The sequence below is a fragment of the Globicephala melas genome, chromosome 6 (assembly GCF_963455315.2).
Source record: "Globicephala melas chromosome 6, mGloMel1.2, whole genome shotgun sequence".
Taxonomy (NCBI): Eukaryota; Metazoa; Chordata; class Mammalia; order Artiodactyla; family Delphinidae; genus Globicephala; species Globicephala melas.
In genome coordinates this window covers 29,991,630-30,135,808 of record NC_083319.1, presented here as the reverse complement: position 1 = coordinate 30,135,808, position 144,179 = coordinate 29,991,630, and the positions used below count along the sequence as shown (strand labels likewise).

The window sequence follows — 144,179 nt, the reverse complement described above, 5'->3', positions numbered from 1 at the left end:
TGATTCGCTGGAATTCTGTATGCATTGTAAAGCAATTTTGTGCATAGAATACTTTTCTTCCCTGTGTATAGCATGTTCTTTAACTTCATTTACATCATCTTTTGATCTTATATCTTTGTCCTCCCATATGAGTCAGTATGTCTAGTTATAAAAGGGATTGTATCTCAAGGAATGTGATAGAGAAAAACGTGAAGTGATCACCATCACTCACTTCCCATAAATCATAGCGATAATTTGGTATCATTCACAGTGAAGGTTACAAGACTATTAAATTATGTTAAAACAAAAGGAAAGAGGCCAGATAGTAAACACTTTAGGCTTTCCATGCCACATACATCTCTACTGCTGGTAAATTAATGATTTTTAAAAAATAAAGGCATGATAGCTGCATATATGTTAACTATGTAAAAAGCCACTTAAAATTTTTTTTTCATAATTATACTGTGGAAAAATCTCTGAATAGGCAGCAAACTAAATTAAATTACAGTTGAAGTGCTTTCTATTTCCATGTAAACACATTTTCTGGTGGAATTCTTTTAACAATTTAACAATAAACAATTACTTAGAAACTACCAGAAAGTGTGAAGTCCTAAAGTTCATTAACCAAGAAATATTCCTAAGTGAAATGTAACCAGCTTGTTTATACCTTGTATAGTCTGAGCACAGTTTACTGTTTTTTCTTTATTCTAATGTAACAAATACAATCATTATTAGACTGATGTCACACATGGAAACTCTTAAGGCTAGAGAGGGGAAACAATGCAATGAAATAGGTTTTTGGAAAAGAAGGTGGTTTGCATCAGTCATGTGCAATTAAACCAGTCCTATAATCAAAGTACAATAAACCCCAGGAGTCCAGCCCTGATTATCTGTGAGTTACCGATGTGTGAGATGGAATATTCAAGGTGGTAATGTGAAGTATAACCCTTTGATAAAAGCCAAGAGCACTCACAAGGAGCCTCTAGTGATTTAACGGAAAGTAATATCTCACTATGGGATTCTAGTGCAGTGAGGGCCAATATATAGTGATTTTACTATGTATTGTCAATGATATTGATAGTGGAGTTGTTTATTCATGGGTCAAATTTAGATATTACCCCTTGTGTACATAGTTTCAGTCTACTTTTAAAGTAAAACCTGGAAACACTATGTTAGATATTTTGCTCAGAAACCCTGAGTATTGTCATACAGATGCTGTTCAAGGCAGCCCACCTGAGGAAGGGTATGAGTTCTAAAATTCAGCCTCTTTGCCAAGCCATGCACCTTGGCACAAGGCTGCATACACTAAAAAGAGGTGCCTTTTTTATAATTATCACAAAAATGCCATATGAGCTAAGTCTGACCTCATTTAGTTTTCTCCATTATCAACATAATCTCAAAGTCTCTTTGTGTTGCTAATCAGTATTGAGTCAGTAGTTTAGAGAAAGATGTTTGTGATAAGGCTAGGGAAGCAAAACTGTGTCATTGTAAGTTAATTAGCATACTCAGGAACAATACTGTCATCTGAAAAATGTCATTTCTCCCAAAGTTCTAGGCCACATTTCAAAATACCTGCTTTATAGTTTCATCCCAATATTCCACCAATGCCTCAATTCAGTACAAATTTATTACCTATCCACTCCAAGCTGCTCCCCCTCTATTTCTCTATTTAAATAATCCCATTTTATATCAAATAGCTTAAAACTCCACCAGCATTACTTACCCTTTGCTCTCACACCCATTTGTCACTTTCCCAGAACACAATCTTTCTTAGTACCTCCTCACTCTAATTTATCATGTATTGATACTTACTGCTACTTACATGTATCAGAGATACAGCTCCAGTTTTATCATTTCCCAGGTCAAATATCTTTAATGGCTCTTCATTCCCTGAACAATTACTTTTAAACTACTTGCCCTGATATTCAAAGTCATCCATAAACTGCCCCATCCTGCCATTTTCCATTTTACTTTCCAGGATTTACGCCAGAGAAGCTGTTTTCCCATAGATGAGCCATGTAGAAGGAAAATGCCTTACGCAAAATGTTAATACCAACACATTCTTCTGAATTCCCAGTATCTTTCATGAACTTATTTTTAAATAATAGCTTATTGAGATAAAATTCACAATTAATTCACCCATTTAAAGTGTACAATTCATTGGTTTTTAGTATATGCACAGAGCTGTGAAACCATCGGCACAATCAATTTTCATCACACTAAAAGTTAACACTATATCCGTTAGTAGTCACTCCTCAATTCCTCCTAATTTCCCCAGTCCTAGGCAACTACAATATATCCTCTGGACACTTCATATAAATAGAATAATTCAATATGCAGTATTCTGTGACTGACTTCTTACACTGAGTATAATATTTTAAGGTTTATCCATGCTGTAGCATGTGTCAGTACTTCATTTATCTTTATTGCTAAAAAATATTACATTATAAGGATATACCAAACTGACAGTTTTCCAAAGTGGCTGTACCATTTACATTCCCTTTAGCAGTGTATGAGAGTTCCAATTCTTCCATAATCTCATTGATACGTGTTATTATCTGACTTTTTGATTATAACCATCCTAGTGGGTGTGAAGTAGTATGTCACTGTGGTTTTGATTTTTATTTCCCTGATAGCTAACGATGTTGAGGATATTTTCATGTGCTTATTTTCAATCTACATATTTTTTCTGGAGAACTATCTATTGTGATCCTTTGCTAATTGTTTAATTGGGTTACTTTCTTTGACTGAGTTTTAAGAATTCTTATTCTACATTCAAGGCTGTTATAAGGTAAATTATTTTCTCCCATTTTTGTGGGTTGTTTTACCCTTTGTGATAATATTCGATTTATTATTTTTCTTTTGTTGCTTGGGCTTGGTGTCATATCCAAAAGGCTTTGCCTAATTCAAGGTTATAAAGAATTACGCATAATTTTCTTCTAAGAGCTTTACAGTTTAGTTCCTACATTTAGGTCTATGATTTCTTTTGAATTCATTTTGTGAATAATGTGAAGAAGAGATCCCATCTCATTCACTTGCTCATGAATATCCATTTGGCCCAGAACCATATGTTGAAAATATTTATCTTTCCTTAATACATCTTCTTGAAACCCTTGACAAAATAAATTCGTCATAAATGTGAGGGTTTACTTCTGGATTCTTAATTATATTCAATTTATCTATATGTTTAACCTTAGGTCTGCACTGCATGGTCTTGATTATTGCTTTGTAGTACAGTAAGTTATGAAACTAGGGTATGTGAGTCCTCCAACTTTGCTCTTCTTTTCAATATTGTTTTGGCTCTTCTTGGTTGCTTGCATTTACAGTTTGAGGTTCAGGCTTGATTTCTGCAATGAAGTCACATAAGCTTTTGATAGGAGGTGTGTTGAATCTGTAGATCAATTTCAGGAGTATTGTCATCTTAACAATATTAAGTCTTCTGATCCATGAACATGGAGTGTCTTTCGCTTTAGTTCTTCTTTAACTGCTTCCAACAAAGTTTTATAGTTTTCAGAGTACAGGCATACCTTAGAGATACCATGGGTTCAGTTCCAGACCAATGCAATAAAGCGAATATTGCAACAAAACAAGTCACACAATTTTTTTAACTTTCAAGGCATATGAAAGCTATGTTTATACTATACTGTAGTCTATTAAGTGTGTACTAGCATTATGTCTAAAAAATGTACATACATAATTAAAAAAAAAACTTTGCTAGAAACTGCTAATCATCATTTGAGCCTTCAGTGTGTCATAATCTTCCCAACAGTAACATCAAAGATCACCAATCACAGATCACTATAACAAATAAAAGTTTGAAATATTGCAAGAATTACTAAAATGTAATACAAAGTCACAAAGTGAGCAAATGCCATTGGAAAAATTGCATTGATAGACTTGCTTGATACAGCATTGCCACAAACCTTCAATTTTTAAAACACACAGTATCTGCTGCGAAGCACAATAAAATTAGGTATACCTGTATAAGTTTTGTCTTTATTTTGTTAAAATTTATTCCTAGGTATTTTATTCTTTTTGATGATACTGAAACAGAATTGTTTCCTTACTTTTAAATTTGAATTTTTCATTGCTACTCTATAGAAATAAAACTGATTTTATTAGAACTCATTTATTAGTTCTAATACATTTTTTTAAAGTGGATTCTTTAAGAATTTCTATATACAAGATTAGGTCATCTATGGATACACATAGTTGAACTTCGTCCTTTCCAATCTGAATGCTTTTTGTTTTGCTTCTTAAATTTCTTGGCTAAAACCTCCAGTTGAAGAGAAGTGATGAGAGTGGCATTCTTTCTTGTTCCTGATTTAGGAGAAAACATTTCGTTCTTTCAATATTAGATATTACATTAGCTGTGGGTTTTTCATACATGCCTGTTATCAGGTTGAGGAAGATCCCTTTTATTCATAGTTGGTTGAGTGTTTCATTATCAAGTGATATGGGATTTTTATCAATTTTTTCTGAATCTATTGAGATGATTATGTGGTTTTAAAAAAAATTGTTTAGTCCATTGTTATACTGATAATGGCATACTGCATCATTTGATTTTCAGATGTCAAACCAACCTCGTATTCCTGGATAAATTCTACTAAGTTATAATGTATAACTTTAAAAATATTTTGCTGGATTTGGCTTTCTATAATTTTGTTCAAGATTTTGCATTTATATTCATGAGATATTGGTCTGTAGTTTTCTTTTTTGTGCTTTGTCTGGTTTTGACAAAGAATGAATTGAGTTCACTCTCTTCTATTTTTTGAACTGTTTGTATAGAAGTTATATTATCTTTCATACGTTTGGTAGAAATCACCAACGAAGCCTGAGCTTTTACTGTATGGGTAATTTTTGATTACTAATTCCATATCTTGTTATAGGCTTCATTCAGATTGTATATTCCTTCCAGTCAGTTTTAGTAGTTTGTATCTTTCTATGAATTTGTCCATTTCAACTAAATAGACTAACTTGTTAGAATACAATCATAGTATATTCCCTTATAATAATATTTAATATAGTATAATTTTTTCTGTAAAGACAGTAGTAATATCACTTCTTTCATTTTTGATACTGATAATTTGAATGTTCATTTTTTTTCTTGGCCAATATAGCTAATGGTTTGTCAAATTTATTGAAATTTTCAAAGAATCGGCTTTTGTTATTTTTATTTTCCCTATCATTTTTTATTGTGTTAATAATTAATTTCCATTCTACTTTTTTTTTTTTGGCGTTATGCAGGCCTCTCACCGTTGTGGCCTCTCCTGTTGCGGAGCACAGGCTCCGGACGCACAGGCTCAGCGGCCATGGCTCACGGGCCCAGCCGCTCCGCAGCATGTGGGATCTTCCCGGACCAGGGCACGAACCCGTGTCCCCTGCATCGGCAGGCGGACTCTCAACCACTGCGTGCCACCAGTGAAGCCCCCCATTCTACTTTTTAAAAACTGTTTCTTTCTGCTTGCTTCAGATTTAGTTTGTTGCTCGAATTTCATCATGTACTAGCCAGCAGGTAGGATGGGGGAGTAAGGAGGCATGGAGTGCACACACATTTGTTTAGGGGTCACAATGGATAACTGGTGCTTATCATTTTTACTCACTTATATTGTCTAGCAATAATTATACAAGCTTTAAAGGGGGCTGGGAAATGTAATCTCTACCTGAGGAGTCATGCACCCAGGTAAAACTTGATATTACATTATTACAAATTAGAATATAAAGATCAGTGGATAATATTAGGTAAGACCTAGAAAATATTAGAAATTATTAGGATGATTTGAGCAAATGAATGTTGGGAAGAATATTTTCTTTCTGATATGGAAGAAAAAGTATTAAAATACCTCGCAAAGGAGGAAATATAACTACATACAAAAATATAATAATATGAGGGAATATGCTAATTTTGTTGTGAGAATATTATATAAAAAAATAAGATGGATAAAATATTTTAAAAATACAGTGTATTGGACTTGTGACTATTACTGTAATCTACCAATTAGATAAATTATATTAAATGAACTAGAGTGAGCAAATCTACAGCTATACAGCTAAGGATAATGTACGTAGTTGAAAGAACCATTATATGACTAAAATTTTTTGAAATATTGATTGAAATATTAAATAGTATGGATTCAATCTTAATAAATATTTGTTATTCTAAGTGTGCTTTTGCCAAGTAAAACTGCCAATACCCTGCAATTCTCACATGAAAAGAAATGATTATTAGGGAGTTTCTCTCATTTCAAATCAGAAATCATCTCTGTAGAAATGATTGCATTCTCTCTATTTACAAAAGCAGCAACCCATTTATTTGTATTCCCCAAACGAATTCTAGGTACTGCATTTTGTTATACTATAGCTCTTTTTAAAAGACCTATGAGTCAAAAAATAATAATAAATACAATTCTCTCTACTTATATTTATTATTTTCTTTCACTTTAAGATGCTCTTCTTAGTCAACTGCAGCTCTTTTTTTGTTAAATATCTTTAAAGTCCTTCTTTTCACATGGTTTTCCACTGGCATTGTAATTGATTTTAAGGTTTTTATATATTAATTACCATCACTATATATATATTTAGCAAAACACAACACAGGATCTTAGAATAAAAGAATGGGCTAGTGTGCATTACTGCATTATTTACAACATAAATAAAAGTCAAAAAGTCTAGTTTAGAGAAAAGGGAACCCTTGAACGTTGTTGGTGGGAATGTAAATTGGTACAGCCACTGTGGAAAACAGTATGGAGATTTCTCAAAAACTAAAAATAGAACTACCATATGATCCAGCAATTCCACTCCTGGGTAGATATCCAAAGAAACCCCCGAAACACTAAACAAAAAGATATATCCACCCAATGTGCATAGCAGCATTATTTACAATTGCCAAGACATGGAAACAACCTAAGTGTCCATCAGTGAATGAATGGATAAAGAAAATGAGGTATTTATATATTTACACACACACACACACACACACAGGAATACTACTTAGCCATAAAAAAATGAAATTTTGCCATTTGCAGCAACCTCAATGGTCTTGGAGGGCATTATGCTAGGTGAAATAGGTCAGAGAAAGATAAATACTGTATAATATCACTTATATATGTGATCTAAAAAATACAACAAACTAGGGAATTCAACATAAAAGAAGCAGACTCACAGATATAGAGAACAAATTAGTGGTTACCAGTTGGGGGTGGGGCAATATAGGGGTGGGAAAGTGGGAAGTACAAACTATTGGGTGTAAGATAGGCTCAAGGATGTATTGTACAACACAGGGAATATATCCAATATTTTGTAATAAATGTAAATGAAAAAATTGTATGAAAATTTTTTTTTAAAAAAAGGGAAGGGAGAGGGGATTGTTATAGAATAAGAGACTTAAGGGACATAACAACCAAATGTAACATGTAGATCTTGTTAGGATCTTGATTTAAAAAAGAAGCAACTCTAAGGCATTTTTACAGATAACCAGAGAAATTTAATTATAGACTATGTATAATAAAATATCACGGAATTATTATTATAATGTGATAAAGGCAAAACATTATTATAAATATTTATCTGTTAGAGATGCATATGGAAGTGTTCACAGATTTTAAAAATAGGATATCTAGTTATGCTTTAAAATATCCCAAGAATAGCATGGGTGAAGAATACATGGAATGAAATTGGCAAAACAGTGATATGTATTCAAGCTACATAGTAAGACATGAGGATCATTATAGGTTTCTCTCTCCTTACATGTCTGAAATTTTTCATAATAGAAAGTCTTAAGGGATGAAAACAATTGTAAGTAAATAAAAGGGTACCTAGTCCATTTGATCATCCCTTATCATTGAGCTTTGAAAGGTTGGTATATTTGTGCTAGAAATTTTTTTTAGTTTTCTACACATATTTTTCATTAGCAATCCAATTTCTATTACTGTAAGATAGAACACCTTCCATACCTCATATGGAAAGGAAGTTTACAATTGACCACATTCTCAATCTATATAACCAAGGTTAAAATAAATTATCATAAATAAAATATTACTTCTAATGCTCAATAAAAAAAGCTGTTTATATATGCAATAAACATCTAGTTTAGAAATGTACTGATTTTTAAAGTGATAAACCATACAATGGACAAAGTGTACGGCCAGGCAATTCACAAAAGAGGTGTTTAAAATAACCAATAAAAGCATGGAAAGAAAGTCAATGTCAACAGTAAACATAAAATTGCACATTTAAACCAAAAAATGTATTTCCAAACTTTAAATGGAAGAAAATGAAAAGAAAAAAATTCTTACTTCAGTGAGAAAGAGAAAATGTAACTCTCTTACCTTGACGGTGGACTCTAATCTCAACAGTCCTGTTAGACAGCGATATGACAGCATCTAGTAAAACTGATAATGCAGAAAAATACTCATTTCCACTTCAAGGTACATGCAACTGAACATTTTGTTTTAATTTCAAAAGCAGTTATGTAAAAGAATGTTTACTGCAGTATTGTTATAAATGATGAAACTTTGAAGTAAACTAAATGCGTCAGTACAGGAATTAACACTATGTAATAGTTAAAAATGAATGAGTAGGGCTTCCCTGGTGGCACAGTGGTTGAGAGTCTGCCTGCCGATGCAGGGGACACGGGTTCGTGCCCCAGTCTGGGAAGATCCCACATGCCACGGAGCGGCTGGGCCCATGAGCCATGGCTGCTGAGCCTGCGTGTCCGGAGCCTATGCTCCACAACGGGAGAGGCCACAACAGTGAGGCCCGTGTACCGCAAAAAAAAAAAAAAAGAATGAATAAATTACACTTCCTTGTATATATAAACCATGGATATGTAGTTAAAAATAATTTTAAGAGGAAAATGCAAGCTTTATCAATGGCATATTGTCTCAGCTACAACATAAGCACAAAATAACTATGTTTTATGCATGCATATATATACATCTAATAAAATTGACTGTAGAGATACACATCAAACTCGTGACATTGTGAATTGTGGATTTTTGCAGGAATAAAAGAGGTAGGGAAGAATAATAGGGTGTGGTGAGTTTCTAAAATAAAAGGCAATGGCTACTACATATGACATAAGCAATTCACTAAATGAATACAAAATAGCTTCATATAAATTTACACATGAGCATATTAATGGTATCATTATTTTAAAATGTGAAATAGTGGAAACAACATAATATACAATGAATGGGAATTAGGATAATAAATTATGGTATATCTATATTATGAAATAATATACAGCCATGAAAATTATATTACATGAACATTTAGTGTTTTAGGAATTGCTCACAGTATTGTGCTACATTAAAGAGCATGTGATAAATTTTAATGTCATTATCCTAGATATGAAAAAATTAGCATCAAAATATAATACATTTACAAACACAGTGCACAATCCCACAAAGAAATCAGTCACATAATGTTGGAAAGGACAGAAGATGTTTCTGAGAGCCTTTTTTTCAAACAAGAATTATTTCTCAAAGCCTAGAGGAGTAAGTTTCTCGGTCCTGATTGTGATGTTAGTGAAACATATTAGAAGCTCACATTATGGAATGTGATATGATGGGCTTGGCATCAGAAGGATAGTTTTAGACTCAATGCCAATATTACTACTGTATTTTAAACTTTTTATCTTGAGGCAATTTCAGCATGTTGAAAAAGGATTTTTTTCCCCTCAGAACTGAAATTTAGGAATGCTTATATCTGAACAACTCTGCACTGTACTGCACTACACTAGCCATACTCTTTGCCTAAGCTAAATTTAGTGCACTAAATAAAAATGTGAAAAAAAGTATAAAATGTTTCCTAAAGCCTTTTCAGACAACCACTGCTATGTAATTCAAGCCTGACAAATGTAACAATCCTTTACATTTTAAAGCACAGTTAATTGAGGAGAAGCCAGAGGTCTGGGAAATAGAGCATATTATTAAAGATTAAAAACATTCAGTAAATATATGAATGAATCAATAATGTTTCAATGATTAGTAACGGGATGTACTAAAATTTTCTATATACTTTTGAAATGAGTGTGTATACCCCTTAATTGAAAATGTTGTATATAATATCTTGAAAATTACAAAATAATATATAATCCACTAAAAGCTTAAATAGTGTTCTAAAAGAGTGTATTATAAGAGGGTCATTATATCACTTTTATGTCACGAAAGCTTTGGACTAAATAGTTTTTAAAACTCTTATAATCTTACATGTATCTTGAATGCAAACTGTCTCCTCAAAGAATACTCAGTAAAATGGGGAAAGACTTGACATAAAGATTCAAGATTCTAAACGTTCTATAGTAGAAATATTTAGGCATCTTCTCAGCCCTTGAAACATTATTTTTATTTAAATTAAATTGATTGAATGCCTAATTGATTGAAAGAGCATCTCCCTATCCATTCCAGAGCATTGGATCCTCACAGCCAATGTTGTGCCCATGTACAACTTCACATGACTAATTAGACCAGTAATAAACACCTTAAACAAGCCATGGGTTATTTCCCATAGGATGACGGAATTGGACACAGGAGACAGTCAGGTCCTCCTGGTGGTCAAATTTGTATCCTATGAATTCAAGGTCCTCAGTGAAATATATTCTGCCATGAAAGCAAGGAACAGAAAAAGCTTGGCTTCGACATGGAAGAATGCAGTGCAGAAGGTAAACGATAGGAGAGACTGAGTCAATTATGAAGTTCTACTAATTTCTGGCCCCTGTCAATTTCTGAGGAAACCATCACTACATTTCAGCTATAAGGGTTCATGAAACAACCATGTGTCCTTATCCCAAATTCTGCTTTTGAACAAAAGGTTGCTCAAGTTAGTTTTAGTTAGTTCTAACTGTAGTCTAATGGATTCAAGTTCTGTATATAAGCAATTGTCAAATCAATAATTTTATGGAAACTGTTCCCTAAATGCTCCTTAAATGCCATCCTCAAAAGACACAGTGAAACAAGATAACAAGGTATGCAGTCTTCTCTCAAACAAATCAAAGAAAACACCATTGGTTAGGATTCTAACACAAACTTGTTAAAGCACAGAATATTCCATTTCCTTTGTTTCATCTCTCTGCTAAGCCATTCCTGGATCTTCAGTTTTTAATAGGATTATTATAATTAGACTAAGATAAGAACCTTCCCTTTCAGAGACCTACTCTTTTTTCTTTCTTGCTTTCTTTATATCTTTCCTTGATTCTCAGTGATTAATAACAGTGTCACTAAGTCCTGTAGATGCGGACTGGCAACCTTAACCAGAGGATTCCTGTGAAACAGTCTGAACCAGCATGTGTAATAAATCATGCCAATTGCTTAGGCCAGAGTAAAAATTCTCTGCTTACAACAGAGGGGTTCTTTTGTAGAGAGAAAGTGAAACTCAAAGGAATTTTGAATTACACCATTAGAAGTGATTGAGATTTTTGTCTTGTTATTAATGGATACATCCCCTTTTAAATACAACTTTCTCAATTATTGTCAGATAAGTAAATTGTTGTTAGTTTTAAGCAAGATACTTAAAAGTACAGAATTATAGACTATTATAACTGGAAATAATTTAGGTATAATTTAATCCATCACTTCTTTTAACAAATTTATACACAGAAAATTACTCCCCCAAGGTCACATAGAAAATTAATCATATAGCTGAGCTTAAATCTGGTTCTGATAATTCTTTGTATAGCTGTTTCATTTAAAAAATATATAACCTTTCAATTATAAATAATACCCAATTGCAAAATGAATAATTTATTAACTTAATATTCTTCTTAGTTCACCATTTTTAAAGACCATTATGATACAGATTCAATGATTTTTTTCTGAAGTTACTATGAAGAATAAATATGGTCACAGTCCTCAAGAACACAGGGATGGATAGAGATTAGAGCTACAAATGCAATTATCTATTATATAGAGCAATATGTAGTGTAATAGGAAGATCAATAATGTAATAGATAAATATAAAATATGTCCTGGAAATACAGAAAAAAAAAAACTTTATAGAAGAGATAACACCTGACTGAATTGTGAAGTATATGTTTGGGTTTGCAAAGTAGAGAAAGAAAAAATTCTTATTAATTGGTAACAGTATGGTAGCATCCCTTGTGAAACTGAAATTATTTCAAGTACTTTACACACTATCTATCTATGGATCTATCTATCATCTATCTATCATCTATCTACCTACCTACCCATCTCAACAATAAAATCATACGTGGAAGTTATTTGTGCATTAAAAAAATGAAATGGAGGGGGAAAGACCCAGGAAATTAACATTTGTAGCAATTGTACACTTAGTAAATGGAAGAACCATGATTCAAATCTATGGCTGCCTGACTCAAACTCACTCTTTTGGAAACACTGCACATGTAAACACACACATGTGCACACATACAATTACACAATTTAAGAAAACACAAAAAAGCAAAGAACGTAAAAGAATAATTTTGCAAATTGATTCTTTTTTGCTGAGTTGATAGCCAAATTATGAAAAATTATTGTTTTCTTAAAGTTTTCCAAAAATATTCTTGTTTTCTCAGATTCATGCTCCATATAACAAGTCAAACAATATAAAAGTATATAGACTTTTTAAAAAAGTTAACAGTGAAAGGTAATTGTCTAGCTGCTTTACTTGCATACAGATGGTACGGTGTGTGAGATGGAATGATAATAGATCCAGGAATGAGTGTGAGGGGTAACAATCTATTTATATCTAAGGATCTAGCCGTAATATTTGACACTGATATCTGCAAAAGCTTGTATGTGTTTTTGGCCCCTGAAAAGCATATTGCTCTCAGATGATGTCAGTATTTAGTATAACAAGTTTATGTATTCAACTACTTTTCAGATTTCTCTTATAAAAAAAAGGTTTTACTTTACATTTTAATATTTGATGCACAGATTTAATCTAGACACTTAAACAGTCCAGTTACAAAGATGTAAATGTTTCATTATGATTGGCTTCCTTATAAAAGATAAACTGCTTCTAATGCTTAAAACAAATTTAATTATGGGGTGGGATTTTGGGGTGAAAAATAAGAAAAGTGAAATGGATGTTGTGCTACATAATTTTTACACATTTAATAGTGAACATTCATTAGAATTAAAAACTATACTTTAATTTTATGACGCTAAATTTCTAGGAGCTAAAGCTTTCAGCATCCTCTGGACTGGCTGGATAGGAGAACACTAACAGAACACAAAAACAACCGTTAAGAGACTTGGACAGAGGTATTAACTGACATCAGCCATCCATTCATGCTGAATAATCCATTTATTAGCTTAACCAAATATTGATACAAAGCCCCATAGATACCTAAGGAAATATGTGTAGTTCAGTATAGGTACAAATAAAGAACAACAGAAATGTGACAGCACTAGTCATTTTTATAGATTATACTATCTTTGAGGTAATACAGTATCATTTATATTACAAGTGAGATATCTTGGATTATCCTTAAGAGCACCTTAATTCTCATTGTACATAATTTATTTTTGTTTTCTGAGGGGGCATTATGTGCCCTATTAAGACTAGTTAATTCCCCTTATTTTGGAGAGAAAGGTTATATGATTTGTTTGATTTTTTTTTTTTTTGTCTTTTTTCCCCATAAGAAGAAACTATCTGGGATTAGGACAAACATCATTTTATTACATTTCAATCTTTTTATCCTTATATTCAATAAATATGATCTCCTATTTCTCTTTACATTGTATTAGTATAAGCCTTATATTTTTGAATAACTTTTTAAAATATACTTTATCTTAGTCAATGGATAGCATATTAATTTTTTTTGCACCAAACTTACTTTCCAACCTGTAACACTTCATTGAAATTTCAAGTAACCCAGAACTTTTTCCTAGGAGTCACTTTCATTTTCACTGATTTTTATCTAATGGACTTGTTGTAAGGGTTAAAGAAAAAAATAAAGGGGAGGGGAAATTTATTGATAGTTATTAAATGACATAATATGTTCATATACTGTAAGAGCTAATCTGTGCACTAAACTAATAAAATTAAAAGTATTAATCTCATTAATAATGAGAAAATTTTGACTCATTTATATGCTGCCATACTAATGTATTAATTAATCATTCAAATTATCATTTTATCGTACTGGGAATTCAAATTCTATGGGATTAAATGAAACAGTCATATACACTTTTTGATTCAACTTCCTAATATTTCCTGATCATTCTCGCCCCCTTTCTCTATCATTCTGTATATACACGTAAATCTATCACCTAAAGAAACTGTCTACTTGATTGAAATGGACAGGAGACAGCACAACTCAGTTATATCGCCTTGGATTCAGAAATAGCTATTGCTCCTGCACGCTGTAGGGTAAGCCTTACAGAGCTATTGCTCCTGTGCTCTGCAGGGTAAGCCTTATATGTTGTCATTTTTTTCCCCCTTGATGACTGTCTACCTTCCATATTATTGGTTTCTTATATCTGCTGACAGAAGTTTTTATTAACCTGCCAGAATCATACAACTATGAAGTACCTCATTCCTTGATCTGTCACATGGATTTAAAGAGTTGCTTGATGATGGGCATTTAAGCTGTTTATAGTTTATCAATTTTACAAATAATAGAGCAATAGTCACCATTGCACATCTACTAAGTGGTAGTTATCTGTGAAGGATACATTCTAAAATTTAAATTATTGTGACTAAAGATATAGTCTTTATATTAATTTATTTAGATGTCAACAACCTTTGCACTAAAAAAAAAAGAGCTTTAATTCATACCAATAACATGTATTAAGGCAAATGTGTCTCTTCCAACTGTAGGTTTTATTTCTTTTTTGTAATAACAGCTTGTTGTTAATTTGCAGGGAGAAAGTCCAGGGGCATTTACAGTGTACATTTCTTATAACAGTCCATACCAACACAGAAGGGTCTGGCAAACTGAATATGCGATTTGGGGTACACTTTCTCCTTAGCTAAACATGTATGAATACTTGCCCTAATTTAAAATAAAACGACCATTCTTTCAGTTTTTCTTGCTTTGCATGGAAATTTAGTTTAACCCTACTTTTGCTGACAACAGAGGAAGTTTATCAGCTGGTATACTCTGCTGAGGAAGAAAAAAATCACCTATTTCATCTCAAATGAATTTGGATGCAAAGGATGTTAGAATACTGATTGTGGAAGCAGATCATCTGATTCTGAATCCTAGTTCCACCATGTACTGTGTGGCCCTTGGAAGGTTAGTTATCCTCTCTGTGTCACATTTCCTCATCTTTAAAGGAGAATAATGATAGCACCTATATCATAGGGCTTTTTGTAAGGATTAAAGGAGTACATAGAGTTCTTGGAACACTGTCTGGTATGAATATTATTAATTTTATTCTTATATAGTGCATCAAAATAATTCTAAATGTTCTGCATTATTTCATAACTATATTAACCAATAGACAATATTTACTGCCACAATAAGCCTAACATTTTGTAACAAAAAACATGAGTCACAGGAAATAAGGCAATATATATTTAAAATTACAAATATAATTTCCTGCTTTTGAGGAATTTATGGTCCATCAGAGGAGACAAGTCAAGTATACACGAATACATGTCTAACAACAATATGCAGCACATGTTAGTATCAGATCTGTGACCCAGAAAACTCAGTGGTAGTGGAAACAGTATATCCTCATGAGATGTGAAACTGGACTGTGCTATGAGGTTTGTGAATAAACTTTTGAAAGAAAATTCATAGTTGTAGATCTAAATTCTATTATCTGTTAAATGAAAATATGGGACTACAAATTATCCAAGAGGCCTTCCAACCCTAAAATTCCATTTGTTTTAAATCTATGAACAAGTGCTGCAGGTTCAGAATAGTGAGAATTAGAACGAACAGCAGTAATGAGAATGGTTGGTACACTGGAGAAGGGAGTTAAATTGAGTATTCACAGTCAGATTCAAGTGGGAATTATTTTCTAGAAAATTGTGCTACGTAACTATTTTTACTGTGCTTGTTATTATTTTCATGTATTTGTCACTAAGGATGTGGTAGGTTTTACATTAAATGGTTTAATGTTATCTAATAGCTTTCTTGAACCATGCAATCACAATTTTTAATAGCTAATTTTAATACAGTATGCCATCAGTATAACCTCTTATGAACCATCAAGTGGCTTCTTTGCTTGCTTGTTTTCAAAGAAATTCAATATAGTTTAACAGTCTATAAATGGGTAAACTGAAATATTATAAGGACTAACATATGCAAGAAGGATGAATTTTTGTGGCAAGGAGAACTAGGACAATCTTACTTCTAATACATAGGAACCAGAATGTGACCTTAACTATACCAAGAGCAGATGAAATTCCCCAAATCTGTGGTAGACAGAGAGCAACCCAAGGAAGGAGGACAAGACACAAACTCCATATTCTGATAAAGGTTCTGGAGTAGAGCAAACATTTGGCTTTAGAGATATGAGTGGAAGAGTTACTAGTGGTGGGGTCACAAGCACAACATCTGTATTGCCAGCTGTGGTACAATGACAAGAAGCAGTGCCGTCCATGCTGCAAAGAGGCTGCTATGAAATGGAGTTTCCTCCTGGCTGCAAACACTCGAACTTGATTTTGGTTTTCCTAGATATATTTCCATTTAATAGCTTAAAATTAACTATTCTGCTAATACTAGTATTTTGATTGATATCATTTTTAAAGAAATAATTTACAAGCCCAGATCATGTGATTGTGTAAAATCTGTTGTAATGAATACTTCACAGAAATGTTTAGAGGTGTGACTTCAGGGTAAGATGATGCCTCCAGCAGAGGTGTATACATCAACACTCAGAGAGAAATCAGTGGGACTAACCAAAGATATATATAAAATTACACAAACAAAAAACATGTAGTATTTATTGGAAAGTAGAGAAATGTGCCATCCATATTTCATTATTTCAAGATATTCATGTTATATGGTGTGCAATTGGGAAAGACATTGCTGTCCAAGTCATAAACCCAATAATACATTGATATTATAGTTGATAATTAGTATAACCATCTTGGAGGCTGGAAAACAGAAGGAATCAGAATATTTTAAGTAAATGTTATATTGGGAATTTTACATTTCAATTTTATAATTTAACATAAAAAAGACCTTATTTATCCCATAAATGGTTGGAAATAGCAATGATGTTTACTTATGTGTAAGAATTTACTATTTTTTAAAAAATAAAGGTGTTCAAATAGCCCCTTGGAAACCTCTTGTCTATGGTTTATAGAGAGAAATCAGCTTAAGCCTTGATGAAGGCTAAACTTCTGTCTGATTATATGATTCACGGCTTTTCACTGTGAGCACAAAGCAAATCTGCGACACAAGTTCCTCAGCACCAATTTCAAAAATTAATCCTTTAAATATAGGAACATAAGAAGAAGCTATTTCTAAGAGAAATATTCCCATTTTCATTTAAAATGTTATTAAATAAATGATAAATTTTAGTTTTAGTGTAGTTTCAAATTCACTAGTCTTCTTTAAAAAAACAAAAAGCATGACGTACTACTCATAAATCAGGATCAGAGATTGAAGATACTCTGAAAATATGTGAAACCAAAATGCTACAAATCACAGATAAAAATCCATACATTTCCCTGTTGTAAATTCCAAGTATAAAGATCTTCACCAGGAGTAGATTCTATGTAAAAAAAAAAAAAAAAAAATCACTTTCCCTGCTCATCCACAAGAAGCAACTCCTCAGCCTTTAAAGTTTTATCATGAGATTGCAGTAATTCAATCACATCTTCAGGCTCCGCTTCTAATTTCTAGTCTCTTCTATTTCCCACACATATGCAGTTACTTCCTCTACCGAAGTCTTAAACCCCTCAAAGTCATCCATGAGGATTGGAATCAACTTCTTTCAAACTTCTGTAAATGTCAATATCTTGACCTCTTGCTATGAATCATGAATGGTCTTAACTGCTTCTAGAATGGTGAATCCTTTCCATAAGTTTTCAATTTACCTTACCCAGATCCATCAGAGGAATCATTATCTAAGGTGGCTATAGCCTTACAAAATGTATTTCTTAGATAATAATACTTGAAAGTCAAAATTACTCCTTGATCCATAGGCTGCAGAACGTACCTTGTGCTAGCAGGCATGAAAACAATACTAATCTCATTGTACATCTCCGTCAGAACTCTTGCGTAACTAGGTACATTGTCAGTAAGCAGTAATATTTTGAAAGGAGTCTTTTTCTGAGCCGTATATCTCAATAGTGAGCTTCAAATATTCAGTAAATCATGTTGAAAACAGATAGCCTGTCATCCAGGCTTTGTTGTTCCATTTCTAGAGCACTTGCCGAGTAGATTTAGCATAATTTTTAAAGGCCCTAGGATTCTGAGAATAATAAATGAGCATTGGCTTCAACTTAAAGTCACCAGCTGCATTAATCCCTAATTAGAGAGTCAGCCTGTACTCTGAAGCTTTGAAGCGAGGCATTGACTTCTCCTCTCTAGCTGTGAAAGTCCTAGATGGCATCTTATTCCAATAGAAGTCTGTTTCATCTACATCGCAAATCGGTTGTTTACTGTAGCCACTTTCATTAATTATCTTAACTAGACCTTTGGATAACTTGCTGAAGCTTCTTCATCAGCACCTGTTGCTTCACCTTGTACTGTTTCGTAATGAAGATGGTTTCTTTGCTTAAACCTTGTGAACCAGCCTCTGCTAGTTTCAGACTTCTTATTCTGCTGCCTCCTTTACTCTCTCAGCCTTCAGAGAATTGAAGAGAGTTAGGGCCTTGCTCTAGAGTAGGTTTTGTCTTAAGGGAATGATGTGGTTGATTTGGTCTTCTATCCAGACCACTAAAACTTCCTCCATATCAGCAAAAAGGCTGTTTCTCTTTCTTATCACTCATATGTTCTCTGGAGTAGCACTTTTCATTTCCTTTAAGAAATTTTCCATTGCATTCACACCTTGGCTAACTAGAGCAAGAGGCTGAGATTTTGGCCTATGCCAGCTTTTGACATTCCTTCTTCACTAAGCTTTTGATATGAAATGAAAGATGTGTGACTCTTCCTTCTACTTGAACACTAAGGGCCCACTGCAGGTTTATTAATTGGCCTAGTTTCAATATTGTTGGGTCTCAGGGAATAGTGATACCCAAGGAGAGGGAGAGAGACAGGGAAATGGCTGATTGGTGGAGCAGTTAGAATACAGACAACATTTAACCATTAAGTTCGCTGTCTTGTATGTGTGTGGTTTGTGATGCCCTAGGACAATTACAATAGTAACATCAAAGATCACTAATCACAGGTCAGTATAACAAACATGGTAACAATGAAAAAGTTTGAAATATTGTGAAAATTTCCAATGTGACACAGAGGCACAAAGTGAGCCAATGCTGTTGGAAAAATGTTGCCAATAGACTTGCTGTACATGGAGTTGCCACAAACCTACAGTTTGTAAAAGAAATGCAATGTCTGTGAAGCTCGATAAAGTGAAGCATAATAAAACAAGGTATGCCTGTATATAGATGATGTGTGGATAGATGACATATACTCATTTACTTCATTGGTTAGTTTACTTCTTTATTTCCTTTTTCTCCTAAATGAATACTGATTATTAATTTAAAAAATAGAAACGAAAGTAAAAAAGGATGAGGAGAAAGAAGGGAGAAAGGGAGGAAGATTAAAGGTCTGGCACATGTCTCATGATTCTCTCCTAAAATTAACAAAATGACTAAGAGAATGCAAATATCTGGGGAAATGCAATAGCATTAGAAGAAATGTAGTCAAGAAATCCACTTTCCTGAAGGCATTTTTCTTCTGTAAATAGTCTTCAGAAATTGGTTTATTTGGTTTTAGCAATTTATTGTTCATATCAGGTAATTATTTTTTTAGGTTCTGCTCGTAAAACACACAAAAATCATTCTAGTCTCTTTCATCAAGTGGTTTACATGAATTTAGATAAATAGATGGATAGGTAGATAGATAACAGATAAACAAACTTGAGTGTAACTGAACTTTGTTTTCATAGGATATTATAATTATCCCTTAAAGACATGGCCTCTTGATAGACTAACACTGAAATGTTAATCAGTATTTTGCATTTATATTTGCTAATTCTGCCATTCCATTTGTCATCATGCTATTTCCTTCACTCTTTAGAATACAGAGTCACAGATTCTATTCTCAGGGTCTGGTGGAAATTGCTTCAAACACTGACATTTAAGCCCTTTCAATCAAAGTGCAATAGTCATGAAAATGTAAAAGATTAAAGAACAGATTGTGCAAACATATACTCCTCAAAAGCAAGTGCATTAATATTTTAAATAAATTCCTACCAGCACTGTTAATTATGAGAGAAAAATGTGTTCAATATCTTTGAAAAATAATTTTAATTTAGGTAAACCCATAAAAATGATATTATAATCAACAAAGTTGTCATCAAATTGGAAGAGCATTTTAAATTATATATCTTTCTTACTCAGAATTATAGGCAATTTGTATTTCAAAAATGTTTCTCTAATCCATCCCACTTTTCTCTTCTTGTAACAACTTCCTTAATTTATGTTTTATCATTTCTCACTTGGGTTAATAATTATTCCACCTGGTTACATTGCCCTTATTATCTTCCTTTAAATCTACCTTTCATATTTTTACTAGAATTATCTTACTAAAGATATATGAATGTTGCAATCTCCTGGTTAAAATAATTTTTCATGGCCATCAACTTAAAAAGTAATTATTTTGTATGACTCTTCTATGGTAAGTCTGTTTTATGTACTTATGTGTAGGGTAGTCTTACATCAGCTAGGTATAAACAGCTGCAGCCTTATAGCCCAGCACAGTGATGGCTTTGAATTAAAGTGAAAAAGTAAATTCCTATCAAAAGGTAGAACTCCAAGTAGTGTAATCAATCTCATGATTCATTTTATCTGTAAGGAAAGATAAATGCTGAGAAACACTCCAGTTTTTGTGCAGTGATTAAGGGAATGGCAGTATGGTCAGGGAAATGAATAGGAAGTTAGAGGACTGATTTTAAGTATGTTTGGTGACGCTTCATATTAGATATTTCAGACTAAACCTAGAGGGACAGAGAATTTGTCTCCTTGCAAATTCATATCAAAAGTCTCTACTGTGTCAGCAGCTCTAAATAGCCAGGTAGACAAGATGATCTACTTAGGAATGACATTCATCCTTCTTTTCTTGACTCTTTGTTCTAATTTAATTAGATCATGATCAAATTGGCCATGGTAGTAGGAATAGAGATTATACATGAGCTTATCCACATGGAATTAGCATCACTTATACTGATCTTTCTACTACCACTGCTTGGTATTCAAAGACCTGTAGTTGTGACTAAGAAAAATGGCTCACATAACCCTGGAGGACCAGTTAGCTACTTACTGCAAATTAATTACATTTACATTCTATACTTTATGATCATGAAATGATCTGTCTTTACTGAAACAGAAGAAAATGCTGTTAGTAGTAAACTTCACAATTTATAAGTTGCAGAATATCAGTACTGAGTTATAAGAGAAATTCATGAGGAGTAGATGGACATCTTTCAAACTATAATAAGCTATTAGAGTGATGATTTTTGGCAATGGACACTCATATTCTCAGTCATAATAGAAAGAGTTACTCTATATTAGATGAACACATTTTAGAAGTATATACTATGTACAGATGCTTAATGTTTTTGAACAGAGAAAAGGACTAAACCAGACATATATGATTATTTTCACTCTGTTTGGACTATGTTCCACTAAAAGCCCTCCCTAGGAAGTTGGTTCCTTTAGTGTGCAATTATTACTTGCTATTCAGTTTAAGCCTTGTGTACTTTGGGACTAAGGAAGCAGTGTAGTAGTCTCCTGGTTGTGCCTCCCTTTCAGCTAATTCCCCAGACTATTGCCCCAGGGATCACCTGTTACTTTCGATTTCACTTACTCCGTAGTGTAGTTTGTTAATTCTAGGTATTATTGCCATAAGCCTCTTTGTCATAGACATCTTTGTTGCAAGCATTTCACTACAAACACTTTGGTGACATAACTGATTGTCCATAAGGCAATTTTGCCATAAAAGATTAAATAACAAAAAATAAAAGAAATAAAATTTTTAATAAAATTAAAAAGAACATAAATGAAACATGAATGATAAAATTTAAAAAGGCTTCTTGTGAAATAAAAAATATTTGAATACATTTAAAATGTGTGTAGATAGATTGCAATACTGCGCTAATAACTGATTTTATGTTGTGGGTTGTATCTAGGCAATTGTCTTTGAAGTTTTTCTTTCATAGTATACTTTTGGGGGGCTTGTTGGTTTGTCTTCTTGTTCAGCATTGCACTTTTTCTTTTTCACTAAAATTTCTTCCTTTATTAAGAGAGGTATCAGTTTCTAAATAGTAGGATAAGTACTGTAATCCTTCCAGGACATTTGGTCCCATACAAAATGTTCATTGAGACATTTGGTTCATGCCAAAAGGCCCTTGAAATTTGATCCTGTCCAAAATGTTCACAGAGACATTTGGCCAATGATATACTAAATATCAAAAATAACTTTGCTGAAAGATCCCTGAATTTTGGTCCTGTGCAAAACGTGTGTTGAGATATTTGGTCCATGATGTGTTAAATAATATAAACATTTGACTTTGTTAAAATTTTATTTATGTTATTCTTATGTAATTTGTGCTGACCTTGGGATTTCACACTGATTCTTGTTCTTTATCATGAAGCTTGGCAGGGTTACTTTTAAGTCAGAGTAATTGTTCTCAAGTATATATAGACCTTAGCTTTATATTTATAAATATTTATAATTTAATATATTTATATTTATAAATATATTTATAATTTAATATATTTATAAATATATTTATATTGGCTTTATATTTGTTATATCTGTTAACAGTTTCAGTTATACTAATTTGATTTTATCAGTATCATCTGGGAGTTGGTGGCCCTATTTGAGAGTGAACACCAGGAACCTGGGTCATAACTTGTTCATTGCTTTGCTATTTGTCTTTTCACACTTCAGTAAGCCTCCGAATTGAAGGATAATGCACTACTATCAGCTTTTGAAATTTGCCTATGCCGGCCTTCCACTGCATTGTTCATCCTGTGACTGACATTCAGTACTGATGTATAAATATTCCAATTTTCTGGTGGAAATCTTGGACCTTTTGGTCTTTGTCTGCCTCTGCCATGCCTTCAACAAACATACCTGTTCTCAACATGATCCATTAGGTCATCTACCTTTTCTTCTGAATTACACACAATGTATTCATTTATATCTTCCAAAGGAACAAATGGAAGTCCAAACAACATGGATGTACACTTATAGGTGTTACTTTCCATTGTCACACACTCAAGTATTAGAGCGAAAGAAGTTATTTTTTACCACAGTAACTGTGAAAAGTGAAACAAGCATTCTTTTTCTTGTGCCTTTAGTAGGAGTAATCAAATCACATTCATATTTGCAATCTTGAAATCTGTCATGCATAATCAAGGGTTAACGTTGAGATTTCTTTCCCATGCAAACACAAATACTCGGGCAATATTTAGTTGCAGGGCATTAATTAGATACCTGGTATCTCCCTCATGATCACTATTACACCCAACCTCTATGTGGTAGGAGAGCCATACCCATTCTCACTCCTTCCAAGTAAACAAGACTCTGTATAAAGTGTTTATGTCAATGCACTCACCTCTCGTTTTACACAGCAGCTTGACCAAGCCCCTCCTTTCAAACTCTGTCCTTACTGAATGACCCAGCCACATGCAACCAAATGCTCAGTGATATATTAACACACCATCCACTTCTAGCTGCCACTCTCAATTTGTCCTCCTCTGTGCATTTCTCTAACTGTAGAACTCTTCCTCAGTACCCTTAGTTTATATAAATGCTGTGCTTGTGCAAGATTCAAACCCTGACCCATCTGCCTAACCCCATGTGCCATTACCAGCTAGGCTACCAAGCCAAGAAGGGTTATTACCAGCAATGTAGCCACGACAAAATTATTGGATCAATAAAACATGATTTTATGTATTTTTTATGTATGAATCCTGTAAACCAAAAGTATAAATAAACATTATAGGCTATTTGAACCTAGAAATGTTTTCTAAGTGTAGACATTTTTGACAGGAACAAATATCAAGGACTATTTTGCATGAACCAAATGTGCTCATGAACCAAATACGTTTTTGATGGGACCAAATTTCAAGGGCCTCTTGGTGTGGACCAAATATCTCAATGGATGTTTTGGACAGGATCAAATGTCCACTAATCTTTGTAACTGAGTTTTGTATCATGTTGTGAAAGCCTTCCACACTAATGTTTGTGTTCCTGTCATATTGACACATGTTTGTTGATAAATATTCCAAAGGTCTATGGAATTGTGGGTTCAACACTCACCTCAGAGACCCTCAGCTTCTTTCTCCTCCAGTGGAGTGTGTTTCATACTAAGAAACCAACTCTTGGGGTAAATCATCGTCATCTGTTAGCTCGATAAATCTAACACATTTCAACCAGATGAAACCAAACTCTCAAACCCAAAATGGGCAAACAGTTATTTTTATCTTTAACAGCAAATGGCCTTAGGGCAAATTAGTTATGTGCAAAAATATTTGAGGCAAAAATGCTTGTAGCAAAGATGTCTAAAGCAAAGAGGCTTCCAGCAAAAATACCAGACACAAGTTTTGTCATCTCTGCCATTGTAATTTACCCAAGCACAAGCTGAACTTTGCTTTTCTACTATGTTTGCTAATCTGATTCCCTTTGCTTTCAAACTTTTAGACTAGATTCTAACTTCTAGTCTGCTGATACTATATTTTCTCATTGTTGAGCTATTACGAATTTGTTTTTAAATACATATTCCAGTTACTTTTGAGTGATTTGGGGTATGAGAAGAGGCAGGCATGTGTGTTCAGTCTGACTTTAGTTCTAAATATATTAAACCATGTTCACAGATAATATCCTCTAAAATATAATTTTTTGCACACACTTGTACAGTCTATCTCTTTTTGGACTAAATATTTTCTGCTTGTTTTAGACTTCAGTTTATCTGTGCTTATTCTAGAAAGACTTAGGAGTCCCTGATTCTGGGTTAGGGGCTCAATCCTTGTTCTTACAGAATTTCCTACATCTAGTCTTATTATAACATCTACCATAAGCTATTCTCATTGCCTTTTTACTATTTTTCCCTCTACCATCATATTTTAAGCTTGAGAGAAAGGAATAGTATTCATCATAGTGTCTTGAAGCCTTGACATTTGATATGTACTGAATGAACTGGAGAAACAAATTACCACATTGATCAATTGACAAATTTTAAACTTTTTGTTCAAAAAGTTTTAAATTTTTATGGAAATACAAAAGATCCCAAATAGCCAAAGCATCTTTAGAAAGAAAAACAGAACTGGAAGAATCAGGCTCCCTAACTTCAGACAATACTACAAATATACAGTAATCAAAACAGTATGGTACTGGCACAAAAACAGAAATATAGCTCAATGCAACAGGATAGAATGCCCAGAGATAAACCCATGCACACAGGGTCACTTAATCTACAACAAAGAATGCAGGAATATATAATGGTGAAAACACAGTATCTTCAATAAATGGTGCTGGGAAAACTCGACAGCTACATGTAAAAGAATGAAATTAGAACATTCTCTAACACCATACACAAAAACAAAGTGGAAGAAATAAAATGGATTAAAGACCTAAATGTAAAACTGGATACTATAAAATGCCTAGAGGAAAACATAGGCAACACTGTTTGACATAAATTGCAGTAATGTCTTTTTAGATCCGTCTCCTAGAGTAATGGAAATAAAAATAAAAATAAACAAATGGGACCTAATTAAACTTATAAGCTTTTGCACAGCAAAGGAAACCATAAACAAAACGAAAAGACAACCTACAGAATGGAAGAAACTATTTGCAAAGGAAGATACACACAAGAGATTAATCTCTAAAATATACAAACAGATCATATGGCTCAATAAAAAAAATCAAACAACCCAATCAAAAAAACAGGCAGAAGATCTAAATAGACATTTCTCCAAAGAAAACATACAGGTGGCCAAAAAGCACATAAAAATTTGCTCACCATCGTTAATTATTAGAGAAATGCAAATCAAAACTGTCAATAAAACGAGGTATCACCTCACACCGGTCAGAATGGTCATCATCAAAAAGTTTACAAATAATAAATGCTGGACAGTGTGTGGAGGAAAAAGAACCCTCCTACACTGTTGGTGGGAATGTAAATTGATATAGCCACTATGGAGAACAGTTTGGAGGTTCCTTAAAAAAAAAAGAAACTAAGAAAAGAACTAGCATACAGTTCTGCAATCTCACTCCTGGGCATATATGTGGAGAAAGCCCATAATTTGAAAAGATACATGCACCCCAATGTTCACAACAGCACTATTTACAATAGCTAAGACATGGAAGAAACCTAAGTGTCCATCAGCAGATGAATGGATAAAGAACATGTGGTATATATACAGAATGGAATATTAACTCAGCCATAAAAAAAAAAGCATGAAATAATGCCATTTGCGGCAACATGGATGGACCTAGAGATCATCATACTAAGTGAAGTAAGCCTGATAGAGAAAGACAAATATCATATGATATCGCTTATATATGGAATCAAAAAATGATACAAATGAACTTTACAAAACAGAAATAGACTCACAGACATAAAAAAAACAAACTTATGGTTACCAAAGAGGAAGGGCAGGAGAGAGGGATAAATTAGGAGTTTGGGATTAAAATATACACACTGCTGTATATAAAACAGATAATCAACAAGGACCTACTGTACAGCACAGGGAACTATACTCAACATGTTGCAATAACCTATAATGGAAAAGAATCTATAAAAACTGAATCACTTTGCTGTACACCTGAAACACAACATTGTAAATCAACTATATTTCAATAAAAATATATATATTAAAAATTTAAAAACACTACCCACATAAAAAAGAAAATATATTTCAAACAAGAAAAAATAAAGTTTTTGTTCAAATAAAATTATCCAGCTGTGGCAGCGATGGAAATGCAGCACTTGTACCTCCCTGCAAGAGAGAAGTTACTGATTAAATGAGAGGAGTATAATTAGCTGACCACGCTCACTTTCAGCATCTTTGGGATAAGTTTCATCTTATGGGACTAAAACAACTCTTCATGGGCAGCCATAAGCCAATGACTGAACATGGTGTGCACATTATGGCAATACAAGATTCCATTAATGGACCATATTTGATTCAGAACTTCCCATTGGGTTATCTGAGACACTTTCAGACTTGTATCATAGTCTGAAGCCCTGCCCAGTCCTTCTCCATGTCTCTTTCCTTTCACAGGTGTCAAAGTAGGTGGAAGGTATATTCTGCCCAGTTCAGCTCCCTCCTCCTTTTATCTTTCACTAGAGTTATTCCTCAATAAATTTTTATACTACTAACTCCTATTCAGCATCTGCTTCCTGAAGGACCAACTGAAACATTACTGATGTAAAACAAAATTTTAAAATCTGAAATCACACAAGAATATGAAATATTTTGAAGTTCAAAATGAATTCAGATATCTGCTCAGTTTTGAATTGATAACCATATTCCACTTGGCACTCCTTAGTCAGCCTTTTGCTTAAGCCTCCATATGTTTAGAGTTTGATCTTATTTTCTTCAGTATACTTTGTTGTTATGGCTCTAAATTAATCTTACAGTTTTTTTCTCTGAAATATGTGTAGTGTCACATTAATGCTTATATACTAATTTCTCAGCAACATTAAGCAATTGCTTTATTATTATAGCTTTAATTCTTATGTTCATGTTACACAGAGGATTTCACTACACAGGTCAAAACTTAGTCTCTAACGGCAGTCTCTATAATTGAATCCATTATTATTGCAAATTGAAAAAATGAGAGTTTTAAAGCAGAATTCACTTAACCCTGTAAGAAACAGTGATTCTGGAAATGAAACCAAAGCAAGTCAAATATGGTATTACCAAGATATTGCTCACTGTACTGTTGTTCGTAATTTTAAGACATCTGTTTCTCTCCTCTTCCCCTTCTTTCTCCCTTCTCCTTATTTTCCTTCTCTACTTGAAATGTTTAGTCCAATAACTGTTAAGTTAGGCTTGGACATAGTGGAGAGTCAGGGGAGCCATGGTGACAGGGAATGGAAAGTCAGAGCCTAAGCAAGATGAAGAAGCTATCCATGTGGTAGGAATTGGAAGGTGATGCTAACCTGATGCAGGATGTCAAAACCTGATCCTGAAGAGAGGGCATCCATGTGAGAGGAAGCCCATAAAGAGGACAAAGAACAAAGAAGCCAGCTTAAAGCAGATCACACTGGCCAATTTAAGTATCAAAATAAATAATGATAATAAAATTTTATATTCTTTGAATAAAATAGGAGTCCATGAGTCCACACTGATTTAAAAGAATACATGAATCATTTGAAAGTTTGATGAAGAATGGAATATTTATGTACTTTAAAAGTACTTTTCTACAAAATAATCATTAATTACTAAATAAAACCAAAGTACCTTTACAATAGAGAATCCTGTGAGATACTACTCAAGAGGGCTATGTAATGGACAAATCAAAATCACACAATATCAGATAGGAGGTGATGAGAAGAATACACATTACATCTCTGATACTCCTGCCTAAAGAGGCAAAACTCAAATTAAATAACATTTTACAAACCATATTGCCTGAATTCTCAAAAGCTTCATAGTTATGAAAGTCAAATAGAGATGGACAAATTCTTCCAGATCAAAGGAGGCTGAAAGGATCTTACTACTAAGTATAACCCTAGATTCTGGAGCGTCTATATTGTTACAAGGACATTATGGGGACTACTGGTGATACCTTATGAAGAGATACTAATACATTATTGTTAATTTCCTGATTTGGTGGTTACAGTGATTATATAGGAGAATGTCTTTGTTTGTAGGAACCACACACACAAATATGAGACTGTAATGGGGCATGATATCAGCAACCATGTCCCAAATGAAATTTAATTTCCTAAAAATTAAAGGTTAGGATACAGTAATTGAAACTTTTCTGTAAATTAAAATTGTAAAAAAGAGAAAAGGAAAAGAATTCTGTTTCAAGACACATGAACACAGCTTCTCATAAAAGTATAGAGAAGTGACAGAAGACAGTGGCAGAAATAAATGAAGGTAGTTATCCTGTGATTGATTTAAAATTATTTTAATATTAAATTAAAATACATAATTCCTGATTCCTAGGAAATTTAACAGAAAGAATAACATTATTAAAAGCTAAAATTCTGATATTTATTTCCAAACCATATAAACACTCATGTCAATAGACACTTTCAGTAATCCATTGGGGAAGAGTTTTATGAGAAGTAATTTTCCTAGGAGACTGCATGGTTATATGGAGCTAGAAAGATAGTTGTACAAGTCAGAGCTAGAGAAGAAGAACTAGTCTGCTCCAACAATGGTCTTATTATAAAGAAGCTTTCTTTTCACATTTAAGAATGAACTAGTAGAGTAATAAGAAGTACAGAAAATTGCACAGAGAGAAGGCAGATGGAGTCTGGCCAATATGCATGACCATCAATCTGAGTTAAAATATGTAAATAGTTTACAGGACTTTACACTTTAATTAAGAAAATGAATCAAGTTATAATATTGATAAACCCAGGTAAACTGTTTCCATGTGTAAGAGAAACTACTATCTGCAATAAGACTGCTAATAAAAAAGAAATGTCAAGAAGAAATGCACAGAAATGGAGAGACAGTTGACTTATAAAACTGGGAAACTATGCTCAGACTTACTACATTTATCTGTGGGTTTTTTAGTTTAAAGCAACTGAAATGTAATATGGAGTTAATTTAAACAAAAACAGTACTTACTAAAAGAATATTATATAGCTCCTAGAAATTATGGAATGAGGCACAGAACTAAACAGCAATGAACCATGACAAAAAGGATTCACAGAACTGATTGCATGAAAACACTGCTGCTTCATCTGCTGAATATAAATACCACGTTTGCAACACTGACATCAGTGACACTTGACAGTAGAGATGCTGCTGCTCCATCAGAAATGATTTGGTGAGGTTGTTGTTTATTTGTGTCTCCAGATATCTGGGGAGTGTGTATCTAAATGGTAGTCATTGCATGTTTCCTTCATTCAAGGGAAGTTGGTTGTAAGATAATAGCCAATCCATGTAGACTGCACACAATGTGGAAGGGGGTTATTAAAAGGAAATATGGAGCTGTTTCAAGAATGCTACACAGCCAGAAAAGGCAGATGTCCACTAGAAGTGATTTCATTATTTTTGATTCTTTAGCTCTAGAGGTTTATAAATACACGTGCATACATAAACACATGCACGTAATTGAGAAACAATATAAATTGTTATTAGTATATGTATATATATGCATGTGTGTGTGTGTTCTGTGTGTATGTTAAAAGAACAGTCAATCACAATTAAATAAAACAACAACACTGAACATGGGGTCCCTCTACCTGCACACCCCTCCATCCTGCTCCCCAAAAAACACTTCCACACGCTGTCTCTAGCAGTGTAAAGAAAAAATGAATTATACTCCTCAGTCATTTTCTACTTATGAAAAAATAAAGGCAGAAGTTTGAACTTGCACAATAATTTTGATAGAACATTTATCTATATATATCAAAATTCTTGAACAATTAAAAATTCTAGGAATTTATTTTCAGTAAATAGTTAAGTGTGTGTAAAATTACTTAGATAAAAACATGTTCATTTACACCAGAATTGGCTTTGATAGGAGATGACTAAAATAGGAAAATAAATAAATATTTTAGGTATATTGATATAAGAATAAAATATAACTGTTAATACAATGTTACATATGTTCATAGAAGACTTGTCCAAAATGTTCACAGTAGCTTCATTCATATTAGCCAAAAATTGGAAACAACTGAAATGATTTCCAAATTGTGATATATAGTGAAATACCACTCTAGTAAAAACTGAACTACTAATACATGCAGCAACATGAATGAAAGTCTTAAACATTATGCTGAGTGAAAAAAGCTGGATACCAAACAATAGACAATTTATGATTTAATTTTCATGAACTTCTAGAATAGACAAAGGTAATCTCTAGTGATAGAAATCAGATCAGTGGTTGCCAGACACAAAGGGAGCAGATGGGACGGTTGGCAGTAGTGATTGCTAAGAGGCAGAAGGCAACTCCCTCTGTTGAGACAAAATGATTTTTTATCTTTATTGGGGTGTTAGTTACATGAGTATATATGCCAATATTGGGGAGTGTCAAAGGGATTGGCAAATATATATTCATACATATATATGTTAAAAGTCATTGAGAATTATACTGTCTGTAAATTATACCTCAATAAAAAATATTAATGGTTTAGAGGTGAATTCATGACATGGGAAATACCCAAGAAATATTAAGTCAATAAAGAAGGTTTCAAAAATCTATACAATTTTGTGTGTGTGTGTATGTGTGTGTGGTGGGTGTGTATGTATATAAAGAAAAAAATGCTAGAAGCACACAGACTACAATGTTTGTATTTATTTACATTAAATTTTTCAAATGTTATGCATTCACTTGTTTTCCACAGCTAATAGTATTAAAATAAAAGCATAAGTATTATACAAGAAATTATTTGGAAACAGAAATCAGAACACATGGAATTTTAAACAATATATTTTGGAAGAAAAATTAAATATATTCAAAGTAGTCTCAAAAACTTCCACAGAAGATTCAATCAGTTTCTTTCTCCACTTTACTCAACTGAAAACCCGTGCTTTCCTCCTTTTACTTTTGGGGGCAAGGCTCTGTAATAGCAATTCATCATTCCTGTTTCAAACATTTGTCAATAATCACTTATCTGTATTTCTTTGTTCTCAGGTTCCAAACATAACCCAATCACTGCTATTGCAAAATCAAACCTCTTTTCCTAAACTCAAAGAAATGGCTCAATTAATTACTTAATAAAATTTATCTCTTGTTAGAACTGACAAATGAACCTTAAAAAAGAAAAACTCTCTCAATGCTAGTTAGTGTTAAAGGAATTGACAGATGGAAATGTTGATTATAATTGATTTTTATTTACACTTGCTTCATCTGATCTTTTCACAGATGTGTGATGAAATTTGTCTCCTATAGAAAATATTTTCTTTTGGAAGAGGGCTAAATATTTAGTTCTAATCAGCGTTCTAATCAAGTGTGTATTTAGGGAAAAATAAGGAGTCCGGCTGACTTGTTTTCAATTCCAAGGCAGCGGCCATCTCTAAATTCTGACAATACAGCTAGAATAAAAGCTTCAATAAGGAAGAGGTTTTGGCTATCCTGGGTATTACTTAAATATCAATATGCAGCACACTTTATCCAGGGACTTGTAAGCTATCAGTTAATATTATTGGATGGTCGATGGGTGGATAAATGGCTACATTAGAAGCAATGGATGTAGGTGCTGTGTACTTAGATGTAGAAAATTTCCACTGCAACCACTGACATAGTTTTCCAAAATTCTAATGTCTGTATTTGTCTCTCACCCCACCCCAACCTGATATTTTATCATTTATTCCATCATATTTTCATTTCCTAATCATTTATTATTATTACACTTCCTGATTTTTCTTTCTGTTATTATAAATTATTCCTGCATATAAGGGAAGAACAAAAATTTTGTTCATTTTTATATCCTGGTGACTAGCAGAAAGTAAGAATTAAATTGCTAATTAAACAGATGAATAGATTCCCTAGGTGCAGAAAATATATTATGTCTGTGATGGCCATATCTAGAAATAAATTTTTCTTGTAGGCCTGGTCACAATGGAACAAAGATGGCTAGGACAAAAATAAGTGTCTTTAGAGATTATTTTGACCCCCTGACCTTTATCAAAATTCTGATTTGACAACAGGTCAAAGAATTTGTAAATTATATTTCTTTTATAGCACTTTTCAATCATTAGTTTAGCACAGGTCATTTTATATCTAAACTTTCTCAGTTTTCATCACCACTCCTATTTGCTGCTGTTCTATAAGAACTATGCTATGTGTTTCATATAGGTTGTTACGTATACGGGCAGTCTTAACATATAGTGTAGCTGTGATATAAATGATTTAATTTATATAAAGAGTATTATACAAATATTATTCCCTTTTTATTATCCAGAATTATGTGTGCATTCTTACAGGCCTTGGGAGACTTTCTCTAGGATATATACCTTGAAGTAGAATTGCTGAACCACAGAGCAAACACATACACTTAATTTCAATAAATAATGCCAAACTGTTTTCCAAGATGACTGTATTTATCCTCCTGAGAGTAGCATCTGAGGTTTCTCTTTCCTCACATCCTTTACAACCCTTGGTGTTATACTCCAATGTAGCATTTTATTATTCTAATATATATCGTGCTATTCTCTTGCAACAGGGGTGAAAAATACACCTTTGTTATTTTAAGTCATTGAGTTTTGGATTTTTGTTGCCAAAGCATAACCTGTTGTGACTGATTCAATGACTGTTCAAGTTTTCACTCTGCTGAATGTTTACAGCCATATCAGTTGGGTGTCCCTGAGGTTGTTAAGCTCAAGGCTGTACTTTGGCAATTTGGATATTGAAGGTACATTCGCTTATTACCACATTACCAACTATTTATGGTGGAAAGTGAAAAGAATTCTGGAGGCAACACCAGCCAACCAACTGTGAGCATATAAAATGCCCATTATTCGATGTAATCTGTACAATTATTTATAACAGATGATTATTTTGCAGTTGCTCAACTGCAAAGCCTGCTAATACATGGCATGCTTCTAATTCTCTATTGAAGTGGTTATATACAAATACAGCCAAAGTGTTTTGCAGAAAATGTTCAGTTCTTGAGTAGGTAATATCTGATTCAGGTAGATGAAAAGCTTGATTAAAGCAATAGTAATCAAAGTACTGGTCAAGGCAGTAAAATTAAACACTATCTTTATGTAGTTCCAGAAATAGTTGCAATTTAGTGTACTCTACAATTAGAATTAAATCAGAGTAGTGATAGGCTGTCACAATTTCAATTAATCATGACCTTTAATTAAGCATAGCAATGGAAGAACTACTCTCTTAAAATAATTAGGGTTTATACTAGTAAGTGGGTTAGAAACAGCATAAAGTAAGCACTTCGCTGGCCTGAAAGCAGAGAAACAAGACAGATCTGAAAATATCGTTTTCTGAACTTCTGCTTTTTTTGCTCTATATTTTCTTCTTTACCACAAGCATATGACTCAAAGTAAAATTTCATAGTTTTTTACTCTTTGACTGACAGTGAGGCAGTCATTGACATTTCTTCTTTCTTGACTTTACCAATTGGATAATGGGAATAATGAATGGTAGGTAATTGTAAAAGGATAAATTAGTTGTATAAAGATAAGGTCCAGGGCTTTCGTTTGATTATAGGACAAAGAAAACTAATCTGAACCAGTTTAGGCAATACAAAGAGAAATAGTATTTGACAGATGAGTTTCAGTGATGGCTAAAATCAGGGGACAATGCAATCAAGACTAAATTTGTTTCCCATTTTTCCTATTTCTCTATGCCAATTTAATTCTCTTATCAGAGATGTCTTCATGAGGCTGTAACCATGGTCTTTATATATTTCTAGTTTTGCCACAGGGAATTAAAAACTTAGTTTCCCTTAGTTTCAATTCTAAAATTCCTTGACCAGGACTCTAAATAGCCTGCTATAGATTACATAATCATTACTATGGGAAAGGGCTGGGCAGGATACTTGATTCACAACTCTGATTAAAATACATAATTGTGGTTAAGGAAAAAGCAATACCTGCAAATAAGTGTGAAGGGGAGGTAGAGACAGAGTAGACTATCTAATACGTGTGATTTTTCTAAATTTAAAAGTTGAATGTTGATAACTGATTAAAACTTTCCTATAGATATGTGCAAGTCAACAACAATAGTAAACAAAAACAATGAAATAACCATTGAGCCCTTATATGCACCCCACCCCAGGAAAGGATAACAACAACAAAAAAGGTTAAATACAAAATATCCATTTAAATTACCCACAGTTGTTGAAAGACTCTCAAGATATCTGCCAATTCCACAATTAATACAGAAAAATTTGGGAAAGGACATAGACAATACTACTTCTTAGGTGGAGGAAAATTTTGCAAATTTTACCGTATAAAGAGCAGCTAAAAACTGTATATGGGTTCTACCTCTTATATTGATGGAACAGCTTTTACTAAACAAACACAGCTGCCAATAAAAATCATGACTATTGGATAAGCTAAGTATTTTTTAAATGCTTACACATGTGGTAAGCAGCCTAATATATGAACAAATAAATGGCTCCTGATCCTTGAAATGAAGACGGCAAACTAGGAGAGCTCCACATTCTAATGATTTTCCCCCTCAGGGTATTTGCCAGTTTACTGAGGCCCAAGAGGGAATGAATTTCAAGCAGTAAGCAGAGAAGTCTTACTAGGATAAAACAACTGTGCTTGTAGTTGGAGACTGTTAAGAGTGACCAGACACTGAGGGGGCATTTTCCTAGAAAAAAGGAAACCACAGTGGGGGAGTTCCAAATCAATATACAAGTATACATCACATGCTTGGTTCACTCTGAAACTCATCATTTGCTACTCTAAGGAAACCCGTGGAAAAAAAACAGTAAATGGGAGGCTAAAAATTAGAGCGTCTGCAAGAATAAAGCAATGTGGAAGTAATTTAACTGTCTTGCAAAATTAAAAAGAATGAGTGAATAGGTTTTAATAGAGGATTAAAGACTCTATGAAAAAAGTAAATGGAAGTTATTTACAATTCAAATATAAAACATGTAAAATGAAAACAAAAACACACTAGATGGTCTGGACACAGCAAAATATAGAACCTCTGAACTCAAAATCAGATTTAACAGACATTTTTCAAACTGAACTATATCAAGAAAAAAAGTGATAAAAGTGAAAGAACATGCCCAAGTATTTGTGAATTGTGGTATTATGTCAACAGGCATTAACCTCATATAACTACAGTTTCAGAAAAAAGAGATAGAAAATTGGGCATAAGAAAAGTTTAAGGAGATAATGGCTACTTTTTCCCCCCATATAATTAAAAGATATCTAACAATGAAGCCAAAAAATTCAGCAAATCTTAATAAATACAAAGAAGACCACACCTGGGTACAATACAGACAAGCTGCTGAAAAATAAGTGGAAAATCTTAGAAGCTACATCAGAAAAAAAAAATACAGAGTAACAAAAATTAAAATGATAGCAAACTTCTCATCAGAAACTAAGCAAACTAGGAGACAATAAAGTGACATCTTTAAAATACTGGGAGGGATTGAGGAGTGGCAAGACATGGAGTAGGAAGACCCTGAGCTCACTTCCTCCCATAGGCACATCAAAATTACAACTATTTACAGAGCAACTATCAATGAATGACCTGAACACTAGCATAAAATATGTTCTACAACTAAAGATATAAAGAAAGAACCCCAGTGAGATGGGTGGGAGGGGGCGGGATGTGCTATTGTCAAGACCCACATGTCTGAGTAGGTGACCCCAAAACAGGAGAATAATCACAGCTGCAAAGGTGTTCCTCAAGGAACAATAAGTCCAAGCCCCACATCAGGTTGCTCAGTCTGGGGATCCTACACCAGGAGACAAGCCCCCAGAACATCTGGCTTTGAAAGCCAACAGGGCTTGCATTCGACAGAGCCAGAAGGCCGTAGGAAACAGACTCAGCTGCAAAGGGGGCATACAAATCTCACCTGATGACCCAGGAAGAAGCAGTAATTTGAAACAAGCCAAGATCATACCCTTTTGCTGAACTTGGAGAGCCTCCCAGAGATGGAGGCAACTGGGACTCACTCTGGGGACATAGATGCTGGCAGCAGACATTTTTGAGAGCTCATCCTACCACAGTGACATTGGTGCTGGTAAGCACCATTTTGGAGCCCTCCCTCTTTGGTGTAGCCCTGCAGACCATCTGGTTGGCCCCTGTCCTAGGAAAATCCCAGGCCAAGCAGCCAGCATCATGGGGACATAGTCCCTTCCATCAACAGGTTCACAGCAGCCGTAGACCCCCCTGAGCACTGCAATTGCTCTAGGCCCTGGCCCTACCCTCTGGTACTGACAGCCTCAGCATTAGGCAGGGCCTGGCAACCACCTGGGCCAGAGGCCAGCCACACTTACCAGTGCACCCACGGTGGTCAGCTCTGCCACAACAGAAGGGCCCACAGAGCCTACATAGGGGGCACCCCGAAAGCATACACCTCTGAGGAACAGAGAGGATCAGGCAAAATGAGGTGACAGAGGAATATTTTCAAAACAAACAAAATGAAACACCAGAAGAGCTAAACAAAATGGAGGTAAGCAAACCACCAAAATAATGACCATAAAGACACTCAATGAACTCAGCAGAAGAATGGAAAACATGGTGAGAAGATTAACAAGAAGTTAGAAAATATAAAGAAGAATGAAACAGTTGAAGAATATAATAACTGAAATTTAAAAAAACACTAGAAAAAACCAACAGTACCATAGATGATACTGAGAAACAGATCAGTGAACTGGAAGACAGAGTAGTTTAAATCACTCAAGTTGAACAGAAAAAATAATTTTTAAAAATAAGAACAGTTTAAGAGGCTTCTGGAACATCAGGAGTATGAACATTCACATGGGGGCTCCAGAAGAAGAAGAGAAAGAAAGGAGCAGAGAATATATTGGAAGATATAATAACTGAAAACTTTCCTAACCTGGGAAAGAGACATTGAGGTCTAGAAAGCACACAAAGTCCTAAACAAAAATCAACCCAAAGAGGTCCATACCAAGACACATCATAATTAAAATGTCAAAAATTAAAGATAAAGAGAGAATATTAAAGCACCAAGGGAAAAGCAGGAAGTTCCATATAAGAGAAACCCATAAAACTCAGCTGACATTTCAGCAGAACCTCTGCAGGCCAGAAGACAGTGGCTGAATACATTTAAAGTGATGAAAGGAAAAACCCACAACCAAGAAAATTCTACCTGGCAAGACTATTTAGATTTAAAGGAGAGAGAAAGAGTTTTACACACAAGCAAAGACTAAAAGAGTTTAGCACCATTAAACTGGCTTTACAAGAAATGTTAAATGAACTTCTTTAAGCAGAAAGGAAAATGTCACAACTATAAATATGAAAATTACAAAAGGAAAAATCTCATTGGTAAAAGCAAATATACAGTAAAGATAGTAGACCAGCCACTTGTAAAGCTCGTAGGAATGTTAAAAAACAAAAGTATTAAAATCATCTATTTCCACAATAAGTAGTTAAGGGGTACGCAAAACAGAAAGAAGTAAAATATGATGTCAAAAACATTAAACATGGGGTGGGGGGGTAAAAATGCAGGGTTGTTAAGATGTGTTTGTACTTAAGAGATTATCAGTTTAATATCATGGTAACCACAAGACAAAAGTCTATAATAAATACACATACAAAAGAGAGAAAAGAGTCCAAACATAACCCAAAAGATAGTCAGCAAGTCACAAGGGAAGAAAGCAAAAGAAGAAAGGTAAAAAAGCACCACCAAAAAAACAAAACAATTAACAAAATGGCAATAAGCACATACTTATCATTTATTACTTTAAATGTTAAGTGGAATAAATGCTCCAACCAAAAAACACAGTGGCTGAATGGATATAAAAACAAGATGCGTATGTATGCTGCCTACAAGAGACTCACTTCAGACCTAAAGACACACAGAGAATGAAAGTGAGGGGGTGGAAAAAGGTATTCTATGCAAATGGAAACAAAAAGAAAAGTAGAGTAGCAATACTTATATCTGACAATAGAGATTTTAAAACACAAGGTCTGTAACAAGAGACAAAGTTAGAATTACAGAATGATCTAGGGATCAACCAAACAAGAAGATATAAAAACTGTAAATATATATGCACCCAACATAGTAGCACCTAAATACACAAAGCAAATGCTGACAGACATAAAGGGAGAATCTGACTGTAACACAAAAAGAGTAGGAGACTTTAACACCCCACTTAAAACAATGGACAGATCATTGAAACAAAAAATCAGTAAAGATACACTGTCCTTAAATGACACATTAGACCAGATAGAATTTATATTTTTATATACATATATATACATTTATATATACACATATGTGTATATATAATATATATGTATATATATAACATTCCATCAAAAATAAACACAATACAGATTCTTTCAAATGCACATGGAAGATTCTCTAAGACAGATCATATGCTAGGCCACAAAACAAGTCAGTAAATTTAAGATCGAAATCATATCAAGCATCTTTTCTGACCACAATGCTATGAGACTAGAAATCAATTACAAGGAAAAAAAATGCAAAAAACACAAAACATGGAGGCTAAACAATATACTACTAAACAACCAATGGGTTACTGAATGGATCAAAGAGGAAATCAAAAAATACTTGGAGACAAATGAAATGAAAACACAGTGATTTAAAATCTATGGGATGCAGCAAAAGCAGTTCTAAGAAGGAAATTTATAGTGAAACAAGCCTACTTAAGGAAAAAAATCTCTAATAAGCAACATAACCATACACTAAAGTCACTAGAAAAAGAACAACAACAACAAAACCCCAAAGTTAGTAAAAGAAAAGAAATCCTAAAGATCAGAGCAGAAATAAGTGAAATAGAGACTAAAGAACAATGCAAAAGATCAATGAAACTAAGAGCTGGTTCTCTGAAAGGATAAACAATATTGATAAACCTTTAGCCAAACATGTCACACAAAAAAGAAAGAACGCTCAAGTAAATAAAATCAGAATTGAAAAAGGAGAAGTTACAACCAACACCATATAAATACAAAAGATCATAAGAGATTATTACAAACAAGTATATGCCAATAAAATGAGCAATCTAGAAGAAATGAACAAATTCCTAGAAATATACAATCTTCCAAGTATGAATCAGGAAGAAACAGAAAATAACAGACCAATTATCAGTAATAAAATTGAATCAGTAATGAAAAAACACCCCCAGCAAACCAAAGTCCAGGAGCAGACAGCTTCACAGGTGAACTTTACCAAACATTTAAAGAACAGTTAATACCTATCCATCTCAAAATATTCCAGAAAATTACAGAGGAAGGAATGCTTCTGAATTCATTCTATGAGGCCAAAGACACCAAAAAAAGAAAATTTCAGGCCAACATCACTGATGAACATAGATGCAAGATCCTCAACAAAATATTAGCAACTGGATTCAATCACTCATTAAAAGGATAATACATCATTGTGATGTGGGATTTCTCCCAGGGATGCAAGGATGGTTCAATATCTGCAAATCAATCAATGCGATATACCACATTAACAAACTGAAGAATAAAAATCATATAATCATCTCAAAAAATGCAGAACAAAGCTTTTGACAAAATTAAACATCCATCTATGATATAATCTCTCAAAAAAGTGGGTATAGAGGGAACGTACCTCAACATAATAAAGGCCATACATATATGACAATGCCACAGGTAACATCATACTCAGTGGTGAAAAGCTGAAAGCATTTTCTCTTAATATCAGAAACAAAACAAGGATGCCCCCATCATCATTTTTATTCAGTGCAATATTGGAAGTCCTAGCCACAACAATCAGACAAGAAAAAGAAATAAAAGGAATTCAAGTTGGAAAGGAAGAATTGAAAGTCACTGATCTCAGGCTATAGGACACCTGGATGCTCAGAGCCTGAGGCTGATGCCACCAGGTCCACGAGGGGGTGGTGGGGAGGGGCTCTGCTCCTGTCTTTCAATAAAGCTGTTGGTATAATTAAAAAGAAAGAAAAACAGTCACTGTTTGCAGATGACATAATTCTATATAGAGAAAACCCTAAATACACCAAAAATCTACTAGAACTCATCAATGAATTCAGTGAAGTTGCAGGATAGAAAATTAATATACAGAAATCTGTTACATTTCTATAAACTAACAATGAACTATCAGAAAGAGAAATTAGGAAACAACCCACTTACAATTGCATCAAAAAGAACAAATACCTAGGAATAACTCTAACTAAGGGGGTAATAGACCTGTACTCAGAAAAATATAAGACACTGATGAAAGAAACTGAGATAACACAAACATATGGAAAGATATACTTTGATCATGGATTGGAAGAATATGTTAAAATGGCCATACTAGTCAAGGCAATCTACAGATTCAGTGCAATCCCTATGACAATACCAATGTTATTTTTCACAAAAATAGAACAAATAATTCTAAAATTTGTATGGTAACACAGAAGATTCCGAATAACCAAAACAATCTTAAAAAAGAACAAAGCTTGAGACATCACACTCCCTGATTTCAAACTATACTACAAAGCTACAGTAATCAAAAGAATATGGTCCTGGCTCAAAAACAGACACATAGATCAATGGAACAGAATAGATGGCTCAGAAATGAATCCATACTTATATGGTCAATTAATCTACAACAAAGGATACAAGAATATACAGTGGGGAATAGACAGCCTCTTCAATATATGCTGCTGGGAAAACTGGATAGCTACATGCAAAAGAACAAAGTTGGACTACTTGCTAACACCATATACAGCAATAAACTCAAAAGAGTTAAAGAATTAAATGTAAGACCTGAAACTATAAAAGTCCTGGAAGAAAACATGGACAGTATGCTGTTTGATACTGGTCTTAGCAATTTTTTCTGGATATGCCTCCTCCCACAAGGGAAACAAAAGCAAAAGTAAAGAAATGGACTACAACAAACTAAAAAGCTTTGCGCGTTGAAGGAAACTATCTACAAAATGAAAAGGCAGCATACTAAATGGGAGAAGATCTTTTCAAATATGTATCTGTTAAGGGAGTAATATCAAGATATACAAAGAAATCATATAACATCATAAAACTCAACAGGAAAAAGCAAATAACCTGATTAACGATAGGGCAGAGGACCAGGAATGGACATTTTTTCAAAGAAGACATACTGATGGTCAGCAGGCACATGAAAAGATGCTCAGCATCTCTAATCATCACAGAGATTCAAGTCAATCCAAAATGGGATATCACCTCACACCTGTCAGAATGGCTATTATCAAAAAGACAACAAATAACAAGTGTTGGCGAGGATGTGGACAAAAGGGAGCCCTCCTGCACTGCTGGTGGGAATGTAAATTGGAACAGTTACTATGCAAAGCAATATGCAGATTCCACAAACAAAAATATAACTACCATTTGATCCAGCAATTCCACTCCTAGGTATTTATCCAAAGAAAAGAAAAACACAATTTCCAAAAGGATATATATACCTGTATGTTCATTGTAGCATTATTTACAATAGCCAAGATATAAAAAAGTAACCTAAGTGCCCATCAATAGATGAATGGATAAAGTAGATACGGTATATATATGTGTGTGTGTATATATGTGTGTGTGTGTGTGTGTGTGTGTGTATATATATGTGTATGTATATATATATATATATATAATGGAATATTACTCAGCCAAAAAACAAAAACAAAAACAAAACTAAACCTTTCCAGTTGTGACAACATGGATAGACCTAGAGAGTATTAACTCTAAGCGAAAGAAGTGAGACAGAGAAAGACAAATACCGTATGATCTCACTTAAATGTGGAATATAAAACACAGAACAAACAAACATAACAAAACAGAAACACAGTCATAGATAAAGAGAACATGAGAACAAACAGGTGGTTGCTAGAGGGGAGTGGTCGGCCAGAAAAGAGACATAGCTGAGGGAGATTAAGAAATACAAATTTCCAGTTAGAAAATACATGAGTCAAGGGTATGAAATATACAGTATGGGGAATATAGTCAATAACAATGTAATATCTTTGTATGGTGCCAGATGGTAACTAGATTTATGGTAGTGATCATTTTGTAATGTATAGAAACATTGAATCACTATGTTGTGTACCAGGAAACCAACATAGTGTTGTAGGCCAATTATACTTCAAAAACAAACTCATAGAAAAAGAGATCAGATTTGTGGTTACTAGAGGTGGGGGAAGGGGGAGAAGAATTGGATGAAGGTGGTCAAAATGTAGAAGCTTCCAGTTATAAAATAAAGAAGCACTAGAGATGTAATGTACAACATGATTAATATAATTAACACTGCTGTATGTTACACATAAGAATTGTTAAGGGAGCAAATCCTAAGAAGTCTGATCATCAGGAAAAGAGATTTTTTTTCTTTTATTTTGTATCTATATGAGACAATGTATATTAACTAAACTTATTGTGGCATTCATTTCATGATGTATGTAAGTCAAATCATTACGCTGTATACCTTAAACTTATTCAGTGCTGTATTCCAATTAGATCTCAATAAAACTGGAGGAAAAATAACAAAATAAAATATGCCAAGGGGAGAAAAAATCTATAAACCTAGAACTCCATACCCAATTAAAAATAACTTTTATAAATAAAGGCAAATAAAGACTTTTCAAACACAAGAAGCTAGAATTTATTGCCATAAGACTTCTCTACAAGAAATATATTTTTGAAGTTCTTCAGACAGAAGAAAACTAATAATTGATTAAAATTTGCATGTACACAAAGGAATAAAGATTATCAGAAATGATAATAGTTTTTAGTTACTATTAGGTATGATTTTTCTTATTACTTTTTAAAAAGATAATGACAATATGTTGTGGGGTTTATAATATATATAAGGTAAAATACTGCAGCATATATAGGTCAATGGAACAGAATAGCCTAGAAATTAACTCACATATACAACATGTATAGTCAATTGATTTCTCACAAGTGTTTCAACACAATTCAATGAGGAATAGAAACTCTTCAACAAAAGGTGGTAGAATAAAATAACTTTGACCTCTACTCCATATCATAAATGAAAACTGAATCATAGATATAAATATAAATGCTCAAACTATAAAGCTTCTGGAATACTTTCATGATCATGAGATAGGTGAAGATTTCCTACATAGAATTAAAAAATTCCTAATTATTAAAGAAAAAATAATAAATTAGACTTCCTGGAAAGTATAACTTCTGGTCAGTGAAAAACACTGCATAAGAAAATGAAAATGCAAGTTTTACAGATGTTAAAATAATTACTATTTATAGAAAGCTTTATCTAGAATATCTAGTAATCTTCCATAAGTAATAAAAAGTTAACCCAATTAAATATGGGCTAAGACTTAGACCTTTCACGAAAGAGGGGAAACTATCCTTTATTTAATGATAAGCCCTATGGTAAAGCCATGGAAAATGTCTTTGGAGTTAAACATTGGCTTGTTATTTTTATTTCTCTACCTTTATTTTTAGTATGACATTTTATTTTTCAAGTAATAGTCTATGACCACTAAACACCACCCGCCTCCACACACACACAGAAACATGAACAACTGGAAGCCTAGAGAGTTCAAATAAGCTATTTTGAACATCTTGCCTTGTATTGTATATGTGTGTGTGTACATTTGTGTACTTTTTAATTTCACTCCCTCCTGATCAAAGGTTTTAAAGTAATTGTCAGTCATATATTTATTTAACAATTATTTATTAAGCAAACTTTATATGTAAAGGTATAGGGAGATTCATAACTTCTCATTATTATAGGAGTGAACACATTAACTGAAGAAGATAGACATATTGACTGTAAAAATGCATGTTATTAAGTTTTTTTATTGGGCAAAAAAGTAGGATATATATCAACTTTCTATTAGCTATTTGACTATGAAACTCCAGTTTTTCTTCCCTCCTTTCTCCTTCTCCTCCTCCTATTTGTTTTTCTTATTCAAAATAGAAGCAAAAATCTCACTACTATTTAGGGTTTATAAACAAGTATACGGTAGCACATTTTTTCTTCATTGATCAAGAAAACTATATAATGGTCAATGAAACTCAGATATATGAATTTTTTGATTTATCAAACTAATTTCCCCAAATATAGTAGAGAAATTAAACCATTTCAGAGAAACTGGACTTTCCTCTCTGGATCTTCAGAGAAACTTTATCAAACAAATATGATGTTCTAAAGCTAGATAAGAAGAGGAGAAAAGAGGATGAGAAGGAGGGGGAAAAGGAGAAGAAAATACTTCGGGAAAACAACAAGTAATGGACATGAGCTGGAAGTATAAACTTTGTGAGACCTAGTCACAGACTGGAGCTGTGGGAGTTGGAATTGAATCATGTCAGTAAGACATCCCAAGACTCAAACTTTCTCTTAGTTCTCTTTCAGAGTAGGGAAAGACAGATTACATGTTTTACTATTAGATAAGAAATACTGTTTCCATCCTCTTTCCTTCCCTGTCTCCCTCCATTCCTCCTTCTCCCTCTCTCTCTGTCTCTTGTGATAATGAATGATTTATTCTATTGGGTAAATGAGAACAGGCTGACTACTGAAAAAATGCCTCCTGCCCAGAGGTCATTATGCAACAGTAATACATAACACAATCCAAAAAGAAAGCAGGACACTACGAAATCACAGACACAAAAATAGCTGGGTGAAACAGGACTTGAGATATTTTCCATATTCCGTAGTCCAAAGTAGTTAATAAAATTCTAGACAGAAAGAATGATGTATATGGCTATCTATGGATGTAAAAGCATATAAGTGAGTATACAGTATGACACAATTCTTAATATGTTACATTTAAATGTATACACTTGTATATTTATATATTCATACATGCATCTAAATGTCATTTCAACTGACAATCTGAAGTTATTGAAGTTTTTTGTATTTAGCATTTAATATTCATGTATTTATTAAATTGTAATAATGTATTAAGATTAATGTACGTATTTACTGTTGGACTGATACAAATTATTAAAGTGAAAATTTTGTGAATTTTTAAATACTGAGATACATGCATAGAGATTTTTATGTCCAAACCTAATGTAACTTGACAGATTTCAAGTGATATTATTTGATACTAGTGATTTTTTGACAGGGTGTTGTTACCAACATGGAGGTATTTATAACTTTCTCCCAAGATTTACTATCAACTTAGCAGTTTACAAGATATATTCAAAATTACCATATACTAGGTGATTTTTCTTTTTAGTTATTCCATGAAGTAATTGACTTCTGTTCCACGTTTTACCATTTACAACACTTCAGTCTTAAAGTGTTTAGTCTAAGTGTCTTTGGTCTTAAAACTACTTATGTCTATATTTTTTGAATCAAAAATAATAACTGTGTTTTCAATGACAAGGGAAGAGCTTGTGTGGGAAAATGTACTTAAGTCCCATGACACGGTGCTCTCAATTTAAATTAAAAATAGTCACATTCTCTAATTAAATAAGATCATTTCATTATAAGAAGATTCTGGCTTCTGAAATTAGAAGTTTATGTTACATTTTCCTTAGTGAATGAATTGTTTCTATGATAGTTTAATTCTGCATTACTTGTTATTAAAATCTTTAGTTCACATTTTTATGAGGTTCCCTCAGGGACCTGATTGTTTTGTGTACCTTTGAAGGAAAACAGTTACTTCCTAATGAGGACATGCAGTGTGGAGACAAAAACACGTTTAATGTTATAGTTCTTAAGAGCATGAGCTTTGAGGCTAGGCATACCTGTAAAAATTCCCTTCTTCACTTTCACTGGTTGTTTCTATTGCATAAGTCCTTTTTCCCCACGGGCACACATAAATCATAAAAACCTTTCCTTCCTAAATAGTCATTGCTTATTTGAAGCTCATGTCATCCAACAACACAGTGAATCCTTTCTCTCAGGCTGACTACCGTTATCTACCAACACTATACCACAGCTCTTTCCTCTTGGAAGATCTCAGTTTCTGGCTTATTAACTTCCTCCCTACCCCAACTCTAGTCTAGAAATTTAAATATTCACATGTATAAAATATGCTAACCCAGATATCTCATTTATTTTATCTCTTTATCGGCAATATTTTCAATTCCACCTCAATCAATTCTTACCATAGTCATAATCTGAATTAGCCATCACTTCCTCTCAAATATTCCAGTCTCTGAGACACTAAATTTTTCCAGATAACTTGTCCAAGCACCTCAATGCCAAAAGTCTTTGACCCTATCAAGAGCTACCTTCCGGGCTTCCCTGGTGGCGAAGTGGTTGAGAGTCCTCCTGCCGATGTAGGGGACACGGGTTCGTGCCCCAGTCCGGGAAGATCCCACATGCCGTGGAGCGGCTAGGCCCGTGAGCCATGGCCGCTGAGCCTGCGCGTCTGGAGCCTGTGCTCCGCAAAGGGAGAGGCCACAACAGTGAGAGGCCCGCATACCGCAAAAAAAAAAAAAAAAGAGCTACCTTCCATGACCATTCCCACCCTTGTCACCAGCTACTAGCCCTAATGGGCTTTCTCCTTTCCTAGATGTGTTTCTATGACTTACCTTTATGATCACTTCTCTTTAAATGCACTCAATTAATTGTCTCAGTCTCCTTTTAGTTTATACTCTTGATGAACTACCAATTATATATGCTATCTTCTATATGCCTATTTTATTTTTCTACCGGAGAATATGAAAACTGTTGTAGAAGAAATTGCGCAACTAATTTCACTGATTTAAATGACTGATTTCTAACTTTAAATTTACACCAAGACTGCGCAGCTATTCCACTATTATATTTCTCTAATAGACTTATTTCCCCAGTCTTTAACAACAGGGTTCAGCAAACTACAGCAAGCAGGCCCAATTATACCATTGCCAGTTTTTGTAAATAAAGTTTTTTAGAACATAGATACACCAATTCATTTTATCGTCTATGATCACTTTTGCCCTAAAATGACAAAGTTGAGAAGTTGTAACAAAGATTGCATGGCCCACAAAGCTAAAACTATTTACCATCTGGTTTTTAACAGAAAAAGTTTGACCATCACTGCTAATCGCAATTTCATACCTTTTCTTTGCTCCTGAAGCCTCCCAGGTACCCTCCAGCACATTCTCTACTTTCACTGGGAAAATCTAACACATTAGTTTCCTCATCTCACCATCACAAACTTAATTCCATTTTCCTCTATTTTCCTTTTCTTCATTCTAGATTAAAAGCAGGAAGTACACTTCTTTCAACAAAAGGCTTACCATGCTTTTTTTTTTTTTTTTGCGGTACACGGGCCTCTCACTGTTGTGGCCTCTCCTGAATAAAGTTAAAAGGATAAAGAGAAGATTTTTGTTTGTTCCTAGGCAGAGGACTAATCTTAGGAAAAAATTACCAGGTTCTATACCTGTGCTTTTCCTTGTAAGCTTCCAAGTTCCCACTGATTTTACTGTATCATAAACCTAAAGGGGGTGGATTGATACATGACACTAGAGTAATCCATGATCTAGTTATTCTTCTACTTTAATAGTTCAGTTTCTCAGTGAAATTGATCTCAGGTAGACTCAAAAGAAAGAAGGCTGATTGAATTAGTTCTTATGACTATGGAAGGCCAACAATCTCCCAATTCAGAACATTTTATTGAAAAGGAGTGCTTGTTATTCAAAGGAACTCCTAGCTGTGGAATTTTTGGAATAGAACAAGAGAAATAACATTCTAGGCAATCTAAAATCAGATTTTTTTTTTTTTTTTTTTTTTACTTTTTTCTGTTACAGGAAGGGTATCACAGAGGGCTTTACAAAAACATCTGATTATAAACACTATTTCACAACAAAGTGTGTTTTTTTAAACTATTACAACATCAACAACAACAAAAGGAGTAGCATCAATGACTAACATTTACTGTTTGTTGGGCACTGTGTGAGTGCTTTATCAATAACCCAGGAGATAGGCATTCTCAACAAGCCCATTTTACCCATGAAGAAAACAAGGGTCAGAGAGGCGACTCATCCAAGATCACTCAGTAGCTAGTAGTACAAATCAAGGCAGGCTGGCACTTGGTTCCCTATATTTATCTCTGCACTATATTGACTCCTACATTTCTTGTGAACCCACCCAAACCTCAAAACAACAATGCCACCTAGAAGGTGATTTCAGGACATCATCAGTACCCAACTACAGACAGAGGAGCCAAAGGACTGTGGAGGAAATACACTAGAGTTATAATAGTAATAGCTAACGCCAACTGATCCCTTTACATAAATGTATTCATCTAACATTCACAACAAACTCCATGAGGTACTTGGCTGTATCACTTTCTCAAGAGCCCCATTTTACTGGTTGACTCATACTCTTAGAAACTTAAGGTAATGAATATTGAAACTGAAATCTACTGATTCTATCAATCAACCAATCTATCTATTTATTTATCTATCTACCTACCTACCTATCTATCTACCTACATACCTACCTACCTACCTATCTATCTTTGACCTTCAATGGACTATACTGCATCTATTTTGCAACACTCTTTTCTCTATAGCCACATAAAATAGGCCACCCAAGGCAGGGAATAACAAGTAATGTGATAGGAAAGGGGCATCTGAGAAAATGTGCTGATCTGAGTGAGGTGAGGGCTGTTGTTACAGAGAATTACAAGATGCCACTCTGGAGGGCTCTGAAGAGTATAAGGCATGGTTAAATTCGTTATCTTCTTTATTCCACGTGACAACTCCCAGGAATGTACTATTATTGTCATTTGGGGAGATTAAATGCCTCATTAAGCTAACAGTCCATAGTGGTAAAAAATTTAACACACTTCTATCAAACTCCAAATCCTGATAGTTTAATATCTGAAGTGATTTCAAAAAAGGAGAAAGTGGGTAAAAACATCTTACTATGTACCAGACACGAGGAGATTTTTATTTCAAGAGGGACAAAACAGACACACCTGGTCTCACAATGATAATCTGTTTTGTTGGTAAAAGTAGGTTTGAAGTTGAATGTCTGTGTCCTTTTATACTCATATATTAAATGATAGTGGTTGCATCTCACGGAAAAACCCGAACGAACTTTTTGGCCAACTCGATATATGGAGAGAAATCACTGGGGCGAGGTTTGGCTTGGCTGCACACTCCTTCACTTCCCCTGGATATTCTCCCAAGAAGTGGAGTGACAGCAGAATCTTAATTTACTGAGAAGAGGCTGATTACGGTCTTGGTAATGATCTTTTTGAGTCTGAAAGGAAAAGGAGGACAGCCAGTCGGGCTTTTCCCCTGTTAGCAATACTTACTTCCAGGCAGTCTGTATTTGGAACCTTTTATATGCTCTCTCTCTCACACATGAGCTCACCTATTCTGTATCTATTTAGTTAGTTTACAGGTCAGTTATTTTCGTGTGTGTCACTGGACTTTGAGATTTGTCTGGCATTCGCTGAACATACATGTACTGCATATTTACCTCTTGACAGGCATTATATTAGACTCTGGGAAGCAAAACAGATAATGTATGTGCTCCCCAGGGGCTTCTAGTCTGGTGAGGGTGAGAGAAAATTTTTTAAATAAAATGAATATGTAATATGTGAGGTAGCTATATGATCATTAAGACAAAGGAAGGGGATAGAGAATTATGGGACAGAGTTTGGTCATACAGACTGATCAGGGGAACCTCTCATTTAAAGGACAGGTATAAAATTATGGAAAGTTTGGGCTGACGCTGGCTTTTAATAATATGTACAAAATTATGTACGATAATATTCTTAAAGTAAATAAACTATAGGAGTAAAAAGAATGAAACCGACACTCAGAGAAATACAAGAGCTAAGAAACAAGGCTTCACTGAGAAGAATGATATGATAATAAACTGAGTTCTTCACATGCAAATTCCTGGTTTCAATCCCTCATGGGGTTTAGCTGTGTTTCCTGACCATGCATTATTCCATTGTTAAACCCTTTGTGATTAAGCTGGCTGTTGACTACTTGCAGCCAAATGTTACATGAATATACAACTGCATTCACAGAGTAAAATAGAGTTTTCAATTTCACTTCATGGAAAGCTCACACTTTCAGGCTACTTCATGGAGACATACGGGTAAAGGAACGAGTGAAAGACCTTTTCCGTAATTCAGATCTTCTCCTCTCTTCTAGTCCTTCTTCAGTAAACTTGGACTGTACCTAAGACTTGGATTCTTCCTTCCCTGAGGATGTTCTCTCCACCAACCACCCCCCCACAACACGCACACATGCACACACAGAAGGTTTTCTGGGCTCTCATTCAAGTGGACATCTTGTGGGACTGAAGCACCAGTCTCTCAGACATTTTTAGGAACTTCTCAATCACAAGATGACCATGATTTTTTTTTAAATGAAATGAAGACATTTTTAATAAAAGGTTAAACTTAAAATTTCCTACTTTTATTATATCCTGAGAGAACTTGGGTGCAATTAAATAAAGTTAGGAAAGAGCTCCAGTGCAATAAAATGAAATAGTATATCTCTGCCTGAAGACTAAAAACAAAAAAAAGAAAAGAAAAAAGGATTGCGTTGCCATCTTTCTCTAGACTTGGTTTCTTGAGTTTTGGTCCCTCAACTAAACATCAGCAGGAAAATAAATTTGGGAAACTAATTAAACACCATCATTTAACATATGAGTATAAAACAACACAGGCATTCAACTTCAAACCTACTTTTACCAGCAAAACAGAGTATAATTGTGAGACCAAGTATGTGTTTTTTCCCTCTTGAAATACAAAATTTCCTCGTGTCTGGTATATAGTAAGACTTCTGTCATCGCTATCATTCCTATCATCATCATCTTCATCAACCTCATCATCATCTTCAGTATGTATTAGCTGAGGATAAGACTTTAAGACTGAGTAATAAATGACCAGAGAAAAAAAATTTCAGGAAGTATATGAGTTAAGTAAATGGATGGAATTCCAACAGAATGCAATTTTCCAATGAATCTCTGAAAGTGAAATACCAGAATTTACTGTGCTTATTAACACCATGGAAGAGGCACAAGAAGCTGCAGTAATTTAAGCTTTATGTAACTCCAGTTAAAGCTGCAGTAATTTAAGCTTTATGTAACTCCAGTTTAAGTTGTATTTTCATTTTACTCACTTGATAATGGTTTTATAATATGCTTTTGGTGGGGATGACGTAGGTAGTCCATGACAATCTTTCCTGAATAAATAAATATTTTAAGATAAATAATAGATTTAGAAAATTCAAGTACTGGTTCAGAAACATATTAGTTTTTTATTTTGTATCCTCTTAAAGCTCTTGAGTCTCATCAGCAATAGTGGAATGATTATGATAAAATCTGCATTTGGGGCCGCTGTGAATCTTAAATGAGATGAGGTGTGTGGAATAGAGGGTGCTTAGTATGTAGTGATTTTTCAACAGACATAAGATGCTTTCCCTTCAGCCTTAGTCAGATTTCAGTCATCATAACTAGGCTCCAGGTAAAACTTGAGGATAAATTTAATGAGATCAGATTCTTATAAATGATAAGTAAAATTGTAAAGTCCTATGAAGTGTAAAGCAGTATTCTTATCCTTATCATAGCAAACCTTGTTAAATTCAATAAGGTGTTAACCACAGTGTTAATATGCAGTGTGTTTCTGATGCTTTACTTTCAGAGACTGTTCAATAGGGAATCACAATCATTTGGAATACTTTCCTTTTAATTAACTCATATGTTGCTTGAAAACATTTCTCTTTAGACATTACTGTTATTTCCTGACACTGTTGTCTAAGCTAATACCATTTTTTACAAGTTCTCAGAGCAATCCCTCTTCTCTCTCCTTCTTTTCCTGGTTATCCTTTTATGCTTTTATCTCTATTTTAGATTATGACAGGAATGTTCCCAGAACAGTACTAGGCATTTATAAGTTCTCATAAATTTACATGAGGTTCAAAAATCTTCTGACAGGTATACTGAGAAATACACTAGTTAGAAGCACAGAATACTGGAGCTAGAATAAAATTTAGATATACATTAAGTCTACTTTATCTATTTACCATTAATTAAAATGATTCTTAATAGCTTTATGTTGGAAACAGTCTGGCATAATGGACGTATCTGCATATCAAACTCCAGCTCTACTATCTCTGCTGTGTAAACCTGGGCCGGTTACTTAACCACTTTTAAGCTTCATTTTCCTCAGTATCAAAATACTAATAAAAATATAATCACCATAGTATTGGTGTAAGGATTAAATGAGGTCATATATAAAGGTAGCTGACATATCAAACGAGGCAAAATTCATTAATGACAGTATATATTATTTAGCTAGTATTACAAAGCACTTTCACATATATCATCTCACATATGATAATCTCGCTATCTGATGGAAAGGATAGCATAAATCTCATTTTATAGGTAAAATCTCTTGTTAGTAAGTAACGAGGCCAGGGCAGGAACTAGAATCTACGTTGCCTACCTTCTAATTCTTTTTGTACTTTAAGTATTCAGTCAAATGTCTTTTGACTCATTTGCCTGACACAGCAGCATATTCTGCAGATATTGAGGCAGCTCATCTAGGACAAGTTTTCCCCTTATTTTTTAAGCCAAATGCTCATGACTATTCCTTTATTTGGCCTTTCAATGCCTCCGAAAGAGTTTCTCTTAACCCAGAGGCTGGCACAAAGGCAAGAGTTAAAGTTGACTAAGTAAATCCTTTCATATGTCCCTATTACTTATTTAAACCAAGATATTGGAGTAGCTTTCAAAATATTTTGAAAAAAATATCATTTGAAGCTAATTATTAATAAAACAAGAGAATTATGATGGAATTAATCTAGCAACAAACATTTAATAAGGATATATATGAATATTTTTCTAAACAGTACATGCATTAGGAAAACAAGTTTAATTTGTTGAAGGCATCATAAAATCAATATAACAATTTCTCTGACCAAACCTTTATGGATGGTATAATTTTAGACTCTATTTATTATAAATACTCTTGTAAAAAACTTCCAGCCAAATTTCCAATTACATTTCAAAACAGGACTCTATCCATAGTTAATGCAATTTTGGCTATGCCATGTTTTCAGGTAACTCTAAAACAGGAAAGCACAAGACATTTTTCAGCAGAGTTTGTTTTCATGAGACTGCATAACATCTTTGCTGACCAAACAGGTTCCAATAATTTGTGCCTGCAAGGTTTTTTTAACGTCTTCCCCGTACTGTATCACTATGTAGCTGAGAAAATGCTTTTCTGTATGCAAAGTGGTACAAATCCTTCTCAGTTATACATACACTGAATACCCAGTACATAAGCACATACTACATTCCATGTTTAAGTTAATAAGAAATCAAATATTGATAATCTCCAGGGAAACTCAAGACACTATTCATACCAGACACTCAACTGTAGTTACAGTAGATAGTCATCCATTTGTAAACATCAAAGAGTTCACATCTCAAAGCAGCATACATTAATTGTTACATAAAGAGTAAGTTAAGTCTTGATACATGGTGGGTAAACTAAAAGGCAGTGCCAAAATTCATATTGTTAAAAAGAAACTTGAGGGGAATTCCCTGGCAGTCCAGTGGTTAGGACTCTGTACTTTTGCTGCCAAGGGCCTGGGTTCAATCCCTGGTCTTGGTCTCCTGGTTGGGGAACTAAGATCCCACAAGCCACGTGGCACAGCCAAAAAAAACAAAAACAAAAAGGAAAGAGAAGAAAAGAAACTAACTATGAATTATGAATAGAAAGATACTTGAGCATAGCTAATTTCCCTAATCTCCCTTAAATATAATTGATATGCCAATACTATTATTAAAAGTATTTATGCATATCATAAAATTTGTGTTATCACTAGAAATGTGCAAAAGTGGTCTCTCAAAATATGTCAAAATTAACATGTCACTGTGATTGACATAGGTAAGATTGTAGGGGAGGCCAAGATAATGCTCTGTGTGTGTGTGTGTGTGTAGTTTAATATAAATTGTTTCATATATTGTTATACAAAAATAAATATTTATTATAAATGCATGTAATGCATGTATTTTGTTTATCAACGATATATGCTTATCTATTAATTTATGTACGAATATACATCATCTAAATAATGTGAAGATGAAACATGAATGATACATGTTATATGAGTGATGCATGAATAACATGCTCAATTGAAAAGTATAAACTACCCATGTATACACAAAGTTGTATAATAAAATAACAAACGGTAAACACTGGAGGTGATTCAAATAGAACTGTCCAATCTAACTTGAAAGATAAACTATACAACAGGAAAATAAACTAATGAGAGAGAGAGAGAGAGAGAGAGAGAGAGAGAGAGAGGAAGAAAGAAAGATACGTAAAGATCCTAGAAGGATGCCAACCAAACTTGAAGAGAAAGATATTTGGGAAAAACTAAAACAGAATAAGGGCCAGATGTGAATTAAATTACAATAATTACAGAATTTTGCTAAGGAATAGCAAATAACCAAAAAGATGCCATATCCTGTAGCTTGAAGGATTAATTCCACTGAACGTGTAAGAAAGAAAATTTAATATAAAACCTTCAAGCTTATAGAGGATAATGTAAAATTTTCCAAAAATGTTTTATGAAGCCAGAATTAACCTGACAAACATTTTAGAGTTAAAAAACAAAAGTGACCTTCTAATTTTATTTGTGAATTCATATTTTTTAAAGCCAACATATAATTATTAGCAAAATATGCCTACTACATAGCACTATCTGTATGGCAAACTGTGATTTGAATTATGAAAAAGACAATAGTAGGAAATAGAGGTCACAGAAATGAAAGTAAACAGTCTAAGGAGACATATAATCATCGAAAAATTGACTATGGCAGATCGTTTCTGAAAATAAAGAAAATTCTGATTGTGAATTTGAAATCTTTTAGAGTGCTATGCACAACAACTTTTGTTGGCAATGTTTTGAGTAAATGAAAATAAAATCTGTATTTCTTGCTCGGACTATCATAGGAAGAAGAGAAAAGAGCAGCCACAGAAGTTAAGAATACTGCTTAGGAGCCAGAAAACAATGAAATATACTAGAGTATGGACCAACTTCTGAGTGGAAATAAAACATGGACATTTTTTACTCAAATACTCATGATAAAGGTGGTAAATCTTGAAAAAGTGAGGGAGGCTATATTGTCTATTACGTGAAGAGGAGCCATATAAAAAAAGATATCAAAGGATGGTTCAGCAATATGAAGAATTCTATTAATGTAACATTCCATGTTAATAAGGTAAATTCAAAAATACATGATCTGAAAAGTCTTAATTTATTTCAGAGTAATTGTTTGAAATCAAAACCTCTCAGTGAAACACAGCATTCCATTTAAATATGTTCACTATCATCACTGCAATTCATAACTATGGATTTTATATACAATATAATAAATCATGAAGAGGAAATAAGACCTATAATTTAAAAAAAGAAATGGCAAAAACATTTATGATTTGAAGATGACATGACTATCTACTTGAAACCTGGGGAGAATCCACTGAAAACAATTATGCTATCTAACATGAAAGTAAAATGGGTAGTTATAAAACAAATATATGAAAAGTATAGCTTCCCTAGATATCTAAATTATCCTGAAAAAAATGCAACAGAAAGCAAGACCTAATTCATAAAAACAATTGTAATGAACAATATCATAAAAACAAACAAGTAGTTAGAATCACCAATATAAAGGAAGCTACACAAATTTTTTGAGAGACACAAAATAGGACCTGACTGACTCCCTAACAGGAAACCCAAAATTAGTAAGATGTTAATTCTATGCAAATTAATATAATATATAAATAAATACAATTCTAATATAAGTACTTATTTAATGAAACTTTAAAATAGTTTTATATTCAGCAGGAAGAATAAAACTTTGAATAATTTTTTACAAAAAAGTGAAATCAAAAGAAACTTGTTCCCCCACGTACTAAAATATGACAGATATAGTAATTACAATGTTATAGTTCTGGCATAGAGACTAGTAGGGCAAGCAATGGAAAAGAATTGTGAGCCAGAAAGTTATAGACATATATATGACATTTTTCTTGATATTTAGATTTCAAATCAGCAGGGAGAGAAAAGGATTTTTTAGTAAATCATATTGTGATAACATAATCATTTGGGAAAATAAAATGAACAGCACACTTTCTGTTCCAGAATGGCTTCAGACTATGTTCATTTCATTGAAATACCAGCTTTTAACATTTATCATCTAGATTAGGCTGATTAGGATCATATGACCCCTACAGAGGTCAAAATTCTGACAGTTGTCAAATGTGCAATACATTAGTCTCTACTAGGTTACTTATGCTATTTTGCAACTGAAAATATTAAGGGGAAGAAATCTGATACTTTTTTAACTTTTTGAGGAAAAGTGACACTTTCCATTGAATATATCTCATTATCAGTTTACAAAGGGTTTAGTTCCATTCATTCATTTCCTTAATTACGTATTTTGCTGAAGGCCTAACATGTATGAGTCACTATTTTCATTTCTATGATTTTATTTTGACTTGTTTTGTTCTCTTGACACATACGTTATTACTTGAGAAATTAGAAAATATATCAGCAAACAAGGACCTCTGCTATGTGAAGAAAGTGGTGAACTTCAAGCGAACCTGGGCTATCAAACTTCAGAGACCCCTCTGCAATATATCCTCTCATAAGCAATATCACAATCAAGACATATTACAGCAGGATCACGCACTGCACACACTGCAAAATTCTTACTCCTTAAAGAAACAAACATCCATTCTGGATGTTCACAAAGAAATAGAAATGTTTGAGTGCAGTTGAGACACTGGATTTCAGGTACCTATGTCAATGAGAATGCCCAAAGCAGATGACAAATAGTTAATTATAAGAGAATAAGAAGCACAGAAGAGAGAATGGAAAAAAAAAGGACATTTGGGAGTACTTATTGAGTAGAAGATAACAGAAACATTAGGAATAGCTACTTCCTTGTTTATTTCAACTTCTGCCACACATTCTTTTAAATCAGTGGGTCAGCACTTTCAAAATTTCTTTTCCTTCTTTATTCAACTTACTGATATCATATTGCAAAAATTTGAAATATCAACGCTAATTCTTAGGAATTCTTTTTCCTTTAATTCATAATACAAGTATTAAATCAAGTATCAATATTTATATATATATTTTTTTCAATATTTGTATTTTTTTAACTTTTTTTTTTAGTGGTTTGAGAGATGGCAATTTTAAAAAAATATTTATTTATTTTTGGCTGCATTGGCTCTTCATTGCTGTATGCAGGCTTTCTCTAGTTGCAGCGAGCAGGCGCTACTCTGTTGCGGGGCACAGGCTCCTCATCGCGGTGGTTTATCTTGTTGCGGAGCACGGGCTCTAGGCACGCGGGCTCAGTAGTTGTGGCTCATGGGCTCTAGAGTGCAGGCTCAGTAGTTATGGTGCATGGGCTTAGTTGCTCCACGGCATGTGGGATCTTCCTGGACCAGGGATTGAACCCGTGTCCCCTGCATTGGCAGGAAGATTCTTAACCACTGCACCACCAGGGAAGTCCATCGATATTTATATTTTAATCCCAATTTATTTCATTTTTGCCCTAAACATTTCAAAGTAATACAACCACGTATGTTAACCTATTTAATTCTCATTTATAACGAATACATATGTAGTATTAGGAAATTACTTCAAGGAATATTTATATAACTAAAAAAAATTCCAAAAAAGTGTTTGTCTACATATAATGAGACAGCAATTTAAAAACAACGACAATAAAAGAGTATTTTTTATGGCTCCTATTACCTAAAGACTGTATACCTAAGCTGTCTTAATGCTCTTGACAAGGTATCTGTATACCCCCAAGAGCTATGGAAATCTCTCAAGGCCCCAGTCTTTGGTTCTTTGTCTTATTATGCTTTCCTATTTCTATGTTTCCCCTCTTGGTTTGGATACTGCAATAATCTAATCCCATCTTATGAGAATCTATGCTAAAATTTCTATCTAGCTTTTGAGATCAAGAGAAGTAATATCCATTGTAGTCCAGCAACTCTGAGAATAGTTCCACTATACCCTCAAAGCAATCCTGATCTCTAGGGATCCAGTGTGACCCTATGCTTTTGTTGTATTTCACAACGATATTGCAATACTTAGGCTCCCAGTGCCTGAGCCCTGTTCACTAGCTGTGCCTTATTTGATTACCGGCTGTATAGATGGCAGGATATTCCCAGAAATGCAAACCCCTGGATCCTTCTGCACCACCCTCCAGATTCCTGTTCTCCTGAATTCTTTCTGTTCAACCAGCAGTAAAGATGAATTTAGAGTACTCTTGTACTAAACCTCCAGAAGCCTTTCCAACTTCTGCTTGCCATTTTTTGATGTTTAAATGAAGTATTTAATTGAGAAATTAAAGACACCCTCAGCTGAGAACATACATATTACTCTGCTCAGAACACTCCTTTTCACACAAATATGAGCCCCTCCCCCTACACATACTCACAAGGATTCCTGCACATACTGACTATGCAATAAAATCTAGGAGTTCTTTAAATCTTCCCCTCCCCCTTCAAACAAACAAACAAACAAACAAAAAAAGATCAACAAAATGTAACTAAGCAGGACCCTGTGGGGCCTTTCCTCCCCCCATGTCCTCTGCCTGCCTCTTGTTTGTGGAAACCTGTAGTCTCCCAGGCCTCCCCTGAGTCACACAAGCCTGGCTCAAGAATTAATGATTGAAAGCATGTGAACACCGTAGTGACAAAAGTAGCAGTCGGCCCAGGAGAACTGGCAACAATCTAAACAGTAAATCAGCCATATAGTGGTCACAGAATCTTTAGTTCCTCTCTGCAGTACTTAGATAACAGTACCTGATACACATTTCCTGAGTTGTTTTACAGATGCTAAAACCCCCACCAAATGGAAGAAGTTAACGGCTTGATGACCATGAGCACATAGCCCCCAGGCCTATTGGAGCTTGAGGACTGATAATGTTAACGGCTAGCTATGACACTCACCATCAAACAATTAGAGAATTGTGCACCAGCTGATGACATACCCTGCAACTCCCCTCACTCACCTTGCCTTTAAAACTGCTTTCCTGAAAACCACTGGGAAGCTTGTGTTTTTTGAGCATTAGCTGCCCCGACCTTACCTGGCCCCTTACAGTAAACACTGCTCTTTCCTTCATCACAACCTGGTGTCAGCAGACTGGCTTTACTGCCAGTGGACAAGAAGACCTAAGTTTGGTTCAGTAACAAAACACTCTATGAAAGAAATTCATGAAATATGCTAGAAATCCCTGTACGCTGGGGGAGTGTTCCTGCCTTATTTGCTTCAACTTTCATAATATTGCCATCTTTATATGAGGTCCAGTAAGATTCATTCCTAGTGAACCCCCCTAGTTAATCAGTACAGAAATATTATATGGAAAAGTGTTGGCCTCAGTGAGAAGATACATTTTCTAAAACCCTGTGATTACACAGCATTATCTTAGTGTCTCCTGCCATGTATCCTGGGAAATATATTGCTGTACAATTAACAGGAGCATAGTCTTAGTACGTTGATCAAGCTAGAATTGCTTCTTTAACAGCTCCCTTCCCACACAGAGCTTAATTTAAATTCCCCAATAAAAATTACATATGACTACTCAGTAAAGACTTGGGGAGTTGCTTCAAGCTCTACTATTTTCAAATCCTGAACCCCTTTGCTCTGGTGGTTGCCCTATGTTCAGCTTCTTCCCTAATGCTGTTCCATGTAAATGAAGTCCAAACATTTTGATTTTGTGATTGCCTTTAGTTCTATACTTTGCAATTTGGGAATTATCTGTGTCCTACTTTCTGGCTTTAAACCCAGGCCTTTGGAACTTTTTCTAGACTTTCACTTGTCTTTATGAAAACAGATCTCTAACCTGATTTTTACAGCTACATATTGATTTGGAAGTCAACTAGAAGGTAATCTCCATAAGAGCAGGAATATTTATACTAATGTATCCCAACATCTGGAGTAATGCATAAGTGTTTAGTTTATATTTGTTGAATAGATAAATGGATGAGGAATCTGTGTCGCAAACAGGTAATTTTTTGAAAGTTTCACAGTTAATTACTAATGGAAGAAGCAGCGGAACCCAGGTTGCCACCCAGGCACTTTCTAATAGACTTCAGTGCCTATAGTTTTCTTTTTTCTTCTGGTGACAAACCAAATATATTTATTAAATATTTTTAGTAAACAGTAATTAGGAGGGATTTACTGTACTTTGAGTTTGAGTTTAAAGTGTGAAATTGTAGTAACCAGCCTCCAAGATGGCTCCCAATGATACCATGTCCTGGTGTGCACGACCTTGACTGTGGGCTGAAATTATTGACTCCCTCTTGAACAAGGTAAAGGCTACCTCCTGAGAGATCCTGAGACAGAATCATCTGACTTGACTCAGTTATACCATATCAGGCTTCTGACCCCTCAGAAACTATGTGGGATAATATATGTTTTTGCTTTTAAGTTCTAAGTTGTGGGGTAATTTGTTAAGCAACAACAAATAACTAATAAAATCATTTTTAAAATAAATGTACCACCATTTACAACCAAAATTATGAAGTAAAAAATATTATATATATACACCACATACACATATCTGTGTGTAATATTTATACATTATATATTTTGTTAAAGCTGTCTCTATATGTATTACCTATGTTATATATCTGCGGAGTCCCTTAGGTTAATAAGATCATTCAACACAGAGGGGTATTTCTGAAAATTGCTGAAGTAAATTCTGAAGTCATCTAGAATGAAGGCTGCGATCCCCTGCGCTTTGGGGTTTGCCTCACTGTGCTCCCAGATGCCACACAATAGCTGCAGTATTTGCTGGGGTTTTTACAGCAGACACGATACATAGCCCACAGTGACCAGAGTAGTACTGAAACTGAGCAGGACCCTGTGGGGCTCCTGGGCGTGGAAGCCTTTCTGTAGTCCCCATTTCTTGGGACTAGGCTTCAGCTTCCATGACCTTGCCTGAGTTCCAAAGGGTAGGTTCAAATGGTTGCTAGTCAGGGAAGGGAGGGGATACAGAGACAAGGGAGGAGCAGTCAAGAAACAATAGCGCAGCCTTGGGGCAGGATCCTGGTTCTGACTCGAGTACACATGAAAATATCTTTGAGCTCTTCTGCAGAACTCAAACTCCCAACAACTGGGAGATGTCACTACTTGATGAAGCATTCTTCATTCCAGAGAGAAGTTCACAGTTTGATAACCTTGAGCACCATAGAAGCTCATCAGGAGACCACCTGTGGCCAGATTAAAGCAATGCAGGCTCTACACATACCCTGATCCTTATCAGCAACCCCGCCCTTGAACCATTGCTATAAACCTCCTCACCAAATCCCCCCTGGTTGGGACACAGTTTCTAGGGCACGAGCCAACTGTGTCCCCCTTTGCCCGGCAAAGCAATAAAACTATTCTTTTCTATTTCACACAAAAATCTGTCTCTGAGATTCAATTTGGCACTGGTGCACAGAAGCTGAGTTTTCAGCATCAGTACCAAGAAGTATCTGTAGGTCACAAATGCTGTCATATGACACCTTGAACTTGGCCATTTCTGGATGTTTCCATGCAGATCCTGGAAAAGAGCACTCCTATGAAGATCATGGAATATTCAAGGCTGTTAATCAGATATCAGATGGTATATGAGGCCTGCAGCAAAACAACTGACTCCCACTTCTTTGCTGTGAAGCAAACTGCTGATATGCTTCACTACATCTTCAGTCACTAGCTTGGAAGAGAGTTCTCTGACTTCAGCTATGTTGTTCTCCAAGCCTTGAGTGAAGAGTGCCAGTCCTCAGTTTTCAATAAATTGCTTGCAGGCAGCTAGAGATTCATCTTCAAGATTCCAAAGTGCTTTCGAAGTAAACAAGAGAGCGACATCATGTGAATTCTCAGGATTCTTTTGTTTTCCTACTGCTAGAAGATCCTTGATTGCCATGAAGAGCTTTCCTTTAGGTTGTGAAGTTTGCTGAGATGAGCGTTGCACGGCTAGAAAAGAGTTGGAAGCTCACTGCCACTATGTGCATGCCTTCAGAGCCATCTCGTAACAAACTTGGCAGCATCATACCAGTCTAATGGAACACTGGCATGGATCCCTGTCAAGGCATCACACCAAGGAATTAACTGGTTACTCCCTGAGGGAAACTCCATAGCTTCGAAAGACTTTGTATTCCACCACATCTTTCAGAACACAATCTCTCCAAGGTAACAATCAGATCTTTCAGGCAGACATTAGCCAGAGTAAGGAGATGCCTCCTCTTGCACCATGTAGCAGCCCAGGGCATCCTTTTGAAAGTAGAGAGGGACAATGGTATTGTTCCAGCAGCTGTGGTGCAAGAAGTGAACCAGTAAACCATGATGCCCAAGAAGGGAGAAGGTGTCAAGCTGGACCTGGATTCCTGTGAGATGTAATATGGGCCTACTCTATGAATAGGGCACACTGCACTCCTATTGGGAATGTTTTAATATCTACCAAATTGAAATGATAGGATACAATTTTCTTGATCTAAAGTAAATTTCAAAACTTCCTATGGAAATAATTAATGAATAATTAAAAAAATAAGAAACTACAACAAAGACATATTCCAATGAAATTTTAGACATTAAAGTATATCAGATAAATCCTAAAATTATCACCACTGGGGAAGGGGGCAGGATATTTAAAATATGGTAAGGCAATGGATTAACAACCACAGAGTTTAAAGAGAAGAGATTTTGATCAAATAATTAATGGCTCCAAGGCAATGCTTCAAATCAAGAAAATAATCAAAATAAAAGGAATATCATAAAACAAGTAGAGATGATAAAAAATAATAAAATTTTCTCAATAATAATCCTTAACATGGCTATAAAAGCATTCAGATGTTACTTCAAATAACTGAAAGAAAACACATTAATATGTAAGAATAATAATTTGGATGAAAAAAATCTCTGATTATATCAGCAAAAATTCTAGGTAGTATATTTATGTTCAGAGGGGTAGTATTTTTCTTTTTCACTGGGATGATTTTTATTTTTGGTACAAATTGATGCACAGTATCAAAGACAGTGCATCTGTGTTTTTATATATAGGTAACATGTTACCCCCCCAAAAATTATCCCATTACTTAGTACCTTAAAAAAATTCATTTATTATGTCACACAATTTTTTGAGGGATCAGAATTGAAATAAGAATATGTAATTTCAAAATCATTGAAGAAGAATAAAAATGGCAAAAAATACTTTTCAAAAATGCTTACAAAACAAGAACTAGAGAAGGAAATATCAAGGAAGCATATAATACAGAAAGGTATAATAACTTTATTACAGCAAGATGGAGATAATAAGCTTTGATTGGATCCAAAAGCAAAATCTAACATTATGCTGTTATAAAGGAAAATGTGAGAAATAAATGTTATAATTAAGTGGAATTAAGGAATTGTCTGTTCTCATTCTTAGCCCTCAGAGCCACTCTCCAGCAGCAAAAATAGATCACTTAATTGAACTAATTAACTGAAGTCTTTCAGAGTCCCTAAGAAGGCAGATGTTAAAAACTGTTGTATACTTTCCATTCCACTAAATGAATAGAAGAGAAACTAAATGCCCTAAGGCACAATACAAGGGACCTATTGATTAGAAGTATGGGAGAGGGTTTTTATCTAAAAGGAAGAAAAATATATCACTTTAGAAAATTATATCATTTCATGTAGGATCAATCACACCAAAAACCATCTACCAGTAAGAATAGTATTTTAAAGACCACAATTGAGATCTTAGGTTATTGCTTTGAATTGGGTTAGAGTATTTCATTCCTCACTTAATTATGCTTACAAGCCTGGGAAATGGCAAACATTGATGATCATCCAGCAGAAACCTAGGGCATCCTAAAGCTAGCAGACCAACTATTGAGGGCATTTTCTGTTGAAAGGATCAAGGGATCAAGCTCTCTTCTTGTGAGCAGGGACACAGTTTTCTGAGAAGTGAAGGGTATCATTTGGTGTGAAGAGATAGCAGTCATTCAACAAATAGTTATTGTTTTACCTTATGTTTCACACAAAGTACTGAGGATAGAGTAGTGAACAAGGACTACAATGTTCCTCTTCTTCATGGTATTAAGTTCTAGTAAGGTAACTTAGAAAGTGAACATAACATAAAAGGAATCAATTAATTGGGGATTATACATTCAGAGAGTGAATGAGAAATTCACCTAAAAAGAGTGGTCAGGGAAGTCCTCTCTGAGGATGGACTGTTTTATCAAACCATAATGAGATACAGCTAGGTACATAAAATTCCGGGGTTGTGTGGGGAAGAATTCCAGACACAGGGAAAAAATGTGTAAAAGCCCAATGGTAGAAATAAACCATGCTTTGTACAGAACAAAAAGCCAGACAGAGTGGCTGTAGCACAGTATTAAGGAGGACAGTGAAGAGTGAAGTTTTAAGAGATAGATATTAGCTATATTATATAGACCACAACAACATGTTTGGATATTATTCAAGGAACAATGAAAAGCAACTGGATAAATTTAAGCATATGGAATGAGGATGGTAACTGGCAGAGGGTGGAAAATGTAGGGCTGCTAATTTTTTTTTTTTTAAGGCTATTCTGTTTGCTATGCTGAGAATTAATGGGAGGGGAACCAATTAGAAAGCTACAGTTATAAGCTTAGTGAATATTAGTATAGTTTTAACCAGGGAGGTAACAGGAGATATGGAGAGAAATAGACTCAGTACATATTTATATTTGAGATAGAATGAATAAGACTTCTTAATGAATTAAATAGGGTAATAGTGGAAGAAACAAATGAATAAATTAACTACTAGGTGATTTGGCCTGACAAACTAGGTGAAAAGTCTTAGCATTCATGTATACAAGAAAAATTGGAGAAAGAAGTAGTCTTGAAGAAACGGAGAGTGTGATTTATAATTTTCTTTTGTACACCTGTAAATCTGATAAGTCTATTAGATGCACAAGCGATGATGACCTTTAGATGTACAAATGAAGAAAGTTGAATATAACATGATATATATGTACATACATATACTTTATGAGCACAAATATATGGATTCTATATTAAATTATATATACTAAAATTACCTTAACACAGGATGATTTCTGTTTTGCCAGCTTCATTGAGGCATAACTGACAAATAAGATTTACATACATTTAAAATATACAGCTTGATGTTTTGATGCATGTAAATATTGTGAAATAATTACCACAATTAAGCTAATAAATATATCTATTACCTTGCATAGTTACCACTTTCGTTTCTTTTTTTGTCATGAGTATGCTTAAGAGCTATCATCTTAGCAAATTTTGAATTTCAAGTATACAGTATTGTTAATTATAGTCACCATACATACTGCATATGTGTATATATATATGCATTATGCATATATATTACATTATATTATACTATATACTATATATACTATGTAATATGTATATAATGTACTAGGCATATATATTGATGGGGTTCAGGGCAGGGTGTCTCAGAATGTGTCATTTTGGCATATGAATTATGGATTATTTCAAATTGAAGACAATCAAGGCCCAACAGACTCAAGAAGAGCTTTTTAGCTACCCCTTAACTGCCTAAAAGAATTTAGATAAGGCACCTGTACCAGGAAGAGAGATATTAGCAAACATAACTTTATTTTTGCATCAGAAGGACTTAGCCACATAGCACAGCAAACAGGCAGACATATGTTTACCAAACATATGCTCTTCCCATCTTCCTGTGAATTGTCTTAGTCCCCTTTGAAGTTCCAGACCCCTCCCTGCTTCTCCTTGGCTCAGGATGGCATATAAATCTTAACACTCTGACATCAGTCAGAGAGCTTGGTATCTTTGGGATTCCCATGTGTATGAAATTAAATTAAATGCTTTTCTCCTGTTACTCTCTCTTTTGTTACAGGGGTGTCTTAGCCAAGAACCTAGAAGGATAGATGGGAAATTATTTTTCCTCCCCTACAGCATACTACATTAGATCTCCACAACTTATTCATCTTGTATAACTAAAACTTTGTATCCTTAGACCAACATTCCCCCATTTCCCCATGGCCCTAGCCCTTGGTAACATCCATGCTACTCTCTGTGTCTATGACTTTGACTACTGTAGATCCCACATGTAAAATGTTTTTATATACAATGCATACAGAGTGTAGGTTAAGTTTCAACTTACTGTCTCCACAAGTATTTAAAATTAGGTTAATTATTTTCTGATGAAATTTGTTAAATCTAGAACTTAAGAACAAATGGGATAGATCTCTCCCTGCCCAGATTAAAATTCTAGGAAACTGTGAAACAATCTCAATCATTATCAAGGAAGAAAAGATAGTAAAAGTTGAACTCTCAAGTATTCAGAAATAAATGGCAATGAGAATGCATAAATTAAAACTTACGGAATTCAGGAAATATTTCACCACTGGAAGATATACTTCCTTTAATTTATTATGGGAGTAAATAAAAATAAAGTCCTACTCAAGATGCTTGAAAATAAAACAAATAAACCCACAGGAAATATGAGACTAATTTACAACAAAGTCATTAATGAATTAGAAAACAATGGACTTGCAGAATGGCCATCATTAAAAAGTCTACAAATAACCAATGCTGGAGAGGGTGTGGAGAAAAGGGAACCCTCCTACACTGTTGGTGGGAATAAAATTGGTGCAGCCACTGTGGAAAACAGTATGGAGGGTCCTCAGAAAACTAAAAACAGAATTACCATATGATCCAGCAATCCCACTCTTGGGCATATACCCAGACAAAACTATAATTCAAAAAGATACATGCACCCCTGTGTTTATGGCAGCACTATTCACAATAGCCAAGACATGGAAACAACCTAAATGTCCATCAACAGATGAATGGATAAAGATGTGGTACATATATACAATGGAATACTACTCAGTCCTAAAAAGGAATGAAATAATGCCATTTTCAGCAACATGGAAGCAAATAGGGATTATCATACTAAGTGAAGTCAGAAAGAGAAAGTCAAATATCATATGCTATCACTTAAATGTAGAATCTAAAATATGACACAAATGAACCTATCTATGAAATAGAAATAGAATCAGGGACAGAGCAAAGAGACTGGTGGTTGCTAAGAGGGAGGAGTTGGAGGAGGCATGGACTGGGTGTGTGGGATTAGCAGATGCAAATTGGTATATATAGAATGGATAAACAGCAAGGTCCTATTGTATAGCACAGGGAACTATACTCAATATCCTGTGACAAACCATAATGGAAAAGAATGTGAAAAAGAATGTATATATGTATATAACTGAGTCACTCTGCTGTACAACAGTAATTAACACAACATTGTAATTCAACTATAGTTCAGTAAAGAATAAGTTAAAAAAGAAAACAATGGACTTGGTAAATATACGCAAGCTCAATTCCTTAAAATAGTGAGTACATGAGGTGTAAAACAAAATGTAAACACTTTATGAAGGCTAATTAAGAAACACATAACCTAAATAGACATTTCTCCAAAGAAGATATAGATTGCCAACAAACACATGAAAGAATGCTCAACACCATTAATCATTAGAGAAATGCAAATCAAAACTACAATGAGATATCAGCTCACACCGGTCAGAATGGCCATCATCAAAAAATCTAGAAACAGTAAATGCTGGAGAGGGTGTGGAGAAAAGGGAACACTCTTGCACTGCTGGTGGGAATGTAAATTGATACAGCCACTACGGAGAACAGTATGGACGTTCCTTAAAAACCTAAAAATAGAACTACATACGACCCAGCAATTCCACTACTGGGCATATACCCTGAGAAAACCATAATTCAAAGAGTCATGTACCAAAATGTTCACTGCAGCTCTATTTACAATAGCCAGGACATGGAAGCAACCTAAGTGTCCATCAACAGATGAATGGATAAAGAAGATGTGGCACATATATACAATGGAATATTACTCAGCCATAGAAAGAAACAAAATTGAGTTATTTGTAGTGAGGTGGATGGACCTAGAGTCTGTAATACAGAGTGAAGTCAGAAAGAGAAAAACAAACACTGTATGCTAACACATATATATGGAATCTAAAACAAAATAAGGTTATTAAGAACCTAGGGGCAGGATAGGAATAAAGACACAGATTTACTAGAGAATGGACTTGAGGATATGGGGAGGGGGAAGGGTAAGCTGTGACAAAGTGAGAGAGTGGCATGGACATATATACACTACCAAATGTAAAACAGATAGCTAGTGGGAAGCAGCCCCATAGCACAGGGAGATCAGCTCGGTGCTTTGTGACTACCTAGAGGGGTGGGATAGGGAGGGTGGGAGGAGACGCAAGAGGGAAGAGATATGGGGATATATGTATACGTATAGCTGATTCACTTTGTTATAAAGCAGAAACTAACACACCATTGTAAAGCAATTATACTACAATAAAGATGTTAAAAAAAGAAAAAGAAAAAAAGGAAAAGAAGAAATGTCCTGGGAAACAAAAAATAAGTCAAGAAGTAAGGATGAGTCCAAATGCTGACAAACTATTGAAAAACATAAAGCCCCTCCCCAAATTAATCCACAATATGACTGGTCTAGCACCGTAAAAGGATAGCATATGATGAGACAGAAATCTATCTATAAGTTATTCTAGAGTTCCTTAGATTACAGATACTATGGTATATAGCCCAGCTGAGGTACATGGAATGGTTCTTTGTTCCTGACCTCAGTAAATAACTAATAACAATAAAAAGAAAATATTTCTGAAGTTACAATGGAGTTATAAGCTTAGGGAAACTGTGAGGCCTCTGTACAGGAATAACTTCTAAGCCATAACAATATATGTGTTAAAAAAGGAGACAGCAGGCCCAAAAAGGAGTCACTTGTACTAAACCCCAGGTCAGAAGACCAAGAGTTAATACTTAACCTAATTGCAATTTCAACACCCACCCCCACAAGGAATATGACCTTTAACCATCCAACCTGGAATTTCCTGGTCAGCATGGAGGAAATCTGCTGATAGACCCTTTTCATTCCCCTTAGGAAGGTGACCTTGCCTAAAACAATGCATTCCTTGCTAATAATTTCCTTTTTTTCCTCTCCTTCTCTGCCTTTGAAAACTTTCCTTTTCTGTAGCTTGACAGAGCTGAGTTCTTTTCTATTGTTACATGGGATTTTGCCCAATTCATAAATTGTTTAATAAAGCCAATTTTATCTCTAAAATTTGCTCAGTTGAATTTTTGTTATTTAAATGTATGGCTCTAGTTATGTTAATCAAAGTAAGGAGATTTCTGTGAATTAACACCTCTTGTTACATCTATGCAAATGAAACTGGTCAAATAAAGCATAAAATTAATGATACTGGCTTATAAAATCACAAAACAAACTTATGGAATGGACATGTTTTAGGGATAACCACTTGATAAGTATGAACTATGGGAACAAAACTAACACATATCCCTGCCAACATTAGCCAAGTGTGAATAGCAAGTCCTTTGGTGGGAAGTGAGTGGTGAGCACTTTGTACCCTGAGATAAACCAAAAATAACAGGGTTTTTGCTTTTGTCCCCAGACTAATTCCTTAGATTTTCCTACAAATTATTGATTCTCTAAGGAAAACGATTTTATCATTGACTTTTTCAAAGCTGATACCTTTATAAATATGATAATCATGAGAAAAAAATTTTTTTCAAATCTGAATAGACTAACTGGTAATACTGTGTTTTTCCCTTTAAATGTCTTTTGCATTTTCTATTTAATTATTCAGTCCTTCTAAGTCTGACACCCTTGCATTTCTGGTAAACAGAGTTCTCGTTCCTCAATTCTTTTGTCTCTGAGTCATTCCTTCACACAAAGGTAGTTCAAATCAAAGTTCTTCTCTGGGATATTTTGCTAGAATGATGAGAAGAGAGATTCTGATGGGATTCAGGACAGGCCACACCAAAATGTGCCACTTTGGCATATGGCTTATATGGAACTGACAATCAAGGCCCAACAGACTCAAGAAGAGCTTTTTGCCTCCCCCTCAACTGCCTAAAAGATTCTAGATAGAGAGCCTGTATCAGGAGGAGAGTTATTACAAAAGATGACTTTTTTTTTTTTTTTACATCAGAAAGACTTATCTGCAGAGCACGACAAACATTTTCTTTCTTTTTCTTTTAAAAAATAAATTTATTTATTTATTTATTTATTTATTTTGGGGTGTGTTGGGTCTTCGTTTCTGTGCAAGGGCTTTCTCTAGTTGCGGCGAGCGGGGGCTACTCTTCATCGCGGTGCGCGAGCCTCTTACTGTCGCGGCCTCTCTTGTTGCGGAGCACAGGCTCCAGACACGCAGGCTCAGTAGTTGTGGCTCACGGGCCTAGTTGCTCCGTGGAATGTGGGATCTTCCCAGACCAGGGCTCGGACCCGTGTCCTCTGCATTGGCAGGCAGATTCTCAACCACTGCGCCACCAGGAAAGCCCACGGCAAACATTTGTTTACCAAACATTTGCTCTTCCCATATTCCTGTGAATTATTTTCTTCCCCTTTGAAGTCGCAGACCCCTACTCCCTTCTCCTTAGCTCAGGATGACATATAAGCTTCAATTTCCTGACTGCCAGAGAGCCTCACAACTTTGGCATTCCCATATGTACACAATGAAAGTTTTTATTTTCTGTTGTTAATCTGTATTTTGTCAATTTAATAATCAGGTCAGGCAAAGAATCTAGAAGAGAAGGAGAAGTTTTCCTCCCTTACAGCTCTTTCACACTGGAGATGAGGTTGAGAATGTGGGAGCGCAGAAATACACACTGGAACCCCAAATTTCTAGCCTCACAGTTGAAGAAAACAAAACAGATGCAAGAAGGAAGTGGACTTGTAGAAAGAAGCCAACACTACAGGAAACAGACCAGTCCCAACAGGATTAAAACAATTATATCCAATTATCCCAGACTCCTTACATCAACCCTGACCATCCTTCAATATGCTCTTATTTCCTTTTTGGCCTAAGCTAGTTCAAGCTTGTTTTTAATCCCTGATAATGAAGGGAGCCCTAACTAATCAAACAATATGGTATACTCAGAAGTATATGAAATGTTCAGGATGAGAGAAGCGGCTGTTGGGGTGAAGTCTAAAGAAGTTAGTTGGAACTTGTGTCGCCAGATGGAACAGAAAGGCTGCTTAAATCAGTTTTGCCAAGGGTGAAGATTGTCACTAACGATTCACATGTGAATATTATCCAAATAGTGGTTTTATACCTGACACGATCAACTTTCATTTCCCTTTACAAGTTCAGTTTGGCAACTGACAATCAGTCATATTATGAGGCCTAATGGGAGAAAACTGAAGTTTGAAGGCAAATGACTGATTTTTTTTAAGGAAGAATTTTATTTTATGGTAATTCTGGTTGAAGTTTTCAACCCAAATTCAAGTTTTTGCCTGCGGAGGTTATGTGTCAACTGATGGTAGGCCAGAATTATTTTGGAAGTTGAGGTTTATCTCAGTTTCCATGCATTCAGATCCAGTTTTCCATCTTCTCTCGACAACTTTTTCACATAGAACTTAGAAATCTCCACTGATGTCCCCAGCATGTGTGCTAATTTCAACACTGTTTTTCCAAGTTTTACTCAATTCTATGCTGACTTACTTCAAGGTTCATTCAACTCCTCTGCACACTGACTTGGTCCTAAATTAGTTATTGGAAGCCTGGTGATTGACTGAACTTTTGTCACTATGGATTTGCCTTTCTTATTTTTACTAGATTGATATTCACTACTTTTTAATTTGGCTAAGTGTTTTCCTTTCCATTAAATTGATTCTCCTAGTTGATGATTACAGTGAAGCACTGTATGTGGCGAACATTATTCTAATATACCTTCTTTATCTTAAGCCCATTTCAGTCAGATTTTACCTGGGAAGGATTGCAAGCCATTGTGCACTGCTTTTAAAAATTAAGCTATTCAGTAGGTCCTTGTCAGTTATCTATTTTATATATAGTAGAGTGTATATTTTAATCCCCAAGGGAACTATACTCAATATCTTGAAATAACCTATAATGGAAAAGAATGTAAAAAAGGAGTATATACATATACATATGTATAACTGAATCACTTTGAAATCAACTATATTTCAATAAAAATTTTAAAAAATAGAGCTATTTTTCTAATAGTTAAGGTGAACAGTGATTTGGGAAAATATCAACGATTGACATGAGTGAAAAGAGAATTCATAATACTTTTAAATTAATATAGTCTTGATTATTGTTTTCATATTAGTGAAAATAAAATAACTTCAGAGTAGAAGTACCAGTGCATTTTCTTTTGTCATTTACATCCTGATAGAGTATTTCTCAACTTCCCAAATTTAGTTATACTTTAAATGTTTATTGTTGAATTTTCCTGCTAACATATTACCTTTAGCAATAAGATAGAAGAATAATAAGCCAGTTAATTGGATAAGGTGTTAGCTTTTGGGTGTCTATGACACCCCAGCGTTTTGTAATTTTTTCCCCTTAAAGAAAGAAAGGACAATAGTTGACACAAAATTGCCGAACAAAGGAAAAGTGTTAAAACTGGGAAGTCTCTGATTGTGGGAATGAATTGTTAAGTGAGTTTTCCCAAGTTTACAATTAAGCTAGAATTCATAACTATGTGCTCTTTGATCCAAATACCCCAAGGGTGTGGAATCATTACACATATCATTACACATAAAAGCACAACAGGAAGTTTGATGCTTCTTTGACATAAGAATCCAGTTACACTGCAAAAGATTTTCTACTGGAAAGGCTGGATAAATGCTTAATGGTTTCTATTTTACTTATTTTTTCAAATTAAGGAGTTCTTTTAATAAGCACCTTAAATAGTGACATACCATTTTTCTTGTTTTTTTAAAGTATCATATAGAGTCACTAATTTTAACTCAATATTCTATGTGTGTTGATCCATTATAACTATTTCTATTTTTAATCTCTCATTTTTCCAAATGTTCTTCAACGATGGTGAGGGCTTCATTAAGGGACTGCTGTATCCATTTGAACCAACTCTGTTAGTTTTTGAAAATTTGTTTGCTCATCTGAGAATATATCCCAGACTTGACCATTTCTGTTCCCAGACCTAGAATCAACTAGTGTCTCAAGGAACCTGAGTTTCTTTCAGTGATGAATGGTTTTAGAGTATATCTTCTGTAGTTTTTATGTCTTGTAGTTTCTGCCTTGTCAGTTCACTGCTGGTATTTGCTTTATATTTGTTAATAATTATAACTTCATGATTAATTAGGGACCTCATTAATATAAAATGTCCTTTTTGAACTTTTAAAAATGCTTATTGTGGGTCCAATTCTACCTTCCATAATATCAATATAATACCCTCTCTTTCCTTTTAATTCACATTCGCCTAATATATCCTTTCTCATACTTTTATGCACATTATTTTGTTTCAGATGTGTCCCATATTCAGCATACAGTTAAATTTTACTTTGTAAGTTAATGCAAAAATTATTTTGTTTTGTTTGATGTGTTAAACGAACTTACATCACATGACATGACTTATAAGTTTTTCTAAATTCTGCCATATTATTTTTCTATTTTCTATACATACATGTGTATAAAAAGCAAACTTAAAATAATATATGTAAATTAAACAGCTGAATTTTGTGGTCTCTTCTTTACTCTTTGTACTTCTAAATTTAGTACCACTTATATCTTTGCTCTCATGGTTACTTATATAAACATATTAAATATATTTTTAGATCTCCACATATTAATTTTTGACAGTATGCCTAGGCTCCCTATTATGATTATTAATAAAGTTGCCTTTTTACATCTGCTCCTCTCTCCCCCCTTCTTGTTTCTTTTGTTCATCATTAAATTTAGCAAATAGTTTGTTGCTTGCTAGTCTTTTAAATTTGCTTAAGCATTTACTGGGTAATCTGTTAGCTTAAAATGTTATATTTATTCCTTGATTTTACATAACAGTTAATGAACTTACTTTATTTTTCTTATTTTCCTCTCCATTCTCTTTCCTATTTTTGAATCCCCTATATTCTTCCCCTGCTTTGCCTTATGAAATCTGCACTTATTTTAATCGTTTAACTGTAGATTATTTTAGATTCCTATGCAAACAATCATGTTTTGTGACAATAGTGACAGGTGTATTTCTTTATAATCCTTATGCTTTTTATTTCTTCTGCCTAATTTAAAGAACTCATTATAATTTTGAAAGAAAAAGGTGGGAGGAAATTGCAGATATCATCTAATTCCTGATCTCAAGGGGAAAACTTTTAATAAATTTCTTGTAAATCTAACTTTGGTCATTCAACTTTTCAGTTCTAGAAATTTTACTTGATCCTCTTTTTTTTAATAACAGATTTTTTTGAGCTATAAGTAACATACCATAAATGTACTCTTTTAAAATGTACAATTCATTGTATATAATCTCTAAAGGTTAATTCATGTTGTAACATATACCAGCAATTCATGTCTATATTGAATAATACTTTACTGTTTAGATATACCATATTATGTTTATTCATTTATCAGTTGATGGACATTTGGTATATTTCCATTTTTGGCTATTATAAACAATGCTGTTATAAATATTCATGTACAAGTTTTTTAATAGGCATATATTTTCAATATTCCTGGCTGTATAGCTAGGAGTGTGATTACTAGGTAGTATGGTAACTCTATTTTTAACATTTTGAAGAACTGCCAACCTTTTCCAAAGTGGTTGTACCATTTTATAATCCCATCAGCAATGTATAATTGTTTAAAATCCACACATCCTCTCCAAACTTGCTATTGTCTATATTTTTAGATGCCTGACCTTGGGAATATTAGCAGAAGGAATTAGTGTCACAAATCTAAGTGCCCATATAAGCAAGAAGGCAGGTGAGGGTATGGGCTCTGGATTGATTATTTTGCATAAATGAAGGAGGTTCCCAAGACAGTCCCTTGCTAACCCTAGGAATCCACTAACCCTGGGAAGAGCAGGTCCTCTCTGGTCAAGAGAGTCCCCTGATGTCAAAATATCAGATAGAGAAACTAAAAAACATGGCTAATACATATGTACCTACCATTATAATATCATATAGAAGAGTTTCACTGCCCTAAAATCCCCTGTGCTCCACCTATTCCCAGACAACCCACAGCAACCACTGCTCTTAATGAGCTCTATAATTTGCCTTTTATGGAGTGTAGTATACCTAAAATACAGTGTGTGGCCTTTTCAGACTGGCTTCTTTCACATTGCAATATGCACTTAAGCTTCCTCCATGTATTTTCATGGCTTGATATCTTATTTCTTTTATCTTTCAATAATATTCCATTGTATGGATGTACCACAATTTGTTTATCCATTCACCTACCAAAGGATGTCTTGGTTGCTTCTAATTTCTGAGAATTAAACTCCTATAAACCTTTGGGTGCAGGTGTTTGTGTGTATGTTTTCAATTCATTTGGGTAAACAGTGAGCACAGTTGGTGTATGGTAAGAGTGAGCTTAGTTTTGTAAGAAACTGCTAAACTGCCTTCCAGAATGACTGTACGATTTTTCCTTCCCACTAGCAATGAATTAGAATTCTTGTTGCTTTAATCTTCCCCAGCATTTGATGCTATCAGTGCTATGGGTTTCAGACACCCTAATGGGTGTGTAGTTATCTGTTTTTTAAATTTGCAATTCCCTAATGACGTGTGGATGCTTTGCATCTTTTAATGTTTGTGTTTTCAAATCTTTTGTCCATTTTTAACCCATTTTTAATTGGGTTAAAAGTCACACTTTTCCTGAGCATACACACAGTCCAGCAAATGTGTGCTTCGTTCTACATTCTCAGGAATATATGGGAGCTTTACAAAGCTTGCTACGGGCATTTTATGCCACAGCTTTTCCTTTTAAGTGCTTTAGTAAGCCTCTACTGTTATTGCTGACTCAGGCAGATTCAACATTAAACAATAATCATTGATTGTTTTCTGCAAACAACAGGTTGTTTGCATAGAGCTGAGTCAGATCGAATAAAGACAATCCCTGTGAATGGAGCATTTCCAGAGATCTGCCCCACAGGTCAAGAGTAACCATTATGCGGGTGGCGGGGGGGACTGTTGTGAACATATACTGCCTGCCCCTCCAGTGGGTAGGCTGTTCTTTTTCACAATAACTATGGTTGTGAAGTAATTTTTAACGCTACAGCAGGACTGGGGTGGTAATAGGACAAGTTAAAACACCACAAAGTTGACTGTTCTTACCCGGATTCAGCAATTTTTAAAAAATAAATGCTACCATTGTTGCAAACCTTAATTTCAAGAGTTCTGAAAATGTCAATTCTCATTTTCATTTCTTTTTACCAGTATTCTCGTTGCCTTTATGGAGGAGACAATTTTAAGAGATCCTTACTCTGCTATTCCTTAAGTGCTTCTCCTTGATCTCTTTTTATAGAATCAAGTTTTGTTAAAACTTTCCATATTATTATCTATGTCCTCCATTATTGCATATTTTGAATATATGCATCATGGTTGTTTAAGAATCTTGTCTACTAACTCCAATATATAGATCACCTATAAGTCTCTTTTCTTTCTAATTTTCTTCCACTTTTCATTCATATGGTATTGTTTCTTTGTAATACCTAGCATTTATTTGAATTAAGTATCATTATATACATAATGTTATGGAGTATCTGGATGTTATATTCTTTTCTCAGAAATGATTCATTATTTCCTGCTCCAAATTGATAAAGTGGCACTGAATCACCTTAATTAGACCAAAGTTAGCTTAAGTCTGGGTTTCAATTTTGGAAAGGTTCTATTCACCTCAGGGTCACCTCTGTTCCAGAGACATAGCCCTTGGCAATCTTTGAAGACTGTGTTCACTATGAACCTTCCCTACTTCCTTGAACTGTAAATATTTGTCAGGAAGAGCTTAAATTTTCATTCCAGACATCATTTTGTTTGCCTCTGTCCAAAATTGAAAAATGTCCCCACAAGTAAAGCAGCTGCACAACTTCAGCTCAGTTTTTTGATGTTCTCACTTCTCCAAAACCTTTGCCGATTTCTCATTTAAGCAGCTTTCTAATGTTTTAAATAGACCTTTTTTGTTTTATATTTTATAAATCAAAAATTCTTGTTTTTAGCAGGATTGTTTTCGCCATCTTATGTGAAAGACCAAGTATGAATATAGCAGGTTTTCCATTCATGCCGACATGGACAACTATATTCCCTTATTTCCTGAGATATAATCTATTTCATTTATATTCTATATTGATTGTGAGACATACAATGGATAATTCACTTTTATAAATAACTAATAAGCAACGTAAGGAATATTCAAGTCTCAATTATATCAAACCTGTAAATTACAACAACTTGGCTGACCTTGTTTTCCTTCATTTGTTTCTTTTTTGGCCCCAAACTGACAAATTTAATATTCATCACTTTTCTCTGATTCAAATATTTTTTCCTTCAAAGGCTAATGGAATGTTAGTGAATTACAGCAGTGAATTTTTATAGTTAGGACAAAATTATCCTACAAAATATATGATAGACAATTCTACCTGCAATACTTATCTTCATTAAACTTTTCTTTTGGAATCATGATGACATATTCCATAGAATTTTAGATTATGTTGCTCAATTTTATCTGATTCTCATTTTTGTTTTCTTTTGTTTCTTTTTCTTATGAAAACCATTAATTGAAGCAAAGTATAAAATAATGCTAGCAGCACCTTCAATAAATTGATTAGAAATGAACTCCAGTAAACTAATATGTGCTTAAAATATTTAGAAATCTAAGTTATCATTTACTATCATTATCATTTACTAATTCTATTTGGAATTACACAAACAGGTAGAAATCAAATAAAATGTGCAAGAAAGTTACAAAATAATTAAATTAAGCTTTTCAGATAGTCATATCATTATTTTTCTCTACAGTTATACTGATTTCAAATTAAATTTTAAAATAATGTTACTAGTTTTGGGATCAAAAGATATGTGTTCTGACATATAGCATACTAATTTCTGGCAGTATGCTCTCCTCTCCAGCAAGTTACTTAAATATTCGATCCTTGTTTAATTGTAAAATAACAATGTAAAACATTTCCTATTTCTATACATGTGCTTAGACAGATTACTGTATCAATTTGTATAGAACTCTAGAAAGTAAGACACTGATATCTTCATTATACAGATAAGAATCAGGTACCAAGAATAAATCAGTATGTGTGAGTGCATGCCTGTGTGTGTATGATCATTTATGTGATATAATTTTAGACTTAGAGGAAAGTTGGAAAAACAGTACACAAGTTCATATATCCTTTGCTCAGACTCATAAATTAAAATGTTCCACATTTGTTTTATCATGATCATTTTCTCCCTCTAACTCTATGTCTCTCTCTCTCTTTTTCTCTCCCCTTTTCTGTCTCTTTCTTTGTCTCCCTCCCAATACATGATTGTGAATTTTATATATATATATTTTTTCTTTTTTTCCTAAACAATTTGAGTATGTCAGGTACATGGTGCTCTCTTATTCCTTAGTACTTCAGTATGTATTTCCTAAGAATGAGGACTCTATTACACCACCACAATATAATTATCAAAATCAAGATATTTAACATTGATACGATGCCATCATCTAACTGCTTTTCTAACAAAGTCTGTACACAAATGTCTTCAACTGTCCCAACATTGTTCTTTAAAGTTATTTTGTTCTTATCTAGGAGGTAATCCAGAGTCACTAAGTGCATTTGTCTGTTTTCTTAGTCATCCACTACATGAAAAACTTTCTCAAACTTTTTTTCTTTCTTTTTAAAACTTAACATAGTAGAAAAAAAATAAACAATGATCTCTTGACCTTGGAAAAGCTAAAAATGTTAATGGAACTCACTTTCCTATTGGTAAGATGGGTTGTTGTAATAATTAAATGAGGTACAACATATATTAAGCATTCAGCAAAACAATGGAACAAAGATACTATTTAAAGGACACAAAAACTGTCTTGATAATTTTGATTAATGCCCTGATCAACTTAATTTTTATCTTACATTATATTAAGTAATATCTAATCATGGTAAAATAATAACAATAGGCAAAATTTACTTAGTACCTACCATCTGTCAAGTACTATGGTAAGTTCAATACACATATTATCTTACTTATGATTAAACAATTTTCATTTTAATATGGGGAGTTTTATTATCATAATTTTATAAAATAGGAATATGAATTGCATATATAGATTATATTACCTGCCAAAGTAAATTGCTAATTAATCATAAAGGAGTTAAAGCCAGATAAACTGATTCTATAAACCATCCTTTTCTTTCCACGGTAGATTTTCTAAAATTTGTCCTATCAATTGGTGTTCTGAACAAAACTATTTAATCGTCAAAAACTCTTTTACATCATAATGTAAGAATATTTTTCAGCAGTCAACATAAATCAAAGAGAATTAAAATATAGGGAAATTTATTATCACACATAACTAGGAAGTCCAAAGAAAAGACAAGTTTCAGGATTGAATTAATTCTAAATAATTTATTTTGGTTCACTTCACTATGGTTCACTTCTCTCCCCCTAACCTCCTCTAATTCTCAGCTTCATTCTCAGGCCAGTAGTCAAAGAAATGTCTCACATATCTGAACAACAATGTTCAAAAATGAACACAGTATAATGTCTCTTCCTAGAGATCTGTCAGAATGAAAAAAAGAAATGACAAAAGACATCAGAAAACTTACTGTTATATTTTGGTGAATCAGAGGCCCATTGGTAAATGCAGTCCTATCCGAAGGAAATGCCATACACTCCTTAACTTAGTTCTTTGATCCTGAAACAAGAAAGAGAAGATGGTCATGATCACCTTAGACCAGCCAGAGCACACTGCACCCTGAATCTACTTTATAACATAAAGGGATGAGATAGAATTTTGTGGAGACAAGAAATATATTCTCTGAAACTCTTTTTGATATTTATCACACACACATTAATACAATAAATATTCTGAGAACTCCTAAACTAAACAAACCCATTTAACTTCAAATATCCCAATATTTTCTCAAAACATATGACAGTGGCTCGGTGTTTCATAGGATAGCTATTAGCATATCAAGACACCTTATGTCCACTGCAAAATTTGAGGTATATTCTGTTCTATCTTAATAATTTTCCAAATAAATGATAGGAAATAGTAATTGCCTCCTACAAGACAGACAGACAGACAGACAGACACACACACACACACACACACACACCACTACTCCACAAATATTGGCAGAACTCTGTAAGATCTGTAGTTAAAAGGTCTAGAAAAAGTTATGTATCATTTGGTTATGATGCATCATCATATCTGTATAGTGACAAATATAACTGAACAATGTTATGATAGTAGATGAAATTACAAAGATTTAATAATGGCCAATTAGGAACTTGAAAACTAATGCTATAAAACTAGTTTTTAAACTCTCTATTATTAAATCTCTTCAGTTGCACCATCTCAAATAATATTCCTTATTTTCTTTCATATATGTGTTTGCCATTGTATTGGAAACTGTTAATCAGAAATTATAGGAAAAAAATTCCACCCACTATGCCTTCTATTCATCATCTAAAATCTGTCAAGAAAATCTGGGAATGAAAAAATTTCTGACCTTGTGATGAATGTATACAATGTATCAGATGCACACAGTGCTTTAAATACATTATCTGGTTTGATACTAACAGTAACCCTATAAAATAGATATTATTGTCATCATTTTACAGTTAAGGGATATTAAGCCACTTTGCCTCCATGTTCAAAATTTATATTTACAATATAAATTGTTATGAAAATGAAGCTAATGAAATCCTATAAAAAAGCAAGAGATCTGTCAGACAGTAAGTTCTAGATCTTGGTCTAATTTGATTCTCTGAACATTAAACTGACTTTTTTTTTTTTTTGCGGTACGTGGGCCTCTCACTGTTGTGGTCTCTCCCGTTGCGGAACACAGGCTCCAGACGTGCAGGCTCAGCGGCCATGGCTCACGGGCCCAGCCGCTCCGCGGCATGTGGGATCTTCCCGGACCGGGGCACGAACCCGTGTCCCCTGCATCGGCAGGTGGACTCTCAACCACTGTGCCACCAGGGAAGCCCGTAAACTGACATTTTTAATACATGACCACAATTGACCAACAACCTGTACAATTAGGATAAACTTCTTCTGAACCTCAGCACATTAGCATACCTTTCACATGGTATGCTGAAAGGAACATTCATATATAACAATAATAATGATTGAAATAAAACATACCATGACTAACTACAGATCACTACAGATCATATGATATGCTAGATGCTTTATGCACATTATACATTCTTCTCATAATCACTTTGAGGGCTGGTATCATTATAAATCCAATGATAACTGAGGCACAGAGAATTTAGTAATTTAACTAAGTCCTTAGAGTTAAAAGTGAAGATGTAGAAAAAGTTACACTTGCAGGAAAAATCCTTGCTCTAGAATAGTAGCCTATCTATACATTATCAAATAGTCTTTTAAATTAAATTTTGATTAACTTATCACTTAATACCCATTTTAAAAGAATTAATTGAAACCTTTTTTTCTGAGGTAGTTTGGACATAGATACGGAAACCAGGGTTTCTTAACCTCAGCACTACGAACATTTTGTACCAGGTAATTTATCTTTTTGGAAGGAAGGGGGCTATCCTGTGCATTTCAGTATGTTTAACAGCAACCTGAACCTCTACTAACTAGAAGCCAGCAGCAAATCCCCTCCCCAAGTTGTGACAACCAATAATATTTCAAGATATTGCCAGATGTCACCTGTGTGCTGAAATAATCTCTTTGGTAAACACTGGGTAATACCTAGTGTAGAAAGGAGAAGAGAATTACTCAGTGCATGTTAACAAAAAGGTGAGAGGAAAGGGGAATGGGAGATAAAAATTACAAAAGAAAAGACATGTTATTTCAAGGAAAATTGAGATATATCAAAAGTAAGGAGAAATAAAATTCAAATGAAACCGGACAGATTAGTTGTCATGAATGTAAGTGGAGTCCGCTGACCCTCTGTGCCAATAAAAGTCAAAGGTTTGGATGAGAGGCTCTCAGGTTTTGGTTTGCATTCTTGTCACAGGAATACTTGACACAGAGTCAAATTCCAAAAAGTCGCTGCCAGAATTTCTAATTAAATCTACCTTTCTGACAACACCAGTAGCCCCTCAGATGATTCAAGGGATAGAAAGAAACGTTATGAAAGGGGTCCACTTGAGTATTTGAGTTTTAGATATCAGGATTCTCTCCAGTTGGTGGTATGTTGTAAACAGAAACAATTGCTGAGAGATCCAGTTACAAACTTAGACTATTAGCTATGGGTGGGTGGGTGGGGGGCAACTTAGGCATACTGGGTAAAAACCTCATTTAACAGTGGAAAGAACGAAAGTGAATCTTAAAGTGGGTGCTGTGACTTTTCTTTACTGATAAGAGACCACCTGAAGGAAAATTAAAATATTCTTCATAACTTTCCCACCAAACATAGCCTGACTCACAGATGCAGAAGATTATTCTCACTGAAATTGTATATAGTCATCCTTCTCTTGAGATTCTACAGCTTTTCTTAAGTGGGCAGTAAGTAAATACAAAGACATAATGGTCTATTTGCAATTACAACTTCAGAATTTCATTGTATGAGGAGTTAGGAAAGGTGTGTGATCGGACAAGAGGGCTAGGGAACTTGACTGGAATCCACTTTTTTTCTTTTTTATGGGGAGAATATTGTTTTTATTTCTACTGTTAATTTATTGGAATTGTTTGAAAGAGTGATGAAGATTGTTGGGAAGATAAAGACCCTCTCTAAGGTACTGATACTCCATATCAGTTTGATTCCTCCAAAAAGCAGACACAATGATGGAAATAGATGTGCAAGTGATTTATTGGGGAAATATCTGTGAATGGCAAATGGGAGGTAGAAGGACAGCAAGAAGAGCCTTTAGACTGATGCAGGTCTAGAAGCTGTGACAAGAAAGGGGAAGGAAGGATGATTGGGCAGGAAGATTCTCAGACTGAAATGGAGTTACAAAAATGTTTCATCTAAGCCTGTGGAGTATCCTCAAATCCAAGTTTCAGTTAGAGCAGTCATGCATCCTACAAGAATGGTTCAATCATTTTCTGGGAATAGCCCAAGGGAAGCATAGCCTCAGTGCACCAATGTGGTGGTGAATCCAGAGGGCTGGAAGCAGGGACTATTAGTATGCACCTTGTAGTAGGCTCTCTTGAAGGAGATCGGAGAAGCACTTTTCCATGGTGGCCACATACCCACTCCTGCAGGTACACTTTCTCTTACCGGCAAGAAACACTCTGGCATTCTAGTAACTTTTAATCAATGATAAGTGAGGTTATTTTTAATTTTGCTTGACATTTTAAATTATGTGTACTTTTGATATTCCTTAAATGAGCAACTATTAATTTTATGAAAAATAATTATATTTTCTAAAATGGTATTTTTGCACTCAAAATTATTTATAGCTCTCCAGGTATTCTACAAGTTTAAATTATTCCTTTCCTTCCTAAAGTTTTATGTAGGAAACCATTTACTTAATATTCCAAGGAAAAGTATATATGTAAATATGTAATGTATGTCTGATATAAAATAGGCATTGCTTTCCATTTTCAATATGGATGTTTACAGAGCAATAACAATAATTTTAAAAGCTGATATACATGTATAGTCATATATTGCTTTTGTATTTTATGTATACTTTTAGGTTATCTACTTGATAAAATGTTTCTTGGGATTATGAATTCTATTATACACTAATTATGGTTTACTGTGCAAACTAATTATACAACCATAAGTATATATTTTACACTTAGAATATATTTTGGAGATTGTTATTTTTAGAATATATAATGAAAATAATACCATATCTGAGTTGAAGAAGTTATACTTTTTTAGAGCACATTTTCATATTGATATATAATATTTTTGAGGCTTTCATTTATAAATATGTCCTAATAGTCCATAAACACAGAATTGATATTTTATTTGCTATAAATTTACCTAGCAAAAAAATGTTAATGAACACTTATTATTTTGTTTTTCTAGTCAGCAAGCAAAACTCTGTATTACTGTTAGATAATTTCCCATTGTATATTTTCTTACAAACTTCAGTGGAGGCAGATATGTCTATTTTCAGTATAGCAGCTAAAAGAGGGCAGGATCTCTAGACCTGTTACTACTCATTCAGAGTTCAAAAATGTGAACCACCATGGTCAATCAAATGCTCTTAACTGTATCCTTGAATGTGGAATAAGTGAAGGGGTAACTAGAATTTACTCATGATGTAGCAACAATGATGTCCACAGGTGCTGACAGGGTCCTGCAGCTTCTGAAGCATCATAACTAGACTCACTGATAAAACATAATCATTGCATCTTTATTTTTTGTTTACTCATTGACTAAGACTGATATTCTATATCTAAGTATTCAATAGTCTTTCAAATACATTTCTCCTTTTTTTCTTAATGATTCCATCATCACTTTTCTGTTGCATACCAAGGATTCAGATCAAAACCAACGATGCATAAAGACACCAAATCATTCAGAAAGAACGACAGTCCATATTTAGTTGTCAAACTCAGTGCAGAAATAAGGATGTAAATGTTGCATTCAAAGTCTTTGATGGAAATCTGACAGTTCACGTAAAATAATGCTGAAATGTCTAATTAAATGAGTATCTATGATAACCTAGTATCAAATGTCCATAGACGTCAAAGCTTTAGGAAAATATATTTATGTTGTAATCATTTAGGATAAAGACTATGAATAATTCAAGGATCATAGGGAAGTATGGGTATCTCTGAATTGAAAATAAAATTACTAACCAGATCAAATATCTAGGGTGAAATTAAAGGGTTTTCTATAAACATACTTAAATTCCCTGATCTCTTTTACCTGCAAAGCTAAAATAGCTAAGAACAAACCTTTAAATTTGATCAGACGAATTGCCAAATTGTAATTTCAGAAGAATGTAAAACCTTACCTGTTGCTATAAGGAAAAGTCAGCTAAAGTTATGTAAGGAGAATTGAAATGAGGACGTCTGATGACATCAGGACAACCTTGAGTTCCCTAATGCCCTATCCAACACTGAGCCTTGCTTGTCCACTGAAGTCTCTTCTCTTTTGTGCATTGACACTTTCATCCCTGCTTTACAATTTTGCTATTTTCTTGCCTCAGGTCATTTTGTTGCAAAAACAATACAGCTCCACTTGTGCTTCCCTACACTGTCTTCAGAACCATAAATAGTCAGGTCCAAGTGTGTCCTAAGGAGGAAAAAGATAACAAAACAGGTTCTCTAGGAGCATGTGAGATATGAGAGTTCTCTATTAATGCTGGAGAAATATAACTGTAGTTGCACTCATCAAGTTTTCAAAGTTCTATGGATAATGGATTGTTTCATTCTAATAGTTTGTACATAAACAGAGGGTTGTCTCAAAGGTGACCCACACTAAAAACTGTGAGATCCTCAAATGTCCTTGCAATAGTGTAGAAAGAAAAATCAAAATATTTGGGGAGTTAAAAATACTGAGTGAATTTAGCTTGTGTTCAGCTTATGCAACCTCTATTTAAAATACACAAGCGGAAAGAAATCAATCACTCAGGGCTTGAGTGGACAACCAGCAACTTTGAAAATTACTTTAGTTATAATGTGAAATCCTATAGTTTAAATGATTGAGTGCTTTAATTTCAATGGGATGGTAATAGATACAGGGTGGAAAAAAACAATCACTGATATTTTGTTGTCAGAGGCTGTGTGACTCTAGTTACCACATGGGAATAGGGATGATGTAAAAATCATGACCTGACTTAGAGGGAATTTGGATGGTGGATACTTAATCATATACTTCTGTGTTATATTCAATCATGTACCTCATTCCCATATCTGCACATTTTATTTTTTTCCTGATTTGCACTCTTTCTGTAGTCATGAAACCATGTTTGCCTCTTCTACTGCTGTAGTTACAGATTGAAACATTTATGACAAACAATCCTGGTCTCTCATATTACTTGCAGGTACAAGCTTAACAATCCTGGCTTCTTAGCTGGCTGTTCTGAGCCCCTCAACTCCTTCCCCAGGGCTTTTTCTCCTTTGATACAGGACACCACATAGCCCTGTTTGAAATCAGCCTGGTACAACCAAAAATGGGGAGGAGATAAAACTTCATGGGGAAATATTTGATCAATTAGAGACTGAAGTCAGTGGATAAACTCTTTCCCCCGCCTACTCTAATGGACTACCCTGTGATGGAGTTTATATGGTTTCTTGAAAGACATGATGGAATTAGTCAGCTGGACATCTCAGCAGTCAACTGTAATGTAACCTTGCATAGGCTTTCCTGCCTTTCTCATTTTTCTTTTTTTGTCCTTTACACCTACTCATTGAATTATACTCCCTAATAAAGCAATAATATACAAACCTCCTGATTCATACTTTGTTTTTTGAGGTTATATTAAGAGAGTTGCACAAAAATCAAGATGGGATTCTGGAGCTCCAAATTGGTCTGATGGCACTAAGGATCCCACTGCTGGTAGAAAGTATGAGGCAATAACAATCAACAGCAGTTGTGACAATGGCAGGGATAGCGAATTACTAAAGTCCTTTTCGGTTTATTAGAATGAAGTAGATGGAACATAAGAAATAGAAGTATGATGGCTATGACAATAAATGGTACTTGGAAAATTACAGTAATTGTTAGATTGGGGTAGGCTTATTTCTTTTGAACCCACTGATAACCTTGAAAACTATAATGATATGGTCAGGGAAGGCAACAACGAATGCAATGCACAGAGACACTGGCAGACACAGGGAAGCCTAGATTCAAAATTATGACTAAGTTCTAATTTTAATGATGCCATATCTGCAAATAAGAGCAATGTCAGAAAACTGTAGGGTCCTGAGAAACAGATGGGGACATTTGGATAGATGAACCTAAGAACACTGTGCCTCCAGACCGCCCTGTGAAAAGAAACCTCCAGGATAACCGTGCAATGAACTCACCTGAGGAAAACACCTCATCATAGAAAGTTGATTCTCCTTAAGATCTGCTCTCATTACACTCATGGCCTCTAGGCTGATTATCAAGAACAGGTCTCTTCTCAGCCTATGTGCCAAAGGAATTGTAAAAACCAGGGGGAACATGTATGAAAGTGTATCTTGAGAGTTTTGGTCTGTGAGGACAGAATATAAGATTGGATATGGGCACTCAACTCTCTCTACAAAGGGGAGTCTATTATAATAGTTTGTAGCAATAGATCTTTCTAAAGATTACAATATATAAATATAAAATATTTCCCTGGTTCTTTTCCAAAGGGGCCTGAGGTCATTTTCTATATATATCATAGGGAAAGGGAGATACTCAGACTTTCTGAGAACCGTTTTATGATATCTGACACTTGAGTCAATTAATGTGAAATATCTTCATCATAATGATAACTACATTTATTGTAAGTCATTTACTTACTAGACAGAAATAAATAGTACCTTTAATTTTTCAACAAAACTTGTATTTAGGCGTCATTGTCTCTAACCTGAGGATCAAGAAATTGAGTCTCAGAGAAACTAAATAACTTTACTAAAAAAATGATACCACTCTAAGCCTCGGAGCCAGATTCAGTTTCCTTAAATCCAAATTGTGCACTCTTTCACTATCATTATGTAATCATATCATGTTAAAATATTATTTTAATATTTTTCGTTATTAAAGAAATACATTCTCATGATGGAAAATACAAAGAATAAAGAATAGCAAAAGAACACAAAAATCCACTCTTGACTGCATAACTTAACAAGTTATCTATAAGACCACTAGCACTGGGACTTTCCTGGTGGCGCGATGGTTAGGAGTCTGCCTGCCAATGCAGGGGACACGGGTTTGAGCCCTGGTCTGGGAGCGTACCACATGCCACGGAACGACTGGGCCCATGTGCCACAACTACTGAGCCTGCACTCTAGAGACCGTGAGCCACAACTACTGAGCCCAGTGCCACAACTACTGAAGCCCACATGCCTAGAGCCTGTGCTCCGCAACAAGAGAAGCCACCGCAATGAGAAGCCTGTGCACAACAACGAGAAATCCCAGCTCGCCCCAACTAGAGAAAGCCTGCACACAGCAACGAAGACCCAAAGCAGCCAAAAATAAATTAAAATATTAAAAAAAAAGACCACTAGCATTATGAAATCAAAAAATCTCACAAAAAGCAGCAACAATATCAACAATAACAGTAACAAACGCATCAAGGAGTCTGAGTGTACAATCATAGATACACAAAAAGATGTCTTAATTTCTCATGGGTCATAAGATGTTTCATTGTCCAAAGCTCACTACTCAATATGCTCTCAAATGTCAGGGAAAATATTATCAATAGGAAGGCAAGTGCCAAAGATTTGGTACCATTTTTTTAATTATCTCAATGTCATAATAAAAGCTGATCACAGTTGTTTCTTATCAAGTTGCATACTATCATACTATCAACTGCAATGAAGAGACTCCCATCTGCAGGATGACCTCCAACCTTCTGGAAAAATTGTTGAATTATATCTACCTGACAAAAATCAAGCCTTAGTTTCCCAATTCAAGATAATTAGATACAGTATCACAATGTGAGAATTTGGGTGGTTGATAATAGATCTGCTCTATCTGTTTATCCATTTATGTCTTACCAATTGCTTAGTGAATGAGTCAGCATATTGTTGACATCTTCCATACTTTCTAATCATAAAGTATCTTCCTATGTATTTTAGATTATTCTGGCTTAATTTAAATATTAATTTATGTATTTATTTAGAAATTCTGCATAAAGTAACTAAATTCCATTTTGGTGGCCAACATAAAAAAATGAAAATGAGAAATAAAATGAATATAAATTATTCTAAACTGAAGCTATCATGAATAAACTTAGAAAACTCAGGTTTTTTCTATGCTAAAAATAAAATTCCATGATAGGAGCTCACAAGGGAAAAAAGTGATATACAAGGGCTGAAAATGATATATTAAAGCTTATAAAAGCTACGTCTAATGCATTTATGAGATTGAAACGTCAAATATAAAACTTTTAGAAAAAGAAAAAAAACAGGTGAATCAAGTAACATCCTTCTGGGCTATTTAACAACAATTATTCTACAGCACTACCAGTTATCATCATTATTTTAGCTGAACTGCTTCCTATATTATTCCTTCCTTCCTTCCTTCCTTCCTCCCTCCTTCCGTCCCTCCCTTCCTTCCTTTCTCTCTCTCCCTTTCTTTCTCTCTCATTCTCTTTCTCTCTCCCCCTCTCCCTTCCTTCCTCCATTTCTCCCTTCCTTCCTGGGACTGTGGAGAAACTTTCTGGACTTTTTTTATTATTATTATTATTTTAACATCTTTATTAGAGTATAATTACAATGGCGTCTTAGTTTTTGCTTTATAACAAAGTGAATCAGCTATACATATACATATATCCCTATATCCCCTCCCTCTTGCATCTCCCTCTGATCCTCCCTATCTCACCCCTCTAGGTGGTCACAAAGCACCGAGCTGACCTCCCTGTGCTATGTGGTTGCTTTCCACTAGCTATCTATTTTACATGTGGTAGTGTATATATGTCCATGACACTCTCTCACTTTGTCCCAGCTTAACCTTCCCCCTCCCCATGTCCTCAAGTCCATTCTCTACATCTGAGGCTTTATTCTTGTCCTGCCCCTGGGTCCTTCAGAACTTTGTTTTTTTTTTTTTTAGATTCCATATATATGTGTTAGCATACAGTATTTGTCTTTCTCTTTCTGACTTACTTCACTCTGTATGACAGACTCTAGGTCCACCCACCTCACTACAAATAACTCAATTTCATTTCTTTTAATGGCTGAGTAATATTCCATTGTATATATGTGCCACATCTTCTTTATCCATTCATCTGTTCATGGACACTTAGGTTGTTTCCATGTCGTGGTTATTGTAAATAGAGCTGCAATGAACATTGTGGTACATGACTCTTTTTGAATTATGGTTTTCTCAGGGTATATGCCCAATAGTGGGATTGCTGGGTCATATGGTAATTCTATTTTTAGTTTTTTAAGGAACCTCCATACTGTTCTCCATAGTGGCTGTATCAATTTACATTCCCAGCAACAGTGCAAGAGGGTTCTCTTTTCTCCACACTCTCTCCAGCATTTATTGTTTGTAGATTTTTTGATGATGGCCATTCTGACTAGTGTGAGGTGATACCTCATTGTAGTTTTGATTTGCCTTTCTCTAATAATTAGTGATGTTGAACATCCTTTCATGTGTTTGTTGGCAATCTGTGTATCTTCTTTGGAGAAATGTCTATTTAGATCTTCTGCCCATTTTTGGATTGGGTTGTTTGTTTTTCTGATATTGAGCTGCATGAGCTGCTTGTAAATTTTGGAGATTAATCCCTTGTCAGTTGCTTCACTTGCAAATATTTTCTCCCATTCTGAGGGTTGTCTTTTCATCTTGTTTATGGTTTCCTGTGCTGTGTAAAAGCTTTTAAGTTTCATTAGGTCCCATTTGTTTATTTTTGTTTTGATTTCCATTTCTCTAGGGGTTGGGTCAAAAAGGATCCTGCTGTGATTTATGTCACAGAGTGTTCTGCCTATGTTTTCCTCTAAGAGTTTTACAGTGTCTGGCCTTACATTTAGGTCTTTAATCCATTTTGAGTTTATTTTTGTGTATGGTGTTAGAGAGTGTTCTAGTTTCATTCTTTTACATGTAGCTTTCTGGCCTTTTAAATTCAGTTGCTACCTAATCAATCTTTATGAAACATTTCAACACATTAGCTTAAGTTTCCCCCCCTTTTTTTTTTTTAAAGTTAGTATAGTTGCTTTGTCCTATGTTGGGTGTCCCTGTTTACTCTTTAAAAATTTACAGACAATGAAGAAATATTTTTGAAAAGATTTAAACACTGCACCTAAGTATAGAGAGAAAAATAAAAGAGCATCTACTTCCAAGCTTTTCACACCCTGATTTGTTTCCCCAGAATTTAGTAGGCTTTTAAAAATAATTTTTTCTTGTCTTTTAAATTAATATTATTGGAAAGTATAGAAGATATATGCTCCCTGGAACCAGATTGTATGGACTCGTGTACCAGACTCTTTACTGAATTGTTGTGTCATACTGAGCAAATTTCCTTCATTTTTGTGTCTCCTTCATATATAAAATGTTGATAATAATAGTACCTATATGTTAGGATTGCTGTGAGGATTAAATAACTGAATACATTTAAAACATTCAGGACAGTGACAGGCAATTAGTAAAGGTTCAATATCATTACCATTATCATTATATACCTAAGCATATATACTTTTTTTTTGGTTTTTAATGTCTAAATGAAGGAATAATATTAAACATTTAGCTTTGTTTTTTTTATTTTTCAAATATATAATTGCTTGAGGATCTTTCCATGACAGTATGTATATGGGTTTACTGCCTTCTCTTAAATGGTTCCTTGATATTCATAGTATTCACATATTCCGATTGATTTAATTCAGGGTTTCTCATTGTTGGCACTACTGGCATACTGGGCTGGATAATTTTTTGTTGTGGGGGTTGTGCTGTGCATTATAGGATGCCCAGTAGCATCACTGACCTCTCCCCATGGAATGCCAGTAGCTGTCCCCAATGCACATGTGACAATCAAAAATGTTTCCCAAAATTGCCAAATGTTTTTTGAGAGACAAAATTATCACTGGAGGGAAACCACTGATTTAGCCAATCATCAATTAAGGGAAATTTAGATGGTTTCTAAGTTTTTGCTATTTTCAACAATATTTTGAGCTTCCTTGTAAAGATGTACATTTTTTTTTACACATTACTTGGTTTCCTTCTTCCCTTTGTTCCTGGGATTCTGAGAGTTTTAGTGACAGCTCCTCTCGAACACTCTGAATCTCCAGTCAAAAGAAATTTCTATTTGTTTCTAGAAATACTTCTTTTATTTTTCTCTTTTTAAAATTATAACTGTTTTCTCTTCCCTTTTCAACTTTTAAAAATCCAATCAATTTTTCATTCCAGAACTCCAAGAAATATTCTTTGGGCTTGTCCCATTAAATGGAACAAGAATGAGTCCTGAATAATCTTGCTATGTTGGTGAGATGGAAAACCTGGCCAGTATCAGAAAGTTAACGTAGCATAAAAGACCAAGGTTGTTGGATGAGACAGAAGATTATGATCACAGAGCTTTCAAGATGAAAAAAAAAAAAAAAAAAGCATCCCAGGGGGTTCGAATTGTCAGGCAGTGATATCTGGTCTCTAACTGTTTCTTATGTCCATTATGCCAAAGTCCTATCAATTGTTTTGAGAAGGTCTTCCTTAACAGGGCATCAGTTTTTAAAAAACTGACAGTGAAATAAAGAAATATTTAGCAGTCACAGAGGAAAAAATCAGACGAATATAGGTACATAATCTGGATTTTACTTTTATTAGAGGTATGACCATTACTTTTTTAAATCCTATGAGCCTCAATTCCCTTATGTAATAAAAGAAAACAATACAATCTCAAAGTCCTTGTACAAATTAAATAATACAGTTAAAGTACTTAGCAGAGGATCTGGAGCATATTAAGTATGCAATAAATGTCTCTGTTTCCAGATTCAAAGGCAATCTTTCTAGATATTCCTGTGACAGGATTTGTCTCTAAAAATCTCTCTAAAGTTTACTCAGCAGTGATGTCCAGAGATGCTGACAAGGTCCTGCAGCTTCTGTAGCATCCTAGCTAGACTCTTACTGGTAAAACATAATTAAACTTTTTAAAAATTTTTCACTCAGCTTATTTACTGATTGATATTCTAACCTAAACTAAGTATTCAACATTTTTTCAAATAAATCTCTTCTTTTTTTATTAATGTTTTCAGCATCACTTTCTGTTGAATACAACCAAAGACCCAAACCAATACTGGTGATGCAACTGATGATGCAATTAACTGCAGTGTGTACACTGCAATTCCTGGTATGTATCATTTTTCTATTCATAAGTGAACACTGGTGCTGAATAAAATCTATGTCCCATGTGAATCTGTTTGGCAACCACATATACAATGTATGTGTGAAATATTCCCCAGTTATCAGATACAACATCTTAAAAACTATGATATGAAATATGTATGTAAATCAAATCCTGAATATGTCAGTCATGTACGAAATAGCTACAGAAAAATATGTACTCGAGTGAACTAGCAAAATATTAATTACATATATGAACATTAATTACATATATGTATATATGTATATACATATTAAACTCATTGGGTGTGTAACTAGAAAGATGAATAAAGCTGAAAAGAAAGTAAATGACATAAGAGAGAAATAAAGATATTATACAAAATTGATAACAAAATACAAAATGATTAGGAATATAAAATATTATAAGATACTTGGAGGATAGGATGAGAATATTTTACATATTATCTTATGAGACTCTAGGTAGAAAGGAACAGAGCAAATGGAAGACAGAAGATATTCAATATTATAATATCTGAAATTGATAATTATTGAAAGAGTGGACTTCTAAAGAATACTTTTTGGAAGAATTAAAACAATCTCAGACCAAACATCTGTGCTACAAGGTGGAAGGGTACACAGTGAAACTGGTGAAACTGACAGGAAGAGTTGAAACATGGTCTGTGTGAAATCATAAATTATATAATAAGAATTTGTGTGATTAAAAATAACGAAACTACAGAACAAAAATGACATGTCACATGAGGAGAGAAGTAATAGGAGACCATGTATTTTAAAGCCCTTGTATTTTTCAGGAGACAAGGTACTAATTTACTTTAGACTTCATTAAGAATTGGAAAATAACATTAAGAGTAACTATTGTAAAAAAAAAAAACTGGATTAGAATATTTATTATAACTCACACCTGTATAAAGAAACAAGTAGAAGTAGAGTGAGAAAACAAACAAATAAAAATGGAATTAGAAAAGATAAAAAGGATCTAGCACCATAAACAAAAATAATCCAATACCATACACAAAAACTCAAAATGGATCAAAGACCTAAATGTAAAGCTGGACACTACAAAACTCTTAAAGGAAAATATAGGAGTAGAACACCTCTGACATAAATCTCAGTGATATCTTTTTGGATCCACCTTCTAGAGTAATGAAAATAAAAACAAAAATAAATAAATGAGACCTAAGTAAATTTAAAAGCTTCTGCACAGCAAAGGAAACCATAAACAAAAGGAAAAGATTACCCACAGAATGGGAGAAGATATTTGCAAATGAAGCAACCAACAAGGGATTAGTCTCCAAAATATAAAAACAGCTCATGCAACTCTATGTCAAAAAAACAAACAACCCAATCAAAAAATTGGCAGAAGATCTAAATAGACGTTTCTCCAAAGAAGACATACAGATGGCCAAAAAGCACATGAATAGATGCTCAACATCAGTAATTATCAGAGAAATGCAACTCAAAACTACAAGGAGGTATCGCCTCACACCAGTCAGAATGGCCATCATCAAAAAGTCTACAAACAATAAATGCTGGAGAAGGTGTGGAGAAAAGGGAACCCTTCTACATTGCTGGTGGAAATGTAAATTGGTACAACCACTATGGAGAACAGTATGGAGGTTACTTAAAAAAAAATTAAAAATAGTTACCATATGATCCAGTAACCCCATTCCTGGGCATATATCCAGCAAAAAACATAATCCAAAAGGATATATGCACCCCAATTTTCATTGCATTACTATTTACAGCAGTCAAGAGATGGAAGCAACCTAAATGTTCATTGACAGAGGAATGGATATATATATACATTGGAATATTACTCAGCCATAAAGAAGAATGTTTGCAGCAATACGGATGGACCTAGAGAATATCACACTAAGTGAAGTAAGTCAGATAAAGACAAATATCATATGATATCACTCATATGTGAAAACTAATTTTTTAAAAAAACAAATGAACTTACAAAACAGAAATAAACTTACAGATATCAAAAACAAACACGTTATCAAAGGGGAAATGTGGCAGGGAGGGATAAATCAGAAGCTTGGGATGAACACACACACACACTACTATATATAAGGTAAATAACCAACAAGGACCTACTGTATAGCACAGGAAAGCTACTCAGTGTTCTGTGATAACCTATATGAGAAAAGAATCTAAAAAAGAATGAATATATGTACATGTATAACTGATTCACTCTGTTGTACACCTGAAACTAACACAACATTGTAAATCAACTATACTCCAATAAAAAAAAGATAAAAAATATATTGGACAATTGAAAAAGTAACTCTAAATATATCATAATATTTCAAACTGAATGATAATAAAAATACTAAACTTTAAACTCACAGGAGACATCTAAAGCAACACTTAAAGTATACCATTAAATGCTTAGATCACAAGATAGGGAATACTGAAAAGCATACACATTTAGCTTAAAAGTTGTTAAAATTAGACTTATCCAATCAATATAAAAGGAAAATATTAAGAAAAACTAGACTATTCACTAAGATACAAATATAGTATAAGGTTAATACCTGGAGACAAAAAGCAGTCCTATAAAACAGACAAATAAATAATTCTCTTACAAAATAAACTTACAAAACAGAACTGTAAAAATTTTATCCAGTCGTGAAAATTTAGGTGAAATGAAAACATTCCTAGAAAATACAACTTACCAAAACTGTCTCAAAAAAAAATAGAAAGTATGAATAATAGTATAATTACAAATTGATTTTTTAGATACAAATCTTCTATCAAAAGAAAACCTACACTCTGTTTTACAAGCTCCACCAAACTTTCATGAAGTAGGTAACACCAAACATACACACTTTTTCAACAAATACACAAAAGAAGAAATGTTCCAAAAACGATTTGAGGCTAATAAAACACGAGTGTACCTATGTGCATACACACCTGTGTGTGTAAAATGCCAACAATCTAGGAGAAACATAAATTACAGGTCAATTTCACATATTAACTGAAATATCAGTGTCCCAAGTGAAATAATGAACTAATGAAATAATAAACTATTATAGATTATTTACAAAATGGAAAATAAATGTGAATAATAATAATGATGAAAATGGCTAACCATGAGCTTAAATAATGCTCTGCTCAAACGCTATTCTTAATTATTTGCATATATTAACTAACAATTCTTACAATGACATTATAATGTAGGCCCTTTAATTACCATAATTTCACTTATTTTCAGGAAATCAGATCAGGTTTAAACATACATTCATATTCAAACCCAAAGAAAACAAAAAAAATGTTTAAAAATAAGTATGTGATAAAACTATATATGAATTCATCCTTTGTATATATAATAAAAATTCTAAATAAATATTTTGATTGAAGGGGTTGATCTGAGAGGAATTCACAGATGTTTAAAAAATATTGGCATGACCATGAGATTTTGCTTTATTTTACCACACAGCCATGTCATACATACATGCACACATACACACATATGTAGTATATATGCATGCGTCCATACACATATGTGCATATACATGTGTTGTGCGTGTGTGTGTGTGTGTGTGTGTGTGTGTATGAGGGGTATGCTTATGCACATTTATAACTGTACCAATATCCATCTATGTATCTATCTATCCATCTACCCAGCTATTTATGTAATATTAGGAAAAAAGTTTAAAATTTGACCCTCTATTTTTAAGTTATTTGATAAGTGAGAAGGTGTTTTTGGAGCTTTGACATCTTGAATTAGAGGTATACAGTGTGACTTCCACAAAACCACACACACAAAAAAGCTATGAAAACAGAAAACAAGACACTTTAAAAATTACATCCCACTAGCATATATTAGCACGTTTTGTAGCCAAGGAGTGAAGTCTCTTTAATGATATGGAATGATAATGAATAATAATTTAAAGGTGAAATAATTTAAAGCAGGATGCAAAGTAATTTATAACAGAAGATGTGATAATAAATAATTGCAAACAGTTAAAATCATCACATTTTAAATTTAAATTCATGTTTGGCAATTGTGAAGAAAGGATTAACATACTTGATGTGTTTTCTCAGAAATCAAAGGAACAGTAAATTTTATAATTATGATAGATATAAGGGAAAGAAAATGAGTATCTGTTTAGTTTGACTCACGCTGTTGCCAACTGACAGATAATCTATCTCAAACAAATTAATGCAAACAGGTATATCTATTTTTTCACATAACTGAAAAGTATAAGATCATCCAACAGACCTCTACATTATACATTATATTACTGAAGAAACATTAAAAGCAATCCTATTAAAATCAAGTACAAACTATGGATTTTGACATTGATTTTACATTTCTACTTTGCTCCTAGCAAATGAAATAGAACAAGATATTTTTAAAAGATTAAAATATTGAGAAGAAAAATAGTCATGTTTTACAGATAAAATTATTTCTTAAAATACCCAATGGAAGCAATTAAGAAGTTTATGATAGTAAGAAATTTAGGTAGGAAAACAGACAAAAGAAAAAGTTTTTAAAAACCACTACTTTGTCTACAGGCCGGCATTAAATGATGTATGTTTAAGTACAACTTTGGTGAATCAGCACTGTTGTGGTTATATTTCAAATTAAACTTTTTCTCTTTTCAAAAGATTGAGTGTGATGGTTGATCAATACCATCAATACCAGTGTCAATACCATCTTATCTCTCCAGCTTGGAAAATATATCCATAAATTATTTGGCAAAACTTTCAGTCTTTCAGATACAAAATGACCTGCAAATGTTTTTAAAGTAAGCTATATGTAAGCATACATGTATATATGAATGTTTGTGACTTTATTAGAAATCATGTTGTTGTTTAACTTGTCTTTTTTTGTTGTTATCAAAATGAGTATTTTTTATGCATAATTCTGTTTGTGTTCTTTCAGATTATTCAAATATCAAAAGAAACATTCGTCCACTAAATTGCCTGTGTAATATGAGAATGTATTAGTACAAAGTAATAAAATATATACTGCATTAAAAAATATATATATATAATAGATATACCTCTAATAACAATCATATTAGATACAAAGATATCTGCTCATTTATAGACACCACACATGCACAGTCATAGGTGCATATATACATATATGCATCTGTGTACATATATACACACATGGGTACACATATATGCATTCAGATATGCACGTATATATGTTTGCATGTCTCTGTGTGTATATAATATACATATGCACACTTTTATTGTATATATAATTATACATACACAAAGATATCAGGAGACACATTCATCTACATATACATGCATACATGTGTACATATACAAATATGTATAGAAACAAGTATATGTATACTTGTCTGTGTATGTATGCATATGAATGTACATATATACACTGAGATATACACACAATTCATGCATATGTATATATATATTTCCATATATCTGCACATACACATACCATGCATATACATACCATGAAATGAAATTACACATATAGTTTCATAACAGCTATCTTGTTGGAAAATACATATATGACTATGTATATTTTGAACTCTTTCCAGGGCCATGAATATGTCTCCTTGATATCATTTAAATGGCTATTTGTATTATATTATATACTTGTCTAATAATTTATATAATTAAATTTCTATTTTTTAGAATCTATGTTTCTTCTAGTTTTCCACTACAGTATGTGATTTCTTTAAAAGGCTGGGCCCTGCAGTCACATTACATGGAACATCAGTGTTAGTGTTAGTGGTTGTTGTTCTTATAATAACAATGCCCTCAGGATTTAATGAGTAGAATAAGCAAAACCCACAGTGACTTGTATTTAGTAAACACACAGTAATTTTATGTATTATAACTACTTTTGTTATACAAGAATAGGTATATATATATTACTATGTATAAATATATAGCATATTAATGTAAATATATACATTTGCCCTTGTTATTTATCATTACCCTACAATATATTTCTTTTTTAAAATACATTCTTTTTTAATTAATTATATTTATTTTTGTTTATTTTTGGCTGCATTGGGTCTTCATTGCTGTGTGCGGGCTTTCTCTCTAGTTGCAGTGCACGGGCTTTTCATTGCGGTGGCTTCTTTGTTGCAGAGCATGGGCTCTAGGCACGCGGGCTTCTGTAGTTGTAGCACGCAGGCTCAGTAGTTGTGGCTCGCAGGCTCTAGAGCACAGGCTCAGTAGTTGTGGCACACGGGCATACTCGCTCCGTGGCATGTGGGATCTTCCTGGACCAGGGCTCGAACCCGTGTCCCCTGCATTGGCAGGCAGGTTCTTAATCACTGCCACCAGGGAAGTCCCTACAATATATTTCTAAAAGTAAAGTTTGAAGATCTAAGATAATTTAACACTTTGATAGATATTGCCAAATTTTCTTCCAGAAAAATTGTACTAATTTATAATTCTATTCAAGAATAACTGCCCATTAATTTATGTACATCCTTATCATTTTTCTTTATTTTTTCCTTAATCCTTTTTCCTTAGCATAAATTGAAAGACATATCATCTTTCTCTTTAGAAAGACTTAAGAGTAGAAAAACTTTAATTTTACCCAAATGCAAAGTGATTCCAAGCAAAATGCCAGGAAGCCAATAGGCAAGATTAAGTCTTAAATGGTAACTGTGTAAGACCTTGTACTCTGTATGTGGTATTCTTTACTTGGCTTACTTTTCCTCTACATCATTTCCTTAAAGTAATGGGACTAAATATCATATTTCTGAACTTCTATGAACCCACCAGAGTACTGGTTTTTTTTCCTAATTCATCCTAATTTCAGCATCCTCAATTTAAAATCCCAATGCAAGAAGCACCAATCTGCTGAACATGGTTGTTTTCCTGCTGATTCTGTTCTGTTTCCTTTACCTCCTAAGAAGAATGACAATGAGGTTTCCTTATGCTGCATTAGGGTATCCATATATAAGAAATTAAGTCTCTATGAGAAATCTGTACATTATCACCATGGCATGCTATAGAAGAGAAAGAAGACAAGAAGCTGTCCATCCTCAGCTAAGTAAACAGTAAGAATACAGTTAAAGGGGAATAATCATGAGTGTTTTCACAAAATTAAGTAGAAGTATTTGAATTACATAGTAGCAATGGATTTTAATAAGAGGAGTTAAGTTTCAGAGAATGAAAAACAAAGAACACTGAAAAAGAACAGTCAGACTTTGGTTAAGATTTCAGGAAGGATAGGAGTTGATAAATCCAGGACCCTGGGAAATGTTTGTCTTCTGTCATGAAAAATCAAATGGTGATTTATTACCTCAAAACAAAGGATCTTATATATTGATTACAGGTAAAAACTGAGCAAAGCATGTATGAATGTAGCTTCCTGGAGTCAAAATTAAGATGTATAAATGAAAATAATTTTATAGAAAACGGTGATTTATTTTAATTTACTAATTATTTTAATAAGATCAAGTTTCTCACCTAAGAGACTTAGAATAGCTAACCTTGAGAGATTAAAATGGTTAAATGAAATAAACTATGTAAAGGGTCTAGCACAGAAGAACAAATGATGTTTTCTTTTTAAATGTTTTCTCTTACTCAATTTTCCAAATAAACAAGTAAAATCTTGACAGTGTATAATTACTTTACTGTGGGCAAATGAAGAATTGAAAATTTTGATGGATACATCATGGGCCTATTCAGTGAATCATTTTTGAAAAAATGTTTTCTAACAAATGGCATCAATTCATATAACTCAAGTATTGCCTTTAGGCTTAAACTGATTAGAACTGAGGCAATGCTATGAATAATGACTTAGTAACATTCAGTATGTAAAATATAAAGAATTCTACTGCTTTTCTAATCCTCACATTTTTCTTCCACACAACAACTAGAATTTGTTTACAAAAAGCCCAGCTCTCCAACAGATATTTACCTGTATTGTTTCATATAATTTTACATCAGTTCTATGATATATACACACTATTTCTTATGATCCTCGTTTGACGAATAGGACAACTGAGTCAGAGAAAATTTATATAATACTGTATACACAGAGTTACATAGAGCAATTAAGAAGAGTAATTAAAGTTAGGTCTGTCTGACTCCAGAGCCCAAGTCCCTATATGATAACATACTCCTCATATATGAACACTCGAAGATCTGCATGATCTTTAGAACCTGTCAAATTCAACCTTCATCTCATATAACTCAGAACAGTTTCTTTAGTACACCATCATCTGTTTTTCATTGAGTTCCTCTTAAAATATTTTTAAACAAGTCATCTCTTAGATTATAAACTTCCTCATCTATAATCTGCTTATAACCTGGAAATTTAATTTTTTTCATTTTTTAAAGTAGTATTTAGTTTTCCTCATTGATACTGCAGGGAGAGGTAACAATAATGGAGATGCATCTTGATCTAGTTGATAGCCTCTTTAGAAAACAGAAAGTGTTCCTTTCATATTCAAATGCAACACTTTATGTACAGCTTGCACAGTAATAAAAGCATTTTACTGAACATTTTAAATTGCAGACTGTGCCTCAATGAAAATGCTACGATGAGCTAAGGTTCCCTGATAATCTTACTTATATCTTGAGTTGATATAACCAGTTTATCAATAGAACTGTATAGACATAAAACGTTTCTTGTACTTTAAAATTAAAAAAATTTAAAACATTCTCTCCACATTTTCAGGAAATGATGACTTTCTTTTACCATACATATAATTTTAAATTAAAAAAAACGATTTTTATCATTTCCTTTGGGTAAACATATGATGAAACAGTATATTTAGAATTAGAATTATTTTTCCTGAAAGTTTTTGTGGTATAAATTTCATAGGCTTTTGAGTCAAACAGAATTGGGGGGCTTCCCTGGTGGTGCAGTGGTTGGGAGTCCGCCTGCCAATGCAGGGGACACAGGTTCGTGCCCCGGTCCGGGAAGATCCCACATGCTGCGGAGCGGCTGGGCCCGTGAGCCATGGCTGCTGAGCCTGCGCGTCCGGAGCCTGTGCTCCGCAATGGGAGAGGCCACAACAGTGAGAGGCCCGCGTACAGCACAAAAAAAAAAAAAAAAAAAAAAAAACAGAATTGGGTTTAGCTATTAGCTCTGTCTTTAGCTACTTTTGCAAATTAGAGCAATTTTTTGGTATTCAATTTATTTAAACTAAAAAAAAAAAACACAAAAAACAACACCAAGAACAGTTCACCCATTTCTCACAGACCCCACCTTTTGTCTCTCCCAACCAAAAACCTGTTCTCTGTATCTATGAGCTTAGTTTATGTATATAACTATATATAACACATATAGCTGTATATATGTACATACAATTTCTTTATCCATTCACCCATTCATGGATACTTAGGTTTTTTTCCATGTCTTGGCTATTGGAAATAGTGCTACAGTGAACACAGGGGTGCATATATCTTTTTGAATTAGTGTTTTTGTTTTCTTTGGATAGACACCCAGAAGTGGAATTGCTGGAGCATATGGTAGTTATATTTTTAATTTTTTGAAGAACCTCCATACCATTTTCTATAGTGGCTACACTAATTTACAGCCTCACCAACAGTGCACGAGGGTTCCCTTTTCCCCACATCCTCACTAACACTTGCTACTTCTAGTTTTCTTGATAATAGTCATTCTAAAAGGTGTGAGGGGTTATCTCATTGCGGTTTTGATTTTCACTTCCCTGAGGATTAATAATGTAGATTATCTTGTCATGAATTTGTTGGCCATCTGTATTATCTTCTTTAGAAAAATGTCTATTCAGATATTCTGTTCAGTTTTTAATTGATTGTTTTTTCTGTTATTGAGTTGTATGAGTTCTTTATATATTTTGGATATTAACCCCTCATCAGATATATGATTTGCAAATATTTTCTCCCATTCAGTAGGTTGCCTTTTCATTTTCTTGATGTTTTTCTTTGCTGTACAGAAGCTTTCTGGGGTCTCTTTTATAAGGGCACTAAATTCATTCATGAGGGATCTGCTCTCATGACCTAATCATCTCCCAAAGACCCACCTACAAATATCATCACACTGGGGATTAGCTTTCAACATATGAATCTGGGGAAGTGGGGAAGACACATTCAGACTATAGCATTCTGTCTCTGCCCCTCCAGATTCATGTCCTCCTTGCATGCAGTAAGACAAGTGTTGACCAATATTCTAGAACTGTTTAGAGGATGGGGAAACTGTGGACAAATTACTCTGGGAACCTATGTAAATATCTGGAGAGATTGGATTTGTACACAAGATCACACTGTTAGTGGAGAATAATTCCTTACTATTGGGATTTGATGAGTATAAGAACTAAATATGGACACACACATCCCTGTATGTAATATAAAAATGATAGATTCTGTTATGTTAATCTGAAGAGGCAAACTGCAAACTCTATCTCCTTTGTGGAGAGCAGCAGCTCAAATTTTTGTTCAGTTTTTGATAATTTGGATTTTGCCCCATGCATTCATGGCTCAGGTTTCAGTGGATATTTAAACAGAGTTTATTCATAGGAATCTGGGTTCCCTCACTCTTGTGCTCTCTCTTTTTTCTAGGATTTCCTGCCCCAATATTCAACAGCTTTAGTTTCCCTGAATTCTACCCTCTGTGTCTTCAAGCCACTAAAACTGCAGGTTTTCTTTGGAATTTTAGCTGTCTCACATGGCACAAATAGGGACTTATTCTCAGGCTAAAATCCTGAAGCCTACCCAAGGCTGTTTTTTTTTCCTTTCAATTATCAACTCTTTTCCAGTTTCTGCCTGCTTTTGTTCATTTTCCAGTGCCTTCAAGCAGGTTTTATGTTTTGGTTTTTAGAATTTATGGTTATTACCTTGAGAGGACTGATCTGATAGGATTCTCTCAGCCATAATGGAAGTGGAACCTTAGATTACTGTTTTAATATTAAAATATATTTACTATTCTACATGATGATAATTGTACTTTGTCACGCATCATTTGAGAAAGTGCCTAAAGTTAATGGTTGTGTGAGTCGTACAATTAACAAATGTTTGGATGTATATAATCACAATATATGTATACACTTTAAAAATAGTATGCCTGGGATTTATTTTTTGTTTTACCCAAATGAATCTGGTACCTCACAGGTGTCTTTAGATAACATACTGGAAAATATTCACTCAACTGATATCCTGAGTCTCTTTCCATAGTAAAACCTAACAGTATTTTGAATTGTTGCTTGCTGTCCTTCACCCTCTTTGTGATTCTTATCAATTATTTTAAAGGAGGAGAAGAGAAAAAAGGCAGGAAACTGTCTATTTTGTCAGGATTTACTCTTAGTACAATAAAACTGGCATATTTGGTGCTGTAACAAGCAACACTGGGGAATCTTTCTTCGTGATATATTTATTGTTTCTTTTTGTCATCAAATTGCATTTAAATTAGAGACCAATTTTATCTTTAATTATATTAATATATTACTACATTTACATTTTGAGTGGCATTTTGCATTCAGTGCTTCTATTGTTTATTTTAGCCTTTACCGCTATTTTATATACTGAACAGCTAAAGTTTTAGTCATTTTAATAACAAATTTATTATATACAGTCAGTTTAAATACATATAAACTTTATGTCTGACTGGATAATTGTGGCAACTTTTTTTTTTTTTTTTTTTACAGTCTCAGCCATAAAACATGTGGAAATAACATACTATTTTATAAAATCTTGTCACCACATCTAGAGCACTTGGTAGAAAATCTGGCCTGTTTTCCAGTATTACCATAATTCTATAAAATCCCTCTGTCTAAGGAATAAAAATTACAAGCTTTTGAGCCTGACAGATTTGAGTTTGAAATACGGTTTTGCCATTAACAAGATTTTTTACTTTCTGGACATTATTAATCTTCTGAAGTTGAGGGAAATGTATTCAATATTTATTGAGGTGTTACAGTGTGCTAGAGTTTTTATACTATTCTGTTTGATTGTCAAAACAAATACAAAGGGCTTCCATGGTAGCGCAGTGGTTGAGAATCTGCCTGCCAATGCAGGGGACACGGGTTTGAGCCCTGGTCTGGGAAGATCCCACATGCCGCAGAGCAACCGGGCCCGTGAGCCACAATTACTGAGCTTGTACGTCTGGAGCCTGTGCTCCGCAACAAGAGAGGCTGCGATAGTGAGAGGCCCATGCACCGTGATGAAGAGTGGCCCCTGCTTGCCGCAACTAGAGAAAGCCCTTGCACAGAAACGAAGACCCAACACAGCTATAAATAAATAAATAATTTTAAAAAACAAAAAATACAAATATAAATGTATACTTAACTGAACGTAAGAATCATTAAATTATCTGTTCTAACTTACAAATACCATATATGCAGAAGCTGAACAATGAATTCAATTAGTTCTCTCCAAAATAAATACCATTTGATATACACCATATCATTTTGAGAACCTCAGTTGCCATGTGTGTAAGATGGATAAAGTAATTACTACTAAGAGAATACTATAAGAATTAAAATACTTTTATTGTAAAAATGTATGGGAGATTGTCCAGTGATTTCAGATGCTTATTATTTTGTTGTTGTTCCAGTTGCCCCTATGTCAGTAAATAAAGAATTATCGATAATCAGATAAAACTTTTGTAGGTCAGGTAAAGAAAAAGAGAAAAAAAGAAAAATACTATACCAGATTTCCATAGAATCAGTAATTCTCCCTTTTTGTTAAGTTTTAAGTCAAATTACCAGAAATTTGGGAGGAAAATGCACATTCTACTTTAAAAATACTTAGTAAAATTGTAAATATAATATGTATGATGTATTTGTATTCTGTTATTGCTAGTGACAAGGCAATAAAACCTGGAAATTGAGATGTGGTGTCCTAAGGTTTACTCTTGGTTGATTGAGGAAGAAAGTTTAAAGATGCAAGCATGAGAAGTAGTTGGAAAATTACTGTAAGCACCTAACTATTACTGCTGTTATATTATCATGTTTTGGTTCATTGAGGAAAAAAACTGCCTAATGATTATCCCAAGGAGCAAAAGAGATAGTGAAACAATGTTGGGCTGATTTGTTCCCCATTCTGCTACACAAATCCCTGGATCCAAGTCTGGAGTAGAATTTCAGGTAGAGCTGTAGACAGAAGCACTTGAAGTCCTGAGTGGCTACAACTCGTAAGAGTATGATTTGCTTTATAACAATAGAGCACAGAGTCTAAGATGATATGCAATAGCACACACGACAGAAAAGAGGCAGGCTCATTATAAAGAGGTTGTCAGTGCTATCTCCGGGATTTACTGGGTTTGTTTTTTTTTCCCTAAATTGGTTTATTTCTTAAATCCCAGATGTGTTATCCTCCTGGTTTTTCAGCTTTACTGAGATACAACTGACAAATAAAATTGTAAGGTATTTAAAGTGTACAACATGATAATTAGATACATATATACACCGTGAAAGGATTCCTCCCACTGAGTCAACAACATATCCATCACCTCTGGGATTTACTTTCGATATGGAAACTGAGAGACAGCAGAGAATGAAGTGAATTAAGTCTTTATTGGTCAACTCAAACCACACATAAGTTTGAGAATTTTGTATGGAAGATTTTCAACTTGAATCTGGCTTTTCTTTAATCCAATCCCATATCTTGTGTGTAGTTCTGGCTAATGACAGAAACAGCATGGAGGCACATGTGCATTCCCCAAACATCTCTTTTGATTTAAAGGAAATCATCTGAAAATTGACCATTCAACCATTTTAAGACAGTCGTAAAACCTGTGTTTTTAAAATCTAGTCAGTCTAACTTTAACTCCAAAGGCTAAATCTCTCTCTTTTTAGTATACTTTTCTGAAGTAATATTAAAAAGTTACAAACATAAAAATACAAAAAAGGCACAACCCGTAAGCTTTCAGCTCATCAAACTTTTACACAGTAAATACATCCATGTAACCCCTATCCAAATGAAAAAATAGAGTATTATGAGCTCCACATAAGACCCTTTCATGCTCCAATCCACACACTACCCCTACCTCAAAAGTAACCACTATCTTTACTTCAACACTGAAGAATAAACTGGGTGATTTTATAATTCATGTAAATAGTATCATAGCATTGCCTCTATTGTGTTAGGCTTATTTAACTTAACTTTATGTTTTAGATTCATGCCGTTGTGTGAAGCAGTATTTTTATTTCTAAAGATTTTTCCATTGAGTGAATATACCATGATTTCTTTATCCATCCACTATTGCTGAACATCTGGTTTGTTATAAGTTTTTGCTGATTAGAAAGGTACTGTTAATAACCTTTAAAAGTCTGGATTTGGATATACATATGTGCACATTTTTGTTAGGTCTCTCACTAGAAGTGGATTTTTTGACTTATAGGATACCTAAATCTATAAATTTATACTAGCAAGTTACCTACCTACCTATCAATCACCAGCAAATAGTTTCTAAACTTGTTAGAACTTAACTCCCACCAGCATAGAATGAGAGTTCCCAATACTCTCCAGCATCACCAACTTATGTTACGCAGATATTCCTGCATATTCTCAGTGGTTTACGATAACTAACTCCTACTTTTCTTGCTCACAGGATCAGCTGTAAGGCTCTGCTTCAAGCTGAAGGTCTGACTGAGGTTTGCTTCATATGTTTTCATTGTCCTTGGACCAAGACATGTTCTTTTCGTAACAGTTAAAAGGACCACAAAAGGAACAAGAAGGAAACTTGCACCCTCTTAAGCCTCTTGCCCAGAATTGGCACAGTGTTACTTCTGCCCACATTCTGTCGGCAAAATCAAGTCATGTGGGCAAGTCAAAAATCAATTGCCTGAAGTGGCCAAAATGGTGGAGTAGAAAGACCCTGAGCTCACTTCCTCTCACGAGGACTCCAAAATCGCAACTGTCTGCAGAATAACCATCAATGAAAAAGACTGAAACCTATCAGAAAAGACCATCTACAATAAAAGACACAAGGAACCACAACAAGATAGGTAGGAGGGGCAGACTGGCAATATAATCAAATCCCATTACCCCTGGGGGTGGGCAACCCACAAACTAGGGAAAAAATATATCACAGAGGTTCTTCCCAAAAAGTGAGAGTTCGGAGCCCCACAACAGATTCCCCAGCCTGAGGGTCCAGCACAGGGAAGTAGAGCCCCCAGAACATTTGGCTTTGAAGGCCAGTGGGGCTTAATCTCAGTAGTCCCACAGGACTGGGGGATATAGACTCCACTCTTAAAAGGCATGTACAAAATCTCATGTGCACCAGGACACAGGGAAAAAGCAGTCATTTGATAGGAGCATGGGCCAGACATAATTGCCGGTCTTACAGAGTCTCCTGGAGAGGCAGAGGGTGGTGGCAGCAGCTAATCCTGGTGACATGGATACTGCTTTCAGACATATTCGGGAACATTCAGCTGCATGAACACTGCTGCTGCTGGCAGCTGACATCTTGGCTCATTACCACCAAGACCTGGCCCCACCCAACAGCCTCTAGGCACCCATGTTGGGACACCTTAGGCCAAACAAATAACTGAGAGGGAACACAGTCCCACCCATCAGCAGACAGGTTGCCTAAAGTCTTCCTGGGCCCATGGCAACAACTAGACCCACCCTGGACATGGCCCTGCCCACCAGAGGGCCAAGACTCAGCTCCTCCTACCAGTGGGCAGGCACTGTCTCCTCTTGCCAGGAAGCGTGCACAAGCCTCCAGACCAACCTCGCCCACCAGAGGCCAGACACCAGAAGCAAGATAACTATGATCCCGTAGCCTGTGGAACAAGTCCACCAACATAGGTCAGACCCTACCCTGGGACCAGCTGGGCCCTTGCCCTGCCCACTAGCAGGCCAACACAACCTTCAGAACACCCTGGACTCAATGCCCAATTGTGTCAGGAACCAGGTCCCCAATGCCAACAATCTGAAATGAACTCTGGGATCCCTGGGCCCTGAAGCCAAACTCCAGGAAACAGCTCCGCATGACTGTAGTCAGGCATTAACCCCAGGACTTGACTTCACCTGCCAATGTGTGGGAATAGCCCTAGTGTCTTCGATATCCTGACTCTGCCCACCTGTGAGCCAGCACTTGCCCTGGGACCACCTAGGGTTCCACAAGCATCCACTTCCTGACCAGGCCCCACTAAAAAGCAGCAAACAGCATGTGTACAAATAAAGCCCTGGCAAACAACCAGACTAGGAGTCAACCAAGCCTACCAGACCACCCATGTAGTCCGCCTACCACAAAAGAAAGACCTGCACAGCCCTCTTAGGGGGAACCACTAGAGCACAGAGCTTGAGTGACAAGAAGGAGTTACATTGCTGGGATGCACGGGACGTCTCCTTCGGAGGGACACTTTGCCAAGGTCAAGAAATGTAACTAATCTACCACATACACAAAAATACAAACAGAAACTTAGACAAAATGATGTAGCAGAGAAACATGTTCCAGATGAAGAAACAGGTAAAAGCTGAGAAGAAGAACTCAGTGGAGACAGGCAATCTACCTGAGAAAGAGTTCAGAGTAATGATCTGAAAGAGGATCAAAGAACTTGGGAGGAGAATGGATCCACAGAGTGAGAAGTTAGAAGTTTTTAACAAAGACTTAGAAAATAAAAAGAACAACCAAACAGAGATGGAGCATATAATAACTGAAATGAAAAATACACTAGAAGGAATCAATAGTAGACTAAATGATTCAGAAGGACAGATGAGTGATCTGGAACGCAGTAGTGGAAATCACTGCTGCTGAACAGAAAAAAGAAAAAAAAGAATGATAATAAATGAGGACAGTTTAAGAGACCTCTAGGACAATATCAAACACACTAATATTCACATTATAGTGATTCCAGAGGGAGGAGAGAGAAAGAAAGGGCCTGAGAAAATATATGAAGAGATAACAGCTGAAAACTTCCCTAACCGGGGAAAGGAAACAGTCAGCTAAGTCCAAGAAAGGCAGAGACTCGCATACTGGATTAACACAAAGAACACACCAAGACACACTGAAATCAAAATGACAAAGATAAAAAGAGAATATTAACAGCAACAAATAGCATACAAGGGAATTCCCTTAAGGCTATTAGCTGATTATTTTTAGCAGAAACTCTACAGGCTGAAAGGGAGGGGCACAATATATTTAAAGTGATGAAAGGGAAAAACCTACAACCAAGAATACTATACCCAGCAATGCACTCATTCAGATTTGACAGAGAAATCTAAAGCATTACATACAAGCAAAAACTGAAAGAATTCAGCACCACCAAGCCAGCTTTACAACAAATGTTAAAGGAACTTCTCTAGGCAAAAAAGAAAAGGCCATAACTTGAAATGAGAAAATTACAGAATGAAAAATTCACTGGTAAATGCAAACATACAGAAAACATAGGAAATCATCTACACATAAAGCTAGTAGAGAGAATAAAAGACAAAATTAGTAAAATCAACTGTATCCACCATAATCAGTTAAGGAATACACAAAACAGGCAGACATAAAATATGATATCAAATACAGTAATTGTGAGGGGAGGAGAGTATAAGTGCATAGTTTTTAAAATGCATTTGAAATTAAGAGATAAGCAACTTAAAACAATCATGCATATATACAGACTACTGTACAAAAACCTCATGGTAACCACAATCTAAAAATCTATTGTAGATATACACACAAAAAAGAAAAAGGAATCCAAACATAATACTAAAGATAGTCATAAAATCATAAGAGAACAAAAGAAGAAAGGGGGAAAAAAAGAACTACAAAGACAAATCCAAAACAATTAACAAAATGGCAGTAAGAACATACATATCAATATTTAACTTAAATGTAAATGGAATAAATGCTCCAGTCAAAAGACACAGACTGGCTGAATAGATATATAAATAAGACCTGTATATAAGCTGCCTACAAGAGACTCTTTTCAGATCTAGAGATACATATAGACTGAAAATGCGAGGATGGAAAAAAGTATTCCACACAAATGGAAATCAAGAGGAAGCCACAGTAGCAATATTTGTATCAGACAAAATAGACTTTAAAATAAAGACTGTTATAAGAGACAAAGGTGTACATAATGATCCAGGTATAAATCCGAGAAGGTATAACAATTGTAAATATACACACAGCCAACACAGGAGGACCTCGATATATAGGGCAAATATTAACAGACATAAAAGAAGAAATTAACAACAACACAATAGTAGTAGGGGACTTTGACACCACACTTATATCCATGGAGAGATCATCCAGACAGAAACTAAATAAGGAAAAAGAGGTCAGAAAATAACACATTAGATCATATGGACTTAACTGAAATTTATAGAGCATACTATCCAAAAGCAGCAGAATACACCTTCTTTTCAAATGCACATGGAATATTCCCCAGGATATATCACATGCTAGACCACAAAACAAGCCTTGGTAAATTTAAGAAAACTGAAATCATATCAAGCATCTTTTCCAATCACAATGTTATGAGACTAGAAATCAAGTACAAGAAAATAAACTGCAAAAAACACAAAAATGTGACTAAAAAATATGCAACTAACAACCAACGGATCACTGAAGAAATAAAAAAGCACCTAGAAATGAACAAGAACACAAAGCTCCAAAACCTATGGGAAACAGCAAAAGGAGTTCTAAGAGTGAAGTTTATAGTGATACAAGCTCACCTCATGAAACAAGAAAAATCTCAAATAAACAACCTAACATTGCACCTAAAGCAACCAGAGAAAAAAGAACAAACCCAATCCAAAGTTAGTAGAAGGAAAGAAATCATAAAGATCAGAGCAGAAAAAATAAAATAGAGATGGAAAAAAACAACAGAAAAATCAATGAAACTAAAAGCTGATATTTTGAAAAAATAAAGTTGATAAACCTTTAGCCAGACTCATCAAGAAAAAGGGGAGAGGGCCCAATCAATAAAATCAGAAATGAAAAAGGAGAAATTACAACTTACACAACAGAAATACAAAGGATCATAAAAGACTACTGTGAGCAACAATATGCCAATAAGATGCACAACCTAGAAGAAACGGGAAAGAATAAGAAAATATGAACAGATAAATAACCAGTATTGAAATTGAATCAGTAATTTAAAATCTCCCAACTAACAAAAGCTCAGGCCTAGATAGCTTCACAGGTGAATTCTACCAAACATCTAAAGAGAGTTAATGCCTATCATTCTGAAACTATTCCAAAAAATTGCAGAGGAAGGAATCCTTCCAATCTCATCCTATGAGGCCACCATCATCCTTATACCAAACCAGACAAAGATATCACAAAGAAAGAAAATTACAGACCAATATCACTGATGAATGTAGATGCAAAAATCCTCAACAAAATACTAGCAAACCAAATTCAACAATATATTAAGAGGATCATATGCCATGATCAAGTGGAATTTATCCCAAGGATACAAGGATTTTTCATTACCTATAAATCTCTCTCACTCTCTCTCTCTATATATATGATATACCATATTAACGAATTAAAGTATAAAAAACATATGATCATCTCAATAGATGCAGAAATAACTTTTCATAAAATTCAACATCCATTTATGATAAAACTCTCCAGAAAGTAGGCACAGAGGAAACATACTTCAATACAATAAGGGCCATATATGACAAACTTACAGCTAACATCATATACATTGGTTAAAAAGCTGAAAGTATTCCCTTTAATATCAGGAACAAGACAAGGATTCCCACTTTTACCACCTGTATTCAATATAGTTTTGGAAGTCCTAGCCACAGCAATCAGAGAAGAGAAAGAAATAAAAGGAATCCAAATTGGAAAGGAAGAAGTAAAACTGTCATTGTTTGCAGATGACATGATACTATAAAATCCTAAAGATACCACCAGAAAACTATTAGAGATCATCAATGAATTCAGTAAAGTTGCAGGACACAAAATTAATATACAGAAATCTGCTGCATTTCTATACACTAGCAATGAAATATCAGAAAGAGAAATTAAGGAAACCATCCCATTTATCATCACACCAAATACTTAGGAATAAACAATTCTAAGGAGGCAAAAGACCTGTTCTCCAAAAACTATAAGATGCTGATGAAAAACACTGAAGACCACAGAAACAAATGGAAAGATATACCATGTTCTTGCATTTGAAGAATCAATATTGTTAAAATGACCATACTACCCAAGGCAATCTACAGATTGAATGCAATCCCTACCAAATTACCACTGGCATTTTTCATAGAACTAGAACAAATAATTTTAAAACTTGCACAGAAACACAAAAGGCCCCAAATAGGCAAAACAATCCTGAGAAAGAAGAATGGAGCTGGAGGAATCAGGCTCCCTGACCTCAGACTATATTACAAAGTTACAGTAATCAAAACAGTATGGTAGTGGGACAAAGACACATAGATCAATAGAACAGAACAAAAAGCCCAAAAATAAACCCACACACTCATGGTCAATTAATCTATGACGAAGGTGGCAAGAATACACAATGGAGAAAAGACAGGCTCTTCAATAAATGGTGCTGGGAAAACTGGACAGCTACATGTAAAAGAACGAAATTAGAACATTCTCTAACACCACACACAAAAATAAACTCAAATCAAATAAAGACCTAAATGTAACACTGGATACTAGAAAACCCCTAGAGGAAAACATAGGCAGAACACTCTTTGACATAAATTGCAGAAATATATTTTTGGAGCCATCTTCTAGAGTAATGGGAACAAAAGCAAAAATAAAGAAATGGTGGGTTTCCCTGGTGGCATAGTGGTTGAGAGTCTGCCTGCCAGTGCAGGGGACACGGGTTTGAGCCCTGGTCTGGGAAGATCCCACATGCCGCGGAGCAACTAGGCCCGTGAGCCACAACTACTGAGCCTTTGCATCTGGAGCCTGTGCTCCGCAACAAGAGAGACAGTGACAGTGAGAGGCCCGCGCACCGTGATGAAAAGTGGCCCCCGCTTGCCGCAACTAGAGAAAGCCTGTGCACAGAAAAGAAGACCCAACACAGCCAAAAATAAATTAATAAATTAATAAATTTTTAAAAATCAGATTTATATTAAAAGAAAGAAAGAAAGAAAGAAATGGGACCCAGTTAAACTTAAAAGCTTTTGCACAGCAAAAGAAACCATAAACAAAACAAAAAGACAAACTACAAAATGGGAGAAAATATTTGCAAATGATGTGACTGGCAACAGTCAATTTTCAAAATATACAAACAGCTCATACAGCTCAATAATAAAAAACAAAAAACCCTATCAAAAAGTGGGCATAAGACCTAAATAGACATTTCTCTGAAGAAGACATACAGATTGCCAACAGGCACATGAAAAGATGCTCAATATTAAGTCTCACCACACACAGGTCAGAATAGCCATCATTAAAAAGTCTACAAATAATAAATGCTAGACAGGTTGTGGAGAAAAGGGAACCCTCCTACACTATTGGTGGGAATGTAAATTGGTGCAGCCACTATGGAGAAGAGTATGGAGGTTCCTTAAAAATCTAAAAACAGAGTTACCATATGATCCAGCAATCCCACTCCTGGGCATACATCACGAAAAGATGAAAACTCTAATTTAAAAAGATACGTGCACCCCATTGTTCATAGTAGCACTATTTACTATGTCCAAGACAAGGAAGCAACCTAAATGTCCACTGACAGATGAATGGATAAAGAATATGTGGTGTACGTACAATGGAATATCACTTGGCCATAATAAAAGAATGAAATAATGTCATCTGCAGCAACATGGATGGACCTAGAGATTATCATACTAAGTGAAGTAAATCAGACAGAAAAAGAAAAATATCAAATAATATCTCATATATGGAATCTAAAAAAAATGATACAAATGAAATAATTTATAAAACAGAAATAGACTCACAGATATTGAAAACAAATTTACAGTTACCAAAGGAGAAAGGTGGGGAGGGATAAATTAGGAGTTTGGGATTAACAGATACACACTTCAATGTATAAAACAGATCAACAACAAGGACCTACTGTATAACAGAAGGAACTATGTAACTACTTTGTTGTACATCTCAAACTAACACAACACCGTAAGTTAACTATACTTCAATTTAAAAAAGACTAAATAAAAAAATATCAATTGCCCAGAGTTAGGCAATACTTTTCCTACTTTAATGTGAAGTCTGGCAAAAATCACATGGCAAGAGTCATGGATATATAATAGTAATACAGGGAGGACATAAAATCAGAAAATATTTTCATTTTATTCATTATGACAGGAATGTACTGATATCTCATTTTACGGTACATTTTATTTATAATTATTAATGTTGATCATCATTTCAGCTGTTTGACATCTGTATATCTTCTTTTGGGAAGTGACTATAAAGTCTTTTTCCCTTTTTCCAATTATATTGTCTCTCGTTTATTCACTGACTTAAGAACATGATACATGCCTGATATGAGTCTTTGTCAATTAAATATTTCAAAGATTTTCTCCCACTATGTAGTTTGGATATTTGCTCTCTTAATGATATGTTTTGATTTTCTTAACTTTAACATGGTCCAAATTATTCATATTTTCTTCTTTTTGAAATATTTTTTATCTTGAAGAGATTTTTTCCTACTCTTAGTCAAAAATGTGTTTTTGCTATAGTTTTCACATGTAAATATGCAATCCACTTGGAATTGATTTTTGTGTATGATGTTAGATGTTCAGATGCATTATTTTCCAGTATGAATTCCAAAGTGAACTAGCACTACTTCAGAACAAGTTGTTTTATTTCCCATTGAATTGCATTGGCAACTGTGTCAAAAATTAAGGATCAATATAATAGTAGGTATATTTCTGGATTCTTTAGTTTATACCATTTCTCCATTTGTCTACACTTACACAAAAATCACACTGTCCTAATGTTGGTTGCTGGATAATGTCTTGATATCTGTTGGTATAAATCCTACAGCTCTTTTTTCCTTATGGTTACCTTGGCTCTTCATGGCATTTTAATAGAAAGTTTAGAATCAGTTGGCCAATATCAACAAAACCTGTGACATATGATTGGAATTACACTGAAAGTATAAATCAACTTGGAGGAAACAGATATCTTTACAATATTAAATTTTCCAATCATAACTAGGTCTAAGAAATCTATAACTAAATTATGAAAATTCATAAATAATTTATCAATGGTATTGAATACAAAATCTTAAATAAAATCAACTATATTTGCCTATATCAGAAAAATTAAATATGTATTTTATAGCAATTATTATGATTTGAAGTTTTTTATTTTGATGTTTCATATTACCAAGCATCTCAAAACTTTCTCAATTACTTAGTTTGCATTGCAAGCATTTATTTTCATTTAACTTTGTATGATATTCCTAAAATTTACATATGATAAAAATCAAATTATGGAGCAATGGATACTCAGTAAGAATAAAGAGCATTTTTCCCAAACTTTTGGAAAGATCACAATGCTGAATATTTTTAAATTTTTCTGATTTTCTTATCTCTGAATTTTTTTTCAGTAAATCACTAAATATAAAATCCCTTGAATACATTAGAGTACATTATTCCATGGCTTTCTATATACATGTCTAATGACATATTCTACCACAATTTTCTTTTTGACACCAAATAATTCAAGTCTGAATTGTTCTGCAAGTCACATATACATGCACACAGGCAAACAAACACAATAGAATATTTAACGTACCTTAATGAATTGACATCATATTGACATACATCAATGAAATTGGTATTTCTCTCTCTCTGTGTACACACACACACACACATACCAATAAAAAGGGTTCAAAACATCTCTGTTATCTACCATGTCTGGCCTTGAAGGATTTAACATTCTGTTGTTTTTGTTTATAATCTCAGTGCCGGTTACACAGGTGTATTTGCTAGGGTTTCTGTAACCACAGATTAGGTGAATTTAACAATGGACAATTTTTTTCTTACATTCTGGAGGCTAGAAGTTCAAGATCAAGGTGTCAGCAGTGTTGGTTTTGTGTGAGGCCTCTCTCTTTGGCTCGCAGATGACCATCTTTCCCTCCCTGTGGCTTTATATGGTTTTCACTCTGTACTTGTCTGTGTCCTCCTTTTATGAGAATACCCGTGATACATGATTAGCATCCACCCTAATTACCTCATTTTAACTTAATTACTTCTTTAAAGATCATATCTCCAAAAATAGTCTCATTCTGAGGTACTGGCATTAGGACTTCATCACATGAATTTGTGAGGAACACAATTTGGCCCTCAACAACAGATATTTTCAGCTTGTGAAGTTAACTGGTCTGTATATATACCATGTGGATAAATACATGCACGCACAGTAAACAAGTTTCAAATAAGAGTTCTCTCATCTGCTCTCTACTGACCCCGCTCCTTAAACTCTATTTGAACCTTTTCTTTACCCTGGGCCAGGCCTGCTCAATTTGAATGCTAATCTCAGCAGTTTCACCCTTTGGATTCATCTCCATATTCTGGAAGAAAGATCTTCTTTTAAAGATTATTTTTATTTTATTCCTGACATTCTGACAGCTTAGGCTGTGCTGCCCCATAACTCTCAAATTTAGTGGTTCCCACTAGTCATTTTGATCTCATAAACAAATTGCAGCCTTTGTAGCCCTCTCCTAGTCTCACAGGCTTCCTTTGTCTCCTAGTGGTGGCTTCCACTATCCTTCCAGGCAAATACTTATTACTATTTCTGTCTTTTTTCCTCCTTTCACTATTTCAGCACAGCCAGTGTGTGCTCACAGGTGTTGCAGATTCTGTAGGTAGTGAATGTTCTTGATACTTTGTTCTCTAGTTTACTAGAAGTCATTGTTTGTGTTTATTCTGTTCTTTTTGCTATACCAGCTGCCATTCCTATTTTTAGAGAGGATTGGGAATGCTTCTAAATACTAAATCATGGACAAGATCCTATCCCAGCAGCAAAGCCTTACTTTCATATGTTTCCATGTTTTAATTTTTAAAAATGGGATTATGTTAATGTGAGAACAGCAAAATAAATGAAGGTGAACACTGAATGCTTAAAATATATACATATATAAAAGAATCTAACAAGATTATATTCATAACTCTGTGGTTGTGCATGGTTACAGTGCCTCCAACTGCGTACTTGTTGGGTTTCTAGACATACGGATTGATAATATCAATATAAAATTTTAAAAGCTACCAGTTATTACTAGAGAGTTTTTAGTAGCATGCATTTACAGAGTTCAGTGGACTTTAGAGATGCAATACATTTAATTTCCATCAAATATTAGACCATATTTAACCTAAAGTTGTAATTTGAAAAAGGCAAACAAAAATTAAGCTTATGCATAGATTCCAAAAAATGTACAAGAAATGTTATTATATATATTTTATACTATATAAGACATATTGTATATATCATTATACAATACCTGTATTTTAAAAATATAGGTATTTACTTTCAATATATATGCTCATAATATCTTCCTAACCAAATAAGGGAGATTTAAATGAAATGTATGTTTCATTTGAACCCCATTTTCTTTTTTGTTATATAATCATTAATATTTATTATGTATATCCTCCCATTTTTAAGTGACATGAATATCAATTTATTACATACGTAGGAATAGTCTGTTCATTCTTGTGAACATGGCCTCTCTTCTTTAATAATATCTTAAGTACTTTTTTATATTAGCACATAGGTCATTCTTCCATCATATGTGTAACAGTCCACTAAATTGGGTCCTCATAACTTATTTATGCCAGCCCTACTGAAGCCTTATCCATTGTTTAAAGTAATTTGCTATTACAAACAATGCTGCAACAAACCTTCATTATGCAAAAAGCATAGTTTGATAGCTTAAAAAAATTCTCATACAATTCAAATGCTCAGACAGTTTTATATTCTCAAAAGAAAAAAAATTTGTAAACTCTGTGAAACAGGTATCAAGAGCTAACAAGACAGATAAACCAGGAAGAAAAAATAATAAAAGAAAATTAAGAAAAACTCCATTTAAGAATTCAAGACTGGAAGTGTACCTGCTAAATATCCCTGGGGGAACTTAAAAGACTAACACTGTAGAACCACTGCATCAGACACAGCAACCGATTTCCATATTAAATAGTTAAGATATTTAAGTTGTAAGTAAAAACCTAAACAAAAAAATAGTCTATAAAAATAAGCCTTAACTAAATAACTTGGAAGGTTTTACTGTAAAAATTTTGAAATATATAATTAAAATCAATTCAGTATTTCAAATATTAATAGGTAACAGTATAATTCAAGAAAAACCAATACACAATGGAAATAAGGCCATTTTGATAAAATATCTAAGGCATACTGAACATCAATTGAACATAAATCTTTAAACAGTAAGAACACAAAATATACGTAGTGAATACTTAGGGAACAAAGGGAAAACTGACAGGAATACAATGGTGCCATTCTTTAACAATATGACTTCCATCAGAACAAATGAAGGAGTAAATAAAAATAATATCTAGAACAGATGTGATAAATCCCCATGAACTCTGGGACTAAACAGGTAAAGTAGATGTGTGAAATGATCTTGCATAAAGAAATAGAAACTACAAGGGCTGTGATGAAGACGGAATGATGCCTTCAAATGGTATGCAAATTTTTAAAAAATTAGAAGGAAACCTTGTACTGCAAAGACAAAATGCTTCTGTCCAGGTGGTTATTTAAGTCACATAAGCTTATAACGTTTCTAGGCTCCCTCTGAAGTAAAATTCACTAAACCCATAAAGGTATATAGATAACTGCTCACATCTATGGTCATAATATAAAGCTGGCAATTCATATTATACATGCACATGTAACTGACAGAAGCAAAAAAAAATCACTATGCTAAATAACACTTCAGCCAAATAAGAGCTTAGAAACTGCAATTTCAGCATATCTTCATTTTTTTCCCTCTTTAGAATTAGTAGGAAATATGTGACTGCTGGGAAGAAAGAGGTGCAATGACAGATGTAAACAACTAGGGCCAATTTTTTTCTCAGAAGAAGCGTAAGCCCTTGAATTACATGATTAGGGGTGCACAATATGACACTCAGGCATATCCACCTCCCTGAAGTTAAAATGCACCCCCTCTGGGAGATGCAAATACATAAGCAACTTATTTAAAATATCACAGTAGAAGAGCAGAGCTCAGGTTCTTCACAGGGGTTACCCTTAAGTACTTCCTTTCACGCCATCCTCCCTCTCTTCTTATGGCCTCAGACTATTAATCCCTTAAACCTAATATTTGAGTTTCAGAAGAGCGGGGTGAAACACAACAATTTTCTGAAAAGATGAGATTATAGTGAAGAGGAATTCATCACCATTCATTAAAACAGATAAGAGTTATTAAAAGGAATACCGGGACTTTCCTGGTGGTACAGTGGTTAAGAATCCACCTGCCAATGCACGGGACATGGGTTGGGGCCCTGGTCCGGGAAGATCCCACATGCCGTGGAGCAACTAAGCCTGCGTGCCACAACAACTGAGCCTGCACTCTAGAGCCCATGAGCTACAACTACTGAGCCCATGCAACACAACTACTGAAGCCCGTGTTCCTAGAGCCGGTGCTCCACAACAAAGAGAAGCCACCATAATGAGAAGCCCGCGCACTGCAACGAAGAGAAGCTCCCGCTCGCCACAACTAGAGAAAGCCCTCGTGCAGCAATGAAGACCCAACCCAGACAAAAATAAATAAATTTTAAAAAAAAGGAATACCTATTATAGAACATTAATAAAATATATACTAAATGAAACAAATACTCTGAGTAATAATTTTAGCATCTATCCCTGATTTTATGTGTGTATTCATAATAACTGCATAAATATAATTGTACATAGTAAAAATAAGTCTACACAGCACTAGAGAAACTTACATTAAGTTTAGGAAAACTTTTACCCCTCCACATACTATAATTTAACGTTGATCATTATTCAATAAATAATTATAGACATTGGTAGTTCTAGCTAATGTACTCCTTATATTAGAAGTCTGAATTTATGACTAAAGATAAATTACAAGTTTTGCATATAACATGATTACCTAGGAAATGTAAGAAAATCAGCTGGGAAAAAAGTCATCTAGGGTGTGAGGGATCATTTAATTACTTAATAATATAGAAAAACTTATAAACTTCTTATATATTTGCAGTGCCCCCTAAGAGACTGAAATAGAAAAATAAGACTCCATTCATAATGACAAGAAAAATATAAAATATCTATGCATACATTACACTATAGTTATTGATATATTATGATGTAGTGAAGAGAATAAAAAAATTGAATAAAGAAGCCTGTTCTTGATTAAGGATAAATATAATAAAATATCAATTAAAATTATACATATAATATAAACACATAAAAAATGTGATTCCAAGAGAAATTAAAAAAACAACTTTGGAACTTGATGATATTAAGAAGATACATAAAAAAATGTCAAAACATTTTTTGATGAGGGATAAGGTTCATACTGCTCAACAGTTAAATACAACACAGATTTCTAATAGTTCAAAATGTGAAACCTGGACTATACTGGTCAGATAGAGAATAGAACTGAAATAGAAAATTATGCATATATGTGTGTATATGCCTGTATTAGAGAGTGCGTTTTTTATTTGCTTATGTGTGTAGGTTTTCTAAAACATTATGTTATATAGTAAGTAAATATGCAATTACGAAAACAGAGCCAAATTGTGTTTGAATGATTTGTTATCTCTTTGGAAAATGATGTTAGATTGTGTCTAACTGATAAAATCAGAAAAAAATATGTAAAAGAGAAAACTGGTGTTTAGATTATAAGTGATATTTTTGCTCTTACATGATGAAGACAACAAAGGTGTAGTAAGATTAGATTTGTTGAGGAAAAATAAGTAAAGAATTATTTGTTCTTAGGTTTGCCTCCATGAGATCAGGGACATGAACAAACCCATTACTTTAAAAATTGCAATAAATGTTCCTCTATGTCTCTTAAGCATGTGCAAGGTATAATGCTTTTTCATTTTAGCTACATGTTGCTAGATGGGATTACACAACATGCTATTCCCAGTCCCCAGTGGTGCCACCCAAGCCTGTTAGGCTTTGCAGTTTCTGTACCCTATCCATTACTGTGTAAAGGGAAGTAAGTTGTTTTCTCTGACATCCCTTGGAACCAGGTGGGCAGGCAGTCTGGCAAAAGAACAGCAGTGACTGACATTATCCATAATTCAACATGCTGACAAGGGTTGGTTGATCAATAAAAGCAGCCTTTTGACACAGATGACAATTTATTCTTCACTGATTGTCAGGTGATGAGTGATATCCTGCATCTATCATTTTTGCTTCTTATGCATTATCCTGTGGCTCCATTTCTGGTCTTGACTGATTCTTGACTCTGATTGTAGGTTTCTTGCCTTATTCAAAGTGGGGAGGACAGCGCTTTTATTCTCACTTTATCCACACATTAACACTTGAAGTTTGATTCATATCACCAGACTCAATTTGTTTTTCAAAGATTTTCCAGAATTTGCTTGCTTGTGATGAAATCTACTGATTACAAAAATAGATTCATCTAGCTGGTTCTTGCCTCTAGCATTAGGGAAATACCTTCAAATGCACTGCAGTTAACGTTGTAATTGTTCCTTGGAGTCCTCAAATTTTATTTCAGGTGTGTTCACTATACATATTTCCTTCTCTGCTTTGCCTTTTCTTTGAATTATATTCTAAATGTCTCATGGCGCCTGTGAGGAGTACTCTGTCACTCTCTCTATGCAGAGAGAGAGAGAGATACTTTGCCTATGCAGGTGCCTCCAGATAGCCACCCTCTGGGACTGAAATGTCTTCCCCAAACTGACATCTGAGTTATAAGGGTGATAGATTAGTGTGATAGATTAACTGTCCTCCCTGATGACTGCTACCTTTAGTACTCAATGACATACACAAGCACAGGTGCAGAATCATTTGTTCGACAATATCTCCATTCTCTTCTTGCAAACCTTTTTTCCCCCACGGTACATGAGTTTCTCAGGGGTCAAATCTTATTACGTACACAACTTTGTCAGAATTACCTCTCTTTGCAGAGGACTGAGGCTTTGTTATGAAACCATGCTTACCAATGTCGTCATCTTTTTCAGTTCTCTCCAAGGATGATCTAGTGAGCCCATGTGGAAACAAACCCACATCAGGATCTCTGCATTAGCTACTTAAATATACTCAGGTATACCTGACAGGATTTACATGGAAATTGGGACTTTTCCTATACTTATCTTCTTAAAATAATATTTTCTATATACGAGACAATTAATAGATAGTTGCTGCAGGGAAGTAAAATACTTATAACAAAAATAAGTCATGCAACCACGTATTATTTACATAGAGTTGCAGGTTAATGAATACATGGAATCATATATATTGTTATACATTTTAAAATTAGTATTACATCATGCCAGCTACTCTATATTAATATTATTGTGTATTAGTAATAGTACTCTTATTAAAAATAACTATAAAAGTAATCATAGCTAATGTTTGATGTACATTTATTATATGCCAGACTCTATCCCAACTACTTTATATACAAAACCTCATTCATTTGCCTCAACATCCTTATGAGTCATATACTATTATATACCATCTTACAGATATATATGGTTAGAATTTGGGATTTTCTAGGTATTGCACAATAGTTTTCAGATGGCAAGTGTCCATTCATAAAATAAAATATAGAAATGTTCAATAAAATATAACATCCAGGTCTATTAATGATTAAAATGGAAATTAAAATAAGAATAACCTATCTTTGATTTATCCACAATAGTTTCAAATTAAAAATCTGAACTTTTTCATACTGGTTGAGTGTGGGATCAGAGTTATCCTCACATAATGTAGTTAGACATGTAAATAATGACAACAATTAGGGTTGTAAATCAAGACTTAATTTGTAGTATTTTATTCCTATTGTCCAAATATTATGCAATAGAACATATATTGAATCACTCTTCATAATGTGCTAAAGTTAGAACTAAGTTAAATGTTCACAATTGCATAATGTTTACATAAATTATATTCCATTCATATGATTGAATATAGTAAAACCATTCATAATTGTCATGAATATTTTTTATTGTGTTGATGGACAGAAAATCGTGATGCATGCAAAAAGCAGGATTAAAAAAACAGGGTTTGATATTATTTATGTTTAAAATAAGTATATATGTATTCCAAGAACTCTGGAAGACACATTCACCAGAAATAAAACAGCAATGTCTGTTGGTAGTGGTGGCATTCTCATTCAATTCTACATTTGTATACTTTTGTATCTAACTTGGAAACAAGAGAATGAAATGTTAGTAAAGAGAGGAAAATATATTTAATTCTCTAAGAAACGTCATTTCTGCTTCCCAAAATTTTATATTCAATGATTTCATCTAATGTTCCTGCATTTTAAATTTAAGAAAAATATTGTAAATGATTGGGAAATTTTAAGTGGAGGTTTGATATATTTAAACTTATTCTTTATTTAAATTTATTTCAGGAAATAATTTTAAATCAATTTAAATTTATTCTTTAAAAATGGAGAAACAGTTTATCCCAGTACTTTCACAGATACTACTTCCATCATTATTTAATGATACCTCTTTGATCATATATTACATATTTTATGTTCTCCTTATGGGTTGTATTCTGTATTCCATTGAATTACCTATTATACAGGCTCAGCTCTACACTGTTTTCATTAATTCCTTGAATGACAATTTCAAGAGGTTTCTAGCTGGTAAAATGTCATGTTCCCATACTCATTAAATTTTTATTTCTAATTCTGATAATCTTATCTTATGCTTTAATTACAGGAAATAATTCATTACACCCACCAAGTAACTAGACATTTACAGAGCATATTCCTATATACTATCCCACAAACTCTTATAAAACTACTGTCAATGAAATGCTATTATGGTTTTTTTTAGCAGATGACAAACTGAAGGTCAGAGAGGTTATCACCACCTGAGGAAATTATTACATTCTAAACATGGATTTATATCTAATTTCTGTATTTCATTGAATTTAACATGCCATTAATTAAAATAGTGACCAATATTTCATACATCAAAAGTAAAAGTATTGTTAATTAAACTGTGAAAGAAAGTACCCATGTCACTTCAACTTTCTATTTTATTCCTATTGTAAAAACACTCTGTGTATTCTTGGTTTTTTTTTTTTTTTTTTTTTTTTTGCGGTACGTGGGCCTCTCCCGTTGCGGAGCACAGGTTCCGGACGTGCAGGCTCAGTGGCCATGGCTCACGGGCCTAGCCACTCCACGGCATGTGGGATCTTCCCGGACCGGGGCACGAACCCGTGTCCTCTGCATCGGCAGGCAGACTCTCAACCACTGAACCACCAGGGAAGCCCCTCTGTGTATTCTTTTACACACTGATTTTTATCATTTATTGTGCTGCTCTAGTTTTGCTTTGCTAAATGCAAATTACTTTGTTTAAATGCTGAATGTTTATAATGTTTTTGAAGATATTTTATTTATTTATTTTAAAATTTTATTTATTTTTGGCTGTGTTGGGTCTTCATTGCTGCACACAGGCTTTCTCTAGTTGTGGCGAGCCAGGGCTACCCTTCGCTGCGGTGCGCAGGCTTTTCATTGCGGTGGCTTCTCTTTGTTCCGGAGCACCAGCTCTAGGCACGTGGGCTTCAGTAGTTGAGGCTCGCGGGCTCTAGCGTGCAGGCTCAGTAGTTGTGACACACAGGCTTAGTTGCTACTGGGCATGTGGGATCTTCCCAGACCAGGGATCGAACCTGTGTCCCCTGCATTGGCAGGCAGATTCTTAACCACTGGGCCACCAGGGAAGTCCCTTGAAGATATTTTAAACAACAATGAATCTCTCTCGCCCTCTCCTGTATCTATGCATATATATATATATACACACACACACACACACATTTTATATATATGTAGAGAGAGAGATACTTATTTACATGTTGAGACATATATATCTCAACATATAAATAGTTTAAATGATAGCACCAACTTTGACCACACGCATAGGAAATGAAAAGAACATCATATTGCTGATTGACAAACCATGAGTTTAAGCTGGTATTGATTATAAGACAAATCTCAAGTTGGGATGATAAAATGTGGAAAAAAATGTTAATCTTTGAATAAATGAGATAAAGTGTTTTTTTTTTTTTTTTTTTTTTTTTTTTTTTGTGGTACGCGGGCCTCTCACTGTTGTGGCCTCTCCCTTTGCGGAGCACAGGCTCCGGATGCGCAGGCTCAGCAGCCATGGCCCACGGGCCCAGCCGCTCCGCGGCATGTGGGATCTTCCCGGACCGGGGCACGAACCTGTGTCCCCTGCATCGGCAGGTGGACCCTCAACCACTGCGCCACCAGGGAAGCCCAAGATAAAGTGTTTTTATGCTTTCATCTCCAGGTCAAAGACATTTACCCCATATCTCCTCCCTCTATATGTAGCTGATTCACTTTTGTTACAAAGCAGAAACTAACAAACCACTGTAAAGCAATTATACTCCAATAAAAATGTTAAAAAGAAAAAATTAAGTCCAGAAAACTCTTAAAAAACAAAAAAAGACATTACCATCTATCTAGTATCATCAACTTCCTCATGAAAGAATTTGAAAAAAAGGATAAAAGGCATAGCAACATAAGATCCCCTTAGTACCTCTGGCTTTCATTCTTCTATCGCATTAACAAATATTTAAGTATCTAACATTTGCCAAGACTCTACAATGGATTCCTAGTTCCCAGAAATTTTTTTTCTAAAAAGGCACAGGTGTCATGCCATATCCTTTTTCAAAAACAATATATGAATCCTGAAACCTACATAAAAAGTCATTTTTTAAATCTGTCACTTATTTCCATAATATTATGTAACTGAATGTTTCAGTTTAATCTCAAGCTATTTTTCTAATTTCTATACTGTAGCTAATTCAATTCAGTTCTCCGGAGCATGTTTTCTTGTTGTGAAGATGGGTACAATTACTTCCAAATTCTTTACATGTGGAAGCTGAAACCACAAGTCTCAAACAGTTTTGAATGACAAAGTAGAATATTCCTGATAAAAATTTCAGTGAACATAAGGCAAGAATCAAAACTGTCCATTAAAGATGGCTTTACTTCTATTCACATAAAAGCCACACAAATAGGAAAAACAACCTGAAACTAAATAAAGTACTGATAGTGGTGATATCCTTGTTTCATTTTTCTTTCATGTGCATTTTTTTTACAATAAACATGTATCAAACAAAATCAGAAAAATGCACATTCAAATGTTTCAGTATAATAGTTTTGAGTAAAACAAGAGAAAAAGTAAAATATGCCATAGGAAAGTGGGATAAAGCTTTCATTACACTGCATACTGAAAATATATTCTCACTTTTACAAAATCTTGAAGGTAAGAACACAGGTAATAAGAAGGTTTCATGTAAACTTTAAATGATTTCCTTTCTTTCTTTCTACAGAATAATACTGAATTTTAAAAGATTAGCTTCCTTATTTCAGTCTCATCATTTCCTTCAGTTACCCGTTATACCCTCATATGCCTCCACCAAATGAATACACATGCAATGCCACATATACAGCAGAACTTTCATCTTTGTGTCCTCATAACTGTTGAAATTTCTGTCTAGAGTCCCTTTTTTTTACATTTTTTAGTGAAGTTAAATTTACAATATTGTGTTAGTTTCAAGTGTAGCAAAGTGGTTCAGTGTTTATATATATATATACACACACACACACACACACATAAATTCTTTTTCAGATTATTTTCCATTGTAGGTTAATACAAGATATTGAGTATAGTTCCCTGTGCTATACAGTGGGTCTATGTATAGCATAGGTCCCTTCTTATTAACATGAAAATTATATATAATTATAATGTTTCTTAAAGAGAACTGACTATGCATATATGTTTCAATACTCGTCAGAGACATAGTGACCTGCTCTGTGCTACCACAAAACATTGAATATAATCCTAGATTGACCCTTTGTACATGGCATTGTTATTTTTGACATTGTTATTTTATCCCCTCATCTCCTACAGATCTTTACTCAAAGCAACATTTTTGAGTAAATGTTGAGTAAAGGTTTAGTGAAACCTTCAGTGCTAACCCATTTTAAATTTGACTCCATCATCCAACATCCCATATCCCCATCCTTTTTTTTTAAACATTCCTATCATTTATTCTCTATTTTTACCAAGTATACATTAGTTACTTAATTGTTTACCTCCTTTCCCTCTAAGAAATGGAATCATACAGTGCACAGCCCTTTGAGTCTGACTTCTTTCACTTAGCATTTAAATGAACAATGCATTTAAAATTCATCTGTGTTGTGTGAATCAGTAGAGTGTTTATTTTTATTGATCAGTAAGTAGTATTCTGTTGTATGAATATGTCCTATATTTTTATCCATTCACCAGTTGAAGCATTTTTGGGTTATTTCCAGACTTGGAAGTTTATGTAAAAAGTCATCATAAACATTTATAAATAGCCATTTGCATTAAGATACACTTTCATTTTGGGGGCAAAACTTAGGTTTTGGGTTGCTGGGACATATGAAGTGTGTATGTTAAATTTAAAAACTGACAACTGGTTGGCTAAATTGCCTGTGTCGTTTTGCATTCTCTAGCAATTTATTAGATTTCCAGTTGCTCTGCTTTCTTTCCAGAACTTCACATTGTTAGTTTTATCATGCTAATGATGATGATATCTTTATTTAGCAACTCTAATAGGTGTGTAGTGCTATTTCATTGTGGTGTTAGCTTGCATTTCCCTAATGACTAATAATATTGAGCACTTTTACAAGAACTCATTTTCCACATATATATCTTTTTTGGTGAATTGTCTGTTCTACCAATTTGACTTTTCAAAAGTTAGGTAGTTTGTGTTTTTATTATTACATTTTGAAATTTTTAAATATCTTCTGGATGTGTTATTTATATATATGTGAAATATGCAAATTTTTCTCCTAATCTGAGACTTGAATTTCATTTTCTTAACAATATTTTTGAAGAGCAGTTCTTAATTACAACGAAGTCCAATTTATAATTTTTCATTTATGATACATGCTACTGGTTATATATAAGAAATCTTGAGCTGTCACAAAGATTGAAGATTTTTCTCTTAGGTTTCCTTCCAGATGTTTTATTATTTTAAGTTTTACATTTTGACTTATATCCATTTGAGTTATTTATTTATATCCATTTGAGTTATTTTCTATACATGATGTATAACATGAAGTATTGGTCAATGTTTTCTTTTTTTATTCCATTTTTTAAGGCATGTAAGTTTTTAAATAGTAAAACATAATTTGTTGAAAAAATATCCTGTCTTCATTATTTTCACACATTTGTGAAACTCAAATGGCCATATATGTGTGTGCCTATTCTTGAACTCTCATTTAAATTCCATTATTCCCTGTGTTTATACTTTCATCAATGGCATACTGTCCTGATCACTGACAGTTTACAGTAAGTCTTCATATCAGATAATGTATGCTCTACAACTTTTATCTTCTTTCACAACTTATTTTGTCCATGCTAGTTCCTTTGATTTTCATAGATATTTTAGAATCACACTATTGATTACTATAAAAGAAATCTGTGATTTTGATCACAGAATCAAAACTGTGATACAAATCAATTATTATATTATAATTACATTATAATCATTACATCAAAATTTAATATGCTAAACTTTCTACTTGAAAAACAGAGGTTGTCAAAATAGACAAAAGTGCAAAAACCAATTTTATGCTGTCCATATGAAATACACTTTAAATATAAAAATCAAAGATAAATTGAAAGTAAATAGATTGAAAAAGATTCATCATGCAAATAATAAGATGGCTGGAATGGCTATACTGATATTTGATAAAATTAGATTTCAATATAATGAGTATTGCCAGAAATAAAGAGACATTTTATTTTAATAAAGAATCAATTCATTGGGAAGATAACACAATAATAAAATTGTTTATGTACCTAATACCAAAGTTCCAAATCACACATCACAAAGATTAATAGAACAAAAGGGAGAACAGACTATTGTATTATCATAACTGGACATTTTGCAGCCGACTGATAGAACAGACAAAAAAAAATCATTGTCACTGAATATATGAACATCCTTATCAAACAATTTATCCTAATTTATATTCAGCTAACACTACACCAAACAACTTAAACAAAAACATTCTTTTCAGACAATATAATATGTTCATTATGATATACCACATATTGTTAAGACAAGTTTCACTTGTTATGAGACAGATCTCTATGGTTCTCTTTTAAGCAGAATAATAACAGTCCTTTGTTCTGGGCAATCTTTTCAGGAATGCTTATAGAGTGAACAGTCACGGAAGATAAGGATAGTGACTGCCTCAAAACAAAGGACAGGGATCCTTGTTGCCCATAATAAAAGATTTGGGTTCTCTAGGTCAAGTTGCCTTACCTGTAGCTGCTTGGCAGGTATCTATCTGGGTTTATCAAAACACCCTCATGGGACTTCCTTGGTGGCTCAGTGGTTAAGAATCTGCCTGTCAATGCAGGGGACACCAGTTCGAGCCCTGGTCTGGGCAGATCCCACATGCCGCAGAGCAACTAAGCCCGTGCGCCACAACTACTGAGCCTGCACTCTAGAGCCCGCGTGCCACAACTACTGATGCCCACATGCCTAGAGCCCGTGCTCCGCAACAAAGAGAAGCCACCGCAATGAGAAACCCGTGCACCGCAACAAAGATTAGCCCCCACTTGCCACAACTAGTGAAAGCCCGCGTGCAGCAACGAAGATCCAACACAGCCAAAAATAAATAAATAAATAAATTTTAAAAATACAAAAGAAGAAACACAAATATTAAAAAAAAAAAAAACACCCTCGTGGGATTTGGGGGCAAGGAGACCTGATGTGATATAAGTTACTGTTTGCTGTACTTTACTACTTGCTGTGCTGTAGTTAAGTTTGTGTCTCTGACCCAAGGAGCTGCATGTCTACTACCAGTAAGTATGAAGCTAACTTGTTAGCATACAAGTAGCATAAAATCTATTTACATTTCTTGACAGTTTTGGCAAGGAGGATGGGATGATGACAGAGAAATGGCTTTGTGGAATAGGAAGGTTGAGGGTCTTATGGAATGATAGACAGGATTTGAGGTAAAGCCAAAGGAGTAAGTAGTAAACATGTTGATCAAATTGTATGGTCAACTGGATAATTAATGGACCTCCATTTTATTACCTATCAATGAGGATATACAGGTTGGTGGTTACAGGCCAAATACCAGGAAACAGTTTTTTCATGATGCCCTCTTTCTGCTAAATCTTCACTGAGTAGGGAAAAGGGGTCTTCCTCACCAATCTGGTAGTCATCCTTAGGTCTTGTCTAAGATTCATCCTGAGTGTTCAGAGGGTTCACTCCCATTTCAAAAAATAGTTACACAGATGTGTACCTACACTGAGAATGAAATAAGGGAAGTTTGTGACCACTATGTGCAGAAACAAGGTGACTCATCAGAACTTTGGGTCAACTGGAAAATAAGCGTTGGGGAGCACAATGCTTGTTAAGGATCAGTGTCTACAGCTGTGGGGTTTTATGGCTCAGAGCCATTCTACAGTCTATTATGCCAATTTTAGATTGATTCAGGGAAAACACCTCAGAGGTTTTTTTGTGTATGTGTTGTTTTGTTTTGTTTGTTTGTAGTGTGCCCTGGTTTCTATAAGGGAGATGTGGCCTCTCAGATTTTTCCAAAACAAACAAATTCCCATGCTAAACCATAGATGAGGCATTGGTTAAAATTCATATTGTGCTTACAGTGCTACCAAATGTGACCCACTGGAGAACGAGAAATTGACCCAAATCTTGATAAATATGCAATCATCCACACTTTCCTGGAAAACTCCTATAGTTCTTGTGTTAAAATTTGATTAAAGCCTAAGAGATGTTATCACTACAATTAGGCAACAAATGCTTCCAACTAAAGTAAATTCCTGAAGAAATGTCTCTACTGTGCAAGACAAGCCTGTGTCAGTGATGGGTGCAAACCCTACGGCCCTATTTAGAAACAATATGGCTGTGACTGCAGAGTCAGTGGGTCCTCAAAGAGAAAATAAATCAAGCCAGTAGTGATGATCTTGCCACTGGATATATGGCTTTCAGAAAATTGAACACATAAGAAAATTCTTTTGTTGACCTGCAAGCAGTTGCTGAATTGCTTGAAAAGGAAAGTAAACTTGCTTAATGGCAAGAAACCAGTCTCTCCCTTTGTGTATCCTGATGCTCAGTCCCTCCTTACTCTAAATTCAGCTGCTTTATGGTAAAAGACTCTTCGGGGTGGATCTGAGGTCTCTCTGTCTCCAAGAGAGATTTAGGGTCATATATGACCATCCAAATATGCTAGGGAATTTCAGAGAATAGAGAGACTAAAACTTTTATTGTTCTGTTGGCTATAAACACCCAAGTCACCTCCCTACTAAGTTTCAGGGGGAATGGGATACTTGGACTGAGCTATTAGAGTTTGGCCAATGTTCACAGAAGCTGAACTGATCTTATGGAGGAGCCCTTTCAGCCAATTCAATGTACTGTTGCCATTTTCACATCTGAACAGGCAGTAGGGATTGATGTGTTTTATACTTATGCCTCCCAGTCCCATAAATTCCAGAAAGAATTTGCCCAGCTGGCAAGAGTACATAAAGAGAAGTGCTAGTGGGACAGGAGTAACTAAACTCCCTGCAATTTGCCATCAGAGAGTGTGCCAGGATTTAGCATAAGTATGTATTCTGTTCACTTATGAACTCTATGCTCTTGCTGGCAAGTCAGAAACCTCAGTCTCATTGGAGTTGGCTGTAGTGTTATCATACCTGTACCAGCAAGGATGGTTGATAAACCCCAGCAAAATTCAGAAGACTGCCAGGTAAGTAAAATATCTTGGGATTATATGGACAGATACATAATGTTCACTCTCTTCAGTAGTCAAAGAAAAAATGCTATGTGTTTTCTCCCACCACCAAAAAGAACATCCAGCATCATTCTGGGCTCTGTGTATTAGAGACAGTATGTGACTAACAAGAAATTTCTACTTGGTCATTTACATTGGTTAACCCACTGATCAGAATTCTTTGAGTGGGATTCAAACCAACTGACTATGATGGACACTGGCCGACAAGCTGTGGCACACTTTCTACGTTTGGAACCTGAAATTCTAATAACTCTTTTAAGTTACAATCCCTGTAACTGATGATTTTGTGGATTGGGTCCCCTGGCAAAGGAACTCAAGCTTCAACCAGGATGCTCTTTACTTAAGGCAATTTTAAGTACTAATTCTCAATTAGTAGGTGCAATCCCAGGACAATGAGAGTGAAAGGCCCAGAAGACAGAATATAACCAAATTGGTTATCACTTCAGCATAGACATAACCATTCACTTATCCATGTGAGATATCACTGTGCCTTATACAGGCTAGTAGAGAAGGGGTGGGAGTGACTTAACTGCATTGCCCTCCCATCTTCTCTCCTTCACTGGTTAAACTTCACTCCTCTCCAATTCTAGGTTGCATCACCTGGTTCCTTATGTTCTCCCTGGAGAATTCAGATACCATGACCTGTGGCCTGATGCTTCACATATCTCTGAAAGTGAGAGGAAGAGCCAGCCACCCCTCTTGATGCTGATGTAACCATGAACATTAACAATAGTCAGCCTTTACAGAGGTGACTGAGGAGAAGAAAGAAACCAAGTGAGGCTGAGAGATTTGAGGCAGCACACTAGGGGCATCTGATACACATTCCATTACTATTCTTGTCTTTTTATTTATTTCCTTATATTAGCTGTAAATATAAATAAAGGGTAGCAAACACTAGAAAGGGCTATTTAGAAGTCAACATTCATTTGAAATCCCTTTTATCACTTAAACTACAGGTATAAATGAATCATTACTTTTTCCATCTACTGAAGTCACTTAAAAGTCTCCTGAAATGATATTTCCCACTACATTATATATGAAATCATTTATTTCCTTTTTCTAGGCAATATGAATTATTTTAGGGGATATCATTGGCCTGCTATTATTAAATCCCTGTGTATGGGGGGCGGGGGGATTAGGCCAGTATTAATAGTGGGAGGAAACTTCTGTAGTTCATTTTTTTCTTCCAGATATGACAAACATGATTTGATAAACGGGTCAGAATTATGTTTGCACGAACTAGTAGTATTTTACATATTCTTAACATCTTTACTTATAGGCTACCGCTGTGGCATAATTCTCCTAAGAACTGTTACAATATTAAAATGAATTGTTTGATGGTCCATGCCATTTTATGCAGCAATTTTTTTAAACCAAGTCTTAGCTGTGTGGTATATGTATTTATAACTTTTATCATCACAGCTGGGAATATATGCAGCACAGAACAAAGCAAATTCTGTTTCTACCTCAAGAATGTGCATTTAGAATATATGTGGAATAAAATGAAACATTATGAATATATGTGATTATCTGCTTGAGGAAGAGAAAGAAGTCAAGCATTTTATATGTCAAACTGTTTCCCACTGCAGTCAAAATTCAACATTCAAATAATTACTAATATCTTAAGCAGAAATGTCCAACTACTTTCAAAAAATTCAAAATTAACTCTTAAATACCATCACTTTGTTAGTAATTTTAAGTTGAGTAGTGAATCCTGCAAGAGTCTCAAATCGTGATTGCCAAATACTACAAGAATGACTATTTCTTAGTCATCAGATATAGAGTCAGTAGATTTCCTCAATAACAAGACAGAGTCAAAATAGCAGTCAAACTCATAGAAGCAGAGAATAGAATGGTCATTGCCAAGGGCCAGGGGAGGGAGAAATGGGAGAAGTTGGTCAAAGGGAATTAAGTTTCATTTATGCAAGATGAATAAGTTCTGGAGATCTAATGTACAGCATATATGACTATACTTAGCAATATGGTATTATGCAATATATACCTGAAATTTGCTAAGAGGGTAAACCTTAAGTGTTCTTACCATGAAAATAAAATTAAAAAATAAAATAAACAAAAGAAGAAAAATACAATGGTAATTATGTGATGTGATGGATATATTAATTCACTTGAGTGTGGTGATTACTTCATAATGTATACATATATCAAAACATCGAGTTGTACATCTTCATGAACAATTCTTATTTGTCAATTATCCCTCAGTAAAGATAGGGAGAAAATGGAACTAACTGAGGAAAAAACAAAACAAAACAATTTAAAAAAAGAAATTTTCATTTTATTCCTATTTGAGAACAATTGCCTTTTGAGTGCAATGTCATTCAATACTTCAATGATACAACTGATGCAATGTAAAACAACAATTCCCCCTCCTTTCCACAACCTCCTCTTTTCCACCAAAGCCTCCCAAATACGTCTTTTTTAGTCTGCATGTCGACCAAGACCTGGTACAAGTGCTTCATTAAATTCTGACACTCCATTACACTTAGTAGGGCATCCATAGGTTCATTTCTGAGACAGACAGGAGAGCCTGCACAGCCTGCTCTCTTCATGGTAAATGCATTAACTGTGACAATACTTTTTGAGTCTGACGAGAATCACTCTAAGTATCTCTTGTTCTTTTTCTACCTTCTACGTATACACTAACTCTCATAATTATTACCAATTCCCTACACTCGCTTTCTTTACTTATAAAGTCAGAGATTTTTTAATAAGCAGAGAAATCTGTATCCATACTCTATAGATGGCTATATACTTAATAGGGATGAGAGAACATTATAGTTTTCAACATTTCTATGATTAATTGAACTCTTTCTAGGTTCAGTAATCTTACTTAGGTTGTTTTCCGTTTTCATACTAATCTTGCTAGGAACAAACTTGTATGGTTTTTCTTTTTACCACATGACGATGATTTCCTTCTGTATTGCTAACATGCAGATAATCACCCATATATGCAGCTCAAGCATAACACTGGAATCTAACTTTTTAGAGAAGCGCCAGCAACAGAACTTTCTGCAATGAAAGAATTATCCAGTGGTGACTACTAGCCACATGTGGCTATTAAAGACGTGAAATGTGACTGGTGTGATGCAGTTTTAAAATGTTTAACTAATTTAAATGGAAATAGCTAAAGGTGCTATATATGGGCAGTACAGTTTGAGAGAGTAAGCTTAATTTTCAAAAACATCATTTAAAAAATATAGCCCAAACATCAAGGTACACTGCAGTCTACAATTTAAACCAAATATTTGTAATATACAAATTCCTTTCATTGCAATGTAGGATTTTTAGATGAGTTATTGTTTTCAAAGTGTCCATAAATTAGCATATTTTATCATAAAAAGAGGTGAACACTTTTTATCCATCTCCTTACTCTTTCAAGTGAGAGTTCCTATAAACAAACGCTTTCACGTCTTAAGAGAAAATAAAACAACAGGGAAACATTTGAAAACATCTATTCTCATTTTGTAAAGTTCAACAACCCCCACTCTTCTTTTTTCAAATAAGCAAACTAAGAACTAGACAAGGTCACATGACTACTGAGTAACAGTGCGAGTTATAGACTCAGAGATAGTGGCTTCTACTTAGTGCCCTTTAGGCTAAACATGGCTAATGTGAAAGAATCAGTGTAAGGAGCTGGTTGTTTTGAAAAGAGAAAAAGAAAACACAAAATAAAACTAAACAGACTTGATATTTTAGAAAGGAGTTAAAATTAAATATTTCCAAAAGCACTGTCTTGAATAGCAGAGATAGTTTTTCATGAATGTTTTCATCCAAGAGCTTAATATATAAGATACCTAAATGGTCTTTTTAGCACTGAGCTTTTGGTCTTACTTGAAAACATAACACCATGTTGGAGTAATCTAGGAGTCACCACAAACTCAAAGTGGATTTATAGACTCTTAGTTTGTTTACAATTTCACAGGCAAGCAGTTTTTCTTCATATACACGTTTATACTGTAGTACATAGACCTTTTCTACTGCTCAACACGTTTTAAATGTGGAAAAAAATGAAGACAATAAAAAAAAAGAACACCTGAGTTCCCACAACCAATAATTAACAAGCATGAGATTTTGGCATTTTGTTTTAGAAACTTTAGTAACAAAATGTATTACAGAAAATGTTGAAGTTCCTTTTGTTTCCAACACTATATTTTCAATATTTTTCAGTTTTATAACTTACAGGATTTACTGACTCCTCATATCCCAGACACACTTGGCAGAAATAACTGCTGATAATCAGGATTCAATTGGGGAAAAAAACCAACAACAATAAAAACCAGAATCTGCTCTTGCTTGGATAAACCACAGATGCTTATCACAGAGTCTAAAATTACTTACAGATCCACTGGATAGGATGAAGAAATAAATGCTCAGCTAAATTGCCACATAAGACTTTCTAGCTACTCCATTCATTCTCCCTTGCAATCATTCCAGGGATTGCCCAAGTTTTCCTTCCAACCCAAGGTTTACGTTACATAAGAAAATAGACCAACCTTGTGAATATTTGAGAGTTCTGCCTGTTTCTTTTCCTTATTTTCCAGGATATCATTCTGTTTTCTCAGGGACTATGACAATTCTTAGTATTTTCATTTGACCTGATCTTTCTGCAGTACTTCGTCAAAGTCCCTTAACTGATTTTCGCATATGGATATTATAATAATCCAGCTGAAGGTTTGGTGAATTAAAGAGAATGGCATCTCTATTCCTATAAATTGCTCTACTATTGACCTATAATTAATAAATCATCTTTATAGTTGTGACTATTAAACAAACAAAAGTCTCATTTTGGTATTAGAATAATGAGCACAAGAGACAATTAGTAATATAGGAAGCTATCAATAATTATTAGATAACATATATAGTAAATAATTAAACTCTTAGTGCTTGCACAATACTTACATATTTGAAATGAATACTCTAATGACAGTAATTCGATGGAGGAACTATAAAGATAATAAACAGATTTTTTTAAATGGAATCTTTTTTTTTAAGAATTATTGATTATTTGTAGGTCAATAAGAGTAACCCTAAATACTTGAAAATGTTTTACTCAAAGTCCTTTAGCAAATGTACTTTTTGGCTACAAAAGTTAAACAATGTTTACTCTAACCCAGAAAGAGAAAATTAACTATTTCTTTTTAAAGGCCATTATAAACTGGAAAGATTCTTGAACATCTTTCTTACTAATTTTTCCCTAGCACTAATTCTGACAGCTCTATTTCTTTATCCTCAAAACTTTTCTTCAGTCCCTTTCTTTTATATTAGTTGTGCATATTTTTCTCAGTTTTCTTTTCTTTTTTCCTTACTACATTTGTTTTCTTCCTTCACTATATTACAATATTGCACTTAACATAAATCTATCAAAGATCCCAATTTGCTACCTAACAGAACAAAGCATTGCCATTGAAAGACTATTTTGTTCCAGGAGTTCTCCCACATTCCTTCAGAGTCCACAGGGATTTACAGACAATTTGAACACCTTAGTTTTTCTTATAGTATTAAAAGTTCTTGGAAGCAATTATCAGTCACTGAGAACATATCTCAGTGAATAAGAAGCACACAGGTTTAGACTAAATCTAAAATCAAGGGTAGGAAAAGGCCTTCTCTGTACAATCGAAATAAATATAGAAATGGGCTAGGTTATTACTCCATCATATTTGGCCATCTACTTTGAATCACAAATGGTAATTTAATTCCCATATTTTCAGTTTACCATTTTCTAGATTAGAAGACATTTTACATATTATATTACCTAATGTCCATTAAATGCCTTAAGTTCCGACTGGTTTCTCCATTATAATTTTACAAAGGGACATGAAACTCATTCACCTTTTTTGGATTCAGCAACTCAATTAGTAAAGTCATTTATTATCACTAATTTATATATCAGGAAGTCAGCCCAAAATGGCTAAATTACTTTATGTTTATTAAGGTTTGTTTAGTACACACACTGAGGCAGGAGATAGATGGGTCCCAGGCAGAGCAACTGGAGTTGTCCCCTGTGGACAGATACTCCAAAACAGCAGGAGCGAGAGCATAGCTGAGCCCCGCCCAGATAAAAGACAGAGACCACATATTTCCCATTCTTGAGGCCAAGGAGAACTTCCCGACTATACATGCGTAGAAAGCCTCCTCAGAGGTCAAAAGGGAGGGGGCGTCACTCATTGTAAGTGATGTTAACCTACCCAAAGGCCTCTTCACTAGAAACCATCTTGGCTAAGAGATGTGTGTGCACACATGGGAGGACCCTGAGATATACCAAATACAGACTCAGAACCAGGAAAAGCAAGATGATTGTCCAGAGGAAACCTGGAAGAAATGCCCGATAAAAGTGATTCACACAACCATGAGGGCACAACTTTCTCTCTGAGCCTACCTGTATGTCTATCCACACGTACTGTTTCTCCTCCTAATAAACACTTTACTTGTTTCACTACTTTTTGTCTCTATGTGGAAATTCATTTCTACACAGCTGATGGGCCAGGGCCTTGTCACTGGCCACTGGTCCCTTGTGGTCTAGTAAGTAAGATTCAGCACTCTCACTGCTGCAGCCCTACCTCAATCTCTGGCTGGAACCAAAATCCTGCTTCAAGCCACTGCAGACCGAGGCCACCCGGGATCAATGCCATGCCTTTTGTTCTTTAAATAGTCATAACTAATTTCCTCAAGAGTATGTTGCTTTATATATTAAATCTTTAATTCTCACAAACAATAAAAAGGATTAATGCTATTTAATGGTTACTAATTGTTAAGTTATACATTCTTTAAATACATCAGGAAGAAGGCATGGTCACTATCAGTTCGATAGGAAAAGACTTTGAGGTTTAGAGGTTAAATAAGTTTTAAAGGTCAAAGAGCTAGTAAATGATGTCTGGCAGTGTCTAATTCCATATCTTTTTCCCTAACATGCTATACTGTATTAACATTTTTATGATGCATATTTAATCTACTTTATGTATATAATTGTATTAAAATTAGATATCTACACACCATTCTACATTACTATAAATGGTATATTTTAGGTTACTGCTAGTGCAATAAGAACATAATCAGAAATTTTTTTAATCCTATTTACAAATGAAACAGATGCTTATATAGAAAAATAGGTCTATATAATAGCAATTATATGTTAGAAATAGAACATACCTTGTTAATTAGTAAAAAAAAAAAAAGAGTATATGGCGCATAAAAAAAATTCACAGGAAAGGACAGTACTTATATAGTTCAAACTAGGAGGTGTTTTTGAAAGACATCAAATGAGATATCAAGAGGAAATGTTCTTAGAATACCAGCCTTACTACCCTAAAAAGTTTATTAATGTAATGTAATTAATGAAACTCTGTAATCAGAGTCCAACAGAGTTAAAAAACAAAAACTAGAAAGAATTATTTTAAAGTTCCAAAGGAAGAAAAACAGTTAAAAAAGCCAAATCCATTTTTAAAAAGTTAAATTTTAAGAAGGGCTATCCCTATGAGATCATAAAATTTGCTAAACGTCCACTTCACTCAAACTACTATAATACTGGAATAGGATAAATAAATTAACTACTACAATATAAAAATATAGGAATTGTGCTAAATATGTATAGCAAATTATTCTATTACAAACTGTCATTTTATTTCAATTAAAATAGAATGGAATTCAATTATTGTTTATATTTTATCTATATTCATTTTCAAGAAAACAAAGCTAATTTATTCTTTTATAATATATACAAAAATGACACTGAGATGAATAGAATATGAACTAAAAAAACCAGTAAGCATGAAAATAATCCAGAAGCCATTAAAGAAAATACAGCTTAACTGACTAGAAAAAAATATTAACAGCTTTTTAGAGTATAATTGATATGCAACAAACTACAAATATTTAAAGTCTAAAATTTGATAAGTTTTGACCTACATATGAAATCCTCACCACAATCAAGATAACGAAGGTATCTATTATCCCAAAACGTTTTCTTTTTTTTTTTTTTTTTTTTTGTTTGCTGTACACGGGCCTCTCACTGTTGTGGCCTCTCCCGTTGCGGAGCACAGGCTCCAGATGCGCAGGCTCAGCGGCCATGGCTCACGGGCCCAGCCGCTCCGCGGCAAGTGGGATCTTCCCAGACCAGGGGACGAACCCATGTCCCCTGCATCGGCAGGCGGACTCTCAACCACTGCGCCACCAGGGAAGCCCAAAACGTTTTCTTATACTCCTTTATAATTCTATCCTCCTGCCTCTCTCCTTCCTTAAACTGCTTTCTGTCACTGATTATTAGTTTCTATTTTCTAAACTTTTACATAAATGGAATCATATAGTATCTGTCTGGCTTCTTTGAGTCAGCATAGTTATCTTAAGATTCCTCCACGTTGCTGCTTATACCAGTAATCTCTTTCTTTTATTGATGAATTCTATGGTATGAATATATTGCAATTTGTTTACTCATTCACCTGTTGATGCACATTTGGGCTGTTTTCAATTTTATTCATTTTGAATGATCTTTGTCATGCAAAACCTTGCCAAGTACGGTAACTGAACTATAAATGTCTTTCAGCTCAGAGCTCTGAGTCTCACTTGCAAACTTAACTGACTAGTTGAAATAGTCTGTAGAGTTAGCAGGGACTCAAAATGGGCTTATAGACTATTTTTATACTTTTAATTTCACAAGGAATCATTTGTTCCCCTATATAAGTTCATTCTTTAGTATAATTCAAATGTTTTACAGTGCACAAAGAGGAAAAAATGATAATAAAAAACACCTGTGCTCCCACAATCAATAATTAACAAGCCTAATATTTTGTCTTTTTTTGTTTTTGTTTTAGATATTTTAGTAACAAAAGAAAATATAGGCTTAAATTATTTCAAATATAACATTTTAATAAATACCAAAATCAAATCAAAAAGCAAAACACAGGCTAGAAGATATATTTGTAGGCTATGTAACAGAAATATATATATATATATAGTTATATATAACCGACAGACTACTTCAATAGAGAAGTTAATTTTTCAGATTTTTCAGTTCTTGAAACGTATCACATTGTCTGTATTACTTTTCTATATTAAACAATTTAAAATTTTCCTCTTTCTATTTTACTTCCACTTCCTCTTCCTTCTTCTCTTTCCCTTTCTGTCTTTCCTTTTCCTCTCCTTGAAATCTCTTTCTGAACAATTCAGTTTTAAAGCCAATAACAGAAGATGAGCAAGGAGTGGTACAGGATGCCCCCCAATCCAGCCTCCTTATGCAACAGCAGCTCAGAGTGGAATATACAAGCAAGAGGTTTAGGATTCCAAGCGGAGTAAGAAGGACATTCATGTGGGAATGTGGGCATCCCTCCTTATGTGGTGGGTGAGAGCCAAGTAGGGCGAGGAGGAAATCTACACTTGGCTTATCTTGGGGGCTAAGAGTCTGAGTGTGATGGGCAGGTCATCCTCACTAGGGAGCTGCTGGAGTGAGGTGGGAGAGCCCAAGTAGGGCAAGGACAGCATCCACACAGAGGAGGGAGTGGTGGCAGAGATGGGAGATCGGTAATAAATGGGAGAAATGATCAAATAAGTAATCTTATTGAGTACAGACGAAAACAGTTTTTTCAGTCTTAAGCAATGGAATTACAAATACAGAAGTATGATATTAAATAGGAATTTGGAGTATTGGTTTGAGTTCATGGTTTTCAGTTTAAACAGATATGACTGATAAACTGAAAGCAAAAATATACAATGTTGTATGTGTGTGTCTAGTCAGGGAATAGCAAGGATCCAGTATCAATGAGTGGACCCCTAGCAACCAGATTTTAGCTTCTAAATTTTCTACTAAAATAACTTAGAACTCCTTGGGAAAAAAAGGTTAGTTCTAGGTTTGGGTAGAAAAAGTACAAGAAAGCCTGGAACTACTTATTGTGCCTAAAGGCAAACAAGTGCTAAAGGAATAATGGAAACATGACAACACAAAGCCAGACTGAATGGGTCCCAAACTGGCCAAACTGGGGATATTTTGAGTCCTCAAAAAAAATTATTACAATCCAATGAATATAAAGAAAACTTAATTTCATGAGCGTGTGTGTGTGTATAATTTTATGAAGAATGGGATTTTTACAGAGTTTCAGATTCTTCAAATTACATCTTTCCCCCAATCTTAATAACTATAAGAAAGAAAAGAGAATCTCTATAACAGAGAAACTTGAAACATAATCAGCTATCAAGTGATCAAAGTAGCTATCAGTAATGGGACAAACTGAAGCTATATACCACCTGATAAGATACAGTGAAAAGAACATCACTTCTGTGATATTCTTGCTAAAGATACATGACGTGAATATAATCATGAGGAAACACTAGAAAAGCATAAATTAAGGGACAACACAACTGACCTGCAACCTTCAAAGCCAAAGAACAATTTAAGAACAACTCTAGACTGGTGACTAAAAAAGACATGGCATATAAATGCAATGAATGATTATTAACGATAGCTAAGACAGTGAAACAACTTTAAGTGTTCATCAATGGATAGAAAAAGAAGGTTTGATATATATGTGTGTGTGTATATATATAGATGTATATATATAACTATGTATATATATGAATATTATTCAGTCATGTGAAAGGAAATCCTTCCATTTGCAACACCCTGGATGGACCTTGAGGGCATTATGCTAAGTGTAATAAGCCAGACAGAAAAAGACA

At 34.3% G+C, this 144,179-nt stretch overlaps 1 pseudogene; it reads right to left on the bottom strand.

The window, feature by feature from the left end:
• Window positions 1-62,117: 62,117 nt before the first annotated feature.
• LOC115867793 (protein zyg-11 homolog A-like) lies at window positions 62,118-109,029 on the bottom strand (annotated as a pseudogene).
• Between the last annotated feature and the right edge of the window lie 35,150 nt (window positions 109,030-144,179).